Source organism: Bombina bombina, chromosome 2 (genome assembly GCF_027579735.1).
Source record: "Bombina bombina isolate aBomBom1 chromosome 2, aBomBom1.pri, whole genome shotgun sequence".
Taxonomy (NCBI): domain Eukaryota; kingdom Metazoa; phylum Chordata; class Amphibia; order Anura; family Bombinatoridae; genus Bombina; species Bombina bombina.
In genome coordinates this window covers 1,000,120,615-1,000,264,793 of record NC_069500.1, presented here as the reverse complement: position 1 = coordinate 1,000,264,793, position 144,179 = coordinate 1,000,120,615, and the positions used below count along the sequence as shown (strand labels likewise).

At 40.4% G+C, this 144,179-nt stretch overlaps 1 protein-coding gene across 1 annotated transcript; it reads right to left on the bottom strand.

Moving 5' to 3' along the window:
• Window positions 1-29,357: 29,357 nt before the first annotated feature.
• PLA2G12A (phospholipase A2 group XIIA) lies at window positions 29,358-131,046 on the bottom strand. Its single transcript, XM_053703550.1, has 4 exons — window positions 130,473-131,046; window positions 127,172-127,248; window positions 105,142-105,307; window positions 29,358-29,768 (listed from the first exon to the last, which is right to left on the bottom strand). Exons 1-4 carry the CDS (start codon window positions 130,696-130,698, stop codon window positions 29,650-29,652), a joined length of 588 nt encoding a protein of 195 aa, XP_053559525.1. The 5' UTR covers window positions 130,699-131,046; the 3' UTR covers window positions 29,358-29,649.
• Between the last annotated feature and the right edge of the window lie 13,133 nt (window positions 131,047-144,179).

The window sequence follows — 144,179 nt, the reverse complement described above, 5'->3', positions numbered from 1 at the left end:
TTTATACGGAGCTGCATAAGGATTTTGGGTATTGTACTATTTAATATAGCGCAACGGCCTGAAACAGATCCTTGAGTGCTCCATAGTTGGATACTGAATTACTAGAGCAAATTAGTCAGCCCTGTCTTCAAATCCAGAACGTTGGAATATACACTTGGTCTGGCTACGGATCTATAGCTACATAATACTGTTGCTGGAATTTTTCTGCATACCCACCACAAACCATAGTCGGCTATATATATTTTATATTTTACCTGTTATTGTTATTGTTACTTGATATATTAAAACTTGGTTTTACTCTATCTTTGTATTAGTAGTGTATTAATATAACACATAAATACACTCCCCCTCCCACCCCCATACCATAAGCTTGGAGGTATATCCTTGAAACTTGGGACTATATGAAGAAGCCAAGGAACCACTGAGGACACGTGGACAAGTGAGAGGACTGCTGAGGAGTGAAAATACACTAACACAAGTGCCTAAAAATACCTCATATCTTGAGGGTATACCAGGTGAGCGTGGACTTTCCCCCACTGTTATATACATGCAAAGTATTTGAACGTATTACACGAAGTGTGCCCTCTGGCGCCTGTTTTATTTCATACCTTTCATATATATATATATATATATATGTGTGTGTGTAGGTAAATATACATACATATATATATATATATATATATATATATATATATATATATATATATAACCTTCTCGAATGACAGCAACCAGACAGGATTTCTTCAAAAAAGGTCACATTTATTGACGTTTCGGGGAGTAAACCTCCCCTTCTTCAGAACATACAGTGTACACTAACACACCACCTTAAATAAGCAAACCATAACACAGTAACCTCCTACTTCCTGTTCAAAAAGGCGCCAACATTACATCACATCCGGTTCCTCTATTCTCACCCGGAAGTGCACAGACCAATTACTTCCTGTCTGTGTTTACATACCAATTAATACTAGATATTTTACTCATTGTTTTAAACTTACAAAACATCTTATCGTGCCCATATTGTGCTGAATCATAGTGTCTCAAATATTCAAAAAACTTCACCTTATTTACACAATACTCCAGTTAACACTGCGGTGTCTAATTACCGCTAATGCCATTCGACCGGATCCGGAAGTTAATCAAACTCTTCCGGTATGTGTTTACAACTCTCTGTGTGTATAACAAAAACAATCATTAAGTGTCATATTGTCCTCAACTAACATATTACAATCTATAACAATCCTTCAGTGTTTTGCAAATACACACCTCTTATCTCTATCTTATGCATATCCATTTCTACAATATATATATATTATTTAATAACACTCACAGATATCCTGCCAGTTTTCTGGTTTCTAATAGTGTTGGGGCCCCCCACATGCGGTGGGACTGCGCTATTATACCCTCTCTTCTGGTGAAACCAGGCTATTAATAATACAATCCCCATAGAAAGACCACCTTAAGGGTTTAAAAAAAATCTGCATTTTAAAATAAAAAGATAGCTGACCAACAAAGAAGAGCTTCCCCAATTTTTCGACTAGGAGACAAAGTATGGCTGTCAATTATCTTCAGTTAAAACAGCCTTCCTCTATACTCAGTTCACTTTTTGGGTTTTACGACGGATCACTCTGGTAGCATATTATTTTGTTCTTCTATCCACTATGAGGATCGATCCCGTGATTCGTCTCCTTACTGAAACTGTATACTCTTGCTCATCTCAATTGCCAGCTCCGGTCACAGTGAAGGTCAAGATGAATATGAAATCTCCAGTATCTTGGATTCCAAAACTCGGGATAACAAGTTGTTTTACTTAGTAGAATGGAAGGGATAACCTATCACAGATTGCTCTTAGGTACCCTTTACTGATATTCATGCTTGAACTAGCATCTCTCTGAGGGGTCCTTTGAGGTGGGGCTCTGTCACGGCGTGTCCCATAACCTAACAACCTTGTTGTCATGGTGTATTTTGTTGCATTTTTTATCGCAGTTGCGTCATTTCGCCGCGTCTGGCGTGTCTTGCTTTGGTCACTCAGGCGTGAATTTTCCCACGGTTTGGCACTATATAATGATGCAATTTACTTTATCATTTGCCTGTTTGGATTTTATTCCTGGGTGTGCTTGTACTCTGAGAAGAATCCCTGTATTTAACGTCTGGCTTACTCTCTGACCATTCTCTTGGATTATCCTCAAGTATCTTGTGTGCCTGCTGTTTACCTGACTTCTGCCTGGACTTAATTTCTGATATAGATTACGATTTGGTACCTCTTTTGCCACAAGTTGCCGACTCTTCAGCCTGTTTTTGACCACACACCTGGATCTTCCTTCAAACTTGATAGTCACATCCTGGGTCTCATCCAGAGAGTTGCAACAGTGTTTATTGAGTAACTTCTCAGCCACTGGGTCCTTACCAAGACAGGCATTATACTTTTGCTGAAGTGTGACAATACCCAAGCAGTGAAGTCCCCAAGAACTATGGTGGGATAAGAGATAAGGCAGGTATGGTACTGACATTTTTAGGAGCTGGATAGAGAAAAGGAACCAACATTTCCTGATTAATGTTATCCATAGATACCACTTTAGGAAGGAAAGAATAGTTGGTTCTCAAAACTGCCTTGTCCTGATGAAAAATCAGGTAAGGGGCATCAAAGGATAGAGCAGAAAGTCCTGACACTCTTCTGGCTGGGGAAATAGCCAACAAAAAACATAATTTATGCTTACCTGATAAATGTATTTCTCTTGTAGTGTAGTCAGTCCACGGGTCATCCATTACTTATGGGATTATATCTCTTCCCAACAGGAAGTTGCAAGAGGATCACCCAAGCAGAGCTGCTATATAGCTCCTCCCCTCACATGTCATATCCAGTCATTCGACCGAAACAAGACGAGAAAGGAGAAACCATAGGGTGCAGTGGTGACTGGAGTTTAATTAAAATTTAGGTCTGCCTTAAAAGACAGGGCGGCCGTGGACTGACTACACTACAAGAGAAATAAATTTATCAGGTAAGCATAAATGATGTTTTCTCTTGTTAAGTGTAGTCAGTCCACGGGTCATCCATTACTTATGGGATACCAATACCAAAGCTAAAGTACATGGATGATGGGAGGGACAAGGCAGGAACTTTAAGCGGAAGGAACCACTGCCTGAAGCACCTTTCTCCCAAAAATAGCCTCCGATGAAGCAAAAGTGTCAAATTTGTAAAATTTTGAAAAAGTGTGAAGTGAAGACCAAGTTGCAGCCTTGCAAATCTGTTCAACAGAGGCCTCATTTTTAAAGGCCCAGGTGGAAGCCACAACTCTAGTGGAATGAGCTGTAATTCTTTCAGGAGGCTGCTGTCAAGCAGTCTCATAGGCTAAACGTATTATGCTACGAAGCCAAAAGGAGAGAGAGGTAGCCGAAGCCTTTTGACCTCTCTTCTGTCCAGAGTAAACGACAAACAGGGAAGAAGTTTGACGAAAATCTTTAATTGCTTGCAAATAGAACTTCAGGGCACGGACTACGTCCAGATTATGCAAAAGTCGTTCCTTCTTCGAAGAAGGATTAGGGCATAGAGATGGAACAACAATCTCTTGATTTATATTCCTGTAAGAAACTACCTTAGGTAAAAACCCAGGTTTAGTACGCAGAACCACCTTGTCTGAATGAAAAATCAGATAAGGAGAATCACAGTGTAGGGCAGATAACTCAGAGACTCTTCAAGCCGAGGAAATAGCCATCAAAAACAAAACTTTCCAAGATAACAGCTTAATATCAATGGAATGGAGGGGTTCAAACGGAACACCTTGAAGAACCTTAAGAACTAAGTTTAAGCTCCACGGCGGAGCAACAGTCTTAAACACAGGCTTAATCCTAGCCAAAGCCTGACAAAAAGCCTGAACGTCTGGGACATCTGCCAGACGTTTGTGTAACAGAATAGACAGAGCAGAAATCTGTCCCTTTAATGAACTAGCAGATAAACCCTTTTCTAAACCCTCTTGTAGAAAAGACAAAATCCTAGGAATCCTAACTTTACTCCATGAGTAACTCTTAGATTCACACCAATATAAGTATTTACGCCATATTTTATGGTAAATTTTTCTGGTAACAGGTTTCCGAGCCTGTATTAAGGTATCAATAACTGACCCCGAGAAGCCACGCTTTGATAGAATCAAGCGTTCAATCTCCATGCAGTCAGCCTCAGAGAAATTAGATCTGGATGGTTGAAAGGACCCTGAATTAGAAGGTCCTGTCTCAGAGGTAGAGACCATGGTGGACAGGACGACATGCCCACTAGATCTGCATACCAGGTCCTGCGTGGCCACGCAGGTGCTATCAGAATCACCGATGCTCTCTCCTGTTTGATCTTGGCAATCAGCCGAGGAAGCAGCGGAAATGGTGGAAACACATAAGCCATGTTGAAAACCCAAGGGGCTGCTAGAGCATCTATCAGCGCCGCTCCCGGGTCCCTGGACCTGGATCCGTAGCAAGGAAGTTTGGCATTCTGTCGAGAAGCCATGAGATCCAGTTCCGGTTTACCCCAACGATGAATTAGTTGAGCGAAGACCTCCGGATGGAGTTCCCACTCCCCCGGATGAAAAGTCTGGCGACTTAGGAAGTCCGCCTTCCAGTTCTCCACGCCTGGAATATAGATCGCTGACAGGTGGCAAGAGTTGGACTCTGCCCAGCGAATTATCTTTGATACTTCCAACATCGCTAGGGAACTCCTGGTTCCCCCTTGATGGTTGATGTAAGCCACAGTCGTGATATTGTCCGACTGAAATCTGAGGAACCTCAGTGTTGCCAACTGAGGCCAAGCTAGAAGAGCATTGAATATCGCTCTTAATTCCAGAATATTTATTGGAAGGAGTTTCTCCTCCTGAGTCCACGATCCCTGAGCCTTCAGGGAGTTCCAGACTGCACCCCAACCTAGAAGGCTGGCATCTGTTGTTACAATCGTCCAATCTGGCCTGCGAAAGGTCATCCCTTTGGACAGATGGGGTCGAGAAAGCCACCAGAGAAGAGAATCCCTGGTCTCTTGATCCAGATTTATTAGAGGGGCAAATCTGAGTAATCTCCATTCCACTGACTGAGCATGCATAATTGCAGCAGTCTGAGATGCAGGCGCGCAAATGGTACTATGTCCATTGCTGCTACCATTAACCCGATTACTTCCATGCACTGGGCTACTGACGGGTGAGGAATGGAATGAAGGGCACGGCAAGTATTTAGAAGTTTTGATAACCTGGCCTCCGTCAGGAAAATTTTAATCTCTACAGAATCTATAAGAGTCCCTAAGAAGGGAACCCTTGTGAGTGGTAATAGAGAACTCTTTTCCACGTTCACCTTCCACCCATGCAACCTCAGAAATGCCAGAACTATCTCTGTATGAGACTTGGCAATTTGAAAATTTGACGCTTGTATCAGAATGTCGTCTAGGTACGGAGCCACTGCTATGCCTCGCGGTCTTAGTACCGCCAGAAGTGAGCCCAGAACCTTTGTAAAGATTCTTGGGGCCGTAGCTAACCCGAAGGGAAGAGCTACAAACTGGTAATGCCTGTCTAGGAAGGCAAATCTTAGATACCGATAATGATCCTTGTGAATCGGTATGTGAAGGTAAGCATCCTTTAAGTCCACTGTGGTCATGTACTGACCCTCTTGGATCATGGGTAGGATGGTTCGAATAGTTTCCATTTTGAATGATGGAACTCTTAGGAACTTGTTTAGGATCTTTAAGTCCAAGATTGGTCTGAAGGTTCCCTCTTTCTTGGGAACCACAAACAGATTTGAATAAAATCCTTGCCCTTGTTCCGTCCGCGGAACTGGGTGGATCACCCCCATTAATAAGAGGTCTTGTACACAGCGTAGAAACGCCTCTTTCTTTATTTGGTTTGCTGATAACCTTGAAAGATGAAATCTCCCTTGTGGAGGAGAAGCTTTGAAGTCCAGAAGATATCCCTGAGATATGATCTCCAACGCCCAGGGATCCTGGACATCTCTTGCCCAAGCTTGGGCGAAGAGAGAAAGTCTGCCCCCCACTAGATCCGTTTCCGGACAGGGGGCCCTCACTTCATGCTGTCTTAGGGGCAGCAGCAGGTTTTCTGGCCTGCTTGCCCTTGTTCCAGGACTGGTTGCTTTTCCAACCCTGTCTGTAACGAGTAGCAGTCCCTTCCTGTTTTGGAGCGGAGGAAGTTGATGCTGCTCCTGCCTTGAAATTACGAAAGGCACGAAAATTAGACTGTTTGGCCTTTGATTTGGCCCTGTCCTGAGGAAGGGAGTGACCCTTACCTCCAGTAATGTCAGCAATAATTTCTTTCAAGCCGGGCCCGAATAAGGTTTGCCCTTTGAAAGGAATATTAAGCAATTTAGATTTAGAAGTTACATCTGCTGACCAGGATTTAAGCCATAGCGCTCTGCGCGCCTGGATGGCGAATCCGGAGTTCTTAGCCGTTAGTTTGGTTAAATGCACCACGGCATCCGAAACAAATGCATTAGCTAGCTTAAGGGCTTTAAGCTTGTTCATAATCTCATCCAATGGTGCTGTGCGAATAGCCTCTTCCAGAGACTCAAACCAGAATGCTGCCGCAGCAGTGACGGGCGCAATGCATGCAAGGGGCTGTAATATAAAACCTTGTTGAACAAACATTTTCTTAAGGTAACCTTCTAATTATTTATCCATTGGATCTGAGAAAGCACAACTATCCTCCACCGGGATAGTGGTACGCTTGGCTAAAGTAGAAACTGCTCCCTCCACCTTAGGGACCGTCTGCCATAAGTCTCGTGTGGTGGCGTCTATTGGGAACATTTTTCTAAATATCGGAGGAGGGGAAAAAGGCACACCGGGTCTATCCCACTCCTTGCTAATAATCTCTGTAAGCCTTTTAGGTATAGGAAAAACGTCAGTACACACCGGTACCGCCTAGTATTTATCCAGCCTACATAATTTCTCTGGGATTGCCACCGTGTCGCAATCATTCAGAGCCGCTAACACCTCCCCTAGCAATACACGGAGGTTCTCAAGCTTAAATTTAAAATTTGAAATTTCTGAATCCGGTCTCCCCGGATCAGATCCGTCACCCACAGAATGAAGCTCTCCGTCCTCATGTTCTGCAAATTGTGACGCAGTATCGGACATGGCTCTCGTGTCATCGGCGCGCTCTGTCCTAAACCCAGAGCTATCGCGCTTGCCTCTTAACTCAGGCAAATTAGATAATACTTCTTTCATAACATTAGCCATATCATGCAAAGTGATTTGTAAGGGCCTTGATGTACTTGGCGCCACAATCTCACGCACCTCCTGAGCGGGAGGCGAAGATACTGACACGTGAGGAGAGTTAGTCGGCATAACTTCCCCCTCGATGTCTGGTGATAATTTCTTTACCGGTAAAGACGGACTTTTATTTAAAGTAGCATCAATACAATTGGTACACAAATTTCTATTGGGCTCCACATTGGCTTTTAAACATAATGAACAAGTAGATTCATCTGTATCAGACATGTTTAAACAGACTAGCAATGAAGACTAGCAAGCTTGAAAAAATCTTTCAGTGAATTTACAAGCAATAGAAAAAACGCAGCAGCGCTTTTAAAAACACAAAAAAAACTGTCACAGTTGAAATAACAATGAACTAATTCAGTTATAGCCAACAATTTTAACAGTAAATGTATGAATTTAGCAGAGGATTGCACCCACTAGCAAACGGATGATTAACCCCTCAATACCCACAACTGGATAATCAATTTTAGATTTAACGTTTTTCTCACAGTCAAACACACTGTCATAGGTCTGCTGTGACTGATTACCTCCCTCAAAAATGAATTTTGAAGACCCCTGAGCTCTCTGGAGACGTCCTGGATCGAGGAGGAAAAAGCAGGAAGACTGTGCTAGAATTTTATCTGCGCAACAAGGCGCTAAAAAAAGGCCCCTCCCACTCATATTACAACAGTGGGAGACCTGTTACAACGGTTTCTATGCAGAAATAAACGTTAGCCATGTGGAAAAAAATCATGCCCAAAAAGATTTATCACCAAAGTACCTCACAAAACGAATAACATGCCAGTAAACGTTTTAAAAAACAACTTTTCCAGTGTTATGTAAAGTTATCACTAAGCCTGCTACCAGTCGCTTCTACTGCAGTTAAGGCTTATACATTTATTTCAGTATTAACAGTATTTTCTCAGTCAAATTCTAGTCCCTAGAAAATAACTCAACTGCGCATACATTTAACAGCCTGATACCAGTCGCTACTACTGCATTAAAGGCTGTACTTACATCATATGGGTAACAGCAGTGTTTTCTTAGTCAATTCCATTCCTAGAAAATATTATACTGCACATACCTCATTTGCGGGGGACCCCGCATGCTATTCCCTTTTCTGAAGTTACCCCACTCCTCAGAATGTGCGAGAACAGCCAGTGGATCTTAGTTACGCCTGCTAAGATCATAGAAAACGCAGGCAGATTTTCTTCTTCTAAATATTGCCTGAGAGAAAAAACAGCACACTCCGGTGCCATTTTAAAATAACAAACTTTTGATTGAAGAATTAAGTAAAACTCCTATCTCCTCTCACAACCTCCTTTGTTGAGACTTGCAAGAGAATGACTAGATATGACATGTGAGGGGAGGATCTATATAGCAGCTCTGCTTGGGTGATCCTCTTGCAACTTCCTGTTGGGAAGAGATATAATCCCATAAGTAATGGATGACCCGTGGACTGACTACATTTAACAAGAGAAAAAAGAATTGTCTTAGATAACAGATGATGATGTGTTGCTAACCCTATCACACCCGAGAAATCTGTACCAGCTCTTATTACATGACTTTGACCTATTCCACACTATGTAAAAAATTTTAATTAGCTTATCATTAATGTTAATTTACCGCATACTTCTATATTATCCTTTACAGGCCTTTTCCCTTTTAGATCACAGTCAAAATGCATAGAATGCCTTGTTATTTATCTAGCTCAAACAAATACCTGATAATAATTATACATTTTTCAGACACTCCCTATATCACACCCAATACCTATCTGAAAAGTTTAACAAAGGCTATTTCTGACTTTGCATGGGACAGAAATTTCCTGAGAATTACCAGAAAATTAATATTCTTAAGGAAATCTCAGGAGGGGTAAGGCCTTCCAAATCTATGTAACTATAGAATTGCAATGTATAGTGGATTGGTTTTTGCATTACAATAAAAAATATGGTTTGTCATAGAACAGACAATATATGCCTCTACTAATTTAGGCACCCTATGTGGTCTCCCTCTATCCCTTCATACACAGTCCCTAAATATCAATACTATTATCTCATAGATGTATACTATTACTACTTAGTATCAGACTCACTCTGCATCATCAAATCCTTCTGCTCTTTTATCCCTCATTCAGGAAAGCTCCTCACCTATTCCACTCTCCATAATCAAAATGAACAACGTTCTCATATTATAGCAACCCAAGTATGTTCAGAAAAGGTTTACTAATACACAATTTAAATACTTCTTTCATAATCATTCACATAAATGTAATTTGTTTAGATCTCCTACAAATTTTAAAAAGCTTTCCTTGTCTTCCACTATCTTTCAATACATATTGTCCTTATCATTTAACATAGTACAACAACCTCTAGTGTTTTTTTTTAACCAAATTATAATGAAAGATGGGAACATGATTTATATTGTATACTTAGCCCTCAACAGGCTACTCAACTTTACTATGAGTACTATGTCTCACATGTGGTGGTTGTGTCATATCAGCACTCTCATATCATACATATTTTTTTGGTCCACAGGAATTGAGGAAACTGAAAAGACATACCAAACTAAACTGAGAAGAGATCCTTTAATTTGGTTCCTAAATAAAAAAAAACTAATAAACTACCCTCATTTTACTTACACTTGCTTAAGATTATGTCTAGCTGTGTTAAATGCCTCATAGCAAAAATTTGTAAGCCCTTTATTGCAATGGTGGAGATGATTTGCTAAATATTGACAAGACGTTTAAATCACCTTCCTTTATCGATTCTTAACATGGGCTAGTTATTTCTTTAGTAATCTTAGTCTTTTGAATGTCTGCATAATTATGAAACTAACAATTTACAAGAATAGTTTACTTTATTTCCTAATATATTAATGTTTACAATTCTGTTTTGGTTATTATATTTAGGACACTGGAAACCAGGAATTGGACTCTCTTATGTCCTTCACTTTGGTCCTTGATAAACTCTTAAAGTTTGTTCGTTCTTAAAAAGTTTTTGGAATGGAGTGTTCCGCACTTTGAACTTTTGGGGACTGATAACTTGAACCAGTTTACACCTCATATTGTTCTCTTTTTGGCCCAATGATCAAAAGTGCTGCAATGCAGGGATATATTCAAAGGGATCCACTGTAATGTCGTGCGAGCCTGTGAAATATTCCAAGCTGCTGACATCTATAATAACAGGCGGTATCGCTGAGAGGAGTTTTACTATACATCCCAATGGGTGGCTGCTGGCGATATATTGCAACCAGCATCGGTGCCAACCTTAGTGATGTATAGTACACTCTGTATTTCAACATTATATTGTTTTATTTGTTAATTTTATATAAAAAAAGAAGAGTTTAATACAGCTAAGTGTTAATATTATATATTAATCTCTTAAGCCATATGGACGTAGGTACTACAACACAGGGTACTTTGCATAGCATACCCTATTGACCTGCCTTCACATGATAAAGAAGAACCAATTGTTCTTCCTTTACTATTTGAAGGCAGATCGCAGATACATACAGTGACAGTCTTGTGGTGACACCGCCAGTGGTGTGGGAGTAATGGAGGGAGACAGGTGGAGCATAGCGGTGGGGGAGGGAGATGAGGGCTTCCTACGAAACAGAACAAATGTTTGCTGTGGAAGAGATGGGCCACTGCATTACAGAAAAGGGTGAGGGAGTGGGGCCCTATCAAAAATTGCTTGAGGGGAGGGGGCGTTGCTACACTATAGTTTTTTTAATTTTTTATTAATAAATAATAATAACAAAAATGCTAAAAGCTGGGTACTGGCATACAGCTGCAAGTATATAATATGGCTGCTAGTTAAAGGGGGGAGGGTAAGAGAGCTGTTTGGGAGGGATCAGCTCCCAAAAGCCCTAAACTGTATACTGGCAGACTGTTTGCGAGTAACTTTGATGGTGGTGACAAGTGAAGGGGCGAGGAAGGGAAGAAAGCTGTTTGGGAGGGATCAGGGGGTGGGAGGTGTCAGCTGAGAAGGCAATCTCTACACTACAGAAAAACGTAACCTTACAAGCTACTAGATTAACCCCTTCATTGGCAGGAATATTAGAAGTGCAGTGCGCAGCTGCATATAAGTAGTCTTCTATTACGAAAAAGCAATGGCAAAGCAATACATGTCTTTTTTTCTTAAAAAGAGGATCCCAGAGAAGCTTTTACAACCATTTGTGTTATGACTGTGCAAGCGGTATGTAAAACATTTCAGTGAGAAACCCATAGTTTGTGAAAAACAGAATTTATGCTTACCTGATAAATTACTTTCTCCAACGGTGTGTCCGGTCCACGGCGTCATCCTTACTTGTGGGATATCTCTTCCCCAACAGGAAATGGCAAAGAGTCCCAGCAAAGCTGGCCATATAGTCCCTCCTAGGCTCCGCCCACCCCAGTCATTCGACCGACGGACAGGAGGAAATATATAGGAGAAACCATATGGTACCGTGGTGACTGTAGTTAGAGAAAATAATTCATCAGACCTGATTAAAAAACCAGGGCGGGCCGTGGACCGGACACACCGTTGGAGAAAGTAATTTATCAGGTAAGCATAAATTCTGTTTTCTCCAACATTGGTGTGTCCGGTCCACTGCGTCATCCTTACTTGTGGGAACCAATACCAAAGCTTTAGGACACGGATGAAGGGAGGGAGCAAATCAGGTTACCTAAACGGAAGGCACCACGGCTTGCAAAACCTTTCTCCCAAAAATAGCCTCCGAAGAAGCAAAAGTATCAAATTTGTAAAATTTGGCAAAAGTGTGCAGTGAAGACCAAGTCGCTGCCTTACATATCTGGTCAACAGAAGCCTCGTTCTTGAAGGCCCATGTGGAAGCCACAGCCCTAGTGGAGTGAGCTGTAATTCTTTCAGGAGGCTGCCGTCCGGCAGTCTCATAAGCCAATCGGATGATGCTTTTAAGCCAAAAGGAAAGAGAGGTAGAAGTCGCTTTTTGACCTCTCCTTTTACCAGAATAGACAACAAACAAAGAAGATGTTTGTCTGAAATCTTTTGTAGCCTCTAAATAGAATTTTAGAGCACAGACTACGTCCAAATTGTGTAGCAAACGTTCCTTCTTTGAAACTGGATTCGGACATAAAGAAGGTACAACTATCTCCTGGTTAATATTTTTGTTAGAAACAACCTTAGGAAGAAAACCAGGCTTAGTACGCAAAACCACCTTATCTGCATGGAACACCAGATAGGGCGGAGAACACTGCAGAGCAGATAACTCTGAAACTCTTCTAGCAGAAGAAATTGCAACCAAAAACAAAACTTTCCAAGATAGTAACTTAATATCTATGGAATGTAAAGGTTCAAACGGAACCCCTTGAAGAACTGAAAGAACTAGATTTAGACTCCAGGGAGGAGTCAAAGGTCTGTAAACAGGCTTGATCCTAACCAGAGCCTGAACAAATGCTTGAACATCTGGCACAGCTGCCAGTCTTTTGTGTAGTAAGACAGATAAAGCAGAGATCTGTCCCTTTAGAGAACTTGCAGATAATCCTTTCTCCAAACCTTCTTGTAGAAAGGAGAGAATCTTAGGAATTTTTATCTTATTCCATGGAAATCCTTTGGATTCACACCAACAGATATATCTTTTCCATATTTTATGGTAAATCTTTCTAGTTACCGGTTTTCTGGCCTGAACCAGAGTATCTATCACAAAATCTGAAAACCCACGCTTCGATAGAATCAAGCGTTCAATCTCCAAGCCGTCAGCTGGAGGGAGACCAGATTTGGATGTTCGAATGGACCCTGAACAAGAAGGTCCTGTCTCAAAGGTAGATTCCATGGTGGAACCGATGACATATTCACCAGGTCTGCATACCAAGTCCTGCGTGGCCACGCAGGAGCTATCAAGATCACCGAGGCCCTCTCCTGATTGATCCTGGCTACCAGCCTGGGAATGAGAGGAAACAGTGGAAATACATAAGCTAGATTGAAGGTCCAAGGTGCTACTAGTGCATCTACTAGAGTCGCCTTGGGATCCCTGGATCTGGACCCGTAGCAAGGAACCTTGAAGTTCTGACGAGACGCCATCAGATCCATGTCTGGAATGCCCCATAATTATTTAGTTATTTGGGCAAAGATCTCCGGATGGAGTTCCCACTCCCCCGGATGGAATGTCTGACGACTCAGAAAATCCGCCTCCCAGTTTTCCACACCTGGGATGTGGATCGCAGACAGGTGGCAGGAGTGATCCTCCGCCCATTGAATTATTTTGGTCACTTCTTTCATCGCCAGGGAACAGCCAATCAGATTGAGCTTGCATTCTATTGGCTGATCGGAACAGCCAATAGAATGCGAGCTCAATCTGATTGGCTGATTGGATCAGCCAATCGGATTGAACTTGAATCTGATTGGCTGATTCAATCAGCCAATCAGATTTTTCTAACTTAATTCCGATTGGCTGATAGAATCCTATCAGCCAATCGGAATTCGGCGGACGCCATCTTGGATGACGTCATTTAAAGGTACCTCATTCCAAGTACAGCAGTCGGCCAGGATGGATGCTCCGCGGCGGCGGAGCGAAGAAAGAAGATTGAAGATGCCGCCGGAAGAATGAAGACTTTGCTGCCGCTTGGAGGAAGACGTCGCCGGAGGAAGAATTCTTCTTTGCCGCTTGGAGGAAGACATCGCCGGAGGAAGAATTCTTCTTTGCCGCTTGGAGGAAGACATCGCCCGGATCGGATCAGGAGTTCGGCCCGGTGTGGTGAAGACAAGGTAGGGAGATCTTCAGGGGGGTAGTGTTAGGCTTTTTTAAGGGGGGTTTGGGTGGTTTTAGAATAGGGGTATGTGGGTGGTGGGTTGTAATGGGGGGGGGATTGTATTTGTTGTATGCAAAAGAGCTGAATTCTTTGGGGCATGCCCCACAAAAGGCCCTTTTAAGGGCTGGTAAGGTAAAGAGCTTTGAAATTTGTTTAATTTAGAATAGGGCAGGGAATTTTTTTTATTTTGGGGGTTTATTATTTTATTAGGGGGCTTAGAATAGGTGTAATTAGCTTAAAAATCTTGTAATCTTTTTTTTATTTTTTGTAATTTAGTGTTTGTTTTTTTTTGTAATTTAGTTTAGTTAATTTAATTGTATTTTTAGATAGATGTTTGTAGTTTATTCAATTTATTGATAGTGTAGGTGTATTTGTAACTTAGGTTAGGATTTATTTTACAGGTAATTGGGTAATTATTTTAACTAGGTAGATATTAAATAGTTAATAACTATTTAATATCTATTATACCTAGTTAAAATAATTAACAATTTACCTGTAAAATAAATATTTACCCTAACATAGCTACAATGTAATTATTAATTATATTGTAGCTATCTTAGGGTTTATTTTATAGGTAAGTATTTAGATTTAAATAGGAATATTTTAGTTTATAAATGAATTAGATTAATTTAATATAAATTTAGTTAGGGGTGTTAGGGTTAGATAGAGTTAATATAGTTAATATAAATACTATAGTAACTATATTAACTATATTAACCCTAATATAATTAGGGTTAATATAGTTAATATATATAATGTAATAACTATATTAACTATAATATACTTAGGGTTAATATAGATAATATAGCTGGCGGCGGGGTAGGTAGATTAAATTAGGGGTTAATCATTTTAATAGAGATGGCGGCGGTGTAAGGGGCTTACATTAGGGGTTAATAATTTTAATATAGATGGCGGCGGTGTTAGGGGCTCACTTTAGGGGGTTATAGATATAATATAGCTGGCGGCGGGGTACGGGAGCGGCGGTTTAGGGGTTAATAACTTTATTAGTTTGCGGCGGGGTACGGGAGCGGCGGTTTAGGGGTTAATAGCTTTTTTATTGTTAGGCTAGTGAGGGGGGATAGCGGATAGAGGGTTAGACAGTGCGGGCTATGTTAGGGAGGCGTGTTAGACAGTGCGGGCTATGTTAGGGAGGCGTGTTAGACAGTGCGGGTGTTTTAGACTTTAGTCAGGTTTTATAGGCGCCGGCAGTTTCTAACTTGCCGCAAGTCACTGGCGACGCCAGAAATTTGTACTTACGCAGATTTCTGGACATCGCTGGTTTGTCAGACTTACGGCACGTTAGCATCTGACGGCGACCTATATGGGATAGCTCGAGTTGCGAGCTGAAACTGCGGGCGACGCCGGTTCCCTCGCTTGCGCCGCAAACTGCGATCTATATCGGATCGCGCCCCTGATCTACTTGAATCATTGGAGACAAGTCTGTATAGTCCCCATTCCACTGTTTGAGCATGCACAGTTGTAATGGTCTTAGATGAATTTGTGCAAAAGGAACTATGTCCATTGCTGCAACCATCAACCCTACTACTTCCATGCACTGCGCTATGGAAGGACGTGGATCAGAATGAAGAACTTGACAAGTGCTTAGAAGTTTTGACTTTCTGACCTCTGTCAGAAAAATCCTCATTTCTAAAGAATCTATTATTGTTCCCAAGAAGGGAACTCTTGTTGACGGAGACAGAGAACTCTTTTCTATGTTCACCTTCCATCCGTGTGATCTGAGAAAGGCCAGAACGATGTCTGTATGAGCCTTTGCCTTTGATAGGGACGACGCTTGTATAAGAATGTCGTCCAAGTAAGGTACTACTGCAATTCCCCTCGGTCTTAGAACCGCTAGAAGGGAACCTAGTACCTTTGTGAAAATCCTTGGAGCAGTGGCTAACCCGAATGGGAGGGCCACAAACTGGTAATGTTTGTCCAGAAAGGCGAACCTTAGGAACTGATGATGTTCTTTGTGGATAGGAATATGTAGGTACGCATCCTTTAGATCCACGGTAGTCATAAATTGACCTTCCTGGATAGTGGGTAGAATCGTTCGAATGGTTTCCATCTTGAACGATGGTACCCTGAGAAATTTGTTTAGGATCTTCAAATCCAAAATTGGTCTGAAAGTTCCCTCTTTTTTGGGAACTACGAACAGATTGGAATAAAATCCCATTCCCTGTTCCTTTATTGGAACTGGGTGTATCACTCCCATCTTTAACAGGTCTTCTACACAATGTAAGAACGCCTGTCTCTTTATTTGGTTTGAGGATAAGTGAGATATGTGGAACCTTCCCCTTGGGGGTAGTTCCCTGAATTCCAGGAAATAACCCTGAGAAACTATTTCTAGCGCCCAGGGATCCTGAACATCTCTTGCCCAAGCCTGAGCAAAGAGAGAGAGTCTGCCCCCCACTAGATCCGGTCCCGGATCGGGGGCTACTCCTTCATGCTGTTTTGTTAGCAGCAGCAGGCTTCTTGGCCTGCTTACCCTTGTTCCAGCCTTGCATCGGTTTCCAGGCTGGTTTTGGTTGTGAGGCATTACCCTCTTGCTTAGAGGATGCAGAATTAGAGGCCGTTCCGTTCCTGAAATTGCAAAAGGAACGAAAATTAGACTTATTCTTGGCCTTGAAAGGCCTATCTTGTGGAAGGGCGTGGCCCTTTCCCCCAGTAATGTCTGAAATAATCTCTTTCAATTCTGGTCCAAATAGAGTTTTACCTTTGAAAGGGATGTTAAGCAATTTTGTCTTGGATGACACATCCGCTGACCAAGACTTTAGCCAAAGCGCTCTGCGCGCCACGATTGCAAACCCTGAATTTTTCGCCGCTAATCTCGCTAATTGCAAAGCGGCATCTAAAATAAAAGAGTTAGCCAACTTAAGTGCGTGAACTCTGTCCATAACCTCCTCATATGGAGTCTCTCTACTAAGCGAGTTTTCTAGTTCCTCGAACCAGAACCACGCTGCTGTAGTGACAGGAACAATGCACGAAATGGGTTGTAGAAGGTAACCTTGCTGTACAAAAATCTTTTTAAGCAAACCCTCCAATTTTTTATCCATAGGATCTTTGAAAGCACAACTATCCTCGATAGGAATAGTAGTGCGTTTGTTTAGAGTAGAAACTGCCCCCTCGACTTTAGGGACTGTCTGCCATAAGTCTTTTCTGGGGTCCATAAAAAATAATTTCTTAAATATAGGGGGGGGGACAAAAGGTATGCCGGGCTTATCCCACTCCTTATTCACTATGTCCGCCACCCGCTTGGGTATAGGAAAAGCGTTGGGGTGCATCGGAACCTCTAGGAACTTGTCCATCTTGCATAATTTCTCTGGAATGACCAAGTTGTCACAATCATCCAGAGTAGATAACACCTCCTTAAGCGGAGATGTTCTAATTTAAATTTAAATGTCACAACATCAGGTTCAGCTTGTTGAGAAATTTTTCCTGAATCTGAAATTTCCCCATCTGACAAAACCTCCCTCATGGCCACTTCAGATTGGTGTGAGGGTATGACAGAACAATTATCATCAGCGCCCTGCTCTTCAGTGTTTAAAACAGAGCAATCGCGCTTTCTCTGATATGTAGGCATTTTGGATAAAATATTTTCTATGGAGTTATCCATTACAGCCGTTAATTGTTGCATGGTAATAAGCATTGGCGCGCCAGATGTACTAGGGGCCTCCTGCGTGGGCAAAACTGGTGTAGACACAGTAGGGGATGATGTAGTATCATGTTTACTCCCCTCATCTGAGGAATCATCTTGGGCAATTTCATTATCTGTGGCAGTACTGTCCTTACTTTGTTTGGACGCAATGGCACAATTATCACACAAATTTAAATGGGGAGACACATTGGCTTTCATACATATAGAACATAGCTTATCCGAAGGCACAGACATGTTAAACAGGCTTAAACTTGTCAATAAAGCACAAAAAACGTTTTAAAACAAAACCGTTACTGTCTCTTTAAATTTTAAACAGAAAACACTTTATTACTGAATATGTGAAAAAGTATGAAGGAATTGAGCAAAAATTACCAAAATTTCACCACAGTGTCTTAAAGCATTAAGAGTATTGCACACCAAATTTCAGAGCTTTAACCCTTCGGAGCCGTTTACAAATTTAACCCTTATACAGTCCCAGCTATAGCCTTTGCTGAGACCCAACCAAGCCAAGAGGGGAATACGTTACCAAGTGACGCCTTCTAGAAACTTTTCCAGCAACTTTCAGATCCTCACACATGCATCTGCATGTCCTGCTCTCAAAAAACAACTGCGCAGTAATGGCGCGAAAATGAGGCTCTGCCTACAACTAGGAAGGCCCCCTGACTGGAAAAGGTGTCTAACATAGTGCCTGCCGTTTAATAAACGTTCCCCAAGTTTATAAATGTGAAATATCAGCCTAAACATGAATAAAATGCCCAAATAAAGCAATCGATTTAGCCCATAAAAGTGTCTACCAGTTTTATAGCCCATATTAAGCCCTTTATTCTGTTTGTTTGACTAAGAAAATGGCTTACCGGTCCCCATGAGGGGAAATGACAGCCTTCCAGCATTACATGGTCTTGTTAGAAATATGGCTAGTCATACCTTAAGCAGAAAAGTCTGCTAACTGTTTCCCCCAACTGAAGTTACTTCATCTCAACAGTCCTATGTGGAAACAGCAATCGATTTTAGTTACTGTCTGCTAAAATCATCTTCCTCTCACAAACAGAAATCATCATCCTTTTCTGTTTCAGAGTAAATAGTACATACCAGCACTATTTTAAAATAACAAACACTTGATAGAAGAATAAAAAACTACATTTAAACACCAAAAAACTCTTAACCATCTCCGTGGAGATGTTGCCTGTGCAACGGCAAAGAGAATGACTGGGGTGGGCGGAGCCTAGGAGGGACTATATGGCCAGCTTTGCTGGGACTCTTTGCCATTTCCTGTTGGGGAAGAGATATCCCACAAGTAAGGATGACGCCGTGGACCGGACACACCAATGTTGGAGAAAAGCTAATTATTTTTTTAATATGATCGCATTTGGTGGCGAAACGGTGGCATGAAATATACCAAAATGGACCTAGATCAATACCTTGGGTTGTCTACAAAATATATATATAGTTTTGATAGGTAAATAAAAAAGGCTCTGTTTCTGTTTAAATGGAGTGATAGCAAAAAAGCGAAATATTCTCCAGTACTTTTAGCAAGTTTTTCTATAAAATTCATGGTCCTGAAGGGTTTAATTTGGCAAAGCTTATGAATTAAGAGTGCTCAACACTCCTAATTTGCAGAAAATAAATTGCTGTAAGATGTCCACCCATTACTGAGGGAAAGGAGAATGAGAGCAAGATATTAACCCCTGTGGTCACCACAGTAGATTGCAGATTATTTGCAAAAACAGAATTTATGCTTACCTGATAAATTACTTTCTCTTGCGGTGTATCCAGTCCACGGATCCATCCTTTACTTGTGGGATATTCTCATTCCCTACAGGAAGTGGCAAAGAGAGCACACAGCAGAGCTGTCCATATAGCTCCCCCTCTAGCTCCACCCCCCAGTCATTCGACCGAAGGTTAGGAAGAAAAAGGAGAAACCATAGGGTGCAGTGGTGACTGTAGTTTAAATAAAAAAATTTTTACCTGACTTAAATGCCAGGGCGGGCCGTGGACTGGATACACCGCAAGAGAAAGTAATTTATCAGGTAAGCATAAATTCTGTTTTCTCTTGCAAGGTGTATCCAGTCCACGGATTCATCCTTTACTTGTGGGATACCAATACCAAAGCTTTAGGACACGGATGAAGGGAGGGAACAAGACAGGTACCTTAAACGGAAGGCACCACTGCTTGCAAAACCTTTCTCCCAAAAATAGCCCTCGAAGAAGCAAGTATCGAATTTGTAAAATTTGGCAAAAGTATGCAGTGAAGACCAAGTCACTGCCTTACAAATCTGTTCAACAGAAGCCTCATTTTTGAAAGCCCACGTGGAAGCCACTGCTCTGGTAGAATGAGCAGTAATTCTTTCAGGAGGCTGCTAGCCAGCAGTCTCATAGGCCAAACGGATGATGCTTTTCAGCCAAAAGGAAAGAGAGGTAGCAGTCGCTTTCTGACCTCTCCTCTTACCAGAATAGATAACAAACAAGGAAGATGTTTGTCTGAAATCCTTAGCTGCTTGTAAATAGAACTTTAAAGTACGAACTACATCAAGATTGTGTAAAAGACGTTCCTTCTTCGAAGATGGATTAGGACACAGAGAAGGAACAACTATTTCCTGGTTAATATTCTTGTTAGAAACAACTTTAGGAAGAAAACCAGGCTTGGTACGCAAAACTACCTTATCTGTGTGGAACACCAGATAAAGTGAATCACACTGTAAGGCAGATAATTCTGAAACTCTTCGAGCAGAAGAGATAGCTACCAAAAACAAAACTTTCCAAGATAACTTAATGTCTATGGAATGTAAAGGTTCAAACGGAACCCCTTGAAGAACATTCAAACTCCATGGCGGAGCCACAGGTTTATAGACAGGCTTGATTCTTACAAAAGCCTGAGCAAACGCTTGAACGTCTGGTACTTCTTCATCACTTTTCTGCTAGAGAGTAAATAGTACAAACCGGTACCATTTAAAATAACAAACTTTTGATTGAAGATAATAAAAACTACAATTCTAACACCACATTCACTTTACCCTCCCGAGAGAGACCCTAGTGCTTAGAGCCGGCAAAGAGAATGACTAGGGGGTGAAGCTAGAGGGGGAGATATATGGACAGCTCTGCTGTGTGCTCTCTTTGCCACTTCCTGTAGGGAATGAGAATATCCCACAAGTAAAGGATGAATCCGTGGACTGGATACACCTTGCAAGAGAAATAAAGATTTTCCTTCAACAGGCTGAAAATGCTCGTGATCGTCTATGAGCCTGCTGAATATGAGGCCTGGAGCTCTGGTATGAGCTAAAGCCAACAGTGGTAAATGTAAAGTACTTCAATTTTGTAAGAGTGCCCAAAACTGTATTAAGTGTTAAATGGTGTATGCAACTATGTTCCCAGGCTATGTGAAACCTGTTCACATGAAAGTGCTTATAGCCTGTCAGCACCTCACTTTAGCTGCAGAAGACTGCTTCCAGTAGACAGGTCCATCAGAGCAAGTACAGTCCCTACCAAGGATCTTAAAGGAGCAGCATACAGCAAATTAGGCGATTGGCGTACATGCCCACATTTCACCTGGGAGGCTGGTCACCACTGGGAGAAGATTTTAATTCCCTGGCTGAACTCCTATCTTCCCTTCTACCCTGTTTGTATGTTCTCCAAGGATGAAAATGTGTCTCAAATCAGTTAGAGCCCCTATAGAACAACGTGAAGATCAGCACTTTACGTTTCACCATCACTACTTGCTGGAGGCAAACAAATTGACTGAATGATCATGGAAAAGTGTGATAAAAACCTCTTAAATTGGATATTTTGCCTCCTGCAAGTGGACTGGACTGGACTGAATCCCACGTGTATACTCTCACCATCTTATGAAGAAAAATAAAAAGTATGCTCTATCTAAATCATGAAATAATTATTTGCTTGTTTTTTACATTGTGATAAGGACACAAATCACATTTTCTTTCCCAGACTTTGAACATTTTGGAACTTAAGTTTTGTATTTTTGACCTAGGCCAACTAGTCCTTTACCTAGAGCAACAGGATGAGGGGTAGTTCTATGAAGGCCTTTGCCTTCCTGTGCTATTCAAAAGTTTTATTTAAAGGGATAGCAAACTTTAATATATGCTACAGCTGGGTATTATAGTTTTAGTAGCATTTACATTTAACATAATTTCAGTGCAGAAACTCTATTTTTAGCATTCTACAATACATTATATACTCACCATTTAAGTAAAAGCAGGCCTTCCCCTCCGTTCAGTGTTTATTTCTCCTTTGACAACTCTATTTGACCATATAGCCCGTGTTACTGCGGAAGTGGCTTTTACTTGGACTGTGCCTGCAGAGAGAGCATGTTGTTCTTGCTTTCCATACAGCATGCAGTACTTGTGATAGGGGTAAAAAAAAATCACTGAACAGAAGGGGCAGCTGGCTGCTACTTAGAAGGTGAGTATATAATGCATTATATTATGCTAAAAGAAGAGTTAAAGGGCCACTAAACCCAAAATCTTTCTTTCATGATTCAGATAGAGAATAGAAATTTAAACATTACAATTTACTTCCATTATTTATTTTGCTTCATTTTTTAAATATCTTTAGTTGAAGAAAAAGCAATGCACATGGTGAGCCAATCACACGAGGCTTCTATGTGCAGCAACCAATCAGCAGCTAGTGAGCATATCTAGATATGCTTTTCATCAAAGAATATCAAGAAAATAAAACAAATTAGATAATAGAAGTAAATTAGAAAGATGTTTAAAATTGCATTCTCTTTCTAAATCATAAAAGAAAAAATGTGGGTGGCATGTCCCTTTAATAGCATTTTCAATAATAAGATTATGTTTAATTCTGTTAAAACTTTACTACAAATGCAAATCAATACTTGTTGTTTGTCTAGTGTTATTGCATGACTTCTCTATGTATCCCTAGCCTTCTATGGTGAGAACTACACAATGCAAAAATCCCAGTGCATAGGGGAGCACTAAACTTAAAGGGCCATTAAACACTTTGAGATTGCAATATAAAATGATAAATCATATATACAAAAAACAAAACATTGCAATAAACTTTCATTATTTATTTTTTCCCCTTTTCCTGTAATTCCATTCTTAAATTGTGAGCTTTTCAGTTCCTGTTGGAAATAGAACACTGTTATATTCTACACAGCCATTGAGCTGCACACTCTAGTGACCTATTTATAACTGTCCCTAATTGGCCACAGCAGAGAAGGTAATCTAAGTTACAACATGGCAGATCCCACTGTTTTATAGACGCTAAAACTTTACACTTATTTTGTCAATATTTAAACAGCTAATGAAACTTAAAAAATACATCTACATGTTATTCTCAGACTAATCTTTTCTTTACATGCATCTTTCTATCTAGCATTTATTTAGCGTTTAATGTTCCTTTAAATACAGCAGTGGTTGCAAGATAAATAGCTTGAAAGTGTTAACCACTCAGTTACATTTTATTAAAGGGACACTCAATCAAAATTAAACTTTCATTATTCAGATAGAGCATGCCATTTTAAACAACTTTCCAATTTACTTCCATTAACTAAATGTGCACAGTCTTTTTATATTTAAACATTTTGAGTCACCAGCTCCTACTGAGCATGTGCAAGAATAAGTGTGTATGCATTTATGAATGGCTGATGGCTGTCACATGGTATGTGTATGCATTTGTGATTGGCTGATGGCTGTCACATGGTACAGGGGGAGTGGAAAACATAATTTATGCTTACCTGATAAATTCCTTTCTTCTGTTGTGCGATCAGTCCACGGGTCATCATTACTTCTGGGATATAACTCCTCCCCAACAGGAAATGCAAGAGGATTCACCCAGCAGAGCTGATATAGCTCCTCCCCTCTACGTCAGTCCCAGTCATTCGACCAAGAATCAACGAGAAAGGAGTAACCAAGGGTGAAGTGGTGACTGGAGAATAATTTAAAAGATATTTACCTGCCTTAAAAAACAGGGCGGGCCGTGGACTGATCGCACAACAGAAGAAAGGAATTTATCAGGTAAGCATAAATTATGTTTTCTTCTGTTATGTGCGATCAGTCCACGGGTCATCATTACTTCTGGGATACCAATACCAAAGCAAAAGTACACGGATGACGGGAGGGATAGGCAGGCTCATTATACAGAAGGAACCACTGCCTGAAGAACCTTTCTCCCAAAAATAGCCTCCGAAGAAGCAAAAGTGTCAAATTTGTAAAATTTGGAAAAAGTATGAAGCGAAGACCAAGTTGCAGCCTTGCAAATCTGTTCAACAGAGGCCTCATTCTTAAAGGCCCAAGTGGAAGCCACAGCTCTAGTGGAGTGAGCTGTAATTCTTTCAGGAGGCTGCTGTCCAGCAGTCTCATAGGCTAAACGTATTATGCTACGAAGCCAGAAAGAGAGAGAGGTAGCAGAAGCTTTTTGACCTCTCCTCTGTCCAGAATAAACGACAAACAGGGAAGAAGTTTGGCGAAAATTTTTAGTTGCCTGCAAGTAGAACTTGAGGGCACGAACTACATCCAGATTGTGTAGAAGACGTTCCTTCTTTGAAGAAGGATTTGGACACAAGGATGGAACAACAATCTCTTGATTGATATTCCTGTTAGTAACTACCTTAGGTAAGAACCCAGGTTTAGTACGCAGAACTACCTTATCTGAGTGAAAAATCAGATAAGGAGAATCACAATGTAATGCTGATAACTCAGAGACTCTTCGAGCCGAGGAAATAGCCATTAAAAACAGAACTTTCCAAGATAACAATTTTATATCAATGGAATGAAGGGGTTCAAATGGAACACCTTGTAAAACGTTAAGAACTAAGTTTAAACTCCATGGCGGAGCAACGGCTTTAAACACAGGCTTGATCCTAGCTAAAGCTTGACAAAAGGCCTGGACGTCTGGATTTTCTGACAGACGCCTGTGTAACAAGATGGACAGAGCTGAAATCTGTCCCTTTAATGAACTAGCCGATAAACCCTTTTCTAAACCTTCTTGTAGAAAAGACAATATCCTAGGGATCCTAACCTTACTCCAGGAGTAACGTTTGGATTCGCACCAGTATAGGTATTTGCGCCATATTTTATGGTAAATCTTTCTGGTAACAGGCTTCCTAGCCTGGATCAGGGTATCAATAACCGATTCAGAAAAACCACGCTTTGATAAAATCAAGCGTTCAATTTCCAAGCAGTCAGTTTCAGAGAAGTTAGATTTTGATGTTTGAATGGACCCTGTGTCAGAAGGTCCTGTCTCAGAGGTAGAGACCAAGGTGGACAGGATGACATGTCCACTAGATCTGCATACCAAGTCCTGCGTGGCCATGCAGGCGCTATTAGAATCACAGATGCTCTCTCTTGTTTGATTTTCGCAATCAATCGAGGAAGCAGCGGGAAGGGTGGAAACACATAAGCCATCCCGAAGTTCCAAGGTGCTGTCAAAGCATCTATCAGAACCGCTCCCGGATCCCTGGATCTGGACCCGTAGTGAGGAAGCTTGGCGTTCTGGCGAGACGCCATGAGATCTATCTCTGGTTTGCCCCAACGTCGAAGTATTTGGGCAAAAATCTCCGGATGAAGTTCCCACTCTCCCGGATGAAAAGTCTGGCGACTCAAGAAATCCGCCTCCCAGTTCTCCACTCCCGGGATGTGGATTGCTGACAGGTGGCAAGAGTGAGACTCTGCCCAGCGAATTATCTTTGATACTTCCACCATTGCTAGGGAGCTTCTTGTCCCTCCCTGATGGTTGATGTAAGCTACAGTCGTGATATTGTCCGACTGAAACCTGATGAACCCCTGAGTTGTTAATTGGGGCCAAGCTAGAAGGGCATTGAGAACTGCCCTCAATTCCAGAATGTTTATTGGAAGGAGACTCTCCTCCTGATTCCATAATCCCTGAGTCTTCAGAGAATTCCAGACAGCGCCCCAACCTAGCAGGCTGGCGTCTGTTGTTACGATTGTCCAGTCTGGCCTGCTGAATGGCATCCCCCTGGACAGGTGTGGCCGATAAAGCCACCATAGAAGAGAATTTCTGGTCTCTTGATTCAGATTCAGGGTAGGGGACAAATCTGAGTAATCCCCATTCCACTGACTTAGCATGCACAATTGCAGCGGTCTGAGGTGTAGGCGTGCAAAAGGTACTATGTCCATTGCCGCTACCATTAAGCCGATCACCTCCATGCATTGAGCTACTGACGGGTGTTGAATGGAATGAAGGACACGGCATGCATCCTGAAGCCTTGTTAACCTGTCTTCTGTCAGGTAAATCTTCATTTCTACAGAATCTATAAGAGTCCCCAAGAATGGAACTCTTGTGAGAGGAAAAAGAGAACTTTTCTTTTCGTTCACTTTCCATCCATGCGACCTTAGAAATGCCAGAACTAACTCTGTATGAGACTTGGCAGTTTGAAAGCTTGAAGCTTGTATTAGAATGTCGTCTAGGTACGGAGCTACCGAAATCCCTCGCGGTCTTAGTACCGCCAGAAGGGCACCCAGAACCTTTGTGAAGATTCTTGGGGCCGTAGCCAATCCGAATGGAAGAGCTACAAACTGGTAGTGCCTGTCTAGGAAGGCAAACCGTAGATACCGTTGATGATCTTTGTGAATCGGTATGTGAAGGTAAGCATCTTTTAAATCCACTGTGGTCATGTACTGACCCTTTTGGATCATAGGTAAGATTGTCCGAATAGTTTCCATTTTGAACGATGGAACTCTTAGGAATTTGTTTAGAATCTTTAAATCTAAGATTGGCCTGAAAGTTCCCTCTTTTTTGGGAACCACAAACAGGTTTGAGTAGAACCCTTGTCCTTGTTCCGACCGCGGAACTGGATGGATCACTCCCATTAATAACAGATCTTGTACACAGCGTAGAAACGCTTCTTTCTTTATCTGGTTTGTTGACAACCTTGACAGATGAAATCTCCCTTTTGGGGGAGATAATTTGAAGTCTAGAAGGTATCCCTGAGATATGATCTCCAGCGCCCAGGGATCCTGAACATCTCTTGCCCAGGCCTGAGCGAAGAGCGAAAGTCTGCCCCCCACTAGATCCGGTCCCGGATCGGGGGCTCTCGGTTCATGCTGTCTTTGGGGCAGCAGCAGGTTTCCTGGCCTGTTTGCCCTTATTCCAGGACTGGTTAGGTTTCCAGCCTTGCCTGTAACGAGCAACAGCTCCTTCCTGTTTTGGTGCAGTGGAGGTTGACGCTGCTCCAGGTTTGAAATTCCGAAAGGGACGAAAATTAGACTGTCTAGCCTTAGATTTGGCTTTGTCTTGAGGTAGGGCGTGGCCCTTACCTCCTGTAATGTCAGCGATAATTTCTTTCAACCCGGGCCCAAATAAAGACTGCCCCTTGAAAGGTATATTAAGTAATTTAGACTTAGAAGTAACATCAGCTGACCAGGATTTTAGCCACAGTGCTCTACGTGCCTGTATGGCGAATCCAGAGTTCTTAGCCGTAAGTTTGGTTAAATGTACTACGGCCTCCGAAATGAATGAATTGGCTAGTTTAAGGACTCTAAGCCTGTCCATAATGTCGTCTAGCGTAGATGAACTAAGGTTCTCTTCCAGAGACTCAATCCAAAATGCTGCCGCAGCCGTAATCGGCGCGATACATGCAAGGGGTTGCAATATAAAACCTTGTTGAACAAACATTTTCTTAAGGTAACCCTCTAATTTTTTATCCATTGGATCTGAAAAAGCACAGCTATCCTCCACCGGGATAGTGGTACGCTTAGCTAAAGTAGAAACTGCTCCCTCCACCTTAGGGACCGTTTGCCATAAGTCCCGAGTAGTGGCGTCTATTGGAAACATCTTTCTAAATATTGGAGGGGGTGAGAACGGCACACCGGGTCTATCCCACTCCTTAGTAACAATTTCAGTTAATCTCTTAGGTATAGGAAAAACGTCAGTACTCGCCGGTACCGCAAAGTATTTATCCAACCTACACATTTTCTCTGGTATTGCAATGGTGTTACAATCATTGAGAGCTGCTAAGACCTCCCCTAGTAATGCACGGAGGTTCTCCAATTTGAATTTAAAATTTGAAATATCTGAATCCAATCTGTTTGGATCAGAACCGTCACCCACAGAATGAAGCTCTCCGTCCTCATGCTCTGCAAGCTGTGACGCAGTATCAGACATGGCCCTAGTATTGTCAGCGCACTCTGTTCTCACCCCAGAGTGATCACGCTTGCCTCTTAGTTCTGGTAATTTAGACAAAACTTCAGTCATAACAGTAGCCATATCATGTAATGTTATCTGTAATGGCCGCCCAGATGTATTAGGCGCCATAATATCACGCACCTCCCGGGCGGGAGATGCAGGTACTGCCGCGTGAGGCGAGTTAGTCGGCATAACTCTCCCCTCGCAGTTTGGTGAAATTTGTTCACATTGTACAGATTGACTTTTATTTAAAGTAGCATCAATACAGTTAGTACATAAATTTCTATTGGGCTCCACCTTGGCATTGGAACAAATGACACAGATATCATTCTCTGGGTCAGACATGTTTAACACACTAGCAATAACTTGCAACCTGGTTATAATCTTTTTTAACAAAAAACGTACTGTGCCTCGAAGAGGTACTTAAACGATTAAATGACAGTTGAGATAATGAACTGAAACAGTTATAGCATCAAGTTTAAAATAACATAACTTTTAGCAAAGGTTTGTTCCCATTAGTAAATAACTAAATTTGACATAAAAAATTATAGAGTAACGTTTTTATTCACAGTCAATAAAAATTCTCACAGCTCTGCTGAGAGAATGTACCTCCCTTCAAAGAAGTTTGAAGACCCCTGAGATCTGTCAGTGAACCGGATCATGCAGGAAATATAATAGTAGCTGACTGGAATTTTTTTGATGCGTAGCAAAAGAGCGCCAAAAACGGCCCCTCCCTCTCACACACAGCAGTGAGGAGAAACGAAACTGTCACAATTTAAAGCAGACAACTGCCAAGTGGAAAATAATGCCCAAACATTTATTTACTCAGTACCTCAGCAATGTAAACGATTCTACATTCCAGCAAAGACGTTTAACATGACAATATTTATTAAAAGGATTAGTGACCTTTAACAGAGTAGTTCCGGTGAAAAACCATTCCCAGAATACTGAAGTGTATACATACATGTCATTATAACGGTATAGCAGGATTTTTTCATCAATTCCATTCAGAAAATAAAAACTGCTACATACCTCAATGCAGATTCATCTGCCCGCTGTCCCCTGATCTGAAGCCTTTACCTCCCTCAGATGGCCGAGAACAGCAATATGATCTTAACTACTCCGGTTAAAATCATAGTAAAAAACTCTGGTAGATTCTTCTTCAAACTCTGCCAGAGAAGTAATAACACGCTCCGGTGCTATTGTAAAATAACAAACTTTTGATTGAAGTCATAAAAACTAAGTATAATCACCATAGTCCTCTCACACATCCTATCTAGTCGTTGGGTGCAAGAGAATGACTGGGACTGACGTAGAGGGGAGGAGCTATATCAGCTCTGCTGGGTGAATCCTCTTGCATTTCCTGTTGGGGAGGAGTTATATCCCAGAAGTAATGATGACCCGTGGACTGATCGCACATAACAGAAGAAATAGACATAACTTTTAAAATTGTCAGAAAAAAAATCTACTACTCATGTGAAGTTCAGACTAAGTGCTATTGCATTGTATTGTTATCCTGCATTTGTTGATTATGCAAATCTACTGTGTTGACTGGTCCTTTAAGTAAAACCGCTTCCTAGTTAGAGTTTGGATTTTTATTGTAGTTCTGCAATTTTTTATAAAATGTGATACTAACAAAAAAAAGTTCTAAAACTGTATTTTTTGCTCTATAGATTATATAAAAACAAGTGTATTGTTGCACTTTTACAAAAAAAAATCTTCAGTTACTATATATATCATTTTCTTAAATTACAAAAAATATTTTCTTCATTTTCATTGGAATAAAAATATTAAATAATATTTAAGCAGTCTTTTGGTAAGGCACACTTGTCCAAGTACAATTCGTTCAATGACTATACATTGTTCATGCCATCAAAGATCAATTTTTTCTTCATATTGACAAATGCAGGCGGCTCTTTGGCTCTCCATATATGGCTTGCAACCTAGATGTATCACAGCATCGAAGAGAAGCGATACTGTGGATTCACAGGCTGAAAGGCAACACAAGAGAAAGGATTAGCAGCTATGATCTAATAAAAAACAAAAAAACAATAAAAACGAAATTAACAGTTTTCCTAAATATTGTAATTGAGAGGTCTTAAGCTTACACAACAAAATAACCCAGTTAAAATCAAAATGGCTTCTAGTTTTGTGCTGCAGTGCTGCAGATCAAGTTAAAGGTATACTAAACCCAAATTTTTTCTTTCATGATTCAGATAGAACATGCCATTTTAATCAACTTTCTTATTTACTTCTATTATCAATGTTCTTCATTCTCTTTAAAAAGCAGTAATGTAAAGCTTAGGATCCAGCCCATTTTAGGTTCAGCACCCTGGATAGTGATTGCTTATTGGTGGCTACATTTAGCAAAGCAATAAGCAAGCATAACCCAGGTTCTGAATCAAAATGGTCCGGCTACTAAGCTTTACATTCCTGCTTTTAAATAAACATAGCAAGAGAACGAAGAAAAAATGATAATAAGAGTAAACTAGAAAGTTTCTTAAAATTGCATGCTCTATATGAATAATTAAAGAAAAGATTTGGGTTTAGTATCTCATTAAGCACAATGGCATGTGAGCAGTGCTGTGAGGGCTGATTACATCAAGAAGGCCTCACAGGCTGCACGCCAAATGCGGTAAGCCCCAGAGTCATGTAGAGTTCCTGCTGGCATCAGACTGTGAAGGTAGGGTGTGAGGCCCAGCAAAAAATGCAGGATTGCAGCGCCATTGTGCCTGAGCGTGGCCAAGGAGGCGGCTTCACTTTTTCCTACCATGAAAAAAGAGGAAAAATGTGTCCGACCTCCTTGAAGGATCCTTAGGAGCCCTTGTCTACCGGAGCCTTATTGCAGTGTCTGTCCCTGTCTACATCCCCCAGGGCTTGTGGCCTGTGACACAAAGGGGTAAGAAGTTCACACTCTCAGAGTAAAGCTGGGGTGCTGTAAACTCGGCACTTGTTGGAGTGTGCCTAAGTAAAGTCTGTATTGGATCCAGGATTAAAGGTACTTACTGTATTTGCTTTATATTGAATGAGAAATATAAAATAATATATGAAGAGCTATTAACCCCTTAAGGACCAGCGACGTACCCTGCACGTCGCTGCAGTCCTGGGCTTCTCTCTGCCGCGATCTAACACAAAATAGCGAGATTGCGCTATTTCTGCATGCCCCACGAGTGGGGCACTGCAGAAATAGATTTGCAGAGTTACCGATGCAGAGGAAAAAAAGGGATAAAAAAATAAAAATAAATAAGTGCGTCATTGAGGGGGAAGGAGGGAGGAGGGGCAATGAGGGGTTTCCTATGTGGGATCAGTTGACGGCAAAGGATCTGGGAGGGGGTAGGGCTGCTACACTACAGAAAAAAAATAGTATATTATTATTATTTTTTTTAATTGCCTAATATGCAGCAAACTGGGTACTGGCAGATAGCTGCCAGTACCTAAGATAGCAGCAAATAGGTAGAGAGGGGAGGGTTAGATAGCTGTTTGGGGGGGATCAGGGAGGTAAGGGGGGGATACTACCCTGCAGGAAAAAAATAATAATATATATATATATATATATATATATATATATAAAAATTAAAAAAAGAAAAAAAGCCTTTTATTTTAGTACTGCCAGACTTTCTGCCAGTACTTAAGATGGGGGTGACAATTGTGGGATGGGGGAGGGAAGAGAGCTGTTTGAGAGGGGTCAGGGAGGGATCAGGGGTGGGATGTGTCAGGTGGGAGGCTGATCTCTACACTAAAGCTAAAATTAACCCTTCACTGCTGGGCATAATACAAGTGTAGTGCATAGCGGCATTTAGCGGCCTTCTAATTACCAAAAAGCAATGCCAAAGTCATATATGTCTGCTATTTCTGAACAAAGGAGATCCCAGAGAAGAATTTACAACAATTTGTGCCATGATTGCACAAGCTGTTTGTAAATAATTTTAGTAAGAAACCTAAAATTGTGAATAAGTTAACTATTTTTTTTATTTGATCACATTTGGCGTTGAAATGGTGGCATAAAATTTACCAAAATGGTCCTAGATCAATACTTTGGGTTGTCTACTAAGAAAATATATATAGTTTTGATAGGTGCATATAAAAAAGGCTCTATTTCTGTTTAAATGTAGTGAATGCTAAAAATGCTCTGCTCTTTTGGAGAAGTTTTTGTCTGAAATGCCCGGTCCTTAAGGGGTTAAAGGGACAGTCAACACTAAAATTGTTATTGTTTCAAAAGATAGATAATGCCTTTACTACCCATTTCCCAGCTTTGCACAACCAACATTGTTATATTAATATACTTTATAACATTTAAACCTCTAAAGTTCTGCCAGTTTCTAAGCCACTACAGACAGCCTCTTATCACATGCTTTCTTTATTTGCTTTTCACAACAGGAGACAGCTAGTTCATGTAGGCCATATAGATAACATTGTGCTCACGCCCACTGAGTTTTTTAAGAGTCAGCACAACACAGCACTAATTGGCTAAATTGTAAGTCAATAGATAATAAATAAAATGTCATGTGATCAAGGGGCTGTCAGAAGATGCTTAGATACAGAGGTAAAAAGTACATTAATATAACTGTGTTGGTAATGCAAAACTGGGGAATGTGTAATAAATGGATTATCTATCTTTTAAAACAATAACAATTCTCACCGTTCTTAGCTGCTACAGCAGCCCACGGTTAAATATATATATTTTTTTTTAAAAGTGTTTTTTATTGAGGTTTTTATATATTGACAAGAAGAGTAAGAACACACTGTATTGACAGGTCAAGGCAGTGTAGTAATTATACAATAAGATAATGCCTTGTTAAAAAAACAAAAAACAACAGTGTGATAATCAGGACGTGCAAATCAAGTATATAGGCTGCAACATATCAAGTAATGGCAGGGAAATGAATATCAACAATAAGATAAAACACACACCAATGAAACCTAATTTTTCTTAATAATCAAAGAATTGAAGTAACTATAACATAGGCCACTCATGGACCAGGTAGATAAATAATTAAATGGTGGTTAGTAGTTACGTGGCGGTCACTTTTGGACCATTTGTTAAAGGGACACTCAGGTTAAATTAAATTTTCATGATTCAGATTCAGCATGTAATTTTAAACAACTTTCCAATTTACTTCCATTAAAAAAAATGTGCACATTCTTTTATATTTACACTTTTTGAGTCACCAGATCCTACTGAGCACTATACGTATATGCATTTGTGATTGGCTGATTGCTATCACATGGTACAAGGGGAGTGGAAATATACATAACTTTGAAATTTGTTATAAAAAAAACTACTAGTCATTTGGAGTTCAGACTAAGTGCTATTCCATTGTCTTGTTATCTTGCATTTATTGATTATGCAAATCTAATGTGTTGACTGGTCCTTTAAGGATAAAGGAAAATCAGCAGTCAAGAGCTGCTTTAAGATTGGGAGGGAGGGGGGGGGGGACATGTCCGGTAGATTTAATGATATGCAGAGTCGTAATTATAAAGCTTGTTATCAAATGAGGGAGTTAACATCTAATATGATACATGAAATAGATGTGAGCATGGGCTAGGATTCTATACTCTAGCTGTGAGAGTGTAATGGTTGCTTTATAAGTATGGGTATGGGCTTACAGATTTAAATAGATGTAGGGAACAGTGTTGATGCCTCCTAACCTGAGGCGTGGCGATAAAGCCCAAGTAAATATCAATAGTGGTGGTTACAACCCTGACTAAGCATTAGTACCATTGAAACAATGAGGCTATGTAGAGTTAGTAAATCTTCTGCTTACTTGTCAATAACTTATGATCAAGGCAAACCCAAATATCCTGGAGAAGACCAGCATACACATAGACACGGAAGATATCATAGTAAATAAAAAGAGAAAACTTATGCTGCCATATCAACGCTGGGGGCTATTTATAGAGCTGTTATATGGTAGTGAGATGTATCATCAAAGAATCGGTGACTATAAACCCCGTAATGTAAAATCATCAGGATCTCTAAACTCAGAAAAGACCTCCCTCAAAAAGCCAAACCAGTATAAGTATATGGAGCAAAGAGGACCTTTAAATATTTAATATAGGAATAGCTTATATCAGTACTATGTGTACAGAAGGAGGCCCATATTACAAACCAATCTCTGAAAAATAAGTAGCCTTAAATATATAGGGACCCTAGAAACTACCATATGTATAAGCATAGGGCCATATGTTCACAAGAGCAAGCTTATATGGGTTAATGTGCTGAGAATATGATTATGTCTTGGCTAAGTGCTGTGTAGGGGAACAGTAGCAATGGTGGTCAAGATATACAATATCGTGATGTAGCGTAGTATGTAAAAGAATCATTAAAATAACAGAATTTATGCTTACCTGATAAATTACTTTCTCCAACGGTGTGTCCGGTCCACGGCGTCATCCTTACTTGTGGGATATTCTCTTCCCCAACAGGAAATGGCAAAGAGTCCCAGCAAAGCTGGTCACATGATCCCTCCTAGGCTCCGCCCACCCCAGTCATTCGACCGACGGACAGGAGGAAATATACATAGGAGAAACCATATGATACCGTGGTGACTGTAGTTAGAGAAAACAATTCATCAGACCTGATTAAAAAACCAGGGCGGGCCGTGGACCGGACACACCGTTGGAGAAAGTAATTTATCAGGTAAGCATAAATTCTGTTTTCTCCAACATTGGTGTGTCCGGTCCACGGCGTCATCCTTACTTGTGGGAACCAATACCAAAGCTTTAGGACACGGATGAAGGGAGGGAGCAAATCAGGTCACCTAAACGGAAGGAACCACAGCTTGCAAAACCTTTCTCCCAAAAATAGCCTCCGAAGAAGCAAAAGTATCAAATTTGTAAAATTTGGCAAAAGTGTGCAGTGAAGACCAAGTCGCTGCCTTACATATCTGGTCAACAGAAGCCTCGTTCTTGAAGGCCCATGTGGAAGCCACAGCCCTAGTGGAGTGAGCTGTGATTCTTTCGGGAGGCTGCAGTCCGGCAGTCTCATAAGCCAATCGGATAATGCTTTTAAGCCAAAAGGAAAGAGAGGTAGAAGTCGCTTTTTGACCTCTCCTTTTACCAGAATAAACAACAAACAAGGAAGATGTTTATCTGAAATCTTTAGTAGCCTCTAAATAGAATTTTAGAGCACGGACTACGTCCAAATTGTGTAACAAACGTTCCTTCTTTGAAACTGGATTCGGACACAAAGAAGGTACAACTATCTCCTGGTTAATATTTTTGTTAGAAACAACTTTCGGAAGAAAACCAGGCTTAGTACGCAAAACCACCTTATCTGCATGGAACACCAGATAGGGCGGAGAACACTGCAGAGAAGATAACTCTGAAACTCTTCTAGCAGAAGAAATTGCAACTAAAAACAAAACTTTCCAAGATAGTAACTTAATATCTATGGAATGTAAAGGTTCAAACGGAACCCCTTGAAGAACTGAAAGAACTAGATTTAGACTCCAGGGAGGAGTCAAAGGTCTGTAAACAGGCTTGATCCTAACCAGAGCCTGAACAAATGCTTGAACATCTGGCACGGCTGCCAGTCTTTTGTGAAGTAAAACAGATAAAGCAGAGATCTGTCCCTTTAGAGAACTTGCAGATAATCCTTTCTCCAAACCTTCTTGTAGAAAGGATAGAATCTTAGGAATTTTTATCTTGTTCCATGGGAATCCTTTGGATTCACACCAACAGATATATTTTTTCCATATTTTATGGTAAATTTTTCTAGTTACAGGCTTTCTAGCCTGAATCAGAGTATCTATTACAGAATCTGAAAACCCACGCTTTGATAAAATCAAGCGTTCAATCTCCAAGCCGTCAGTTGGAGGGAAACCAGATTCGGATGTTCGAATGGACCCTGAACAAGAAGGTCCTGTCTCAAAGGTAGCTTCCATGGTGGAGCCGATGACATATTCACCAGGTCTGCATACCAAGTCCTGCGTGGCCACGCAGGAGCTATCAAGATCACCGAGGCCCTCTCCTGATTGATCCTGGCTACCAGCCTGGGAATGAGAGGAAACGGTGGGAATACATAAGCTAGGTTGAAGGTCCAAGGTGCTACTAGTGCATCTACTAGAGTCGCCTTGGGATCCCTGGATCTGGACCCGTAGCAAGGAACCTTGAAGTTCTGACGAGACACCATCAGATCCATGTCTGGAATGCCCCATAATTGAGTTATTTGGGCAAAGATTTCCGGATGGAGTTCCCACTCCCCCGGATGGAATGTCTGACGACTCAGAAAATCCGCTTCCCAATTTTCCACTCCTGGGATGTGGATCGCAGACAAGTGGCAGGAGTGATCCTCCGCCCATTGAATTATCTTGGTCACTTCTTTCATCGCCAGGGAACTCCTTGTTCCCCCCTGATGATTGATATATGCAACGGTCGTCATGTTGTCTGATTGAAACCTTATGAATTTGGCCTTTGCTAGTTGAGGCCAAGCTCTGAGAGCATTGAATATCGCTCTCAGTTCCAGAATGTTTATCGGGAGAAGAGACTCTTCCCGAGACCATAGACCCTGAGCTTTCAGGGATTCCCAGACCGCGCCCCAGCCCACTAGACTGGCGTCGGTCGTGACAATGACCCACTCTGGTCTGCGGAAGCTCATTCCCTGTGACAGATTGTCCAGGGTCAGCCACCAACGGAGTGAATCTCTGGTCTTTTGATCTACTTGAATCATCGGAGACAAGTCTGTATAATCCCCATTCCACTGTCTGAGCATGCACAGTTGTAATGGTCTTAGATGAATTCGTGCAAAAGGAACTATGTCCATTGTTGCAACCATCAATCCTATTACTTTCATGCACTGCGCTATGGAAGGACGAGGAACAGAATGAAGTACTTGACAAGAGCTTAGAAGTTTTGATTTTCTGACCTCTGTCAGAAAAATCCTCATTTCTAAGGAATCTATTATTGTTCCCAAGAAGGGAACTCTTGTTGACGGGGACAGAGAACTTTTTTCTTTGTTCACCTTCCATCCGTGAGATCTGAGAAAGGCTAGGACGATGTCCGTATGAGCCCTTGCTTTTGACAAATCCTTGGAGCAGTGGCTAATCCGAATGGAAGTGCCACAAACTGGTAATGCTTGTCCAGAAAAGCGAACCTTAGGAACTGATGATGTTCCTTGTGGATAGGAATATGTAGGTACGCATCCTTTAAATCCACGGTAGTCATAAATTGACTTTCCTGGATGGTGGGTAGGATCGTTCGAATAGTTTCCATTTTGAACGATGGTACCCTGAGAAATTTGTTTAGGATCTTCAGATCCAAAATTGGTCTGAATGTTCCCTCTTTTTTGGGAACTATGAACAGATTGGAATAAAATCCCATTCCTTGTTCTCTTATTGGAACTGGATGTATCACTCCCATCTTTAACAGGTCTTCTACACAATGTAAGAATGCCTGTCTCTTTATTTGGTTTGAAGATAAGTGAGACCTGTGGAACCTTCCCCTTGGGGGTAGTTCCTTGAATTCCAGGAGATAACCTTGAGAAACTATTTCTAGCGCCCAAGGATCCTGAACATCTCTTGCCCAAGCCTGAGCAAAGAGAGAGAGTCTGCCCCCCACTAGATCCGGTCCTGGATCGGGGGCTATCCCTTCATGCTGTTTTGGTAGCAGTGGTAGGCTTCTTGGCCTGCTTACCCTTGTTCCAGCCTTGCATTGGTTTCCAGGCTGGTTTGGGTTGTGAAGTATTACCCTCTTGCTTAGAGGATGCAGAATTAGAGGCTGGTCCGTTTCTGCGAAAGGGACGAAAATTAGGCTTATTTTTAGCCTTAAAAGACCTATCCTGTGGGAGGGCGTGGCCCTTTCCCCCAGTGATGTCTGAAATAATCTCTTTCAAATCTGGTCCAAATAATGTTTTACCTTTGAAAGGAATGTTAAGCAATTTTGTCTTGAAAGACACATCCGCTGACCAAGACTTTAGCCAAAGTGCTCTGCGCGCCACAATAGCAAACCCTGAATTTTTCGCCGCTAATCTAGCTAATTGCAAAGCGGCATCTAAAACAAAAGAGTTAGCCAATTTAAGTGCTTGAACTCTGTCCATAACCTCCTCATACGAAGATTCTTTACTGAGCGACTTTTCTAGTTCCTCGAACCAGAAACACGCTGCCGTAGTGACAGGAACAATGCATGAAATTGGTTGTAGAAGGTAACCCTGCTGTACAAAAATCTTTTTAAGCAAACCCTCTAATTTTTTATCCATAGGATCTTTGAAAGCACAACTATCTTCGATAGGAATAGTAGTGCGTTTGTTTAGAGTAGAAACCGCCCCCTCGACCTTGGGGACTGTCTGCCATAAGTCCTTTCTGGGGTCGACTATAAAAAATAATTTCTTAAATATAGGGGGGGGAACAAAAGGTATGCTGGGCTTTTCCCACTCTTTATTTACTATGTCCGCCACCCGCTTGGGTATAGGAAAAGCGTCGGGGGGCACCGGAACCTCTAGGAACTTGTCCATCTTACCTAATTTCTCTGGAATGACCAAATTGTCACAATCATCCAGAGTAGATAACACCTCCTTAAGCAGTGCGCGGAGATGTTCTAATTTAAATTTAAATGTCACAACATCAGGTTCAGCTTGATGAGAAATTTTTCCTGAATCTGAGATTTCTCCATCAGACAAAACCTCCCTCATGGCCCCTTGAGATTGGTGTGAGGGTATGTCAGAACAGTTATCATCAGCGCCCTCTTGCTCTTCAGTGTTTAAAACAGAGCAATCGCGCTTTCTCTGATAAGTAGGCATTTTGGATAAAAGATTTGCTATGGAGTTATCCATTACAGCCGTTAATTGTTGCATGGTAATAAGTATTGGCGCACTAGATGTACTAGGGGCCTCCTGTGTGGGCAAAACTGGTGTAGACACAGTAGGGGATGATGTAGTATCATGTTTACTCCCCTCATTTGAGGAATCATCTTGGGCAATATCATTATCTGTGGCATTACTGTCCTTACTTTATTTGGACACTATGGCACAATTATCACATAAATTTAAATGGGGAGACACATTTGCTTTCATACATATAGAACATAGCTTATCTGATGGTACAGACATGTTAAACAGGCTTAAACTTGTCAACAAAGCAAAAAAAAAAAAAAAAAAGTTTTAAAATAAAACCGTTACTGTCTCTTTAAATTTCAAACTGAAAACACTTTATTACTGAATATGTGAAAAAGTATGAAGGAATTGTTCAAAAATTACCAAAATTTCACCACAGTGTCTTAAGGCATTAAAAGTATTGCACACCAAATTTCAGAGCTTTAACCCTTAAAATAACGGAACCGGAGCCGTTTTTAAATTTAACCCCTATACAGTCCCAGCTATATGCTTTACTGAGACCCAACCAAGCCCAGAGGGGAATACGATACCAAATGACGCCTTCTAGAAGCTTTTTTAGTGATTCTTAGATCCTCACACATGCATCTGCATGCCTTGCTCTCCAAAAACAACTGCGCAGTAATGGCGCAAAAATGAGGCTCAGTCTATAACTAGTAAGGCCCCCAGACTAAAAAAGGTGTCCAACACAGTGACTGCCGTTTTTTAAACGTTCCCCAAGATTATAATGCCAATTATTAGCTAGAATCTGTATAATATGCCCCAATAAAGCAATCGTTTTAGCCCATAAAAATGTCTACCAGTTTTTAAACCCTTTTTTAAGCCCTTTATTCTTTTATGTTTGACTAAGAAAATGGCTTACCGGTCCCCATGAGGGGAAATGACAGCCTTCCAGCATTACATGGTCTTGTTAGAAATATGGCTAGTCATACCTTAAGCAGAAAAGTCTGCTAACTGTTTCCCCCAACTGAAGTTACTTCATCTCAACAGTCCTGTGTGGAAACAGCAATCGATTTTAGTTACTGTCTGCTAAAATCATCTTCCTCTTACAAACAGAAATCTTCATCCTTTTCTGTTTCAGAGTAAATAGTACATACCAGCACTATTTTAAAATAACAAACACTTGATAGAAGAATAAAAACTACATTTAAACACCAAAAAACTCTTAACCATCTCCGTGGAGATGTTGCCTGTGCAACGGCAAAGAGAATGACTGGGGTGGGCGGAGCCTAGGAGGGATCATGTGACCAGCTTTGCTGGGACTCTTTGCCATTTCCTGTTGGGGAAGAGAATATCCCACAAGTAAGGATGACGCCGTGGACCGGACACACCAATGTTGGAGAAATATATGCTATAAACTTTGTCTTCTGGGCCAGCTCATTAGGTCCTGAGTAGCTATTATATGGGAGATATATGTCTCATTGTAGCATGGAGAATAAAAGAATATTCCTACTGGGGCTTGGTACCTGATAAACATGTACAGGTGGCCCTCGGTTTACGCCGGTTCAATTTGCGCCGTTTCAGATTAACAACCTTTTTTTCAGTCATGGGACTGCTATTGAAATGCATTAAAAATCAGTGCACTAATTACAATAGCCAGTAGGTGGAGCTGTCCGCTTGTGTTTCAGCAAAGTTAAGCTAGTTTAACAGCCTGAAATTGATCTGTGTACACAGATCAGACAAGACCTATCGAGCAAGATCTTGCAGCCACTTCCCTATTATCTTCCTGTCCAGCAGCTTGAGGTGAGGGTGCCTAACTGCTTATTAATCACTGCAGATTGAAATGCATAGAATAGGTGCAGAACCAATATTATCTAACATGCTAACAATGCAGAGAACTGTTTGCAGAAAAATGCAAGTAAAAAAACGTTTTTGTTTATTAAACTTAGTTTGATGATGATGCAGTCTGTTGTGTAATTATTTTATTAGGTGATGTTTAGCAAATGTTTTTGTTCATTAAACTTAGTTTGATGATGATACAATCTATATTATTAGGTTTATAATGCTGTTTAGCATTTAAAGTCTTCATTTTAAACCTTTAAAAATAATGTATTAGATGTTACTTATGACAATTTTGAGAGGGGCCTGGAACCTAACTACTCACTTCCCATTGACTTACATTATAAACTGGGTTTCAATTTACAACGGTTTCGATTTACAACCATTCCTCCTGGAACCTAACCCGGCGTAAACTGAGAGCTACCTGTATCTGTGTATACAAAACTATTGTACAGGTAAAATCTGCAGAAGCAACCAGGGTTCACAAACATAATATCAAAACAAGAAATGTTTTTTACAAATAGCAGGTTTGAGTATAACCCCTAATGAAGCTATATAGCAGTGCACTGATAGAATTAAACTAGGAGGTGAGAGCCAAAATAATATATTTTGTATAATTATGCAAACTGGTCTCTCGGAGTATTCCCGGTTGTTTAGGAACAGTCTTACCTTTTTGACTTATTCACATAGCTATACTCCCTGTTTGACATCAAACCAAATGCGATACCTTCAATATCTCAGTAAACTAATCTTTATAGTGTACAATTTATTGGGCAGGAGAGTCTCCTAGTGATAATTGAACAATTAACACAAATAGGATCCATTCTCACTATAGTATGTAGGGTAAAACTGTGTATATCAAATTATATAAAGGCACAATTCTCAGGGAACATAAGGATTCACTCAATTACACAGTAATGGGAACCTGTTACTTACTGCAGGACTATATATAAGTTTTTTTACTGACATGTGGGGATCTTTGAAGCATGAAATAACGAAAAACAGCATATTCTGGAATAACTATATCAAACTGTAGAGTCATCATTAAGTTATGTTTATCTGAGTGAGATATCAATGTTGTAATATGCAAAATGCCAACTCTAGTAGCAGTATTGTGCCTTTAAAATAAATGCTCCAGCCCCCTGTAAAAAAGGAACACAACGTGGTAATTCTGTAAGCATTAGGAACTATCAGTAGTGTACTAAATAATGCCACTTAACTTGATGCGAACAGGCACCAGAGCAGGCAAATACATGAAAACATATAATGATATACTGTTATAGCCCCCAGAGCACAGATAACACCCGGCTGATATTGAAAGTGGTAAGAGGTCCTCCATAGATCTCAAATGCATGTCCTCAGTGCTCTTAGGTATTAAAAGAAAACAACAGAAAGAAAACAGCGAAGAGAAAAGAATAAGGCTGCAGTTTAACCAATACCAGTAATCACCGTGAAACAATATGCTTTATTCGTTAGGGAAGATGGAACACATGTTAGCTGCTTGTCGGGGAGGAATAGAAACCAGAAATCCCAGCTCCTCTCTGCTAATACTCTCTCCTCACTCTCTAGAAAGTGTCCGAAGCCTGCTTGCTCTATTAGGGCTGTGGTTCTCCAGATCATCGCCTTCTGAGCATTGTTGAGGAGTCTATGGACCCACTAGGGATAGGGTACAGTATCAGGCACACCATACTCTGATAACTGTGTGCTCTGTGCTTGCGCTGGATTTGAAAGCTGCTTCATCCAGAGGAGCCTTTTGTAAGCAGTGCGGTTTAGTGAGTTGCTATGTTTTCTTACTAATCTCCGCTTTATCTGCCTTACAAATCTGTGTGCCCACCAATGTAATATAGGAGCTCAGATTCTCTGGCTGTATGACGCTGCTTCGGTTACTAGTAAGTGGGTCCTCCATTTCATTGGTCTTTAGGAGCTCCAGCTCTGTGTGCTCGTTTCTCGCTGTCCACTCAGGCTGGTCTAGGGAATATAGTATTTTCCGCTGTAAGTCAGCTAGCATAGACTTGATTTGAAGATAAAGTTCCTCCGCCATTTGTTATGGGTGAATAATTATACAGCGTTTAAGTGAGATGCAGACCTTTGCGAGTTTAATATGCCCGTGTTACCGGGAAGGAGCGCCCTGATTCCGGAAAGGCTCACCACCCAAGGCCCCAGCAGTCCGTTTCAGGGCTCGTAGATAGGATGTAGCTTGTTCTGAGACCTTCTGCTTATGTCTCAAGTGAAAGTATAGTTATCCCAACTGATTAGCTGAAAGGTGGGCATAAATATTTTGGCAAAGGCTGTAGATTTAGTCAGGTTGAGCGGGAGCCTCTGAAAGTGCGACTGAGTGCCATTTCTGCCTGGACACGCCCCACCCACGGCTAAACTTTTTTTGCTAAGAGGTAACGTTTTCACCTCTTAGCCAATAACCGTGCAGTAAATCCGGCTCCCATGGGCGCCAAGCCGGATTTACCGCACGGCTATTGGCTAAGAGGTGAAAACGTCACCTCTTAGCAAAAATCGAGAAAGATTGTACAAGTTGGCTGTACTAGGAAACGCCATTTGTTTTGTTTGCTTTAGATATCCTATATGTCGCTGGTCATTAAGGGTTTTTTCTGGGTGTAATAGCACGGGCCTTGTCGTGAGCAAGAAGCACGGGTCTTGTGAGCAAGACCATGCTTTTAGAACCTCCCTCCCTCCTGTAGGCTTGTTATAATAGTGGCGATACCACACTATTGGAAAACCGCAAGCCCAAGAAAGCACCAGCGACGTACCAAGGAGTTAAAGAGTTACGAGCAGAGTTTTATAAATATTGGTAGAGAAAGTTGAGACACATCTAACTAAACTCTTCAATGCAATCTTAATGAACAAGATTTTACCATTGAGGGACTTCACTGCGTCACACGTTAGTATTATCTTAAAACAAGGGAAAGATCCATTAAATGTAGCTTCTTATAAACCAATTTCCCTTTTAAACATAGACTATAACATGTTCACAAACATATTAGCTAATAAATTGATTACTAAAATACCAAATGTCATTAATGAAGATCAAACAAGCTTTATTAAATCAAGAACTTCTGTTAAGAACCTAAGGAAAGTAGTTATGATATTAACATATTATTGGCATTTTAAAAGGAAGGAATCTACCAAAAGCATGTTTAATTATGTTGGATGCAGAAAAGGCTTTTGATAAAATACTATGGGATCAGATATTCACATCACTTGAGAAATTCGGGATAGTATCTTAATACCATACAAAGTTTATATAGAACTATTAATGCTGCAATTATAATAAATAGAGAACTATCAAATATGCTTGAGTTACAGAGGGGAACAAGACAGGGCTGTACTCTGTCCCCCTTGATGTTTGATTTGGCTCTGGAGCCTTTGGCTATTAAGATTAGGAATTTAATGGTATAGAAATACATCAAAATAAAATCAGTGTTTCACTATATGCAGATGACACAATGGTCTTAATTAAAAACCTATAAAATAATTTTAAAACGGCTAGATTTAGAGTTTTGTCGGTAACGACCAGCGTAGCTAACGCTGGCTTTTTTCTGGCCGCACCTTTAAAATAACTCTGGTATTGAGAGTCCACAGAATGGCTGCGTTAGGCTCCAAAAAAGGAGCGTAGAGCATATTTAACGCCACTGCAACTCTCTATACCAGAGTTGCTTACGGAAGCGGCCAGCTTCAAAAACGTGGTCGTGCACGATTCCCCCATAGGAAACAATGGGGCTGTTTGAGCTGAAAAAAAACCTAACACCTGCAAAAAAGCCGCGTTCAGCTCCTAACGCAGCCCCATTGTTTGCTATGGGGAAACACTTCCTACGTCTGCACCTAACACTCTAACATGTACCCCGAGTCTAAACACCCCTAACCTTACACTTATTAACCCCTATTCTGCCGCCCTCGCTATCGCTGACCCCTGTATATTATTTTTAACCCCTAATCTGCCGCTCCGTAAACCGCCGCTACTTACATTATCCCTATGTACCCCTAATCTGCTGCCCCTAACACCGCCGACCCCTATATTATATTTATTAACCCCTAATCTGCCCCCCACAACGTCGCCTCCACCTGCCTACACTTATTAACCCCTAATCTGCCGAGCGGACCGCACCGCTATTATTATAAAGTTATTAACCCCTAACCCGCCTCACTAACCCTATAATAAATAGTATTAACCCCTAATCTGCCCTCCCTAACATCGCCGACACCTAACTTCAAACATTAACCCCTAATCTGCCGACTGGAGCTCACCGCTATTCTAATAAATTTATTAACCCCTAAAGCTAAGTCTAACCCTAACACTAACACCCCCCTAAGTTAAATATAATTTACATCTAACGAAATTAATTAACTCTTCTTAAATAAATTATTCCTATTTAAAGGGACAGTAAACCTTAAAAATAATGTTATATAATTCTGCACATAGTGCAGAATTATATAACATTATTTAGGTGCTATAGCCATAAAAGCCTTTTTTACAGTTTAATTTGCTAAAATACCGCGCTTTTACAGATCCGCTCTCTGCTCTCTGCTGAGCGAGCTGCACTTAGTCTTATGGCGCGGTCGGGCCGGGCTGTGACTATACAGCTGGCCCGATGCGCTGACTGAATATTACAGACCCGCTCAGCAGATAGCAGAGAGCGGGTCTGTAAAAGCGCGGTATTTTAGCAAATTAAACTGTAAAAAACAGAATTTATGTTTACCTGATAAATTTCTTTCTCCAACGGTGTGTCCGGTCCACGGCGTCATCCTTACTTGTGGGATATTCTCTTCCCCAACAGGAAATGGCAAAGAGCCCAGCAAAGCTGGTCACATGATCCCTCCTAGGCTCCGCCTACCCCAGTCATTCGACCGACGTTAAGGAGGAATATTTGCATAGGAGAAACCATATGGTACCGTGGTGACTGTAGTTAAAGAAAATAAATTATCAGACCTGATTAAAAAAACCAGGGCGGGCCGTGGACCGGACACACCGTTGGAGAAAGAAATTTATCAGGTAAACATAAATTCTGTTTTCTCCAACATAGGTGTGTCCGGTCCACGGCGTCATCCTTACTTGTGGGAACCAATACCAAAGCTTTAGGACACGGATGAAGGGAGGGAGCAAATCAGGTCACCTAAATGGAAGGCACCACGGCTTGCAAAACCTTTCTCCCAAAAATAGCCTCAGAAGAAGCAAAAGTATCAAACTTGTAAAATTTGGTAAAAGTGTGCAGTGAAGACCAAGTCGCTGCCCTACATATCTGATCAACAGAAGCCTCGTTCTTGAAGGCCCATGTGGAAGCCACAGCCCTAGTGGAATGAGCTGTGATTCTTTCGGGAGGCTGCCGTCCGGCAGTCTCGTAAGCCAATCTGATGATGCTTTTAATCCAAAAAGAGAGAGAGGTAGAAGTAGCTTTTTGACCTCTCCTTTTACCTGAATAAACAACAAACAAGGAAGATGTTTGTCTAAAATCCTTCGTAGCATCTAAATAGAATTTTAGAGCGCGAACAACATCCAAATTGTGCAACAAACGTTCCTTCTTTGAAACTGGTTTCGGACACAGAGAAGGTACGATAATCTCCTGGTTAATGTTTTTGTTAGAAACAACTTTTGGTTAAACACTAAAAAACTCTAAGCCATCTCCGTGGAGATGTTGCCTGTACAACGGCAAAGAGAATGACTGGGGTAGGCGGAGCCTAGGAGGGATCATGTGACCAGCTTTGCTGGGCTCTTTGCCATTTCCTGTTGGGGAAGAGAATATCCCACAAGTAAGGATGACGCCGTGGACCGGACACACCTATGTTGGAGAAAAGGCTTTTATGGCTATAGCACCTAAATAATGTTATATAATTCTGCACTATGTGCAGAATTATATAACATTATTTTTAAGGTTTACTGTCCCTTTAAAGCTAAATACTTACCTGTAAAATAAATCCTAATATAGCTACAATATAAATTATAATTATATTATAGCTATTTTAGGATTAATATTTATTTTACAGGTAACTTTGTATTTATTTTAACCAGGTACAATAGCTATTAAATAGTTAAGAACTATTTAATAGCTAAAATAGTTAAAATAATTACAAATTTACCTGTAAAATAAATCCTAACCTAAGTTACAATTAAACCTAACACTACACTATCAATAAATAAATTAAATAAAATACCTATAATTATCTACAATTAAACCTAACACTACACTATCAATAAATAAATTAAATACAATTCCTACAAATAAATACCATGAAATAAACTAACTAAAGTACAAAAAATAAAAAAGAACTAAGTTACAAAAAATAAAAAAATATTTACAAACATTAGAAAAATATTACAACAATTTTAAACTAATTACACCTACTCTAAGCCCCCTAATAAAATAACAAAGCCCCCCAAAATAAAAAAATGCCCTACCCTATTCTAAATTACTAAAGTTCAAAGCTCTTTTACCTTACCAGCCCTGAACAGGGCCCTTTGCGGGGCATGCCCCAAGAAATTCAGCTCTTTTGCCTGTAAAGCAAAAAACATACAATACCCCCCCCCCAACATTACAACCCACCACCCACATACCCCTAATCTAACCCAAACCCCCCTTAAATAAACCTAACACTAAGCCCCTGAAGACCTTCCTACCTTATCTTCACCATACCAGGTTCACCGATCGATCCAGAAGAGCTCCTCCGATGTCCTGATCCAAGCCTAAGCAGGGGGCTGAAGAGGTCCATAATCCGGCTGAAGTCATCATCCAAGCGGGAGCTGAAGAGGTCCATGATCCGGCTGAAGTCTTCATCCAAGCGGGAGCTGAAGAGGTCCATGATCCGGCTGAAGTCTTCTATCAACGGCATCTTCAATCTTCTTTCTTCGGGAGCCATCATCTTCCATCCGACGCGGAACATCCTCTTCTCCCGACGCCTACTCGCCGAATGACGGTTCCTTTAAATGACATCATCCAAGATGGCGTCCCTCGAATTCCGATTGGCTGATAGGATTCTATCAGCCAATCGGAATTAAGGTAGGAATATTCTGATTGGCTGATGGAATCAGCCAATCAGAATCAAGTTCAATCCGATTGGCTGATTGGATCAGCCAATCGGCATCTTCAATCTTCTTTCTTCGGGAGCCATCATCTTCCATCCGACGCGGAACATCCTCTTCTCCCGATGCCTACTCGCCGAATGACGGTTCCTTTAAATGACGTCATCCAAGATGGCGTCCCTCGAATTCCGATTGGCTGATAGGATTCTATCAGCCAATCGGAATTAAGGTAGGAATATTCTGATTGGCTGATTCCATCAGCCAATCAGAATATTCCTACCTTAATTCCGATTGGCTGATAGAATCCTATCAGCCAATCGGAATTCGAGGGACGCCATCTTGGATGACGTCATTTAAAGGAACCGTCATTCGGCGAGTAGGCATCGGGAGAAGAGGATGTTCCGCGTCGGATGGAAGATGATGGCTCCCGAAGAAAGAAGATTGAAGATGCCGTTGATAGAAGACTTCAGCCGGATCATGGACCTCTTCAGCTCCCGCTTGGATGAAGACTTCAGCCGGATCATGGACCTCTTCAGCTCCCGCTTGGATGATGACTTCAGTCGGATCATGGACCTCTTCAGCCCCCTGCTTGGGCTTGGATCAGGACATCGGAGGAGCTCTTCTGGATCGATCGGTGAACCTGGTATGGTGAAGATAAGGTAGGAAGATCTTCAGGGGCTTAGTGTTAGGTTTATTTAAGGGGGGTTTGGGTTAGATTAGGGGTATGTGGGTGGTGGGTTGTAATGTTGGGGGGGGGTATTGTATGTTTTTTTTTACAGGCAAAAGAGCTGAATTTCTTGGGGCCCTGTTCAGGGCTGGTAAGGTAAAAGAGCTTTGAACTTTAGTAATTTAGAATAGGGTAGGGCATTTTTTTTATTTTGGGGGGCTTTGTTATTTTATTAGGGGGCTTAGAGTAGGTGTAATTAGTTTAAAATTGTTGTAATATTTTTCTAATGTTTGTAAATATTTTTTTATTTTTTGTAACTTAGTTAGTTTATTTCATTGTATTTATTTGTAGGAATTGTATTTAATTTATTTATTGATAGTGTAGTGTTAGGTTTAATTGTAGATAATTATAGGTATTTTATTTAATTTATTTATTGATAGTGTAGTGTTAGGTTTAATTGTAACTTAGGTTAGGATTTATTTTACAGGTAAATTTGTAATTATTTTAACTATTTTAGCTATTAAATAGTTCTTAACTATTTAATAGCTATTGTACCTGGTTAAAATAAATACAAAGTTACCTGTAAAATAAATATTAATCCTAAAATAGCTATAATATAATTATAATTTATATTGTAGCTATATTAGGATTTATTTTACAGGTAAGTATTTAGCTTTAAATAGGAAAAATGTATTTAATAAGAGTTAATTAATTTCGTTAGATTAAAATTATATTTAATTTAGGGGGGTGTTAGGGTTAGACTTAGCTTTAGGGGTTAATACATTTATTAGAATAGCGGTGAGCTCCAGTCGGCAGATTAGGGGTTAATAATTGAAGTTAGGTGTCGGCGATGTTAGGGAGGGCAGATTAGGGGTTAATACTATTTATTATAGGGTTATTGAGGCGGGAGTGAGGCGGATTAGGGGTTAATAACTTTATTATAGTAGCGGTGCGGTCCGGTCGGCAGATTAGGGGTTAATAAGTGTAGGCAGGTGGAGGCGACGATGAGGGGGGCAGATTAGGGGTTAATAAATATAATATAGGGGTCGGCGGTGTTAGGGGCAGCAGATTAGGGGTACATAAGTATAACGTAGGTGGCGGTCGGCAGATTAGGGGTTAAAAAAATTTAATCGAGTGGCGGCGATGTGGGGGGGGCTCGGTTTAGGGGTACATAGGTAGTTTATGGGTGTTAGTGTACTTTAGAGTACAGTAGTTAAGAGCTTTATGAACCGGCGTTAGCCCAGAAAGCTCTTAACTACTGACTTTTTTCTGCAGCTGGAGTTTTGTCGTTAGAATTCTAACGCTCACTTCAGACACGACTCTAAATACCGGAGTTAGAAAGATCCCATTGAAAAGATAGGATACGCAATTGACGTAAGGGGATCTGCGGTATGGAAAAGTCGCGGCTGAAAAGTGAGCGTTAGACCCTTTTTTGAATGACTCCAAATACCGGCGGTAGCCTAAAACCAGCGTTAGGAGCCTCTAACGCTGGTTTTCACGGCTACCGCCAAACTCCAAATCTAGGCCAAAGAATGCTGAAGTCTGAACTTTTATGGCTACAAAAAATAAAAGATTATTCTCCACAACAAATACCATTCAAAGAGGCCAAATATTATATAACATACTTTGGTGTGAAAATCACTCAGAACACAAATAAATTGAATTCCTTAAATTATTACTCTACCCTATCTGTGAAATTAAGACATACTTAATACAGAGAATCATGAAAGGTAGACAAACCCAATATTTGTAAAAAAAAATTAAATACTATGATCCAAACATTTGTCATTCTATATTTTTATATCCCATGATTCAAAATTTTGGAGTAGAACAGAATATGGGTTGGGGATTTATGTAGGAGAAAGCTAAGATTGGATATCGAAACATTTTTAGGTTTTCATTCAAAGTCTTAGAGGCTTTAAGCGGTATGAGAGATTTATTTTTCAGGTTATCTTAAAAGCTCAAAGGTTAATAGGTAAGTGTTGGATCTCTCATAAAGCCCCAACGTTTAAGGAACTTAAAGGGACATGAAACGCAAAAAATGTCTTTCATGATTCTGATGGAACATACAATTTTAAACAACTTTCCAATTTACTTCTATTATTTAATTTGGTTCCTTCTTTTGTTATGCTTGCTGAAAGGTTTATCTATGAAAGCTCAGGAGCAGCAAAGAAACTAGGTTCTAGCTGCTGAATGGTGGCTGCATATATATACTGATTTTCATTGGCTCACCCATGTGTTCAGTCAGCAACCAGTAGTGCATTGCTGCTCATTCAACAAAGCATACCAAGAGAACGAAGAACAATTGATAATAGGAGTAAATTAGAAAGTTGCTTAAAATTGCAGGCTCTATCTGAATAATGAAAGAAAAAAATGGGTTTGATATCCCTTTAAAGCTATAAACTATGAACAGATGATTATAGAACATCTAAAGAAGATGTTAAAACTAGAATTGGACATTTTTATGGATAAATGGCAGATATTTATTCATTGTCTAAAGCTTCTCAGAAACAAATTTTGCCATTTATTAAAAGAGACATAAAACCCCAAGATTTTCTTTCATGATTCAGATAGAACATACAATTTTAAACAACTTTCCAATTTACTCCTATTATCAAATTTTCTTCATCTTCTTGTTATCATTTGTTGAAAAGCAGGAAGGCAATTTCAGGAGTGTGCACGTGTCTGCAGTACTATATTGCAGCAGTTTTGCAACAATGTTATACATCAGCAAGAGCACTCGATGGTAGCACTATTTCATGTCATGTAGTGCTTCAGGCATGTGCACGCTACTTACCTAGGTAGCTCTTCAACAAAGAATAACAGAATGAAGCAAATTTGACCATAGAAGTAAACTGGAAACTTTTTTAAATTGTATTCTCTATCTGAATTATGAAAGACACATTTTGGGTTTAATGTCCCTTTAACTTTGAATATGTTATCAAAGCTCAGTTAAGGGGAAAATTAATATTTGGGGAGGAGGAGATAGGAGCAGAATAAGAGGGAAGTAGAGGAATATATGTATATGTGTGTGTGTGTGTGTATATATATATATATATATATACATATATATATACACACAATATATATATACAATATATACAGTATATATATATATATATATAATATATATATATATATATATATATATATACACACATACACACACACAAATACATATGGAGAGAAAGTGTAAAAAAAAAAAAACAACTAACAACTGCGATCGCAGAATGGCGATCGCCATAAGGCAACCCCATTGATGTATATGGGGAAAAGAAAGTTATGTAAAAACCTAACACCCTAACATAAACCCTTAGTCTAAATACCCCTAATCTGCTGCCCCCCGACATCGCCGACACTAAATAAAATGATTAACCCCTAATACTAAATAAACCTATTAACCCCTAAACCGCAGGCCCCCCACATCGCCAACACTAAATAAACCTATTAACCCCTAAGCCGCCAGCCCCCCACATTGCTACTAATAAAATAAACCTATTAACCCCTAAACCGCTAGTCCCCCACATTGCAACACACTAAATTAAACTATTAACCCCTAAATCTAACACCCCCCTAATTGTAAATTAAATTTACAATATAACTATCTTTAAATAAATAAAGCCTTAGCTGTGAAATAAAAAAAAATAAGTTTAAACTATAAAGTAACCTAACATTACTATTTTAAAACAATAAAATTAACAAAAAATTAAAAAAACCTAAATTACAAATTAAAAAAAATCATAACACTACGAATTTTTTTTTTAAAATTACATTAGAAAAATAAAAACTCTAAAATTACGAAAAAACTAAAATTTATGCTTACCTGATACATTTATTTATTTCCGGCATGGAGAGTCCACGAAACATTCTAATTACTAGTGGGATATTCACTCCTGGTCTAAGGACCATACAAAAAAAACTGCTGTCTTAAATAGAATAAGGGCAGGTCGTGGACTCTCCATGCAGGGAAAGAAAGAAATTTATCAAGTAAGCATAAATTTTGTTTTCTTTCCTATGGCATGGAGAGTCCACGAAACATTGTAATTACTAGTGGGAACCAATACCAAAGCTAGAGGACACAGAATGAATAGGGAGGGAGAACAAGACAGGTGGACCTAAACTGAAGGCACCACCGCTTGAAGAACTTTTCTCCCAAAAGAAGCCTTAGCTGAGGCAAAAGTATCAAATTTGTAGAATTTGAAAAAAGTATGTATGGAGGACCAAGTGGCCGCCTTACAGATTTGCTCCACAGAAGCTTCATTTTTTAAAGCCCATGAAGAAGAAACAGCTCTAGTGGAATGAGCCGAAATTCTCTCAGGAGGCTGCTGTCCAGCTGTCTCATAAGCTAAACGGATAACACTTCTCAACAAGAGAGAAAGAGTGGTAGAAGTGGCCTTCTGACCCCTACGCTTACCAGAGAAAACAACAAACAAGGCAGAAGTCTGCCGAAAATCTTTAGTTGCTTGGAGATGACATTTAAGAGCATGCACAACATAAAAGTTACGCAAAAGACATTTCTTCTGGGAAGAAGGGTTAGGACAAAAAGAGGGAACAACAATTTCCTGATTAATATTGCGATCCGACACTACCTTAAGGGACAGTCAAGTCCAAAAACAACTTTCATTTTTCAAATAGGGCATGTAATTTTAAACAACTTTCCAATTTACTTTTATCAACAATTTTGTTTTGTTCTCTTGGTATTCTAGTTGAAAGCAAACCTAGGAAGGCACATATGATAATTTTTAAGCCCTTGAAGGCCGCCTCTATTTTATTTACTTTTCACAGCAGGGGAGAGCAAGCTCATGTAGGCCATATAGATAGCATTGTGATCACGCTCGTGGCTAGTGGCAGACACTGCACTAATTGGCTAAAATGCAAGTCAATAGATAATAACTAAAAGTCATGTGATTAGGGGTGGTCAGAAGATGCTTAGATACAAGTTAGTCACAGAAGTAAAAGGTGTATTAATATAACAGTGTTGGTTTTGCAAAACTGGGGAATGGGTAATAAAGGGATTATCTATCTTTTTAAACAACAAAAATTCTGGTGTTGACTGTCCCTTTAGGGAGAAACCCCAACTTAGTACGAAGGACCGCCTTATGTGGTATGTGGATGGCAGAGAGATGGCAATCATGAGAGTCCGCCCACTGGAGAATGCGAGTCACCTCCTTCATTGCCAACGAACTCCGAGTTCCTCCCTGGTGATTGATGTAGGCCACCAAAGTGATGTTGTCCAACTGAAATCTGATAAATCGGACCAAAGCTAGTTGAGGCCAAGCTATTAAAGCATAGAAAATTGCTCTCAACTCCAAGATGTTTATTGGAAGAGACGACTCCTCTGGAGTCCACAGACCCTGTGCTTTTAAGAAACCCCAGACTGTTTTCAAGCCTAACAGGCTGGTGTCCGTGGTCACAATCACCCAGGAAGGCCTCAGGAAGCATGTGCCCCGAGACAGATGGTCCTGTGAAATTCACCACAAGAGAGAGACTCTTGTTGGGGAATCTAAATGTATCTTCTGCGAGAGATCTGAGTGGCCCCCGTTCCTTTGATTGAGCATGCAGAGTTGCAGAGGACTCAGATGGAACCGAGCAAAAAAAATGATGTCCATGGAGGCAACCATCAGTCCAATCACCTCCATGCATTGAGCCACAGATGGACGAATAGCAGACTGGAGAGACAGGCAAGAAACATGAAGTTTGGATTTTCTGACGTCTGTCAAAAAAAATCTTCATGGTCAGGTAATCTATGATTGTTCCCAAGAAACACACCCTTGTATCTAGAACAAGGGAACTCTTTCCCAGATTCAATTCTCACCCATGGGAACATAGAATAGACAACATCATATCGGTATGAGATTTTGCTAGAAGAAAAGATGGCGCTTGAATTAGAATGTCATCTAGATAAGGCGCCACAGCAATACCCTTGGGACCTCACCACTGCCAGAAGAGCCCCAAGAACCTTTGTAAAAATTCTGGGAGCTGTAGCAAGGCCAAAAAGAAGGGCAACAAACTGGAAATGTTTGTCCTGAAAGGCAAACCTTAGATACTGGTAATAATCCCTGTGAATAGGAACATGAAGATACGCGTCCTTCAGATCTATGGTCGTCATAAACTGACCCTTTTGGACCAAAGGAATAATAGAACGGATGGTCTCTATCTTGAGGGACGGAACCCTGAGGAATTGGTTGAGACACTATAGGTCCAGAATAGGACGAAAAGTGCCCTCCTTTTAGAGAACTACATATAGATTTGAATAGAATCCTAGACCCTGTTCCTCTAGAGGAACTGGAACAATCACTCCCAGGGATTATAGGTCCTTTACGCAGTTTAAGAAGGCCTCTCTCTTTATCTGGTTCGTAGATAACCTTGACAGGTGGAATCTGCCCCTGGGAGGACAAGATTTGAATCCTATTCTGTAACCGTGGGATACTATATCTATGGCCCAAGGATCTGGAACATCATGTATCCAAGTCTGCCAAAAAAAAGAAAGCCTGCCCCCACTTGATCCACTATCGGGATTGGGGGCGGCCCCTTCATGTTAATTTATAATCAACGGAAGGCTTCTTGGCTTGTTTCCCCTATTCCAAAGCTGACTGGACCTCCAAGAAGACTTGGAAGGACTTCTGTCCCTTAAAGTTTCAAAAGGAATGAAAATTAGAATTCTGGCGTCCCTTAGGTCTATTCTTTTTATCCTGAGGTAGGAAAGAACCCTTTCCACCTGTAATGTCAGAAATTATTTCTGCCAGACCTGGTCCAAACAAGGTTTTACCCTTATAAGGCAGAGATAAAAGCTTAAACTTGAATTTAACATCTGCAGACCAAGATTTTAACCACAGAGCTCTGCAAGCTAAAACAGTAAAACCAGAAATCATAGCACCCAGCTTAAGAACTTGCATTTGGCATCACAAATAAAGGTATTGGCTAGCTTAAGAGCCTTGATCCTGTCTTGGATCTCCTCTATAGTAGTCTCTTCTAGGATAAGATTAGATAAGTCATTGCACCAATAAGATGCTGCCCCCGTAATACTAATAATAGGTTTCCACTGTAATCCCTGATGAATGTACATCTTCTTCAAAAAAGCCTCAAGCTTCTTATACATGGGATACTTGAAATAACAACTATCTTCAAATAGGAATAGTAGTTCTCTTAGCCAGAGTAGAGATAGCTCCCACTACCTTGGGCACCGTGCGCGACAAATCACGAATAGCATTAGCAACAGGAAACATTTTTTTAAAAACAGGGGACAGGGAAAAATTAATCCCTGGTTTATCCCATTCCTGAGTTATAAAATCTGCCATACGGTCTGGAACTGGAAATACTTCCACAGATGAGGGGACATGATAAAATATATATAAAAAATATACCCTATTAAGCTTACTAGACCTCTTTGGATTCTCCGCAACAGATACGTCAGATTCTTCCAAAGAAGCAAAAACCTCCTTCAAAAGAATTCAAAGGTGTTCTAACTTAAATCTGAAATTAATTTCCTCTGAATCTGCAGAATTGGTCACTACAGTATTATAATCTGACAATTCCCCCTCAGAAGCCACTGAAGAATCATCCTCATCAGATAATTGAGACAAACTAACTAACGCAGCCTTAGCGGAGTCAACCTTACTAACATCAATATGTTTAAAATTCCTCTTACGCTTACCAGAAACCTTTGGAAAAGCTGATAAAGCTGCAGAAACAGCTGAAGTAATCTGCGCAGTGAAATCCCCAGGTAAAAAGACACCCCAGGAGTTTGAGAGGAACCACAGGGCACTGCATGTGAAGCTTGGGAAGCTTGAGGGGAAAGTTGAGGCGTAGCTAGGATAACACTATCCTGAGAGACAGGAGGCTCAGGGAGAGACATCTTATCTTTAAACATTAAAGTTTTATTTAGACATGAAGAGCAAAACTGTACAGGAGGAATTATCTTAGCCTCCAAACACAATAAGCATTTTTCAAATGAATCAACTTCAGCATTAGTGTACATAATTTGGTATCAGTTCCTAGCAATTAACAAGAATTTTAAATGCCAAATTAGGTTTATTTATATGAAGCAATAAAAACACTCAGTTCTGCTTAGGTCTTACCCCTCCAGAAGTAGCTAACCCACTATCACAGAAAACCGGACACATCCGGTAGCAAAATAGACCTCCTTGTTCTCGGAACAACCCAAATCCACTTGCAACTGTAGAATTCCCCCTCCACAGAAACTGCAACCTCCATACTCACTGTGGCAAACTTAGATCTATCAAACAGAACAAGAGGACAAAAAGAGCAATGGGTGTTTACACAAAGACATGACACAAGTAAAAACCTGTCAACAGTGGTGGTGTATGTAAAAAGTGAAAAGCTGTGCACCCACCACTTGACTTCCTTGTGATGGACAGTTCAGGTTCAGTCCTGTACAGCAGGGTTCCTCCCTCCCTGAGTACAGGTATATATATATGCAGGGAAACAGGTCTGAAGTCACACGCCAAAAAGCACTCTCAATCCCAGAGGCTAAGGCATTGAACTATTAAAAAAAGCAACGTAACAGATACCCCTTTAGAAAGACATTAGGTAAATACCTTGTCAAATACTGCTCCAGCGGCTTTCCTTGTATCACACCGTATTGCAGAGTTGATTACCTAAGCTGAAGATAAAGGGCTGTCATCGACCCCTGGTCCTGCGAGCTGTCCCTCAGTGATCCAATGAATCAGCAACTCACGGCCAGACACCAGTGCTCACTCCGGCCTGGATACAAAAGAAAACACGGGAGCACCTGGAGATGGCAGTTACACAGTGATTTAATTAAAAACAGAATGAACAGGGTACAAAAGTAACAAAGAATATTCAGGGAAACGTCCCTATTAAAATAATACACCCAATACAGAGATGGAAGTGCAGAAAAAATGAGCTAAATGACAAAACAGCGGCTAACGCGTTTCGGCGTGAGCCTTACTCATAGCCTCTTAAAACACATATAATCAGAAAAGGTTTAAAAAACTTAGCTCCAAGAATGATTGGAGTTGGGGATACACACCCTCTAGCCACACCCTCATCATTACAGGTAAATAAACACGCAACCCCGATGGGCAGCAGTAGACGATCTGAAGCAAACCAATTTAACCAGTATACCAGAAAGTCAGAATATCACACTAAAGGCCAGTAGAAAGACAAAGAATACCTCCAGTACAAATGTGTGTGTAGATAAATACTGAGGTAGCAGCAATACAATCCCCAGATGGGGACAACAATTAATAACAAACTAGCCACACTCTGTATACACAGATGACCTTAACTGTGAATATAGATAGAAATATAAATAGTCTCGAGTCTTTTAATCTTTAAAAAAAAATATATCAACGTGACCAAAAATTGATTAAATCGAATTCTGAGTTGAGGATCCCAGGGGGCCTCAACTCAGAATTCGATTTGATCAATTTTTGGTCACGTTGATATATATATATATTTTTTTTTGAATACTCTGTGTATTAGGACATTAAGGGGATGATCCCCTGTTAGCATATCCCCTGTTAGCTTATAACCTTCTTTGGTGCAGTTTTTCTAAAATTGAGGTAATCTATTTATCTATTTATTTCTTATTTATGTATGCATTTATTTATTTACTTACTTTGAAGTATTTGTTGTGTTACTTTGGTCTCCTAGAATTGGTCCTGTTGGATTTGTTTCTAAAATATAAGTGCCCTTGTCCATTTTATTTGGTTTATATGGGTTATCTTGTTCTGTTTATGTGTCTTTCCTTTACAAATTTACTCCACTTGGTTGTAAATGATATTTGCTTGGAGCACGGACTAAGTTTAAAGATCGAGACTATTTATATTTCTATCTATATTAAGGTCATCTGTGTATACAGAGTGTGGCTAGTTTGTTATTAATTGTTGTCCCGATCTGGGGATTGTATTGCTGCTACCTCTGTATTTATCTACACACACATTTGTACTGGAGGTATTCTTTGTCTTTCTACTGGCCTTTAGTGTGATATTCTGACTTTCTGGTATACTGGTTAAATTGGTTTGCTTCAGATCGTCTACTGCTGCCCATCAGGGTTGCGTGTTTATTTACCTGTAATGATGACGTGCATCACAGGGGCGGACTCCGTGTAAGGGATAGGCGTAGAGCTTTTGACGGCCAACCAATTGGAGCTTTCCTGTTACTGAGCACTGACAGCGGGCTCCCTCCAGCATTGGAACATATGATCCCTGTGACGCTGTGGCATTACGCGGTCGATTTACGCTACATATATCTGATCCTCTGTTCCCCGACATTAGTGGGGCACTGGTTAATTGTGAACTGATTCAATTGCAACATGGGAGCGCTCAGTGATGGAGTGAACTGGGAAAATCTTGTATAGGATTATTATTATTATCCCTGATTTACATGTATGCTTGTATTAAATGTATCAATAGATTGTTAGTTAATATATTACAGACAGTCAACAAATAGGATAGGGTAGGGGGTGGTGGGTGTGCGTGTGTTTGATATTGATTGGTTAATTGACTAGAGGGTGTGTATCCCCAACTCCAATCATTCTTGGAGCTAAGTTTTTTAAACCTTTTCTGATTATATGTGTTTTAAGAGGCTATGAGTAAGGCTCACGCCGAAACGCGTTAGCCGCTGTTTTGTCATTTAGCTCATTTTTTCTGCACTTCCATCTGTGTATTGGGTGTATTATTTTAATAGGGACGTTTCCCTGAATATTCTTTGTTACTTTTGTACCCTGTTCATTCTTTTTTCAATTAAATCACTGTGTAACGGCCATCTCCAGGTGCTCCCGTGTTTTCTTTTGTGCTAAACTTAGATCTAAACAGAGAAGCCAAAAACCGGAAGTGCAGAGGAGCGGTCACATATTTTTTTAAAATTGCGCCAAACAAAAACGCTGTGAAAACCGACAGCAGCACAGCAAAAGTGATTGGGCCAAATAAGCTGAGCTGAAAAGCGATTGCAACAAGTTAAAAGTAGAACAAACAGGGGGGCATGTCTGACCAGCAACCAAGATGGCTACTTTTCATTAACGGCTGAACACTGGAGCTGATAAAACTGTTATTTTCGCTCATCAGACCAACAAAATCAATTTCTTTTTACTGTGGCTGAGAAGAATTATATTTGAGGAGCAAACTTATGCAATTTTCACACATCATTACAGCCTGGCAGACCGATATATATATATATATATACACACAGTATATGATACGCAATGGAGGCCTTCTACCGGCCTAGATAGGCATTTACCTTCCCCCACCCTTCTGATGGAGACTCAGAACAGCCATTTGCACTGAAATAACACCCTAAGAGGCATAGAAACAAGGTAGTAGCTCCTCAAATAAAGACACGTTAACTTCAACATTTACCGGATATTGCAAAGCTATATGCAGTACTTATGAACGCAATGGAGTCAGCTAACTTCATTGTAGCAGAGCTCAGCAAACGGTTAGATGTTTTCGAAGCCACCTTCATTGAGACATTGCAGTCTACATTTACCTCACCTGTAACAGGCAACACTATCAACCACATCCAAATAGCCCCTAAGCCTGGGTCTGAGAGGGGTTGCTATGTTCCTGAGCCCCAGCAACAGGCACCTGCCCTTCCTAACAAAAGGAAAAAAAAGGGACTCAGGACTTATATCTGTCACAGAGGATCGATGCATACAGGTACTACAGGGATCCTCAGTGAAAAAATGGCTGTAGATAGCAACCGGATGGATTGTGATGTTTGGGCTATATCTGGAGACTGCCAGCCACTCACTAGCCCCACAACCACGCACAACCCAAGCGGCTTGGCTGATAGACCCGCAAACTTAAAGAAAAATATGCTACGGTAGTGGCTTGGTAGCACTCTACATGGAACTGATTCCCTCTGTGTCGGCCAGGAAGTGGGATCTGATTGCTCTGCGAAGATGTGGATTAACCTCATCCGATATTCTAAATATGGCAGAATTGTCTTGCTTAAAAATTAGAGACCTAAAATTATGATGGAAGACATGGGACATCATCAAGCCAGGCGATTAGGTGTAGGATGATGTCGACTAGTCATTGAACACTTATACTGCTACTCCACTGAACTCTCTCACTACAATTCTTTCCAGAGAACACTATAGTTATAATTCATAATTAATTGTTTAGACCCTATCCTTTGGTTCATGGAGCTAAAAACAAGCCTAATAATGATTATTTACCCATAATTTTTTGCACATATATGTTTTTTACTTCTTCCCTTCATATGTACCAACAATACTAAAATTGGGAAAGGAGAATTTGAAATATACTGTGATACCTTTTCTCTTGTCTGAGGAATGGTTCTTAGGATTTGTGTAGTCTTGAAGCTGCGGTTTGGTTAACTTTATAAGCCACATATCTAGCAACTAATTTTTCCTAGTTGTGGGGTATAGGGCCCGTACCCATATGACAGGGTTGCTTTAAATAATATTTATTGATAACATACCGCTGTTCTAGATTTGCTTATCTCTGCTATTACCACTGATTTCCAGAAGTTTAAGATTACATTGCAGCTTTCTATATCCTATATGCCTAAGACATCATCACTAGTTTTAATTCCAGAAAATGATTTTTGCTAACCTAAAAATCTATACTGATCTCCCTATATTAGTCCTATGCAGGCTCTGCCCATATTCTGACCATAATAGGTACCCCTGTATTTTAAGGGAAACAGATTATTATCTAGTTTAGACTACCACTGAAGGATCTATCCCACATCCACTAATCTCATATATATTTATTAAATATGTATAGTTATCACCAGAATACTTTATCCTTTATCTCAGTATGCAAGAATGCCAGACTATGACAAAGTTATGTTGGCTCACGTTGACCCCTAAAAGTCCAAGCTACCTACCTGGGATCCTGAAGAGAGTCCTTATTTAAAACATTGATATAAGTTAGTCCAAAAATAATTACTAAGCCTGTGGAACTGATAAACCGGGACATGCTTCTTTAGAGTTACAGAAGTCCTTTAAACAATTTTTTTTTTGGCTACTAATATAGTTTGATAGGAGACCTCACAGAATCCTCCAAACTATATTTCTCTTCTATTTATTTGGTCTCTGTTACCTATAGCTTCACTGGTCATATACTTTATATATGTTTAATATACAGTTAAATTGATGTAAAACTTTTAAATCTAAAAGCTCCATAGTTAAAGGCTGGAAACTCCCAATACTTGCCCATTGTGGTCTCTGCTAGCTTACTCAGCCCAAAACATTCCCCCCCCACTCCATAGGGCTTACGTTGTAAGCATAGGAAAATATATCCTATAGAAATTTTACTTTATAATGCTGAAAATATTGATATACATATACTGATATCTGTAACTGTAATCGTATGTGACATATTGTTTACTTGTTAGTCTGCTGTTCTATCTTTAAGTTTTGTCACAATCACATTTCATATTACTGAGGGTCCAAGAGTGACTCTATATTCTTACGGTTTGTTACATACCCCCCTATAATTTCCCCACACTAATATATAATAATACCAGAGGTCCAAGAGAGACCGTTATCTTCTACATGGGGTATAACTTTTTCTAGTTTATTTTTACATTTGACATTACAGGGAAAAAGATAAGATTTATACTTTTCAAAATTAAGGTTACTGGAGCAGTATCATATTTGAGTTTGACTCTGCAATCTCCTCCATTTCACTACATATTTCTGTATACCGGTTTTATGTTATCATCTTTGACCTTATATATATTTTGACCTTATAACATCTCCGAGTTTGTTACTGGGAGCCCGGCGTTATGTGAGGTGCAGCTGGCACTATATAAGATTATGTTTTGTCTTGAAGAAGGCCTCTGAAAGGGCCGAAACGTCGACATTTTGTGATATGAAGATGATGTTGTAAATAAAGATTGAATTTTTACCTTTCCTATAAAGTCCTGTGAGTGCCCTCCCCCTTCAAAGCTACTATATATATATATATATATATATATATATATATATATATATAGAATTCATAAGTTTTCCTTATTTGAAAAAAAAGCTGACATCCAGTCTATTATGCAAAGATGAATGACTGTACTGCTAAGTCTCCATTGTTTGTAATCTTGTGCATAAACCTTAATAAAAATACAATATAAAAAATAAATAAAAAAGTAGAACAAACACCTGTCAAAAACTTCATACACTTTCCATCTCTGAGCCCCAATAAAAACATAATTTATGCTTACCTGATAAATTCCTTTCTTCTGTTGTGCGATCAGTCCACGGGTCATCATTACTTCTGGGATATAACTCCTCCCCAACAGGAAATGCAAGAGGATTCACCCAGCAGAGCTGATATAGCTCCTCCCCTCTACGTCAGTCCCAGTCATTCGACCAAGAATCAACGAGAAAGGAGTAACCAAGGGTGAAGTGGTGACTGGAGAATAATTTAAAAGATATTTACCTGCCTTAAAAAACAGGGCGGGCCGTGGACTGATCGCACAACAGAAGAAAGGAATTTATCAGGTAAGCATAAATTATGTTTTCTTCTGTTATGTGCGATCAGTCCACGGGTCATCATTACTTCTGGGATACCAATACCAAAGCAAAAGTACACGGATGACGGGAGGGATAGGCAGGCTCATTATACAGAAGGAACCACTGCCTGAAGAACCTTTCTCCCAAAAATAGCCTCCGAAGAAGCAAAAGTGTCAAATTTGTAAAATTTGGAAAAAGTATGAAGCGAAGACCAAGTTGCAGCCTTGCAAATCTGTTCAACAGAGGCCTCATTCTTAAAGGCCCAAGTGGAAGCCACAGCTCTAGTGGAGTGAGCTGTAATTCTTTCAGGAGGCTGCTGTCCAGCAGTCTCATAGGCTAAACGTATTATGCTACGAAGCCAGAAAGAGAGAGAGGTAGCAGAAGCTTTTTGACCTCTCCTCTGTCCAGAATAAACGACAAACAGGGAAGAAGTTTGGCGAAAATTTTTAGTTGCCTGCAAGTAGAACTTGAGGGCACGAACTACATCCAGATTGTGTAGAAGACGTTCCTTCTTTGAAGAAGGATTTGGACACAAGGATGGAACAACAATCTCTTGATTGATATTCCTGTTAGTAACTACCTTAGGTAAGAACCCAGGTTTAGTACGCAGAACTACCTTATCTGAGTGAAAAATCAGATAAGGAGAATCACAATGTAATGCTGATAACTCAGAGACTCTTCGAGCCGAGGAAATAGCCATTAAAAACAGAACTTTCCAAGATAACAATTTTATATCAATGGAATGAAGGGGTTCAAATGGAACACCTTGTAAAACGTTAAGAACTAAGTTTAAACTCCATGGCGGAGCAACGGCTTTAAACACAGGCTTGATCCTAGCTAAAGCTTGACAAAAGGCCTGGACGTCTGGATTTTCTGACAGACGCCTGTGTAACAAGATGGACAGAGCTGAAATCTGTCCCTTTAATGAACTAGCCGATAAACCCTTTTCTAAACCTTCTTGTAGAAAAGACAATATCCTAGGGATCCTAACCTTACTCCAGGAGTAACGTTTGGATTCGCACCAGTATAGGTATTTGCGCCATATTTTATGGTAAATCTTTCTGGTAACAGGCTTCCTAGCCTGGATCAGGGTATCAATAACCGACTCAGAAAAACCACGCTTTGATAAAATCAAGCGTTCAATTTCCAAGCAGTCAGTTTCAGAGAAGTTAGATTTTGATGTTTGAATGGACCCTGTGTCAGAAGGTCCTGTCTCAGAGGTAGAGACCAAGGTGGACAGGATGACATGTCCACTAGATCTGCATACCAAGTCCTGCGTGGCCATGCAGGCGCTATTAGAATCACAGATGCTCTCTCTTGTTTGATTTTCGCAATCAATCGAGGAAGCAGCGGGAAGGGTGGAAACACATAAGCCATCCCGAAGTTCCAAGGTGCTGTCAAAGCATCTATCAGAACCGCTCCCGGATCCCTGGATCTGGACCCGTAGTGAGGAAGCTTGGCGTTCTGGCGAGACGCCATGAGATCTATCTCTGGTTTGCCCCAACGTCGAAGTATTTGGGCAAAAATCTCCGGATGAAGTTCCCACTCTCCCGGATGAAAAGTCTGGCGACTCAAGAAATCCGCCTCCCAGTTCTCCACTCCCGGGATGTGGATTGCTGACAGGTGGCAAGAGTGAGACTCTGCCCAGCGAATTATCTTTGATACTTCCACCATTGCTAGGGAGCTTCTTGTCCCTCCCTGATGGTTGATGTAAGCTACAGTCGTGATATTGTCCGACTGAAACCTGATGAACCCCTGAGTTGTTAATTGGGGCCAAGCTAGAAGGGCATTGAGAACTGCCCTCAATTCCAGAATGTTTATTGGAAGGAGACTCTCCTCCTGATTCCATAATCCCTGAGTCTTCAGAGAATTCCAGACAGCGCCCCAACCTAGCAGGCTGGCGTCTGTTGTTACGATTGTCCAGTCTGGCCTGCTGAATGGCATCCCCCTGGACAGGTGTGGCCGATAAAGCCACCATAGAAGAGAATTTCTGGTCTCTTGATTCAGATTCAGGGTAGGGGACAAATCTGAGTAATCCCCATTCCACTGACTTAGCATGCACAATTGCAGCGGTCTGAGGTGTAGGCGTGCAAAAGGTACTATGTCCATTGCCGCTACCATTAAGCCGATCACCTCCATGCATTGAGCTACTGACGGGTGTTGAATGGAATGAAGGACACGGCATGCATCCTGAAGCCTTGTTAACCTGTCTTCTGTCAGGTAAATCTTCATTTCTACAGAATCTATAAGAGTCCCCAAGAATGGAACTCTTGTGAGAGGAAAAAGAGAACTTTTCTTTTCGTTCACTTTCCATCCATGCGACCTTAGAAATGCCAGAACTAACTCTGTATGAGACTTGGCAGTTTGAAAGCTTGAAGCTTGTATTAGAATGTCGTCTAGGTACGGAGCTACCGAAATCCCTCGCGGTCTTAGTACCGCCAGAAGGGCACCCAGAACCTTTGTGAAGATTCTTGGGGCCGTAGCCAATCCGAATGGAAGAGCTACAAACTGGTAGTGCCTGTCTAGGAAGGCAAACCGTAGATACCGTTGATGATCTTTGTGAATCGGTATGTGAAGGTAAGCATCTTTTAAATCCACTGTGGTCATGTACTGACCCTTTTGGATCATAGGTAAGATTGTCCGAATAGTTTCCATTTTGAACGATGGAACTCTTAGGAATTTGTTTAGAATCTTTAAATCTAAGATTGGCCTGAAAGTTCCCTCTTTTTTGGGAACCACAAACAGGTTTGAGTAGAACCCTTGTCCTTGTTCCGACCGCGGAACTGGATGGATCACTCCCATTAATAACAGATCTTGTACACAGCGTAGAAACGCTTCTTTCTTTATCTGGTTTGTTGACAACCTTGACAGATGAAATCTCCCTTTTGGGGGAGATAATTTGAAGTCTAGAAGGTATCCCTGAGATATGATCTCCAGCGCCCAGGGATCCTGAACATCTCTTGCCCAGGCCTGAGCGAAGAGCGAAAGTCTGCCCCCCACTAGATCCGGTCCCGGATCGGGGGCTCTCGGTTCATGCTGTCTTTGGGGCAGCAGCAGGTTTCCTGGCCTGTTTGCCCTTATTCCAGGACTGGTTAGGTTTCCAGCCTTGCCTGTAACGAGCAACAGCTCCTTCCTGTTTTGGTGCAGTGGAGGTTGACGCTGCTCCAGGTTTGAAATTCCGAAAGGGACGAAAATTAGACTGTCTAGCCTTAGATTTGGCTTTGTCTTGAGGTAGGGCGTGGCCCTTACCTCCTGTAATGTCAGCGATAATTTCTTTCAACCCGGGCCCAAATAAAGACTGCCCCTTGAAAGGTATATTAAGTAATTTAGACTTAGAAGTAACATCAGCTGACCAGGATTTTAGCCACAGTGCTCTACGTGCCTGTATGGCGAATCCAGAGTTCTTAGCCGTAAGTTTGGTTAAATGTACTACGGCCTCCGAAATGAATGAATTGGCTAGTTTAAGGACTCTAAGCCTGTCCATAATGTCGTCTAGCGTAGATGAACTAAGGTTCTCTTCCAGAGACTCAATCCAAAATGCTGCCGCAGCCGTAATCGGCGCGATACATGCAAGGGGTTGCAATATAAAACCTTGTTGAACAAACATTTTCTTAAGGTAACCCTCTAATTTTTTATCCATTGGATCTGAAAAAGCACAGCTATCCTCCACCGGGATAGTGGTACGCTTAGCTAAAGTAGAAACTGCTCCCTCCACCTTAGGGACCGTTTGCCATAAGTCCCGAGTAGTGGCGTCTATTGGAAACATCTTTCTAAATATTGGAGGGGGTGAGAACGGCACACCGGGTCTATCCCACTCCTTAGTAACAATTTCAGTTAATCTCTTAGGTATAGGAAAAACGTCAGTACTCGCCGGTACCGCAAAGTATTTATCCAACCTACACATTTTCTCTGGTATTGCAATGGTGTTACAATCATTGAGAGCTGCTAAGACCTCCCCTAGTAATGCACGGAGGTTCTCCAATTTGAATTTAAAATTTGAAATATCTGAATCCAATCTGTTTGGATCAGAACCGTCACCCACAGAATGAAGCTCTCCGTCCTCATGCTCTGCAAGCTGTGACGCAGTATCAGACATGGCCCTAGTATTGTCAGCGCACTCTGTTCTCACCCCAGAGTGATCACGCTTGCCTCTTAGTTCTGGTAATTTAGACAAAACTTCAGTCATAACAGTAGCCATATCATGTAATGTTATCTGTAATGGCCGCCCAGATGTATTAGGCGCCATAATATCACGCACCTCCCGGGCGGGAGATGCAGGTACTGCCGCGTGAGGCGAGTTAGTCGGCATAACTCTCCCCTCGCAGTTTGGTGAAATTTGTTCACATTGTACAGATTGACTTTTATTTAAAGTAGCATCAATACAGTTAGTACATAAATTTCTATTGGGCTCCACCTTGGCATTGGAACAAATGACACAGATATCATTCTCTGGGTCAGACATGTTTAACACACTAGCAATAACTTGCAACCTGGTTATAATCTTTTTTAACAAAAAACGTACTGTGCCTCGAAGAGGTACTTAAACGATTAAATGACAGTTGAGATAATGAACTGAAACAGTTATAGCATCAAGTTTAAAATAACATAACTTTTAGCAAAGGTTTGTTCCCATTAGTAAATAACTAAATTTGACATAAAAAATTATAGAGTAACGTTTTTATTCACAGTCAATAAAAATTCTCACAGCTCTGCTGAGAGAATGTACCTCCCTTCAAAGAAGTTTGAAGACCCCTGAGATCTGTCAGTGAACCGGATCATGCAGGAAATATAATAGTAGCTGACTGGAATTTTTTGATGCGTAGCAAAAGAGCGCCAAAAACGGCCCCTCCCTCTCACACACAGCAGTGAGGAGAAACGAAACTGTCACAATTTAAAGCAGACAACTGCCAAGTGGAAAATAATGCCCAAACATTTATTTACTCAGTACCTCAGCAATGTAAACGATTCTACATTCCAGCAAAAACGTTTAACATGACAATATTATATTAAAAGGATTAGTGACCTTTAACAGAGTAGTTCCGGTGAAAAACCATTCCCAGAATACTGAAGTGTATACATACATGTCATTATAACGGTATAGCAGGATTTTTTCATCAATTCCATTCAGAAAATAAAAACTGCTACATACCTCAATGCAGATTCATCTGCCCGCTGTCCCCTGATCTGAAGCCTTTACCTCCCTCAGATGGCCGAGAACAGCAATATGATCTTAACTACTCCGGTTAAAATCATAGTAAAAAACTCTGGTAGATTCTTCTTCAAACTCTGCCAGAGAAGTAATAACACGCTCCGGTGCTATTGTAAAATAACAAACTTTTGATTGAAGTCATAAAAACTAAGTATAATCACCATAGTCCTCTCACACATCCTATCTAGTCGTTGGGTGCAAGAGAATGACTGGGACTGACGTAGAGGGGAGGAGCTATATCAGCTCTGCTGGGTGAATCCTCTTGCATTTCCTGTTGGGGAGGAGTTATATCCCAGAAGTAATGATGACCCGTGGACTGATCGCACATAACAGAAGAAATATGATGCCTCTTTTCACATATAAGCAGTGCCCCTAAAACGGATTCAAATGCTTTCCACAAGGATTTTACCCCTATAGTGCCGGTACCTTCAAACCTAGAAGGGAAATCACTTACCTATAGATCCTGCTCTTACAGGCAGTAGCTGTTTTCTGAGGTGTGGCAGCTTCTCCATTTCTACAAGGGACCTATAGAAAAGAAAGAACAGAGTAACCAACCCTGGCTTTCTATAGTAGGGGTAGCAATAATGTTAGAAGTTTAAGCAAGAACCACCTCGCCGTCTTCTAACTGCTAATAGCCACCATTACTATTACTAAAGAGATTGACATGGGCATAGCTAGACCCCAATCCTTGCTTGCAGGGAAAAGAACCCATAAAAGGATTAAAAGAAATCTTCAGACACCATCTTCGCCAACCTCCCGTGATCAAGGCACAGAGAATGACTGGGGGTTATGGGTAAGGGAAGTAATACTTAACAGCTCTGCTGGGGTGCTCTTTGCCTCCTCCTGCTGGCCAGGAGTGAATATCCCACTAGTAATTAGAATGTTTTGTGGACTCTCCATGCCATAGGAAAGAATTAAAAAATGAAATGATCCAAAATAATAACAATTACACCTAATTTAATACCCCTATAAAAACAAAAAATTCCCCCCAAAATAAAAACACCCCCTAACCTAACAAACTACCAATAGCCCTAAAAAGGGCCTTTTGTAGGGCATTGCCCTAAGTTAAACAGCTCTTTTACCTAAAAATTACAAAGTCCCCCTAACAGTAACCCCCCCAACCAAAACCCCAAAATAAAAAAAAACCTAAGTCTAAAAAAAAACCTAAGCTACCCATTGCCCCTAAAGAGGCATTTGTATGGGCATTGCCCCTAAAAGGGCATTCGGCTCTTTTACACTTCCCATTACAGCCCTAATCTAAAAAACCCCCAAAAACTAACACTTACCCCAGAAAATCTACTCATAGTTCCTGAAGTTCAGACATCCATCTTCATCCAGGCGGCGACATCTTCATCCATCGCGGGGCATCTCCTATCTTCATCTAGGTGGAGCGGAACTGTGGAGGCGTGGAGCATCGTCGCCGGCGGCGCGGACATCCATCGTGGAGGTTCCTCTTCATACGATCACCGGCGTACACTGAAGCTTGAATGCAAGGTATCCGTTTAAAAATGGTGTACCTTGCATTCCTATTGGCTGACATTTTCAAATCAGCCAAAAGGATGAGAGCTACTGAAATCCTATTGGCTGATTTGAACAGCCGGCGGTTTAAGGGTTAATAGCTTTATATAGTGTTGGCTATGTGGGTGGGGGGGGGCGGATTAGGGGTTAATAAGTTTAATATAGTTTTTTTATTGTTTGTAATTATTTTTGAAAATAATAAAAAGGATTAAAAAAACAAAAATAAAATAAAATAGGAATTTTGATGCAGAAATTAAGACTGCCAACAGGAATCGACTCCACACATTTGGAAAATGTTTTAAAGGGACATTAAACTTCTGAGCACAACTACATAAGAATAGTTACTACTCACCACCATGTTATTGTATTTCATCCTGTGCCTGCAGCTCTTTTGAAAACAGTTCTCCTATTTTAATAGCTTAAAGGAGTAAAATGCTGAAGCTCTGCCTCTTCATACTTGAGGCTGCCATCTTGAAGCTTAGGTATTCTCACACCCTGTGACAGAAGCAGTGCATGCTCACAGATCAGTGATTTGCTTGCTGTTAGAGTGCCTGATACAATGTATGAGCGTTACATTTTTTTATACACGGTTTTACAGTTTAAGAACTAAGATTAAACTTTCATGATTCAGATAGAGCACGATGTTTTAAACAACTTTTCAGTTTAATTTAATCAAAAGCAGCAGCTCTTACTGAGCATGTGTAAGAGTTCAGTGTATATGCGTTTTGTGATTGGATGATGGCTGTTACGTGATACAGGGGTTAGAAAAATGTAAACACTTAATAATAAAGAGCAATGCAGCTCCTGCTCTGTATCATGCACCCTTATGATACAGCTATCAAAATGCCAGCACCTGCGCTGATCTGTAAAGGGATGCAACCCGTGCTCCAAGATGGATGCCACTAGTATAAAAAGGCGAAGCTTCACCATCTGGCAACTTGAATGAATTGAAACAGGAGAAAGGCTTAGAAGAGAGCTGCAGTCAGAAGAAAAGCAATAACATAGTGTGTAGTATCCAAGCTATTGTAGTTGTGCCCAGTGGATTTATGTCCCTTTAACCCCTTAAGGACAAAGCCATTTTTCAATTTCTTTCCCTTAAGGACCAGGGCTATTTTAAAATTTTTGCAGTGTTTGTGTTTAGCTGTAATTTTCCTCTTACTCATTTACTGAACCCACACATATTATATACAGTTTTTAAATGGACTTTCTAAAAATACCATTATTTTAATCATATCTTATAATTTACTATAAAAAAAATGATAAAATATGATGAAAAAATGATAAAATATGATGAAAAATTGAAAAAAAACACACTTTTTCTAACTTTGACTCCCAAACTCTGTTGCACATCTACAACTACCGTAAAACACCCATGCTAAATAGTTTCTAAATGTTGTCCTGAGTTTAGAAATACCCAATGTTTACATGTTCTTTGCTTTTTTTGCAAGTTATAGGGCAATAAATACAAGTAGCACTTTGCTATTTCCAAACCATTTTTTCCCAAAATTAGCGCTAGTTACATTAGAACACTGATATCTGTCAGGAATCCCTGAATATCCCTTGACATGTATATATTATTTTTTAGAAGACATCCCAAAGTATTGATCTAGGCCCATTTTGGTATATTTCATGCCACCATTTCACCGCCAAATGCAATCAAATAAAAACATTGCTAACTTTTTCACAAACTTTAGGTTTCTCATTGAAATAATTATTTGCAATTATGGCACAAATTGTTGTAAATGCTTCTCTGGGATCCACTTTCTTCAGAAATAGCAGACATATATGGCTTTCGCGTTGCTTTTTGGTAATTCGAAAGCTGCTAAATGCCGCTGCAGACCACAGTTGTATAATGCACAGCAGTGAAGGGGTTAATTAGGTAGCTTGTAGGGTTAATTTTAACTTTAGTGTAGTGTAGTAGACAACCCAAAGTATTGATCTAGGCCCATTTTGGTATATTTCATGCCACTATTTCACCGCCAAATGCAATCAAATAAAAAAAAACGCTAACTTTTGAACTAACTTTAGGTTTCTCACTGAAATTATTTACAATTAGCTTGTGCAATCATGGCACAAATGGTTGTAAATAATTCTCTATGATCCCCTTTGTTCAGAAACAGCAGACATATATGGCTTTGGCGTTGCTTTTTGATAATTAGTAAGCAGCTAAATGTCGCTGCACACCACACTTGTATTATGCCCAGCAGTGAAGGGTTTAATTAGGTAGCTTGTAGGGTTAATTTTAGCTGTAATGTAGAGATCAGTCTCCCACCTGACACATCCCACCGACTGATCCCTCCCTGACCCCTCACAAACAGCTCTCTTCCCTCCCCCATCCCACAATTGTAACCGCCATCTTAAGTACTGGCAGAAAGTCTGCCAGTACTAAAATAAAAGCATTTTTTTTTTAGCCTATTTTTTTTTAAATAAATACATAGTTTCTGCAGTGTAGGTTCCCTCCTAACCCCCCAACCTCCACAATCCCCCCAAACAGCTCTCTTGACCTCCCCCCTCTTCCTATTTGTGGCCATTTTAGGTACTGGCATTGGTGTGCCAAAAAAGGTATTGCAGTGATGCCTCAATATTGAGGCATCACGGCAATACCTTGAAAGCGGCTGGAAGCGATCAGGATCGCTTCCAGCCGCCTTAAACCCCTAACGGAATACAGGGTACGTTGTTGGTCTTTAAAGACCAGTTTGTGTATGACGTACCCTGTATGACGTGTGTCGTTAAGGGGTTAATGTTTTTTTTTTTTGCCCCTGTAGTTAAATTTAAAGAAGTGATCCATAGGGAACATATTCAACAATGTCAAATAATATTTAGCTGGTTATCCAACATGTAAATTACTACTTGATGCCCTTTTTAAAATATGCTTGAAACTTTGTTTACCTATGGAGCCTTCAAGCAGCTCAAATAAAAAAACAGCAGCCGATGACTCATTTAACACAATTATTTATAAAAGAATGTTATACGTCACTTTTCCATTTCCCCCAACTCAGGGCTCGTTTCTATTGAGCTGTTAAAAATGAAGCCATAAGCTACCGAAGCAGCCGACAGCTAAAAGTAATTTACGGCTCCATTTTAGTACCAGGTTTCCATTGAAAAAGTTTCCGCCCTGCGTGCGGTCGCGCTTTTTGTGTAGGTGTAAGTTAGCGTTGTGTTAAGGCTTCCACCCGATGTCAGATTTCTAAAACATTAATAGGTTACTATGGTGACCCGACCTTACACTGCACTCGATTGCATATACGGAACCGCATACAAGTGCGGTGCATATATTTTACCCGTCACTCGCTGTTAACATAAAATCACTTAACACGTAACACATGGGCAATATTTACCTCTCAACTGCAACCCCCCACCGCAATAACTAATGTATTAACCCCTAATCCGCCAACCCCCATATCGCAAAGTATCTATTTAAACTATTAACCTCTAATCCGCCATGCCCCACAACGCAATCTAGCCATTTAAACTAAAAAAAACTAATCCGCCATGCCCCACAACGCAATCTGGCTATTTAAACTATTAACCCCTAATCTGCCATGCCCCACAACGCAATCTAGCTATTTTAACTATTAACCCCTAATCCGCCATGCCCCACAACGCAATCTAGCTATTTAAACTATTAACCCCTAAACCACCATGCCCCCATATTGCAAAAAACAAAGCCAATAGGATTTCAGTAGCTCTCATCCTATTGGCTGATTTGAATTTGAAGAATCAAATCAGACAAAAGGAATGCAAGGTACGCCATATTTAAATGCGTAACTTGCATTCAATATTCAGTGTACGGCGGTGATCGTGCGAAGAGGATCCTCCACGCTTTTTGGCTTCACGGTCGCCGGTCTTCAGTTCCACGGTCCTGGATGAAGATAGAAGAGGTTTCTGCTTGGAAGAAGACTTCACCGCTGGACTTTAAGAACCATGAGTACCTATCTGGGGGTTGGACTTAGATTTTTTTTTATTTTTTTAGATTAGGGTTTTAATGGGCGGTAAAAGAGCTGGATGCCCTTTAAAGGGCAGTGAAAAAGCGCTGAATGCCATTTTAAGGGCAATGCCCATACAAATGCCCCTTTAGGGGCTTTTTTATTTTCATAGGGATTAGGTATAATTTTTTTATTTTTGATAATCTAGTTTATTATTTTATGTAATGTTAGACTTTTTTATATTTTGTAATTTTATATTAATTTAAACTTAGTTTTTTTATTTTTAAAGTAATGTTAGGTTTTTTATTTTAATTGTAATTTAGGATTATTTTAATTTATGAAATAGGGTTAATTTAGGGGGTGTTAGGTTAGGGGGCTTAGTGATTAGTTATTTGCAATATGGGGGCATGGCGGTTTAGGGGTTAATAGTTTAAATAGCTAGATTGCGTTGTGGGGCATGGCGGATTAGGGGTTAATAGTTTAAATTGCTAGATTGCGTTGTGGGGCATGGCGGATTAGGGGTTAATAGTTTTAATAGCTAGTTTGCGTAGTGGGGCATGGCGGTTTAGAGGTTAATACATTCATTATAAGTTGCGATGTGGGGGGGATGGCGGATAGAGGGGTTTTGACGTGTCGGGTTTAATTTCAATATGAAAAATGTCTCATAAAGCACCTTTTCTCTTGTTAAGTGTGTTCAGTCCACGGATCATCCATTACTTATGGAATATATTCTCTCCCTAACAGGAAATTGCAAGAGGATCACCAGCAGAGCTGCTACATAGCTCCTCCCCTCACATGTCATATTCAGTCATTCTCTTGCAACTTAACAGATAGGACGCTGTGAGAGGGCTGTGGTGTTTTTTATACTTAGTTTATTCTTCAATCAAAAGTTTGTTATTTTAAAATGACACCGGAGTGTGTTGTTTATTCTCAGGCAGTATTTGGAAGAAGAATCTGCCTGCGTTTTCTATGATCTTAGCGGCAGTAACTAAGATCCACTGGCTGTTCTCGCATATTCTGAGGAGTGAGGTAACTTTCAGAAGGGAATGGCGTGCGGGAAACCCTGCAAACAAGGTATGTGCAGTAGATTATTTTTCTAAGGAATGGAATTGACTAAGAAAATACTGCTGATACCGATGTAATGTAAGTAAGAGCCTTTAATACAGTGAGAGCGACTGTTAGCAGGCTGCTTTAAATATATACAGTAAAGTAATTTTCTAAGGAATGGAATTTGACTGAGAAAATGCTATTAATACTGAAGTGATGTTATAAGCCTTTAATGCAGTAGGATGACTGTCAGGCTTATCTATAGAGATACATGCTCCTTAAGAAAGGGATGTTTAAAACGATTTTGCTGGCATGTTTAATCGTTTGTGAGGTACATTGGTGATAAAACTTGTTGGGGCATAACATTTTTCCACATGGCTGATAATATTTCTGCATAGAAACAGTTAACTGAAACTCCCAATATTGTAATATTGAGTAGGAGGGGCCTATTTTAGCGCTCTTTTGACGCAGTAAAATTTTAGGCTCTGTCTTCCTGCTTCATTCTGCTTGACACGGATCGTCTCCAGACAGCTTAAGGAACTTCAAAAGTCATTTTGAGGGAGGTAATCAGTCACAGCAGACCTGTGACAGTGGTTTTTTGACTGTATTAAAAAAACGTTTTTTGCTTAAAGAAACCGTTTGGGTTTTAAGGGGTTAATCATCCATTTGCAAGTGGGTGCAATGCTCTGCTAACTTAATACATTTACTGTAAAAATTTAATTGCCATAACTGATTTGGTTCATTGTTATTTCAACTGTGACAGTTTTCTGTGCTTCTTAAAGGCACAGTAGCGTTTTTCTTTATTACTTGTAAAATTATTTACGGTATTTTCCAAGTCTGCTAGTCTTATTGCTAGTCTGTTTAAACATGTCTAACACAGATGAATCTGTTTGTTCACTATGTTTAAAGGCCACTGTGGAGCCCCACAGAAATTTGTGTACCAAATGTATTGATTTCACTTTAAATAATAAAGGTCAGTCTTTATTTATAAAGGAATTATCACCAGACAACGAGGGGGAAGTTATGCCGACTAACTCCCCTCACGTGTCAGTACCTTCGCCTCCCGCTCAGGAGGCGCGTGATATTGTGGCGCCAAGTGCATCAGGGACGGCCATACAAATCACATTACAAGACATGGCTAATATTATGAATAATACCCTGACAGAAGTATTATCTAAATTACCAGAATTAAGAGGCAAGCGCGACCGCTCTGGGGTAAGAATAGAGCGCGCTGGTGTTTCGAGAGCCATGTCCGATACTGCGTCACAGTTTGCAGAACATGAGGACGGAGAGCTTCATTCTGTAGGTGACGGATCTGATCCAGGGAAACCGGATTCAGAGATCTCTAATTTTAAATTTAAGCTTGAGAACCTCCGTGTACTGCTAGGGGAGGTTTTAGCGGCTCTGAATGACTGTAACACAGTTGCGATTCCAGAGAAATTATGTAGGCTGGATAGATACTATGCAGTACCGGTGTGTACCGACGTTTTTCCTATACCTAAAAGGCTTACAGAAATTATTAGCAAGGAGTGGGATAGACCTGGTGTGCCCTTTTCCCCTCCTCCTATATTTAGAAAAATGTTTCCAATAGACGCCACTACACGGGACTTATGGCAGACGGTCCCTAAGGTGGAGGGAGCAGTTTCTACTTTATCTAAGCGTACCACTATCCCGGTGGAAGATAGTTGTGCTTTTTCGGATCCAATGGATAAAAAATTGGAGGGTTACCTTAAGAAAATGTTTGTTCAACAAGGTTTTATCTTACAGCCCCTTGCATGCATTGCGCCTGTCACTGCTGCTGCGGCATTTTGGTTTGAGTCTCTAGAAGAGGCCATTCACTCAGCCCCATTGGATGAAATTATGTAGAAGCTTAAAGCACTTAAGCTAGCTAATGCATTTGTTTCTGATGCCATTGTACATCTAACTAAACTAACAGCTAAGAATTCCGGTTTTGCCATTCAAGCGCGCAGAGCGTTATGGCTTAAATCCTGGTCAGCTGATGTGACTTCTAAATCTAAATTACTTAATATTCCTTTCAAGGGGCAAACCTTATTCGGGCCCGGCTTGAAAGAAATTATCGCTGACATTACGGGAGGTAAGGGTCATACCCTTCCTCAGGACAAGGCCAAATCAAAGGCCAAACAGTCTAATTTTCGTGCCTTTCGAAACTTCAAGGCAGGAGCAACGTCAACTTCCTCCGCCCCAAAACAGGAAGGAACCGTTGCTCGTTACAGACAGGCCTGGAAAACTAACCAGTCCTGGAACAAGGGCAAGCAGGCCAGAAAACCTGCTACTGCCCCTAAGACAGCATGAAGGGATGGCCCCCTATCCGGAAACGGATCTAGTGGGGGGCAGACTTTCTCTCTTCGTCCAGGCTTGGGCAAGAGATGTCCAGGATCCCTGGGCGTTGGAGATCATATCTCAGGGATATCTTCTGGACTTCAAGGCTTCTCCTCCTCTAGGGAGATTTCATCTTTCAAGGTTATCAGAAAACCAAATAAAGAAAGAGGCATTCCTATGTTGCGTACAAGACCTCCTAGTAATGGGAGTGATCCACCCAGTTCCGCGGACGGAACAAGGACAGGGATTTTATTCAAATCTGTTCGTGGTTCCCAAGAAAGAGGGTACCTTCAGGCCAATTTTGGACCTAAAGATTTTAAACAAATTCCTAAGAGTTCCATCATTCAAAATGGAAACTATTCGGACTATCCTACACATGATCCAAGAGGGTCAGTACATGACCACGGTGGATTTAAAGGATGCCTACCTTCACATACCGATTCACAAAGATCATCATCGGTTCCTAAGATTTGCCTTCCTAGACAGGCATTACCAGTTTATAGCTCTTCCCTTCGGGTTGGCTACGGCCCCGAGAATCTTTACAAAGGTGCTGGGCTCTCTTCTGGCGGTTCTAAGACTCCGAGGCATAGCGGTGGCTCCGTATCTAGACGACATCCTGATACAGGCGACAAGCTTGCAACTTGCCAAGTCTCATACAGAGATAGTTCTGGCATTTCTAAGGTCGCATGGGTGGAAGGTGAACGTGGAAAAGAGATCTCTATCACCACTCACAAGAGTCTCCTTCCTAGGGACTCTGATAGATTCTGTAAAAATGAAAATTTACCTGACGGAGGCCAGGTTATCAAAACTCTTACATGCTTGCCGGGTCCTTCATTCCATTCCACGCCCGTCAGTGGCTCAGTGCATGGAAGTAATCGGCTTAATGGTAGCGGCAATGGACATAGTGCCATTTGCGCGCCTGCATCTCAGACCGCTGCAATTGTGCATGCTAAGTCAGTGGAATGGGGATTACTCAGATTTGTCCCCTCTACTAAATCTGGATCAAGAGACCAGAGATTCTCTTCTCTGGTGGTTATCTCGGGTCCATCTGTCCAGGGGCATGACTTTTCGCAGGCCAGACTGGACGATTGTAACAACAGATGCCAGCCTCCAAGGCTGGGGCGCAGTCTGGAATTCCCTAAAGGCTCAGGGATCCTGGACTCAGGAGGAGAAACTCCTCCCAATAAATATTCTGGAGCTAAGGGCAATAAACGCTCTTCTAGCTTGGCCTCAGCTAGCAACACTGAGGTTCATCAGATTTCAGTCGGACAACATCACGACTGTGGCTTATATCAACCATCAAGGGGGAACCAGGAGCTCCCTAGCGATGGTGGAAGTCTCAAAGATAATTCGCTGGGCAGAGTCTCACTCTTGCCACTTGTCAGCGATCCACATCCCAGGAGTGGAGAACTGGGAGGCGGACTTTCTAAGTCGTCAGACTTTTCATCCGGGAGAGTGGGAACTCCATCCGGAGGTATTTGCTCAACTGGTCCATCGTTGGGGCAAACCAGATCTGGATCTCATGGCGTCTCGCCAGAATGCCAAACTTCCTCTTTACGGTTCGAGGTCCAGGGACCCGGGAGCGAAGCTGATAGATGCTCTAGCAGCTCCTTGGTTTTTCAACATGGCTTATGTGTTTCCACCGTTTCCTATGCTCCCTCGACTGATCGCCAAGATCAAACAGGGGAGAGCATCGGTGATTCTGATAGCGCCTGCGTGGCCATGCAGGACCTGGTATGCAGACCTAGTGGTCATGTCATCCTGTCCTCCATGGACTCTACCTTTGAGGAAAGACCTTCTAATACAGGGTCCTTTCAATCATCCAAATCTAATTTCTCTGAGACTGACTGCGTGGAGATTGAACGCTTGATCCTATCAAAGCGCGGCTTCTCCGAGTCAGTTATTGATACTTTGATACAGGCACGAAAGCCTGTTACCAGAAAAATCTACCATAAGATATGGCGTAAATACCTGTATTGGTGCGAATACAAGAGTTACTCATGGAGTAAGGTTAGGATTCCAAGGATATTGTCTTTTCTCCAAGAGGGTTTGGAAAAAGGCTTATCAACTAGTTCTTTAAAGGGACAGATTTCTGCTCTGTCTATTCTTTTGCACAAGCGTCTGGCAGAAGTTCCAGACGTCCAGGCTTTTTGTCAGGCTTTGGCTAGGATTAAGCCTGTGTTTAAAACTGTTGCTCCTCCGTGGAGCTTAAACTTGGTTCTTAAAGTTCTTCAAGGAGTTCCGTTTGAACCCCTTCATTCCATTGATATTAAACTTTTATCTTGGAAAGTTCTGTTTTTGATGGCTATCTCCTCGGCTCGAAGAGTCTCGGAGTTATCCGCCTTACATTGTGATTCTCCTTATCTGATTTTCCATTCAGACAAGGTAGTTTTGCGTACTAAACCTGGGTTTTTACCTAAGGTAGTTTCTAACAGGAATATCAATCAGGAGATTGTTGTTCCATCATTATGTCCTAATCCTTCTTCAAAGAAGGAACGACTTTTGCATAATCTGGACGTAGTCCGTGCCCTGAAATTCTATTTGCAGGCAACTAAAGATTTTCGTCAAACTTCTTCCCTGTTTGTCGTTTACTCTGGACAGAGGAGAGGTCAAAAAGCTTCGGCAACCTCTCTCTCCTTTTGGCTTCGTAGCATAATACGTTTAGCCTATGAGACTGCTGGACAGCAGCCCCCTGAAAGAATTACAGCTCATTCCACTAGAGCTGTGGCTTCCACCTGGGCCTTTAAGAATGAGGCCTCTGTTGAACAGATTTGCAAGGCTGCGACTTGGTCTTCGCTTCACACTTTTTCGAAATTTTACAAATTTGACACTTTTGCTTCTTCGGAGGCTGTTTTTGGGAGAAAGGTTCTACAGGCAGTGGTTCCTTCAGTTTAAGTGCCTGCCTTGACCCTCCCATCATCCGTGTACTTGGCTTTGGTATTGGTATCCCATAAGTAATGGATGATCCGTGGACTGAACACACTTAACAAGAGAAAACTTAATTTATGCTTACCTGATAAATTTATTTCTCTTGTAGTGTGTTCAGTCCACGGCCCGCCCTGTCTTTTAAGGCAGATCTAAATTTTATTTATAACTTCAGTCACCACTGCACCCTATGGTTCCTCCTTTCTCGTCTTGTTTTGGTCGAATGACTGAATATGACATGTGAGGGGAGGAGCTATGTAGCAGCTCTGCTTGGGTGATCCTCTTGCAATTTCCTGTTAGGGAGAGAATATATTCCATAAGTAATGGATGATCCGTGGATTGAACACACTACAAGAGAAATAAATTTATCAGGTAAGCACAAATTAAGTTTTTTCTGTTTTACACCGGTTGCCGAAATTGAGTTATAACGGGCCATTGGAAGCACTTGGTGAATGATATTGCTTCCGATAGCTTATTTAACGGTTTGCAAGTACACGCAAACCGAATTACGGCTCAATGGAAACGAGTCCTTATTTTATTATATATAACAGGTATAAAACAAATCATCCTCTAGTCTAGAGCTCAACAAATATGAGGAGCCATCCCATACAATTTAGGAGTCATCCATATATATATTAGGGCTGGGCGATATGGGTAAAAATGAAAATCGCTATTTTGTACCCCCAAAAAATTACTAAAACACCTTAATTTTCTAAACAAGTTCCGGGGAGGGGGGAGACAGGCTCAGTGGAAGTGAAAGCAGTCTGAATAACTTGTTGTATATACTTATTCCTGGAGATTTATTCAATAAAATAATTGTTTTTATTTTTAAACACCTACATTACATATATACTGTAAGTAAAGCATTAGCCATTAAACGTTTTTTACTTACTGTGTAGATGTATGAAAATAAAAACAGAATTTATGCTTACCTGATAAATTACTTTCTCCAACGGTGTGTCCGGTCCACGGCGTCATCCTTACTTGTGGGATATTCTCTTCCCCAACAGGAAATGGCAGAGTCCCAGCAAAGCTGGTCACATGATCCCTCCTAGGCTCCGCCCACCCCAGTCATTCGACCGACGGACAGGAGGAAATATATATAGGAGAAACCATATGATACCGTGGTGACTGTAGTTAGAGAAAATAATTCATCAGACCTGATTAAAAAACCAGGGCGGGCCGTGGACCGGACACACCGTTGGAGAAAGTAATTTATCAGGTAAGCATAAATTCTGTTTTCTCCAACATAGGTGTGTCCGGTCCACGGCGTCATCCTTACTTGTGGGAACCAATACCAAAGCTTTAGGACACGGATGAAGGGAGGGAGCAAATCAGGTCACCTAAATGGAAGGCACCACGGCTTGCAAAACCTTTCTCCCAAAAATAGCCTCCGAAGAAGCAAAAGTATCAAATTTGTAAAATTTGGCAAAAGTGTGCAGTGAAGACCAAGTCGCTGCCTTACATATCTGGTCAACAGAAGCCTCGTTCTTGAAGGCCCATGTGGAAGCCACAGCCCTAGTGGAGTGAGCTGTGATTCTTTCAGGAGGCTGCCGTCCGGCAGTCTCATAAGCCACTCGGATAATGCTTTTAAGCCAAAAGGAAAGAGAGGTAGAAGTCGCTTTTTGACCTCTCCTTTTACCAGAATAAACAACAAACAAGGAAGATGTTTGTCTGAAATCTTTGGTAGCCTCTAAATAGAATTTTAGAGCACGGACTACGTCCAAATTGTGTAACAAACGTTCCTTCTTTGAAACTGGATTCGGACACAAAGAAGGTACAACTATCTCCTGGTTAATATTTTTGTTGGAAACAACTTTCGGAAGAAAACCAGGCTTAGTACGCAAAACCACCTTATCTGCATGGAACACCAGATAGGGCGGAGAACACTGCAGAGCAGATAACTCTGAAACTCTTCTAGCAGAAGAAATTGCAACCAAAAACAAAACTTTCCAAGATAATAACTTAATATCTACGGAATGTAAGGGTTCAAACGGAACCCCTTGAAGAACTGAAAGAACTAGATTTAGACTCCAGGGAGGAGTCAAAGGTCTATAAACAGGGGGGGGGGCGGAGCCAGCTCTGAGACAGAAAGGTCGCATGTTAACACAGCTCTGGCTGTATACTATTTAAAAATTGCATACTGGACCTTTGTACTCAGCACACTTAATACTGATAAGGTGTCTAATTGTTTACTGAACATCGTCAAGACTTTTGGAGGCTGAGAGATAATGTGAAGTTAAGCTGTTCTGTCTACTTTGTCAGGGGAACCAGAGGAGGCCTTTTCGAAGCAGCCATCTTTAAACTGCGCAAGGAGGGTAATACACAAAAACCCTTTCTAAATTCATCATGGCATTTGCTTGCTGCATCTTACAGGATATTGGAGCCCTTCTGAAACAGTATCAGCTCCGTTTTGCAGAAACTGTGCAATTGGTTATGAGACCACCTAACTCAGAGACTACGACCCAGCTAACCGGTAAACTAGAGGACACGCATCCCTTTGATTTACTGCAGCACAGCAGCGCACCACCGAGCGAGATCCCGCCTTCCACACAAGAGGCTGGAGGCTTTCACTCGCGGTCTGACTTTCCTGAGACACAGCTTGCCGATCAGCAGATTCATGCCCTGGAGCGGGCTTTGCTGAGTTCCAAGTGGGTAACGACGAGAAAGGACCACTCTGAAAGCGCTTTTATTCCAGCTGAGTGCCCTAATGTATACTCTGCTGATTTGAGATGGAAGCCGATGGGGGCGCAAATCTCCCCTCAGTACATACCGCTTTATCTGACCCATGTAACTACGCATCAGGGTCAGTGTGCTCCATATAGCCAACGAAGGGGCATCGGTTAACTTGAACACGCTAATCATGGTCTGTACACACTGAGACCTCTCTAAAAATCTCTCTAAGACGATACATACCTTGTCAGCCTAAGACTGCTATGGGACATAACTAAATTCTATATAGACAGCATGTTTACAACTACTGGAACTGAATGACTGTCAAAACTCTAGAGTTGATATCGTTACTGTTTTCCCCCTGCCTTGCCTGCAGACCCTTATAAACATCATATCATATTATCTTCAGTGTTTTTAATAATAGCTCCTGAATTAATATCTAGCTCCATCTGCTTTTAAATGCACTACTACACACTGTCTGTTTAAAATTCGCACTAAGTTTATATGTTATGTTACATATGAGTTCCTATCATAGTTATACTTTACAGTTTATTAATACGCATCTGCTTATGTGCCATAATGGGTAATGAAAGGCTGCAGACACTGTCGATCCACTGTCAGCTTTTGCACTTTTGCTGCAGGTCACAAATGTTCACATTGAGTTTTCTATATTTCTTACAGCAACTTCTAAATAAGAATTGTCATATTATGCTCTCTGCTGATTAAGGTTATATCTTGCATGTGGTGAATTTAAGGGCTTTCAGTTAGCTTGTGTATGTTATGATTTGCATTCCACTTATCTAACACTCATAATAGTTAAAGATACATGCTTGCTCTTCTTTTGTATTTTAGCAACCTAATTATTAAGCATATCTTTGATATAGAACAAATTGTACAATCTGTATAAGGCTAAAAGCTAAAAAATATGGAATGTGAACTCCCTGTGATTTACCGCCCAGTTATGACTAGATCCTTCTGGGTATAGGGCCCATGCCCAGGGGATAGGACCTAAGACAAATTAGGCATAAAGATGTAACTTCCCTTTTTTCTTTATGACAACGATAGTATATTTGAAATGTTTAACAATTACCTTTACCATAGCATTATTTGTTTTATTATTGACCTGCATGTTAGTTTAAGTTTCCAGGCAATAGCTTTCCATGTTATTATGTGAATGCACAATATTTTTCCCTTTGTTGGCGTAGGAACTTTGTATCTTAGTATACCTATACTAGATGTAGTAGTCATAGTATGTAGCGGAGCAGCGCTTCACCCCTCATCCTCGTATATCTAGCTTTGTATTTCTACTAGTCTGAGAACATGGCATACATTGTCCTACTGTACTAGATAAGCTAGTGGCCCCATATGATGTATGGCTGTTGGGTTGCCATGGCAAGATATTGATATTCTCCATGTCTGCCTGGCTGGCATCTACTGAGTTCCCATTCTCATAAACATTAACACTGGTGCCTATTATAGTAACTTACAGAGGTCATTTATTCATAGAGTTCAGCCTAATATTTAATATCTATAACACCCCAGTCTTTATACAAAAAGGAAAGGATAGATAAATAATTAAAACACTTTTCCATTTCCTCACCCACTTTGGGAATTTACCCTACCACCTCCCCCCCCCCCCCACATAATGGACCTCCTAGTTGAGGAGGGCTACATATGCGGCTTCTCTCGTCTATGCCGCAACCCTAAACACCTCCCTAGCATTTGTTTGGTCAATTTACCACAGTACTGACTCTAATCACTACATTTCACTCAGCAGGACTGATCAACACTACTTTCCAGTAGAGTCTCTGATTGTTTCATTACGTTACTTTCATCTAAAAATAGTACTTTCATTGTGGTCATTACTCCATACGTTAATTACCAATCTAATTTTAGCTTATAGGTCTACAGGTGACCGTTCAAATCACTAAATTTCCTCTCTCAGAGTTTGATGCATGTTTTTAGAGGCACAAGAGTTGCCTTCAATGGCAAATGAGGAAACGCATTTTGTTTAGACTATGTTAAAAAGAAAAAGAGGTTCCAGTCTATTGCATTGTATCATCTATACTCTGAATTATTTTTAGTTTGTCTTATGCTATGTTCTTTTATATAAGCTGTATTATTTCGCACAACCTCAATAAAAATATATATTAAATAAAAGGTCTATAAACAGGCTTGATCCTAACCAGAGCCTGAACAAATGCTTGAACATCTGGCATAGCTGCCAGTCGTTTGTGTAGTAAGACAGATAAAGCAGAAATCTGTCCCTTAAGAGAACTTGCAGATAATCCTTTCTCCAAACCTTCTTGTAGAAAGGATAGAATCTTAGGAATCTTTATCTTGTTCCATGGCAATCCTTTGGATTCACACCAACAGATATATTTTTTCCATATTTTATGGTAAATTTTTCTAGTTACAGGCTTTCTAGCCTGAATCAGAGTATCTATTACAGAATCTGAAAACCCACGCTTTGATAAAAACAAGCGTTCAATCTCCAAGCCGTCAGCTGGAGGGAAACCAGATTCGGATGTTCGAATGGACCTTGAACAAGAAGGTCCTGTCTCAAAGGTAGCTTCCATGGTGGAGCCGATAACATATTCACCAGGTCTGCATACCAAGTCCTGCGTGGCCACGCAGGAGCTATCAAGATCACCGAAGCCCTCTCCTGATTGATCCTGGCTACCAGCCTGGGAATGAGAGGAAACGGTGGGAATACATAAGCTAGGTTGAAGGTCCAAGGTGCTACTAGTGCATCTACTAGAGTCGCCTTGGGATCCCTGGATCTGGACCCGTAGCAAGGAACCTTGAAGTTCTGACGAGACGCCATCAGATCCATGTCTGGAATGCCCCATAATTGAGTTATTTGGGCAAAGATTTCCGGATGGAGTTCCCACTCCCCCGGATGGAATGTCTGACGACTCAGAAAATCCGCTTCCCAATTTTCCACTCCTGGGATGTGGATTGCAGACAAGTGGCAGGAGTGATCCTCCGCCCATTGAATTATTTTGGTCACTTCTTCCATCGCCAGGGAACTCCTTGTTTCCCCCTGATGATTGATATATGCAACAGTCGTCATGTTGTCTGATTGAAACCTTATGAATTTGGCCTTTGCTAGTTGAGGCCAAGCTTTGAGAGCATTGAATATCGCTCTCAGTTCCAGAATGTTTATCGGGAGAAGAGATTCTTCCCGAGACCATAGACCCTGAGCTTTCAGGGGTTCCCAGACCGCGCCCCAGCCCACCAGGCTGGCGTCGGTCGTGACAATGACCCACTCTGGTCTGCGGAAGCTCATTCCCTGTGACAGATTGTCCAGGGTCAGCCACCAACGGAGTGAATCTCTGGTCTTTTGATCTACTTGAATCGTCGGAGACAAGTCTGTATAATCCCCATTCCACTATCTGAGCATGCACAGTTGTAATGGTCTTAGATGAATTCGTGCAAAAGGAACTATGTCCATTGCTGCAACCATCAATCCATCCTATTACTTCCATGCACTGCGCTATGGAAGGACGAAGAACAGAATGAAGTACTTGACAAGAGCTTAGAATTTTTGATTTTCTAACCTCTGTCAGAAAAATCCTCATTTCTAAGGAATCTATTATTGTTCCCAAGAAGGGAACTCTTGTTGACAGGGACAGAGAACTTTTTTCTTTGTTCACCTTCCATCCGTGAGATCTGAGAAAGGCTAGGACGATGTCCGTATGAGCCTTTGCTTTTGACAGAGACGACGCTTGAATCAGGATGTCGTCCAAGTAAGGTACTACTGCAATGCCCCTTGGTCTTAGAACCGCTAGAAGGGACCCTAGTACCTTTGTGAAAATCCTTGGAGCAGTGGCTAATCCGAATGGAAGTGCCACAAACTGGTAATGCTTGTCCAGAAAAGCGAACCTTAGGAACTGATGATGTTCCTTGTGGATAGGAATATGTAGGTACGCATCCTTTAAATCCACGGTAGTCATAAATTGATTTTCCTGGATAGTAGGTAGGATCGTTCGAATAGTTTCCATTTTGAACGATGGAACCCTGAGAAATTTGTTTAGGATCTTGAGATCTAAAATTGGTCTGAATGTTCCCTCTTTTTTGGGAACTATGAACAGGTTGGAATAAAAACCCATCCCTTGTTCTCTTATTGGAACTGGATGAATCACTCCCATTTTTAACAGGTCTTCTACACAATGTAAGAATGCCTGTCTTTTTATTTGGTTTGAAGATAATTGAGACCTGTGGAACCTTCCCCTTGGGGGTAGTTCCTTGAATTCCAGGAGATAACCTTGAGAAACTATTTCTAGCGCCCAAGGATCCTGAACATCTCTTGCCCAAGCCTGAGCAAAGAGAGAAAGTCTGCCCCCCACCAGATCCGGTCCCGGATTGGGGGCCATCCCTTCATGCTGTTTTGGTAGCAGTGGTAGGCTTCTTGGCCTGCTTACCCTTGTTCCAGCCTTGCATTGGTCTCCAGGCTGGTTTGGGTTGTGAAGTATTACCCTCTTGCTTAGAGGATGTAGAATTAGAGGCTGGTCCGTTTCTGCGAAAGGGACGAAAATTAGGCTTATTTTTAGCCTTAAAAGACCTATCCTGTAGGAGGGCGTGGCCCTTTCCCCCAGTGATGTCTGAAATAATCTCTTTCAAATCAGGTCCAAATAATGTTTTACCCTTGAAAGGAATGTTAAGCAATTTTGTCTTGGAAGACACATCCGCTGACCAAGACTTTAGCCAAAGCGCTCTGCGCGCCACGATAGCAAACCCTGAATTTTTCGCCGCTAATCTAGCTAATTGCAAAGCGGCATCTAAAATAAAAGAGTTAGCCAATTTAAGTGCTTGAACTCTGTCCATAACCTCCTCATACGAAGATTCTTTATTGAGCGACTTTTCTAGTTCCTCGAACCAGAAACACGCTGCCGTAGTGACAGGAACAATGCATGAAATTGGTTGTAGAAGGTAACCTTGCTGAACAAAAATCTTTTTAAGCAAACCCTCTAATTTTTTATCCATAGGATCTTTGAAAGCACAACTATCTTCGATAGGAATAGTAGTGCGTTTGTTTAGAGTAGAAACCGCCCCCTCGACCTTGGGGACTGTCTGCCATAAGTCCTTTCTGGGGTCGACTATAGGAAATAATTTCTTAAATATAGGGGGGGGGACAAAAGGTATGCCGGGCCTTTCCCACTCCTTATTTACTATGTCCGCCACCCGCTTGGGTATAGGAAAAGCGTCGGGGGGCACCGGAACCTCTAGGAACTTGTCCATCTTACATAACTTCTCTGGAATGACCAAATTGTCACAATCATCCAGAGTAGATAATACCTCCTTAAGCAGTGCGCGGAGATGTTCTAATTTAAATTTAAATGTCACAACATCAGGTTCAGCTTGATGAGAAATCTTTCCTGAATCTGAAATTTCTCCCTCAGACAAAACCTCCCTCATGGCCCCTTCAGATTGGTGTGAGGGTATGACAGAACAATTATCATCAGCGTCCTCTTGCTCTTCAGTGTTTAAAACAGAGCAATCGCGCTTTCTCTGATAAGTAGGCATTTTGGATAAAATATTTGCTATAGAGTTATCCATTACAGCCGTTAATTGTTGCATGGTAATAAGAATTGGCGCACTAGATGTACTAGGGGCCTCCTGTGTGGGCAAAACTGGTGTAGACACAGAAGGGGATGATGTAGTATCATGTTTACTCCCCTCATTTGAGGAATCATCTTGGGCAATATCATTATCTGTGGCATTACTGTCCTTACTTTGTTTGGACACTATGGCACAATTATCACATAAATTTAAATGGGGAGACACCTTGGCTTTCATACATATAGAACATAGCTTATCTGATGGTACAGACATGTTAAACAGGCTTAAACTTGTCAACAAAGCACAAAAAACGTTTTAAAATAAAACCGTTACTGTCACTTTAAATTTCAAACTGAAAACACTTTATTACTGAATATGTGAAAAAGTATGAAGGAATTGTTCAAAATTCACCAAAATTTCACCACAGTGTCTTAAAGCATTAAAAGTATTGCACACCAAATTTCAGAGCTTTAACCCTTAAACTAACGGAACCGGAGCCGTTTTTACATTTAACCCCTATACAGTCCCAGCTATATGCTTTGCTGAGACCCAACCAAGCCCAGAGGGGAATACGATACCAAATGATGCCTTCTATAAGCTTTTTCAGTGATTCTTAGCTCCTCACACATGCATCTGCATGCCTTGCTCTCCAAAAACAACTGCGCATTAGTGGCGCGAAAAACATAATTTATGCTTACCTGATAAATTCCTTTCTTCTGTTGTGTGATCAGTCCACGGGTCATCATTACTTCTGGGATATAACTCCTCCCCAACAGGAAATGCAAGAGGATTCACCCAGCAGAGCTGCATATAGCTCCTCCCCTCTACGTCAGTCCCAGTCATTCGACCAAGAATCAACGAGAAAGGAGTAACCAAGGGTGAAGTGGTGACTGGAGTATAATTTAAAAGATATTTACCTGCCTTAAAACAGGGCGGGCCGTGGACTGATCACACAACAGAAGAAAGGAATTTATCAGGTAAGCATAAATTATGTTTTCTTCTGTTATGTGTGATCAGTCCACGGGTCATCATTACTTCTGGGATACCAATACCAAAGCAAAAGTACACGGATGACGGGAGGGATAGGCAGGCTCATTATACAGAAGGAACCACTGTCTGAAGAACCTTTCTCCCAAAAATAGCCTCCGAAGAAGCAAAAGTGTCAAATTTGTAAAATTTGGAAAAAGTATGAAGTGAAGACCAAGTTGCAGCCTTGCAAATCTGTTCAACAGAGGCCTCATTCTTAAAGGCCCAAGTGGAAGCCACAGCTCTAGTGGAGTGAGCTGTAATTCTTTCAGGAGGCTGCTGTCCAGCAGTCTCATAGGCTAAACGTATTATGCTACGAAGCCAAAAAGAGAGAGAGGTAGCAGAAGCTTTTTGACCTCTCCTCTGTCCAGAATAAACGACAAACAGGGAAGAAGTTTGGCGAAAATCTTTAGTTGCCTGCAAGTAGAACTTGAGGGCACGAACTACATCCAGATTGTGTAGAAGACGTTCCTTCTTTGAAGAAGGATTTGGACACAAGGATGGAACAACAATCTCTTGATTGATATTCCTGTTAGTGACTACCTTAGGTAAGAACCCAGGTTTAGTACGCAGAACTACCTTGTCTGAGTGAAAAATCAGATAAGGAGAATCACAATGTAAGGCTGATAACTCAGAGACTCTTCGAGCCGAGGAAATAGCCATTAAAAACAGAACTTTCCAAGATAACAATTTTATATCAATGGAATGAAGGGGTTCAAACGGAACACCCTGTAAAACGTTAAGAACTAAGTTTAAACTCCATGGCGGAGCAACAGCTTTAAACACAGGCTTGATCCTAGCTAAAGCCTGACAAAAGGCCTGGACGTCTGGATTTTCTGACAGACGCCTGTGTAACAAGATGGACAGAGCTGAAATCTGTCCCTTTAATGAACTAGCTGATAAACCCTTTTCTAAACCTTCTTGTAGAAAGGACAATATCCTAGCGATCCTAACCTTACTCCAGGAGTAACCTTTGGATTCGCACCAGTATAGGTATTTACGCCATATTTTATGGTAAATCCTTCTGGTAACAGGCTTCCTAGCCTGTATCAGGGTATCAATAACCGACTCAGAAAAACCACGTTTTGATAAAATCAAGCGTTCAATTTCCAAGCAGTCAGCTTCAGAGAAGTTAGATTTTGATGTTTGAATGGACCCTGTATCAGAAGGTCCTGTCTTAGAGGTAGAGACCAAGGCGGACAGGATGACATGTCCACTAGATCTGCATACCAAGTCCTGCGTGGCCATGCAGGCGCTATTAGAATCACTGATGCTCTCTCCTGTTTGATTTTGGCAATCAATCGAGGAAGCAGCGGGAAGGGTGGAAACACATAAGCCATCCCGAAGTTCCAAGGTGCTGTCAAAGCATCTATCAGAACCGCTCCCGGATCCCTGGATCTGGACCCGTAGAGAGGAAGTTTGGCGTTCTGGCGAGACGCCATGAGATCTATCTCTGGTTTGCCCCAACGTCGAAGTAATTGGGCAAAGACCTCCGGATGAAGTTCCCACTCCCCCGGATGAAAAGTCTGGCGACTCAAGAAATCCGCCTCCCAGTTCTCCACTCCCGGGATGTGGATTGCTGACAGGTGGCAAGAGTGAGACTCTGCCCAGCGAATTATCTTTGATACTTCCATCATTGCTAGGGAGCTTCTTGTCCCTCCCTGATGGTTGATGTAAGCTACAGTCGTGATGTTGTCCGACTGAAACCTGATGAACCCCCGAGTTGTTAATTGGGGCCAAGCTAGAAGGGCATTGAGAACTGCTCTCAATTCCAGGATGTTTATTGGAAGGAGACTCTCCTCCTGATTCCATAGTCCCTGAGCCTTCAGAGAATTCCAGACAGCGCCCCAACCTAGTAGGCTGGCGTCTGTTGTTACAATTGTCCAGTCTGGCCTGCTGAATGGCATCCCCCTGGACAGGTGTGGCCGATAAAGCCACCATAGAAGAGAATTTCTGGTCTCTTGATTCAGATTCAGAGTAGGGGACAAATCTGAGTAATCCCCATTCCACTGACTTAGCATGCACAATTGCAGCGGTCTGAGGTGTAGGCGTGCAAAAGGTACTATGTCCATTGCCGCTACCATTAAGCCGATCACCTCCATGCATTGAGCTACTGACGGGTGTTGAATGGAATGAAGGACACGGCATGCATTTTGAAGCTTTGTTAACCTGTCTTCTGTCAGGTAAATCTTCATTTCTACAGAATCTATAAGAGTCCCCAAGAATGGAACTCTTGTGAGAGGAAAAAGAGAACTCTTCTTTTCGTTCACTTTCCATCCATGCGACCTTAGAAATGCCAGAACTAACTCTGTATGAGACTTGGCAGTTTGAAAGCTTGAAGCTTGTATTAGAATGTCGTCTAGGTACGGAGCTACCGAAATCCCTCGCGGTCTTAGTACCGCCAGAAGGGCACCCAGAACCTTTGTGAAGATTCTTGGAGCCGTAGCCAATCCGAATGGAAGAGCTACAAACTGGTAGTGCCTGTCTAAGAAGGCAAACCTTAGATACCGGTGATGATCTTTGTGAATCGGTATGTGAAGGTAAGCATCTTTTAAATCCACTGTGGTCATGTACTGACCCCTTTGGATCATGGGTAAGATTGTCCGAATAGTTTCCATTTTGAACGATGGAACTCTTAGGAATTTGTTTAGAATCTTTAAATCTAAGATTGGCCTGAAAGTTCCCTCTTTTTTGGGAACCACAAACAGGTTTGAGTAGAACCCTTGTCCTTGTTCCGACCGCGGAACCGGATGGATCACTCCCATTAATAACAGATCTTGTACACAGCGTAGAAACGCTTCTTTCTTTATCTGGTTTGTTGACAACCTTGACAGATGAAATCTCCCTCTTGGGGGAGATAATTTGAAGTCTAGAAGGTATCCCTGAGAAATGATCTCTAGCGCCCAGGGATCCTGAACATCTCTTGCCCAGGCCTGGGCGAAGAGAGAAAGTCTGCCCCCCACTAGATCCGGTCCCGGATCGGGGGCTCTCGGTTCATGCTGTCTTTGGGGCAGCAGCAGGTTTCCTGGCCTGCTTGCTCTTGTTCCAGGACTGGTTAGGCTTCCAGCCTTGCCTGTAACGAGCAACAGCTCCCTCCTGTTTTGGTGCAGTGGAGGTTGATGCTGCTCCTGTTTTGAAATTCCGAAAGGGACGAAAATTAGACTGTCTAGCCTTAGCTTTGGCTTTGTCTTGAGGTAGGGCGTGGCCCTTACCTCCTGTAATGTCAGCGATAATTTCTTTCAAACCGGGCCCAAATAAAGACTGCCCCTTGAAAGGTATATTAAGTAATTTGGACTTAGAAGTAACATCAGCTGACCAGGATTTTAGCCACAGCGCCCTACGTGCCTGTATGGCGAATCCTGAGTTCTTAGCCGTAAGTTTGGTTAAATGTACTACGGCCTCCGAAATGAATGAATTAGCTAGTTTAAGGACTCTAAGCCTGTCCGTAATGTCGTCTAGCGTAGATGAACTAAGGTTCTCTTCCAGAGACTCAATCCAAAATGCTGCCGCAGCCGTAATCGGCGCGATACATGCAAGGGGTTGCAATATAAAACCTTGTTGAACAAACATTTTCTTAAGGTAACCCTCTAATTTTTTATCCATTGGATCTGAAAAAGCACAGCTATCCTCCACCGGGATAGTGGTACGCTTAGCTAAAGTAGAAACTGCTCCCTCCACCTTAGGGACCGTTTGCCATAAGTCCCGAGTGGTGGTGTCTATTGGAAACATCTTTCTAAATATTGGAGGGGGTGAGAACGGCACACCGGGTCTATCCCACTCCTTAGTAACAATTTCAGTTAGTCTCTTAGGTATAGGAAAAACGTCAGTACTCGCCGGTACCGCAAAGTATTTATCCAACCTACACAGTTTCTCTGGTATTGCAACGGTGTTACAATCATTGAGAGCTGCTAAGACCTCCCCTAGTAATACACGGAGGTTCTCCAATTTAAATTTAAAATTTGAAATATCTGAATCCAATCTGTTTGGATCAGAACCGTCACCTACAGAATGAAGCTCTCCGTCCTCATGCTCTGCAAGCTGTGACGCAGTATCAGACATGGCCCTAGTATTGTCAGCGCACTCTGTTCTCACCCCAGAGTGATCACGCTTGCCTCTTAGTTCTGGTAATTTAGACAAAACTTCAGTCATAACAGTAGCCATATCTTGTAATGTTATCTGTAATGGCCGCCCAGATGTACTAGGCGCCATAATATCACGCACCTCCCGGGCGGGAGATGCAGGTACTGCCGCGTGAGGCGAGTTAGTCGGCATAACTCTCCCCTCGCTGTTTGGTGAAATTTGTTCAAATTGTACAGATTGACTTTTATTTAAAGTAGCATCAATACAGTTAGTACATAAATTTCTATTGGGCTCCACCTTGGCATTGGAATAAATGACACAGATATCTTCCTCTGAGTCAGACATGTTTAACACACTAGCAATAAACTTGCAACTTGGTTATAATCTTATTTAGCAAAAACGTACTGTGCCTCAAAGAGGTACTAAACGATTAAATGACAGTTGAAATAATGAACTGAAAAACAGTTATAGCATCAAACTTTAAAACAACACAACTTTTAGCAAAGGTTTGTTCCCATTAGAAAAATAACAATAATTAAATTTGACATAAAAATTACAGAGCAACGTTTTTATTCACAGTCAATATAAAATTCTCACAGCTCTGCTGAGAGAATCTACCTCCCTCCAAAGAAGTTTGAAGACCCCTGAGATCTGTCAGAGATGAACCGGATCATGCAGGAAATATAAGAGTAACTGACTGGAATTTTTTGATGCGTAGCAAAGAGCGCCAAAAACGGCCCCTCCCCCTCACACACAGCAGTGAAGAGAAACGAAACTGTCACAATTAAAAACCAAACAACTGCCAAGTGGAAAATAATGCCCAAATATTTATTCACTCAGTACCTCAGAAATGTAAACGATTCTACATTCTAGCAAAAACGTTTAACATGATAAATACTTATTAAAAGGATTAGTGACTTTTAACAGAGTAGTTCCGGTGAAATACCATCCCCAGAATACTGAAGTGTATACATACATGTCATTATAACGGTATGGCAGGATTTTCTCATCAATTCCATTCAGAAAATAAAAACTGCTACATACCTCAATGCAGATTCATCTGCCCGCTGTCCCCTGATCTGAAGCTTTTACCTCCCTCAGATGGCCGAGAACAGCAATATGATCTTAACTACTCCGGTTAAAATCATAGTAAAAAAACTCTGGTAGATTCTTCCTCAAACTCTGCCAGAGAAGTAATAACACGCTCCGGTGCTATTGTAAAATAACAAACTTTTGATTGAAGTCATAAAAAACAGAATTTATGTTTACCTGATAAATTTCTTTCTCCAACGGTGTGTCCGGTCCACGGCGTCATCCTTACTTGTGGGATATTCTCTTCCCCAACAGGAAATGGCAAAGAGCCCAGCAAAGCTGGTCACATGATCCCTCCTAGGCTCCGCCTACCCCAGTCATTCGACCGACGTTAAGGAGGAATAATAGCATAGGAGAAACCATATGGTACCGTGGTGACTGTAGTTAAAGAAAATAAATTATCAGACCTGATTAAAAAACCAGGGCGGGCCGTGGACCGGACACACCGTTGGAGAAAGAAATTTATCAGGTAAACATAAATTCTGTTTTCTCCAACATAGGTGTGTCCGGTCCACGGCGTCATCCTTACTTGTGGGAACCAATACCAAAGCTTTAGGACACGGATGAAGGGAGGGAGCAAATCAGGTCACCTAAATGGAAGGCACCACGGCTTGCAAAACCTTTCTCCCAAAAATAGCCTCAGAAGAAGCAAAAGTATCAAACTTGTAAAATTTGGTAAAAGTGTGCAGTGAAGACCAAGTCGCTGCCCTACATATCTGATCAACAGAAGCCTCGTTCTTGAAGGCCCATGTGGAAGCCACAGCCCTAGTGGAATGGGCTGTGATTCTTTCGGGAGGCTGCCGTCCGGCAGTCTCGTAAGCCAATCTGATGATGCTTTTAATCCAAAAAGAGAGAGAGGTAGAAGTTGCTTTTTGACCTCTCCTTTTACCTGAATAAACAACAAACAAGGAAGATGTTTGTCTAAAATCCTTTGTAGCATCCAAATAGAATTTTAGAGCGCGAACAACATCCAAATTGTGCAACAAGCGTTCCTTCTTTGAAACTGGTTTCGGACACAGAGAAGGTACGATAATCTCCTGGTTAATGTTTTTGTTAGAAACAACTTTTGGAAGAAAACCAGGTTTAGTACGTAAAACCACCTTATCTGCATGGAACACCAGATAAGGAGGAGAACACTGCAGAGCAGATAATTCTGAAACTCTTCTAGCAGAAGAAATTGCAACTAAAAACAAAACTTTCCAAGATAATAACTTAATATCAACGGAATGTAAGGGTTCAAACGGAACCCCCTGAAGAACTGAAAGAACTAAATTGAGACTCCAAGGGGGAGTCAAAGGTTTGTAAACAGGCTTGATTCTAACCAGAGCCTGAACAAAGGCTTGAACATCTGGCACAGCTGCCAGTTTTTTGTGAAGTAACACCGACAAGGCAGAAATCTGTCCCTTCAGGGAACTTGCCGATAATCCTTTTTCCAATCCTTCTTGAAGGAAGGATAGAATCCTAGGAATCTTAACCTTGTCCCAAGGGAATCCTTTAGATTCACACCAACAGATATATTTTTTCCAAATTTTGTGGTAAATCTTTCTAGTTACAGGCTTTCTGGCCTGAACAAGAGTATCGATAACAGAATCTGAGAAACCTCGCTTCGATAAAATCAAGCGTTCAATCTCCAAGCAGTCAGCTGGAGTGAAACCAGATTCGGATGTTCGAACGGACCCTGAACAAGAAGGTCTCGTCTCAAAGGTAGCTTCCAAGGTGGAGCCGATGACATATTCACCAGATCTGCATACCAAGTCCTGCGTGGCCACGCAGGAGCTATCAAGATCACCGACGCCCTCTCCTGATTGATCCTGGCTACCAGCCTGGGGATGAGAGGAAACGGCGGGAACACATAAGCTAGTTTGAAGGTCCAAGGTGCTACTAGTGCATCCACTAGAGCCGCCTTGGGATCCCTGGATCTGGACCCGTAGCAAGGAACTTTGAAGTTCTGACGAGAGGCCATCAGATCCATGTCTGGAATGCCCCATAGTTGAGTGACTTGGGCAAAGATTTCCGGATGGAGTTCCCACTCCCCCGGATGCAATGTCTGACGACTCAGAAAATCCGCTTCCCAATTTTCCACTCCCGGGATGTGGATAGCAGACAGGTGGCAGGAGTGAGACTCCGCCCATAGAATAATCTTGGTCACTTCTTCCATCGCTAGGGAACTCCTTGTTCCCCCCTGATGGTTGATGTACGCAACAGTCGTCATGTTGTCTGATTGAAACCGAATGAACTTGGTCCTCGCTAGCTGAGGCCAAGCCTTGAGAGCATTGAATATCGCTCTCAGTTCCAGAATATTTATCGGTAGAAGAGATTCTTCCCGAGACCAAAGACCCTGAGCTTTCAGGGATCCCCAGACCGCGCCCCAGCCCATCAGACTGGCGTCGGTCGTGACAATGACCCACTCTGGTCTGCGGAATGTCATCCCTCGTGACAGGTTGTCCAGGGACAGCCACCAACGGAGTGAGTCTCTGGTCCTCTGATTTACTTGTATCTTTGGAGACAAGTCTGTATAGTCCCCATTCCACTGACTGAGCATGCACAGTTGTAATGGTCTTAGATGAATGCGCGCAAAAGGAACTATGTCCATTGCCGCTACCATCAACCCGATCACTTCCATGCACTGAGCTACGGAAGGAAGAGGAACGGAATGAAGTATCCGACAAGAGTCCAGAAGCTTTGTCTTTCTGGCCTCTGTTAGAAAAATCCTCATTTCTGAGGAATCTATAATTGTTCCCAAGAAGGGAACCCTTGTTGACGGGGATAGAGAACTCTTTTCCACGTTCACTTTCCAGCCGTGAGATCTGAGAAAGGCCAGGACGATGTCCGTGTGAGCCTTTGCTCGAGGGAGGGACGACGCTTGAATCAGAATGTCGTCCAGGTAAGGTACTACTGCAATGCCCCTTGGTCTTAGCACCGCCAGAAGGGACCCTAGTACCTTTGTGAAAATCCTTGGAGCAGTGGCTAATCCGAAAGGAAGCGCCACAAACTGGTAATGTTTGTCCAGGAATGCAAACCTTAGGAACCGATGATGTTCCTTGTGGACAGGAATATGTAGATACGCATCCTTTAAATCCACCGTGGTCATGAATTGACCTTCCTGGATGGAAGGAAGGATAGTTCGAATGGTTTCCATCTTGAACGATGGGACCTTGAGAAATTTGTTTAAGATCTTGAGATCTAAGATTGGTCTGAACGTTCCCTCTTTTTTGGGAACTATGAACAGATTGGAGTAGAACCCCATCCCTTGTTCTCTTAATGGAACAGGATGAATCACTCCCATTTTTAACAGGTCTTCTACACAATGTAAGAACGCCTGTCTTTTTATGTGGTCTGAAGACAACTGAGACCTGTGGAACCTCCCCCTTGGGGGAAGTCCCTTGAATTCCAGAAGATAACCCTGGGAGACTATTTCTAGCGCCCAAGGATCCAGAACATCTCTTGCCCAAGCCTGAGCGAAGAGAGAGAGTCTGCCCCCCACCAGATCCGGTCCCGGATCGGGGGCCAATATTTCATGCTGTCTTGGTAGCAGTGACAGGTTTCTTGGCCTGCTTTCCCTTGTTCCAGCCTTGCATTGGTCTCCAAGCTGGCTTGGCTTGAGAAGTATTACCCTCTTGCTTAGAGGACGTAGCACTTTGGGCTGGTCCGTTTTTACGAAAGGGACGAAAATTAGGTCTATTTTTTGCCTTGAAAGGCCTATCCTGAGGAAGGGCGTGGCCCTTACCCCCAGTGATATCAGAGATAATCTCTTTCAAGTCAGGGCCAAACAGCGTTTTCCCCTTGAAAGGAATGTTTAGTAACTTGTTCTTGGAAGACGCATCAGCCGACCAAGATTTCAACCAAAGCGCTCTGCGCGCCACAATAGCAAACCCAGAATTCTTAGCCGCTAACCTAGCCACTTGCAAAGTGGCGTCTAGAGTGAAAGAATTAGCCAATTTGAGAGCATTGATTCTGTCCATAATCTCCTCATAAGGAGGAGAATCACTATCGAGCACCTTAATCAGTTCATCAAACCAGAAGTATGCAGCTGTAGTGACAGGGACAATGCATGAAATGGGTTGTAGAAGGTAACCCTGCTGAACAAACATCTTTTTAAGCAAACCTTCTAATTTTTTATCCATAGGATCTTTGAAAGCACAACTATCCTCTATGGGTATAGTGGTGCGTTTGTTTAAAGTAGAAACCGCTCCCTCGACCTTGGGGACTGACTGCCATAAGTCCTTTCTGGGGTCGACCATAGGAAACAATTTTTTAAATATGGGGGGAGGGACGAAAGGAATACCGGGCCTTTCCCATTCTTTATTAACAATGTCCGCCACCCGCTTGGGTATAGGAAAAGCTTCTGGGAGCCCCGGCACCTCTAGGAACTTGTCCATTTTACATAGTTTCTCTGGAATGACCAACTTTTCACAATCATCCAGAGTGGATAATACCTCCTTAAGCAAAATGCGGAGATGTTCCAACTTAAATTTAAATGTAATCACATCAGATTCAGCCTGATGAGAAATGTTCCCTGAATCAGTAATTTCTCCCTCAGACAAAACCTCCCTGGCCCCCTCAAATTGGATTAGGGGCCCTTCAGAGATATTAATATCAGCGTCGTCATGCTCTTCAGTAACTAAAACAGAGCAGCCACGCTTACGCTGACAAGGGTTCATTTTGGCTAAAATGTTTTTGACAGAATTATCCATTACAGCCGTTAATTGTTGCATAGTAAGGAGTATTGGCGCGCTAGATGTACTAGGGGCCTCCTGAGTGGGCAAGACTCGTGTAGACGAAGGAGGGAATGATGCAGTACCATGCTTACTCCCCTCACTTGAGGAATCATCTTGGGCATCATTGTCATTATCACATAAATCACATTTATTTAAATGAATAGGAATTCTGGCTTCCCCACATTCAGAACACAGTCTATCTGGTAGTTCAGACATGTTAAACAGGCATAAACTTGATAAGAAAGTACAAAAAACGTTTTAAAATAAAACCGTTACTGTCACTTTAAATTTTAAACTGAACACACTTTGTTACTGCAATTGCGAAAAAACATGAAGGAATTGTTCAAAAATCACCAAATTTTCACCACAGTGTCTTAAAGCCTTAAAAATATTGCACACCAAATTTGGAAGCTTTAACTCTTAAAATAACGGAACCGGAGCCGTTATAAGCTTTAACCCCTTTACAGTCCCTGGTATCTGCTTTGCTGAGACCCAACCAAGCCCAAAGGGGAATACGATACCAAATGACGCCTTCAGAAAGTCTTTTCTAAGTATCAGAGCTCCTCTCACATGCGACTGCATGCCATGCCTCTCAAAAACAAGTGCGCCACACCGGCGCGAAAATGAGACTCTGCTTATGCTTTGGGAAAGCCCCTAAGAAATAAGGTGTCTAATACAGTGCCTGCCGATATTATTATATCAAAATACCCAGATAAAATGATTCCTCAAGGCTAAATATGTGTTAATAATGAATCGATTTAGCCCAGAAAAGTCTACAGTCTAAATAAGCCCTTGTAAAGCCCTTATTTACGATCGTAATAAATATGGCTTACCGGATCCCATAGGGAAAATGACAGCTTCCAGCATTACATCGTCTTGTTAGAATGTGTCATACCTCAAGCAGCAGGAGACTGCACACTGTTCCCCCAACTGAAGTTAATTGCTCTCAACAGTCCTGTGTGGAACAGCCATGGATTTTAGTTACGGTTGCTAAAATCATTTTCCTCATACAAACAGAAATCTTCATCTCTTTTCTGTTTCTGAGTAAATAGTACATACCAGCACTATTTCAAAATAACAAACTCTTGATTGAATAATAAAAAACTACAGTTAAACACTAAAAAACTCTAAGCCATCTCCGTGGAGATGTTGCCTGTACAACGGCAAAGAGAATGACTGGGGTAGGCGGAGCCTAGGAGGGATCATGTGACCAGCTTTGCTGGGCTCTTTGCCATTTCCTGTTGGGGAAGAGAATATCCCACAAGTAAGGATGACGCCGTGGACCGGACACACCTATGTTGGAGAAACTAAGTATAATCACCATAGTCCTCTCACACATCCTATCTAGTCGTTGGGTGCAAGAGAATGACTGGGACTGACGTAGAGGGGAGGAGCTATATGCAGCTCTGCTGGGTGAATCCTCTTGCATTTCCTGTTGGGGAGGAGTTATATCCCAGAAGTAATGATGACCCGTGGACTGATCACACATAACAGAAGAAATGAGGCTCTGTCTATAACTAGAAAAGGCCCCCATCTGAAAAAGGTGTCCAACACAGTGCCTGCCGTTTTTCTAAACAATCCCCAAGATTATAATAACCATTAATATTTAGAATCTGCATAATATGCCTAGTAAAGCAATCGTTTTAGCCCAGAAAAATGTCTACCAGTTTTTTAAGCCCTTTTGAAGCCCTTTATTCTTTTATTTAACTAAGAAAATGGCTTACCGGTCCCCATGAGGGGAAATGACAGCCTTCCAGCATTACATGGTCTTGTTAGAAATATGGCCAGTCATACCTTAAGCAGAAAAGTCTGCTAACTGTTTCCCCCAACTGAAGTTACTTCATCTCAACAGTCCTGTGTGGAAACAGCAATCGATTTTAGTAACTTCTGCTAAAATCATCTTCCTCTTACAAACAGAAATCTTCATCTTTTTTCTGTTTCAGAGTAAATAGTACATACCAGCACTATTTTAAAATAACAAACACTTGATAGAAGAATAAAAACTACATTTAAACACCAAAAAACTCTTAACCATCTCCGTGGAGATGTTGCCTGTGCAACGGCAAAGAGAATGACTGGGGTGGGCGGAGCCTAGGAGGGATCATGTGACCAGCTTTGCTGGGACTCTTTGCCATTTCCTGTTGGGGAAGAGAATATCCCACAAGTAAGGATGACGCCGTGGACCGGACACACCTATGTTGGAGAAAACATATTTTATTGGATAAATCTCCAGGTATAAGTATATGCTAGGGCAGTGCCACGTCTGTTATTCAGACTGCTTTCACTTTCACAGAGCCTCCCTCCCCCTGGTGCTGGTTTACTTTAGATTTTATAACCCTGCAGACAGTGGCAGTGCAGTCAGATCGCTGCTTTATCCTGCCCGTAGCTTCCAGTCGCCTGAGTGAGCAACCCACCTTGACCACGTGTCTCCACTCTTCTATGCCCCGCAGTGCCGCCTCTTCTAACTGCTGTGTGTGCACGGCTCCTCTGCCTAGCTATATGCTAGGCCAGAACATGTCACTCAGTTACCGGTGGTCCAGGACCGGCTCCTTCCATTGTATTCACACAGGCCCTGCCCCCCCCCATAAAAAACGCAGACTCTCACGGTTTTTAAATTGCAGCGGTTATTCGCGGTTTAAAACTGCATATGCGGTTAATCGCCCGGCCCTAATATATATATATATATATATATATATATATATATATATATATATATATATATATATTTATCACACACACATATATACACAGTAAATGTATTTTAATATAAAACAATAAATAAATATATATGTATGAGTACCGGGCTCCTATAGTTTGTTTGAGTTAAGTTTCTGTTTAAATTTCAATTGTCAGTGGTGCATAACTTTGAAACAAAAAAATATTGTACATACAGGATGGAGGTCCCGCTTTGTTGCAAGTTCGTGTAACGCTTTGTGAACGTTTATCATTGTTTCTTGAATAAAATTGAACTTTCTAATTCATCGCTACATCTATGTATATTTTGGATGATTTAACCAGATTGGACAGTGATGGTCTACACCCCACACTGCTATTAGCTTGAGTGAGCGGTGATTCTGGCCCAATGGATATGTGCTCTAAGCGGATTGGTTCCTGAGCCTGTCCATCAAGGAGTGAATTATAGTGGCAGTTTGAGAGGCTCTGTTTGCTCTACAGCTACCGAGATTGGGATCCAGTAACACTGCGGTCAGCAGTGACTTCTAGAGGAGAGGTAAATGATCTACTAACGGATACTGGGATTGTTCAGTGTCGGCGGTCTTTATATACGCTACCCAAACTCTCACTTGGAATGTCTCATCTGCAGGACACACTATAGTAAGTCTCCCTGTTATGGACACATGTAGTTTAATGTTTATTTATATTATGCACTATCCATATCTGGGGGTTATGGCATTTGCTTTAAAATAAACTGTTTCAATGAACGCTTGCTAATAATGCTATTTTGAAAAGTAGACTTCATCATTAGAGGTCTCTATTTGCAGTGCAACTATATTTTTTTTGCTTTTTAATATAATCAATTACATCACTGATGACATCACACATGTGTGTATTAATAGTCTGTGCAGGAGTTGTATGTGAGGGAGAAGGGATGAGAGAAGGGTCAGGGAGCTAAAAGGATAAGCAAGGTTGTGTGTAAAGAAGAATGGGTGAGAACATAAGAGGGGGGCTGTATGTAGGAGACAGGGGGTTGGGAGGGGGCTATTTATAAGGAAGAGAGGATTAAGAAGGTGTGAAGCAGACTGTGAAGGGACAAATTAAAGAGCAAGCTATGTGAGAGGGTGAGGAGGATAGTGGATATCAGGGAGGTGGGAAGACAGATTAAGGAGGCGGCTGTGTTTGCGGAGGGAGAGCTAAGAGGATGAAAAGAAGAGAGTGTGAAGGTTAGTTGGACTGAGAGAGTAAGCTGGTGTGAGTGGCTTAGAAGATACGTTAGAGGGAGTAAGTAGTAAACAAACATGTTGTGTGAGGGGGAAATGAAGGTGAGAATGTGAAGAGGAGATTGTGTGTGAGGTGGGAGGATGACAAGGTGGTTGCATGTGAGTGAGAAGCGGAATGAAAAAGTGACCAGGGGGCTTATGTAGGGTATAGGGGGCTTGGATGGTGCAGACATATTTACTTGCTTTTAAACGTTTGACAGAAAACAAACTCCGGCATTATTGTAAGATTTTTGGCAATTATAGGTTAGATTACAAGTGGAGTGCAAAAATAGTGTTACTGAGTATGTATTTTTATTGTAACCCCAACACTTTACTTCAGGTCTCAAGTTGCAGTAACTTTTTTAGCACTGTTATGTGTTGAGGTCGAGCACAACACCTAACTAACAACTTGTAATAGGAGCAATGTTTAGCATGGTTGCGATATCTGTTTAAAGAACAGGGCATGCTAAAGTATTGTCTAAGCCTATATATATTATAGCATATTCATAGACAAAGATGTGTTTGTATATTATATAACCACCAAGGGGGGGGGGGGTTAGCTGGAGGCACCCATGGGTTTATTGGGACTCTAAACCAGGGCACCAGGACCTCATTTTAAACACCACCATCAACCATATACAGTTGTACAGGTTGGGTAATTTTTTTTTTTTAACAATAACATAAAAAAACATAAAATTACTAAACAAAGATATGTACACAAGTATAGCGTGTTATGCCTAACTTACTAAAAGGGACAGTAAAGTTGTATTTAAATATTTATGATTCAGACAGAACTTCTCTTGCTATGCTTGGTTGAAAAGCCTATCTAGGTAGGCTCAGGAGTACACATTGTGTATATCCTGAACAATTAAACTCAAGCTAAAAAACATTCTTTACAAAGTTAGTCTTTGTTACCAGAGGAGGACACATTTGCTAAGTGATCTAATTTGCCGTTAAAAGCATTATATAGTCTTGCCAGAGACAAAACCTAATGTACTACACAGTAACCCATTGTATATGAGTTGGAATCAGAGTTTTCTACTAAAACTGGGGATTCAGCCTCTTGGCGCAGGTTAAAAATACATTGAAGAAGCAGCTTTCCAAATATACATGAGATGGGGGAGCTTATTCAGCAATATTAGAGTTAGCTTTAATTGTAACTCAGTACCTATAAACTCATTAATACATCGTACAATTTGCTCCCAGAATGAATTCATAGATGTGGATGACAGTACCAATCTCTCCACAATATCATTTATTGAAGACAGATGGTATTTATCTTCACACAGACTGTATGTTCCTATATGGATATTAAAACATACATTTTTACTTTTGTGAGTCAGAGCATGCACTTCAGTTTACTTACATTATCAATTTACTTTGTTCTTTTGGTATCTTTTGCTGAAAAGCATAATCAGGAGCAGCAATGTATACTGAAAGCTAGCTGCTGATTGGTAGCTGTACTTATGTGAACCAATGACAAGAGGCATATATTTGTTCAACTAGCTCATAGTACTGCATTACTGCACCTTCACCAAAGGATACCAAAAGAATAAAGCAAATCTGAAAGTTGTTTAAAATTACATGCTGTATCCGAATCATGAAAGACATTTTTGAGGTGTTATGTCCCTTTAACTTATATTTAGTTTCAACTACTGTAGCAGATATTTTGGTATTATAAAAAACCTTTTGCCAACTTGCCTCATCAAATGGAATGTTTCGGTCATGTTCCCACTTAAAGGGACAGTAAATACCTTGACATTTGTATATCAAATGCTTAGTTATGTATGATAAAGCAACTATTTTAAGTATGCTTCATTCCCATGCAGTTTAGCTCTGAAATAGAGCAATTTCTAACTCTAAGACCATGACATGCACCCTGCTGACTATTCAAGGCTATAACCCTGCTACATATATGTCCCTTATTGGCTTTAATAAATAACCACTGCAAAAAAATTCATTTATAGTAACTTTACAACATTGGGTAGCCTTGTTGTCTGCTGACTAAAGCCCAGATTGGTTCCTCCAAATAAGGCAACTGGTGGGTGAAGTTTTGCTACTGAAAAATAATTGCAGTAAAAAGAATGTTAAAGGGACATAAAACCCAAATTCTTTTTTTCATGATTCAGATAGTGCATACCATTTTTAACACCATTTCAATATATTTCTATTATCTAATTTGTTTAATTCTCTTTGTATCCTTTGTTGAAAAGTATACCTAGGTAGGCTCAAAAGCTTCTGATTAGTGGCTTCACATATATGCCTCTTGTCATTAGCTTTCAGCTAGCTCCCAGTAGTGCATCACTGCACCTTAAACAAAGGATACTAAAAGAATAAAGCAGTTTAGATATAGGTATAGTGTTGTCTCAAAGTAGTTTATATGTAATAGAAATATGCTTTCTAGATATGTCTAGGGAATAACAAAGATGTTCAAATGGAGTCAAGGTGCTTTGGGTTTGGTTCATATGAGTGCGGAGCTGCTCTTTTATATGTATGAGATTTTTCCCCCATAAAATGTTGGTTAAAATGCAGCAACAACAACACTTACCTTTAACACTTTCTGATATGCCCAGGGTTTTCTGCACATCTCTGCAGATCTTTGAAAGACAGCTCTGAAACTGCTCATCGCACTCATTCTTTTTATTGCCACATGTATCATAGCAGCGATCATGCTGGTTGCAGCACTTGGTCATGGAGGGAATGCCTATATCAAACTAAAAAGAACAAAATATGGTGACTACACAGTCCATACACGCTTGTCACTGCCATCTACACAGTTCAGTACTCATTGTCATCTGTGTTTGTTACAGAATTTGTTATATTCTGTAATAAACACAGATGACAGTGTGTACTGCACTTGTTTATCTGATCATTTATTATATCTAAGTCATGCAGGCTAAGGATCTCAGATCACTTAATCTGCATGACTTAGATATAATAAATGATCAGGAGTTGTAAACTAAAAGCCACTATTATTACCCAAGTTAGTGCTACTCAGTATCATCAATCTTACAAGGATAAATGATTTTGCTGACCATGAAAGGAGTATAAACTACAACCCTGATGATTAAAAAGGTATCACATTTGGCAAACTAACAAACTGAGGGCTAGATTACAAGTGGCGCAGTATTTTTATTTTTTTTTATTGCATAAGCGAAGCTTTTCGGGTTGAATTTGTATTACAAGTTCCAAAAAAAAACATTTTGCTCTAGCGTTCACCCGCATAGCGTGAAAAACCTATTCAATGGGGGGGGGGGGGGGAACTAATACCCGAGATCGCGCAAACTCCATCACTTTTTCCCATTACCCATAGAAGTCAATGGAGAAAAAAAATTGTTGGAAGAAAAACAAACACCCATCATGCAAATAACATAGCACATTCAATATACAAAAAGTGTAACAATATATCACTGTGTATTAAAGAGATAGGATACAGTACAAAATGTAGCAATTTTGACACGTAGAATCTGCACAATGTAACCTCAAAGAAAAAAAGGTGAACATAGTGTGACTCTGCAAATGGTGTAATTTCTTAAATTTAAAGTGAATGTCAATTTAGATGAATAGGTGCCCGATTTTTAATAATCCTATTAAAAACAAGGGCACTTTAATTCATCAAAATTTACATTTCACTCGTTTTCTTCTAATACTTACTTTTTAATCCTGACAGCGGCTGCATCGCTTCTTTCGCCCGTCACAAGCCCTCTTCGCGGGTCCAAATTGACGAATCCAGCTTCCTCCAATCACGGCGTTGCCTCAGGCCATGATTCCCCCAGGGGGAAGCCGTGAATGGAGGATGACCGATCCGTCATTTCTGACGTATGAAGAGGCTTCCGACGACCAGAGGAATTGCTGGAGTGGCTGTGAAGATTAAAAGGTAAGTATCTGAAGAAAACAAGTGAAATGTAAATTTTGATGAATTAAAGTGCCCTTGTTTTTAATAGGAATATTAAAAACCGGGCACCTATTCATCTAATTTACATACACAGATTTGACCAGGGCACTATATAGGCAGGCTCCTCTTGTTTTGAATTGATTCTTAAATGTATATTTTACCTTGGTTTGTGTATCATCTAAATCTGAGGAGTGGCGCTAGCATTTATTTTGAACATACAAGAACTTTGGAGCGATTTTTCCACAGATAGAAAATGCTTAGTAGCACTCTATGCCCAGACTAATGTTGGGACAGGAAAATGTAATTAAAATATAACTTTTATTTTTACATTTAAAACATGGGTAAACAACATGAAAAATTAAATTAAAAATCCCTATCAGAAGCAGTTGTGCTAATATGCCAGTAGTTGTCTCACTAATTTATACAATCCGGCCTTCTTCTATTTATGTAATATCTCTGAGACACTATAGTTATGTTAGTTCAGAGTAACCACTATATGAACTTGTTGGCTACAAGAAATTTCTTACAATAATGACTGCTATCATACATTGTTACTTGTGTATTGTATTAGTATAAGTAAAGTGTTTGTTCACAATATTGTGTTTATTCACTGGTAATAAGGATATAAGTGCTTGTGGGTTAGGTCAACTTATATTTGGATTTATTTCTCTCGTTCACCGAATAGTATTATTGAATCATTTCCCACGTGATTAGTTAATACATATGGGTTTAATCTCCCTTTGAACAAAGTAATCCAGGGATATATTGTATTGGATAGCTCCTTTAACCTGTTTTAACTATGTTCTTAAACACATTGCTGCCTTAAATTTTGGAAATCTATAAATACTTGTATCTTGGGCACTTGTATATGTGCTTATTGAGTTGGCAGAAGTTAGTCAAATTACTTGCTTGGTTTATACTTGATTGAACCTTGGTCTGTGGTTCCAAATTAAATAAACCTATATCCCTAAGTATATTACCCTTATTTTCACAGTCAACTAACATTAAATACCCTTTCAGCACTTCTGTTTACCTGTATGAATTGCAAGGTTAGTTATATGTACAGGAATATATTATATTTAATAGCTACTATAATCTGCTTTAACTATGTTTTTAAATGCAATATTGCCTTGAAATCTGGAAGTCTATAAATACTTTTGTATCTTGAGCACTTATATATATATACTGACTTGCTTGATTATACTTGATTAATTCTTTGCCTGTAAGTCCCAAATTAAATAAACATATAAACATATATCGCTAAGTATGTTACCATTGGGTCCACAACTAGCTAACGTTAGGTATCCTTTCAGCACTTACATTAACACAATTGCTCTGAAAGGGGGGGTTGTGTGGGACGATGGAGTCCCAATGTTTGTTATTTTAAAAGATCAGAGCAATTGTGTTAATGTAACTGAATTACCGCTATATAGAAAATTGAATAAATAGAAAGCGCTATTAGCTTACAATACCGGGCAGCACTGAAAGCCTCAGACAGGAAAGATATTTTGTATGTGACAGATCCAAGATGGAAAGCAACATATGTTGCAAGATATGGATTATCACTATGTGGCAGATGAGCTGTATATAAAATACATCACACGTAACTAACGCTACAATATTTATATAAGCCAATAAAAGTACTGAAAGGATATTGAACATTTAACTGGTTGCAGTCCCAAGGATAATACACTCAGTAACATATATCTATTTGGTTTGGGGCTCACAGGCTATATAGAAAAATTAACTAATAGAAATCGCCACACGTTAACAACACTGGGCAGTACTGAGAACCTCAGATATTTTATATGTGGCAATTTCAAAATTGTAAGCAACAATGTTGCAAAATACAACTATTTCCATGAGATAGATGAGTTACATACAAAAAATACAAAACGCAACTACTATTATAAATTTATACAAGCAAATAAGTGCTGAAAAGATACCTAAAGTTAGCTAGTTGTGGACCCAATGGTAACATACTTAGCGATATATGTTTATTTAATTTGGGACTCACAGGCAAAGAATTAATCAAGTATAATCAAGAAAGTATTTGCCAACCTAATGAGTATATATATATATAAGTGCTCAAGATACAAAAGTATTTATAGACTTCCAGATTTTAAGGCAATATTGCATTTAAGAACATAGTTAAAGCAGATTATAGGAGCTATTAAATACAATATATTCCTGTACATATAACTAACCTTGCCATTCATACAGGTAAACAGAAGTGCTGAAAGGGTATTTAATGTTAGTTGACTGCGAACATAAGGGTAATATACTTAGGGATATAGGTTTATTTAATTTGGAACCACAGACCAAGGTTCAATCAAGTATAAACCAAGAAAGTATTTTGACTAACTTCTGCCAACTCAATAAGCACATATACAAGTGCCCAAGATACAAGTATTTATAGATTTCCAAAAAGTAAGTCAGCAATGTGTTTAAGAACATAGTTAAAACAGGTTAAAGGAGCTATCCAATACAATATATCCCTGGATTACTTCGTTCAAAGGGAGATTAAAACCATATGTATTAACTAATCACGTGGGAAATGATTCAATAATACTATTCGGTAAACGAGAGAAATAAATCCAAATATAAGTTGACCTAACCCACAAGCACTTATATCCTTATTACCAGTGAATAAACACAATATTCTGAACACACACTTTACTTATACTAATACAATACACAAGTAACAATGTATGATAGCAGTCATTATTGTAAATTTCTTGTAGCCAACAAGTTCATATAGCGGTTACTCTGAACCAACATAACTATAGTGTCTCAGAGATATTACATAAATAGAAGAAGACCGGATTGTATAAATTAGTGAGACAACTACTGGCATATTAGCACAACTGCTTCTGATAGGGATTTTTTTTTTTTTTTCTTCAGAAATTGCTTTTATTATCATATGTAACATATAACATATTGTGCTTGCATATTTTGCACATCATAACAGAAAGATAAATTATACAATGCAAAAAAAAAACTAAAACTAATAAATGTAAACAGTAAAGTCTGTGGTCCATTCTTGTTTTCCTGAAAACTTTGTTTGAATTATTATCAGATATAAAAGGACAACAAATAGATATAAACTAAGAATAGTTGACTTGTACATTCAAAACTTCAACATCTCTCCTAAATCAGTAACTCTCCTGATATGGTCTGTGTTGGTATACTATTAGCTTGTCTTTGGCTATTTAGCTTGTACACCAGGATTGATATGGGGCCTGACAGTTGTGATGGTGTTGGCTTGCTCTCTGTGTTTTGCTTCTGTGTACATTATCCAAGGTTCCCATATTTCTATGAATGTGTCTTTAGTTGCCATTAAATCCGCTACTGAACTAGACATTTTGTATAAATACTCTATTTTTTGTTGAATTATGAAGAACCCTGGTGGTTCATTTTTCCAGTATCTAGCAAGGCATAATCTCGTGGCTGTACATAATTGAGCAATTAATTTATTTTGTTTTGGTAGGAATCCTCTCATTGGGAGGTGTAGCAAAGCATGTTCCGGTAATAATGTTACATCTCTGTCATATATGTCTTGCAATAATTTGTTTGTTTCTTGCCATAAGTGTTGTATTTTTTCACAGTGCCACTACATATGCATATAGGTGCCAATCTCTCCGCATCCTCTGAAACATAAATTACTATTTTGGTTTCCTATCTTATGTAGTCTAGTGGGGTATAAATACCATCTATAGGCTGATTTTAGGTAATTTTCCTGTAATGCGGAGTTAATCGTGAACTTTGTACCCTGTCTGAGTGTCTGAATCCAGTCTGTAATTGCCCATTCCTTTCCTAAATCAGCTTCTCATTTGTCCATTGTTGATGTTTTGTTCGTGTTATTATTTATATTGAATATTAGGTATAATTTAGTTATGGAGCCTTTAGGCCTAGTTTTAGAAAGACATATGGATTCAAAGGGGGTGGTAACGCGTGTGGTTGATGTACCCATAATTTTATGTACTCTAGAGCGTAACTGGAAGTAGTGGTACCACGTATGTGTGTCTAAAGGGTCTAGTTCATTGTATTGGTTATGTGTCATGAATGTCCCATTAATGAGGGTGTCTGCTATCCTGTACAGTCCTCTGTTAGCCCATTTATCCTGTACTATCTTATCTATGGAGGAGTTGAGATCAATTAGAGGGGTTATCGGGGATTTGGTGTTTGTGATTTGATAATAATGTGTTAATTTGTCCCAGATATATAATGTGTGTGTAATGGATATGAATCGCTTCCCCTGCTGAGGCCTGCTTTGTTTTGTGGACCATAGAAGTTTGGCTATATTATTAACTCCTATTATGTTAGCTTCTAATTGCACCCATTGTATGTTTTTATCTCTTGTACACCAAAAAGCTGTTTGTGCCATTCTGGCGGCGTTGTAATATGATATCAGATGGGGTATACCCATTCCTCCCCCGTCTCTATGTCTGGTCATAATATGCTTGTTAATCCTCGCTTTTTTATTTTGCCAAATAAAAGAGAGAATATCGTTTTGTAAACTTTGTAATTCCCTTATTGGGATGGATATAGGTAAAGATCTGAACAGGTAAAGAAGTTTTGGTAGGATTGTCATTTTAGATACTATAATCCTTCCCAGGAATGATATTTTGTATTTCGTCCATTTGGACATAAGTTGCCGTATTTGTGCGAATAGGGGTTTGTAATTATATTTAAAAAGTGCATAGACATCAGTCGTGATGTGAATTCCCAAGTATTTTATAGTTTTGCTTGCCCATTTAAAGGAGAAATTAGCCTCTAACAATTTTTTAGTATGCGATGGTAGATGGATTCCTATGGCTTCGCATTTATCTTCATTTATTTTATATCCTGACACCGCTCCAAACTGTTGTAGGATATTATATAAGGGTGGTAAAGAAAGTGTGGGTTTTGTAAGGGTTAAAATGACATCATCTGCAAATAATGCAAGTTTATATATTGTATTAGTTACTTTAATTCCTGAGATATCTGTACATTCCCTAATTTTAAGTGCTAGGGGTTCTATGCACAAGGCGAACAACAGTGGGGAGAGGGGGCATCCTTGTCTTGTTCCATTTCGGATTGGTATTGATTTAGAGTTATATCCTGCTAGTCTAATATATGCTTCAGGAGTTGAGTACAGTAATGAGATAGCGTTTAAGAATTCTCCTCGTATTCCTACTTTAGTCAATAAGGCGGTCATGTAGCTCCAGTTTACTCTATCGAATGCCTTCTCTGCATCCAACGAAAGGAGCAGAGAAGGCACTCCATGTACCGCAGCATAATTTATTAAATTGATGACTTTACGGGTATTGTCTGGCGCTTCCCTGGATTTAATGAAACCGACTTGATCTGAATGTATCAATTTAGTTAGGGGATCGTTTAGTCTATTTGCCAGGATTTTCGTGAACAGTTTTATGTCTTGGTTTATAAGGGAGATGGGCTTATAATTTTGGCATAACTGCTTATTTTTCCCCGGTTTAGGGATAACTGATATTCTGGCCAGGAGCATTTCTTTTGGGATTTCACTTCCTTTCATTATAGAATTAAAGATAGTGACTAATTGTGGGGCTAATATATTTTTGAAGGTTTTATAAAATATTCCGGAATAACCATCTGGTCCTGGAGCTTTGTTTGGCTTAAGATCTTTTATGGCAAGCAAAACCTCTGTTACTGAAATGGGGTTGTTTAGCATTGTAACGTCAGATTGAGACAATTGAGGCATTGTACTGTCTGCTAGGAACTTATTTAGTGTTTCAGCCGCTTCTTGATTCACTTTGGGAGTCGGGAGATTATAGAGTGCATTATAATAGTCAGCAAAGGAGTTTGCAATTTCTAGGGGGTCATTTGTTACCTTTCCTGTCGGTGTATGTATCTGTGGTACCGCTGTAGCTCTAGTGATTTCCTTTAATTTGTTTGCTAACATTCTATCCGGTTTGTTGGAGTGGATAAAATAGTGTGTATCTAGTAGTTTTATGGATTTGTTAGCTTCATCTGAGAGGAGATTGTCTAGTTCTTTGTTTTTCTGTTTCAGTTGTTTGTTATTAGCATTGCTTGGGTGTGCTATCACTTCCCTTTTCAGGTTTGAAATGTCTGTTCTCAGTTTTCCTATATGTGATTGGTGGAGTCTATGCTGCCTTGCTGATTCAGTCATCAGGTAACCTCTAACGAAAGCCTTGAGTGCTCCCCATTGGTGTAATGGGTTAAGTGTAGATCCATTATTTGCTGCTATAAAGTGGGTAAGTTCATCTAATAATTTTTGTTTAACAAGTGGGTCCCCTATTATTTTAGGGTTAAATGCCCATGCTTTGGTTCTATTATGATTTGTTATCCCCTGTAGTGTGATCTCAACTATAGAGTGATCTGACCATGTGCAATTATGTATTTTCGCCTGCATGAGTAATGGAACCAGAATCTGGCTCAATAAAATGTAGTTGATTCTCGAATGAGAGTCGTGAACTGGTGAGTAATATGTGTACTCTCTCACACCTTTGTTTAAGGTCCTCCACCCATCAATACAATTGTGATCAAGCAGGAAATCACCCAGGATTTTATGTTTAGGTTCTCTTTTCTGTTGCGTACGAGTTATATGTTGGGATTTGTCTATTAGATTATCTAATGTGAGATTAAAATCTCCTCCCACAATTATTTTATATTTATTCCACATGGTTAGTAGTTTGCTAACTTTAGTTAGGAATTGAGCTTGGTGGTCGTTTGGGGCATAGATATTGCCTATCATGATAGGGGTATTGTGTATGTATCCCCTAATTATCAGGTATCTTCCCTCTTTGTCGGTTATGATTTCTTCCTCTTTAAAGTTTAAGGAACTGTGTAATAGAATTGACACTCCTCTATGCTTCTTATGTGTAGTTGTATGGTATTGTTGTGAATATGCTTTATCCCAGTATTTTGGTGTGCTTGCTTTTGTGAAATGTGTTTCTTGTAGTAACACTATATGTGCTTGCAGATTTTTATATTCCTGAAGTGCCTTTTTTCATTTTGACTTTAGAGTGCAAACCTCTAACGTTGTGTGTGTTTGCCGTGATTGGAGCCATATTTGGGTAGGAGTTGTGAATGTGCTGATATGTATATTTCTGTTAGCTCGTCTAATTTTTGTATTCATGCGGAGCACTGCAGATATCAATAGTGGAGATGAAAACTTTTGTTTGATATATCTTATGTGATAGGTTAGAAGTAGAGAATTGCCTATGGTGGTAGGAGCTTGTATTATAGGTTTTCTAGCTTTCCTTGTGAACTTTAGGAGTGATGCTATCTGTGATAAAGTGTGCATTGTAATGAGTCGTCAACTATTAAGAACATTATAATTATAACAAACATAAACATTTCAAGTCAAATGAGTAGAGCAATTAAACAGTGACATTAATCATTTTCACAATAGTGCAAAAAAAATAATCAACATGTATCTTAATGTTTAGAATATGAGAACCATGCTATAACTGGGGGGGCATGGGGAGGGAAGGAAGAGAGGGAAAGATAAGTGGGTAATCTGGTAGGGGGTGGGAGGGTGCGAATTATGAGGAACGTCTCAACGGTTTAGACAAGAGTGTAATGTCCGGAAACATTATGTAGGGTCAGTAAAATGCTGATCTATCCAACTCACAACCTTACCTTTTTTTTGTTATTGGAATAGGTACTAAAAATTAATATGCATTTTTTAAGTAACCATAATACCTTTACAGAACAGTGGATGGCCTATTCAGGTAGTTAAACAGCGATAGATAACAGGCCTGAAGAGTTTGTTTGTAAGTTCAGGTTTCTTCGTCCTCGGATTCTGAACTCTGATCAGTCCTGCTTGGGGTCTTTGAGTTTTTGAGCCCTTTTCGGGGGGTTTTCTGTTTCCTTGCAGGTGTCCATTCCCTTTGAAAGGATTGTCTCTGAGGTTTAGGTGGCTGATCCTTGCTTTGTATGTCTGTTAAAAGATGTAGCTTCCTAAGAATTTCCTGCCCCTCTTCAACTGTCGTACAGGAGTAGGGGTTGTTTTGATAGGTAAATGATAGTTTGAACGGAAAGTTCCATCTATATCTTATTTGCATGTTATTTAAAGGACCAGTCAACACTGTAGATTTGCATAATCAACAAATGCATGATAAGAAGACAATGCAATAGCACTTAGTCTGAACTTCAAATGAGTAGCAGATTTTTGTTAAATAAATTGCAAAGTTATGTCTATTTCCACTCCCACTGTATCATGTGACAGCCATCAGCCAATCACAAATGCATATACGTATATGCAGTGAATTCTTGCACATGCTCAGTAGGAGTTTGTGACTCAAAAAGTGTAAATATAAAAAGACTGTGCACATTTTGTTAATTGAAGTAAATTGGAAAGTTGTTTAAAATTGCATGCTGTATTTGAATCATGAAGTTTAATTTTGACTTGAGTGTCCCTTTAATATGGATAAAATAGGCTTGAGCTCTCGCCTTCTGCGTAGGGTGATCGGAGCTAAATCTGCAAAGATTTGCAAAGAGTGTCCTTCATACGAGAGTGTTTGTGCATTCCTGGCTGCCGTAAGTATTTGATCTTTGATATGGAAGTAATGCATTTTTAAGATAATGTCTCTGGCCATGGAGGGCTGTGGCGGTCTGGAGAGAGCCCTATGCATTCTATCCATGAGTAGCATGGAGGTGTCCATTTCTGGTAAAAGGTGGCGGAATATCTTCGTGACTGTGTCTGGAAGATTAGTGTAGGTTTCTGGGAGGTTTCGGATCCTTAGATTCAACCTTCTCGACCTGTTTTCAAGGTCTTCTATTTGATTTTCCAGCCTTTTGATATGTGATGACTGCTCCTGAATGGCATTGTGTATTTGTGGTATTTCAACAACTACTTCATCAAGTTTCTCCTCCAGCTCCGCTGTACGCCCTCCAATTTCTCGTATGTCTTGTCTAAGTTCAGATATGGCCGTTTTCAATTCTTCCTGAAATAGCACCTTTATTTGACTTAGTAACTCTTTATTTGCGGGCACTGACGGGGCTGGTTCCGTCATGTCTGAATGTGATGAGGGCGAATTGCTTATTGTTGGTGTTAGAGAATTTTCCAGATTTCTTTGCTTTAATTGTGCTCGTGATAGACAATCACTGTTTGTGATTTGTTTTTCATGTTGCAATGGTATGTTTGCGGCTCTGGCTGTTATGTACAGGCAATGCAAAGGTGTCAGCTACTGTATGACGTCCTCTAAGGATGCTTTGTTAGCTTATATTTAGCATGGATGTATTAAGAAATCATTAAGATGTGAGATTATGTTACATGTAGCTCTGTCACTGTGCAGCTGCTTCTTTAGTTAGCCCATACTACTCATATGCAGTGCAAGGTGCTATTTTATGCTGCAGTATAATGTTCAGGAGTGAAATCCCAACTCTGTATTGATGTGTATTCTTTACTGTAAAAATAAAACCCTTTCTGTTTAAATAAAGGGAGATATTTATAATCAAGTGTCCTTTATAAGCTTTCCCAACCTTTGTCCCTTCAGTGTCTCTCTGACTTTCCTGACTAGGGTTGGGGTCTTGGTACTTCTTAAAAGGACACAGTTGTGGGGTGCAGAGGGACCAATAAACTTTGCAGAATGTTGCTAAAAATGGCGATTTTCCCACCTCCCTTTCTCCTCAGAGTTAAGCTATTTCCACTTGTAGCATGTAAAAAAACCTTTTATTTTAGGTAGTTTAGTATCTGGGGTATGTTTCTCTATTTTCCCCAAACTAATGAGGTTATTTTGTGTTGTTTAACTCCTACCTCCGGATCCAGTGTAGGCCGCAGCCGGGGACTTTCCTGAATGGGCCCTGGAAGTCTGAACTGGATGGTTTCGTTTTTGCTGTAAAAGCCCAATTTTGGTCCCAGATCGATTGATTCCTTGTCCTGCTAGAGTGATCTGTTGTTTACCTCAGTTGATATAGGCTGATTTGAGGTTTTAATAAGGTTTTTAGCAGAGTTTGCAGAGGAGCTCTGACAAAGTGCAGCTTTCCTGTATGGCAGTTAGCTCCGCCCCCCTTCTGATAGGGATTTTTAATTTAATGTTTTATGTTGTTTACCCATCTTTTAAATGTAAAAATAAAAGTTATATTTTAATTACATGTTCCTGCCCCAACATTAGTCTGGGCATAGAGTGCTACTAAGCATTTTCTATCTGTGGAAAAATCGTTCCAAAGTTCTTACCTATTCATCTAAACTGACATTCACTTTACGCACCCTTACTCACATTAAAGAGAAATATAACTGAGCTCTAAGGGCAAAGGCAGTTTTGAAAGGTGTTGTTTCCCCCGGTATTTGCGGTTTACCAAAAACAGTGTTGGAATTGGATAGCTATAACTGAGCCTCAGGATAGTAGGCATGTATATATATCACTCAATATATTTGCTCAAAAAGGGGTCAGCTATCCTCTTTTGACAAAACTTCGTTCTTACTTTCCATTTGTGATCTGACTAATTCAGTAGTATTTTTCTGGGGGTTGCGATCCACCTGTTTTCTTTACTGTTCCACCATCAAACCTCAAAAAGGGGTCAGCTATCCTGAATTTGCATTCTAGTGAATTTTTTTCATGCTAAGTAGCACTGGTGACAGTGGCAATACAGACCGCAGGCTGCCATTGGAGACCCTATTGAACATACATTTTCTTTAATTGTCACGGATGAATAAAATAAGTATACAATTTATTACAAAATTAAAAAGCCAAAACACGGATCATTCACAGGGGTATATACTAGGACTAAGTGCACCATACAGTTGGATCAATGGTGGACTAACAATCTCTCACTGAACGTTCCTCTGCCGATATTGGAGCCGACCAACTGTGTACCAAAAAGTTCCACCTCCAGTGACGTCACGGATACATGCAGTGTAAACATCCAATGTACGTTTCACTGTTCATTCAGCTTTTTCAAGGAGTATGATCCTATTCATCCTGGTCTTCTATTTTAAGGTCTTTCTACCTCCTGATTGGTGGAATCTTGTCATTTCACAGTTCATATTTATTTTAAATTATAAGCAAGGATCAAATAACCATAAGTACAGCATTAGCAAATGTGAAAGATTTACTGTAAATACATAGTTAAAATCAAAATTAAATATGAATATTGCATAAATATGTTTTATCATGTTTTTATCTGGAAAAGGGCTCCAATGCACACACAGATATATATATATATATATATATGTATATATATATATATATATTAATTTTTTATATGTGTATATATGACTGTAAATACATATATAATATATATGTATATACATATATAAACATATCTATATACAGGGCTTTTTTTGTGTGGGTACTCACCGGTACGGAGTACCCCCACCTCTGCCAATTCATAACAGGTAATTTTCGTAATCATCATTTAAATACACTAGTTTTCATAAGAGGGAGCTGCAAAATACATCAAACATTGTAAATAATGTTGTCCCTTTGCTTTTTGCAAAGTTACTGAGCTTAATTTATCAATCAATAATCAATGAGTACCGGCACCTTTTTTTTTACAAAAAAGCAGTCTATATACATACAAATACATCTTTAGCTATGTATATATATGTCTCGTAATGTTAAAACTCTTTGCCTGCCTTTTTTTTTCCCCTAACACCCGAGATCTCCAATCTTTGAGCCCTTATAACATCTTTGTGCAATATTTTTTTTAAAATAATTTTTATTAGACAGTGTTAATATGAGTGAAACTAGACTTTGTTCTGTATTTTTGTGCAACTTTTTTGTATTGGAAAACAGTTAACCACAAATCCTGAAAAGGATTTTGCTCACCTTGTAATATCAGTGAAAAGAAAATGGTTTGCAAAAACACGAATGCGCTAGCGCAAAACTTTGCACCTCACTTGTAATCTAGCCCTGAGGCATCTCAATAGTATGTGGTGTGTGAATATTAGTAATTACTACGCATATACAAACTGTTTTTTTTTTTTTTTAATAACTACATTTGTATTAGCTTATGAATGCTGTGAACATCAGTTGGATTCAATAACCTGCATTTGACTGATACCTGCAAAAATAAGTCAAAGGGGCATGAAACTAAAACGTTTCTTTCACGATTCAGACAGAGCATGCAATTATAAAAAACATTCCAATTTACTTCTATTATTAAAGGGATAGTCTGGTCAAAATTAAACTTTCATGATTCAGATAGCGCATGCAATTTTAAGGAACGTTCTAATTTACTCCTATTATCAATTTTTCTTCGTTCTCTTGGTATCTTTATTTGAATGCAAGCTAAGGAGCCAGCCCAATTTTGGTTCAGCACCTGGGTAGCACTTTCTGATTGATGGCTACATTTAGACACCAATCCGAAAGTGCTACCCAGGTGCTGAACCAAAAATGGGCCTGCTTTTATGCTTACATTCAAATAAAGAGAACATGAGAACGAAGAAAAATTGATAATAGGAGTAAATTAGAACGTTCCTTAAAATCGCACGCGCTATCATGAAAGTTTAATTTTGACTAGACTATTCCTTTAAATTTTCTTCATTTTCTTGTTATCCTTTGTTGAAAAACAGGAAGGTAAGTTCAGGAGTGTGCACGTGTCTGCAGTACTATATGGCAGCAGTTTTGCAACAATGCTTTACATTAGCAAGAGCACTAGATGGCAGCACTATTTCCTGTCGTGTAGTGCTACAGACATGTGCACGCTTAGGGTAGCCACCTCGGCCATGTTTTCCTGAACACTTACAAGTTACACATGCTGCAGGGTTAGCAGGTCGGAACATGTATTGTGGTTCTGAACATCACATGATTAGTGCTGATGAACAGCACAATACATGTTCTTACCTGCACACCCTGCAGCATGTGTAACTCATAAGTGTCCAGGAAAACATGGCCGAGGTGGCCACCCTATGCACGCTACCTATCTAGATATCACTTCAAAATAAAATAACAAGAGAATGAAGCAAATTTGATAATAGAAATAAACTGAAAACTTTTTTTAAAATTGTATTCTTTATCTGAATCATGAGACATAAAAATGGGTTTCATGTTCCTTTAAAGGGACAGTCTACACCAGAATTGTTATTGTTTAAAAAGATAGATAACTCCTTTACTACCCATTCCAACTAACATTGTGATATTAATATACTTTAAAATATCGCTGTACTCACAATTCAGGCAGCACCAATGTGCTAAAAGACACAGACTGGGGGGATCTTACAGTGTCCCAGCTCACTGTTCCCCATGATAGTGCAGTCTCACTTCCGGACTTTCTCCTCCAAATCAGACTCGTACTTGTAGTAGATACAATGTGTTTATTTAAAACAGCTTAAAAACAATTGTTTTAATAAAACAATTGCAACGTGTTTCTCAGCGACAACAGGCTGTTTCCTCAGGCATATGTCTATTACTAACAAGCACGGTCTAAAAGAGGTAAAAAGTGTATTAATATTATGCAAAACTGGAGAATGTGTAATAATTGCGTTATCTGTCTTTTTAAACAATAACATTTTTTTGGAGTAGTCTGGCCCTTTAAAGATTACTGGACATAATGATAAAAAAATTCACTATATCAACAGGAAGTACTACACTGAGACATCAATAGACATTACTGAGCTTCTAGGAGAAATGAATGGTTAGTGACTGCTGGCACATGAGCACACAAGGTTGATACAATGGGGCATATTTATCAAGCTCAGAATGGAGCTTGATGCCCCGTGTTTCTGGCGAGCCTGCAGGCTCGCCAGAAACAGCAGTTATGAAGCAGCGTTCACAAAGACCACTGCTCCATAACCTGTCCGCCTGCTCTGAGCAGCCGGACAGACATCGCCGGAAATCAACCCGATTGAGTACGATCGCCCATTGGCCGCAAGTCTACAGGGGGCGGCGTTGCACCAGCAGCTCTTGTGAGCTGCTGGTGCAATGCTGAATACGGCGAGCGTATTGCTCGCAGTATTCAGCGAGGTCTGTCGGACCTGATCCGCATTGTCGGATCAGATCCGACAGACCTTGATAACTAGAGGCCAATGAGAGAAATCTCTAGTATTACATATACAGACTTCAGGAACCCATAAAAATAGTAAAACTCAGATACACAACATGTCATATGGTAAATGTGTTTAGTACATTTATATAAAAGTAAAGGTAAAAGCTTTGGCTATTTTGCTGTGCTGGGCAAATAGCTAAATGTGTACTTTGTACAACATACATGACTGCCTGTTGACATAGTAAGCACACTGGTTGCATGCCTGCTGGAGTGTATTAAATTGTTTAAAAATAGCTCCTTTACCATTATATCAGCCTTTAAAATGTGCCTGTGGTATACCTACCTATACTGAAAGTTTCTATACATAAGTACTGGCTGTAGAAAAGGTGTGTAAACATAGCCAGCATGAGAAATTAAACTTCCAGTGGGAGGTAGGAGAGAGAAGTAATAAAATGTTAATTTTTAATTGTTCTCTATAGTATTGGGCTTTGGTATACATACAAAGATAATATAAAAAATAATGTGTCTGTACAGAAAGTGATAAAATAAGGAGATCTGATTTCCTTGGAAGCTTAACCCATTTTAATAATTGGTGGTTTCAAATAACAATGCTGGCTATTTCATATATAAAAATATACCTAAATAAGCTTTTTCTCAAACATTTCATAATCTGCAGCTGGTATAACAAGTCATTGGAAACACAGTAAGGCAAACAAATTTACAGTAAACTGTCCCTTTAAACCCTTAAGGACCAGCAACATACCCTATATGTCGCAGGTCTTTCAATGGGGATTGTACTTTTAATAGCATGGTCTCGCCACAAGTGGCAAGACCCCGCTATTTCCAATGACAAGAAAGGAGGGTATAATAGTGTGGTCCTGTGGCTTGAGGCGGGTTCCCTGCTATTATAAAACAGAAAACCCTTAACAACCGGCAATGTACATGGTACGTTGCGGTCGTTAAGGGGTTAATTAACTGGTGAATGGGAGAAGCATCAAGCTAGAGGATCTCTGAAAACGCTTATCTCATCCTTCCTATATATTTTAATTGGTTTTTATCTCTTTGATCAAGCACAAGCTAACCCGAGAAACTTGTCACAGGATATTGAGTGGGGTTATTGCATTTTTAATGTTATACTAATAAAGTTAGAAGTTTTAACTCTTTTTTTTTTTTTTTTAACCGTATGCAATATTTTTGTGCTTTATGACTACTAAGCTAAGTTCTTGTTTTAGAGCTTTTCTATAGTCAATAATGCAGTACTGAAATGTACAGTATAGGTGGCAGTTTCAACGGGCAAAAATCAGTCATTTCAAATGACAAAATAAATATAAAGGAGCTATTTGCAAATAAAATAAACAAATAAACAAAACAAAAAATTGAATACACTCCAACAGGTAAAATGGAACACTGAGAATACAGTAAATGTGAGACAAAAACACAGGGACATTGTACACTATATTTTTATCTGGCTCTATCAAAAGGTAGAAATTCTAAACCCATAACCTGCTAAACCTCTTCTTCAAGCAGAGTTTACTTAGAATACATCACCTTGTTTACTGTGAGTTTTATTATTCTCTCTGACTGAACCAAAGGTTTTAAATAAAAATCCTGTTATTTGATAACACACAATTCTCTAAGGCCTAGATTTAGAGTTCGGCGGTAGCCGTCAAAACCAGCGTTAGAGGCTCCTAACGCTGGTTTTGGCCGCCCGCTGGTATTTGGAGTCAGTGATTAAAGGGTCTAACGCTCACTTTACAGCCGCGACTTTTCCATACCGCAGATCCCCCTACGCCATTTGCGTAGCCTATCTTTTCAATGGGATCTTCCTAACGCCGGTATTTAGAGTCGTTTCTGCAGTGAGCGTTAGAGCTCTAACGACAAGATTCCAGCCGCCTGAAAATAGCAGGAGTTAAGAGCTTTCTGGCTAACGCCGGTTTATAAAGCTCTTAACTACTGTGCTCTAAAGTACACTAACACCCATAAACTACCTATGTACCCCTAAACCGAGGTCCCCCCACATCGCCGCCACTCGATTAAAAATTTTAACCCCTAATCTGCCGACCGCCACCTACGTTATACTTATGTACCCCTAATCTGCTGCCCCTAACACCGCCGACCCCTGTATTATATCTATTAACCCCTAACTTGCCCCCCACAACGTCGCCGCAAGCTACTTAAAATAATTAACCCCTAATCTTCCGACCGCAAATCGCCGCCACCTACGTTATCCCTATGTACCCCTAATCTGCTACCCCTAACATCGCCGACCCCTATGTTATATTTATTAACCCCTAATCTGCCCCCCACAACGTCGCCGACACCTACCTACACTTATTAACCCCTAATCTGCCGAGCGGACCTGAGCGCTACTATAATAAAGTTATTAACCCCTAATCCGCCTCACTAACCCTATCATAAATAGTATTAACCCCTAATCTGCCCTCCCTAACATCGCCGACACCTACCTTCAATTATTAACCCCTAATCTGCCGACCGGAGCTCACCGCTATTCTAATAAATGTATTAACCCCTAAAGCTAAGTCTAACCCTAACACTAACACCCCCCTAAGTTAAATATAATTTTTATCTAACGAAATAAATTAACTCTTATTAAATAAATGATTCCTATTTAAAGCTAAATACTTACCTGTAAAATAAATCCTAATATAGCTACAATATAATTTATAATTATATTATAGCTATTTTAGGATTAATATTTATTTTACAGGCAACTTTGTAATTATTTTAACCAGGTACAATAGCTATTAAATAGTTAAGAACTATTTAATAGTTACCTAGTTAAAATAATAACAAATTTACCTGTAAAATAAATCCTAACCTAAGATATAATTAAACCTAACACTACCCTATCAATAAAATAATTAAATAAACTACCTACAATTACCTACAATTAACCTAACACTACACTATCAATAAATTAATTAAACACAATTGCTACAAATAAATAAAATTAAATAAACTATCTAAAGTACAAAAAATAAAAAAGAACTAAGTTACAGAAAATAATAAAATATTTACAAAGATAAGAAAAATATTACAACAATTTTAAACTAATTACACCTACTCTAAGCCCCCTAATAAAATAACAAAGCCCCCCAAAATAAAAAATTCCCTACCCTATTCTAAAATACAAATATTACAAGCTCTTTTACCTTACCAGCCCTGAACAGGGCCCTTTGCGGGGCATGCCCCAAGAATTTCAGCTCTTTTGCCTGTAAAAAAAAACATACAATACCCCCCCCCAACATTACAACCCACCACCCACATACCCCTAATCTAACCCAAACCCCCCTTAAATAAACCTAACACTACCCCCCTGATGATCTTCCTACCTTGTCTTCACCATGCCAGGTTCACCGATCCGTCCTGGCTCCAAGATCTTCATCCAACCCAAGTGGGGGCTAGACATCCACTGAAGAAGTCCAGAAGAGGGTCCAAAGTCTTCCTCCTATCCGGCAAGAAGAGGACATCCGGACCGGCAAACATCTTCTCCAAGCGGCATCTTCTATCTTCTTCCATCCGATGACGACCGGCTCCATCTTGAAGACCTCCAGCGCGGATCCATCCTCTTCTTCCGACGACTAGACGACGAATGACGGTTCCTTTAAGGGACGTCATCCAAGATGGCGTCCCTCGAATTCCGATTGGCTGATAGGATTCTATCAGCCAATCGGAATTAAGGTAGGAATTTTCTGATTGGCTGATGGAATCAGCCAATCAGAATCAAGTTCAATCCGATTGGCTGATCCAATCAGCCAATCAGATTGAGCTCGCATTCTATTGGCTGTTCCGATCAGCCAATAGAATGCGAGCTCAATCTGATTGGCTGATTGGATCAGCCAATCGGATTGAACTTGATTCTGATTGGCTGATTCCATCAGCCAATCAGAAAATTCCTACCTTAATTCCGATTGGCTGATAGAATCCTATCAGCCAATCGGAATTCGAGGGACGCCATCTTGGATGACGTCCCTTAAAGGAACCGTCATTCGTCGTCTAGTCGTCGGAAGAAGAGGATGGATCCGCGCTGGAGGTCTTCAAGATGGAGCCGGTCGTCATCGGATGGAAGAAGATAGAAGATGCCGCTTGGAGAAGATGTTTGCCGGTCCGGATGTCCTCTTCTTGCCGGATAGGAGGAAGACTTTGGACCCTCTTCTGGACTTCTTCAGTGGATGTCTAGCCCCCACTTGGGTTGGATGAAGATCTTGGAGCCAGGACGGATCGGTGAACCTGGCATGGTGAAGACAAGGTAGGAAGATCATCAGGGGGGTAGTGTTAGGTTTATTTAAGGGGGGTTTGGGTTAGATTAGGGGTATGTGGGTGGTGGGTTGTAATGTTGGGGGGGGGTATTGTATGTTTTTTTTTACAGGCAAAAGAGCTGAAATTCTTGGGGCATGCCCCGCAAAGGGCCCTGTTCAGGGCTGGTAAGGTAAAAGAGCTTGTAATATTTGTATTTTAGAATAGGGTAGGGAATTTTTTATTTTGGGGGGCTTTGTTATTTTATTAGGGGGCTTAGAGTAGGTGTAATTAGTTTAAAATTGTTGTAATATTTTTCTTATCTTTGTAAATATTTTATTATTTTCTGTAACTTAGTTCTTTTTTATTTTTTGTACTTTAGATAGTTTATTTAATTTTATTTATTTGTAGCAATTGTGTTTAATTAATTTATTGATAGTGTAGTGTTAGGTTAATTGTAGGTAATTGTAGGTAGTTTATTTAATTATTTTATTGATAGGGTAGTGTTAGGTTTAATTATATCTTAGGTTAGGATTTATTTTACAGGTAAATTTGTTATTATTTTAACTAGGTAACTATTAAATAGTTCTTAACTATTTAATAGCTATTGTACCTGGTTAAAATAATTACAAAGTTGCCTGTAAAATAAATATTAATCCTAAAATAGCTATAATATAATTATAATTTATATTGTAGCTATATTAGGATTTATTTTACAGGTAAGTATTTAGCTTTAAATAGGAATCATTTATTTAATAAGAGTTAATTTATTTCGTTAGATAAAAATTATATTTAACTTAGGGGGGTGTTAGTGTTAGGGTTAGACTTAGCTTTAGGGGTTAATACATTTATTAGAATAGCGGTGAGCTCCGGTCGGCAGATTAGGGGTTAATAATTGAAGGTAGGTGTCGGCGATGTTAGGGAGGGCAGATTAGGGGTTAATACTATTTATGATAGGGTTAGTGAGGCGGATTAGGGGTTAATAACTTTATTATAGTAGCGCTCAGGTCCGCTCGGCAGATTAGGGGTTAATAAGTGTAGGCAGGTGTCGGCGACGTTGTGGGGGGCAGATTAGGGGTTAATAAATATAACATAGGGGTCGGCGATGTTAGGGCAGCAGATTAGGGGTACATAGGGATAACGTAGGTGGCGGCGGTTTACGGAGCGGCAGATTAGGGGTTAAAAGTGTAATGCAGGGGTCAGCGATAGCGGGGGCGGCAGATTAGGAGTTAATAAGTGTAAGGTTAGGGGTGTTTAGACTCGGGGTACATGTTAGGGTGTTAGGTGCAGACGTAGGAAGTGTTTCCCCATAGGAAACAATGGGGCTGCGTTAGGAGCTGAACGCTGCTTTTTTGCAGGTGTTAGGTTTTTTTTCAGCTCAAACAGCCCCATTGTTTCCTATGGGAGAATCGTGCACGAGCACGTTTTTGATGCCGGCCGCGTCCGTAAGCAACTCTGGTATCGAGAGTTGCATTTGCGGTAAAAATGCTCTACGCTCCTTTTTTGGAGCCTAACGCAGCATTTGTTTGAACTCTCGATACCAGAGTTAAATTTATGGTGCGGCCAGAAAAAAACCCGCGGAGCGTTAACAGCCCTTTTACCGCCGAACTCTAAATCTAGGCCTAAATGTTCTACTATTCACAACTACAAAACTTATTTTCATACTTGCTTAGTCAGCTTATTTTTGTTTTGTTTTGTTTTTTTCCCATTTTTACTCCATTTTGCTGAACATATTTTTATTTATTTGCAGTTCATCAGTATATTGCCTTCTGTCACCTTGATTTATCAAAATAAGGTTATCATGACTCATGGATGTGTATTGTAGGCAATTTATTTTACAACAGTGTGTAATATATTCTTGCTTTGTCTCTAAGACTAAATAAATATTTTAAAAATATTATATATATATATATATATATATATATATATATATATATATATATATATATATATATATATATATATATATATATATATATATATACACACATACATATACACACACACACATTTGCCATAGCAGGGTTTGTGCTCTAGTTACTTCAAATTACAAGAAAAAGGCAAAGGAGTTATTTGTAAACAATGTAATACACTACAGCAGGTAAAATGGAACATATTAAAGCCCAAAGTTAAAGAAAAAGATCCTCAAAAATATATATGTTCTGTCTAAAACGTAATGATTGGAAATGTAACACAGAGCTTTGTTTTTTGAAAATTGGATGCCCTTGTGCTGAATAAACCATTCTGTGTGAGTTGTCCCTATCAGCCAATGAGCAAATGAGCAGTAGGGTCCAGGACTCCGCTGTACATAAGTACACACTTCCTGTTAGGTTCACTTTAAACAGCTTATACTTAATGCAAAAATAAATAAATAATAATCATCAGACTACGATGATACAAGAAAGAATCATAGTCTTTGCTGGACATTATTTGGTATGTACAACTCATGGTTTTGCAATAAAGGATTAGTATCTCCTTATTAGCCTACACCCCTAGTTAAGGTACTTACATGTAACCCAAATACTGGAGATCCACATCCATTTGGTGGTGCAGGTTTGTATCCATAGCGTGGAACTGGGTTTGAGTCTGTATAGGCAAAAAAAAATAATTGTAACCTGGTTCTTTCTAAAATGGAAAACTATTACAATTAGCTATTATGAATAATACTTAAAAGGGACAGTAAAGTCAAAATTAACTTTCATGATTCAGATATTGCATGCAATTTTATGCAACTTTCCAATTTACTTCTAATATAGAATTTGATTTATTCTCTTGGTATCAATTGTTAAAAAACATTCCTACATAAGTTCAGGAGCAGCAAAGCACAGTTGGGAGTTACCTGCAAATTGACGGCTGTATATATATGCCTCTTCTCATTGGCTCATCCAATGTATTCAGCTAGCTCCCAGTAGTGCATTGTTGCTCCTTCAACAACGGATGCCAAGAGAATGGAGCAAATTGGATAAATTATAAAGTAGTTAAAAATGGTAAGCTCTAAATTATAAAAGAAAAAAAATGGGTTTCATAACATTTTAAAGCAAAGTCTATAACATATATCAAGTGAGGAGAACATGTCCAAATTTACCAATCCTGCTCATCTAAAAGTATTCCACACCACTGTCCCCTTGCAAAAGCAAAAACTTCTAATACAACTTAAAGGGGCAGTATACATATGTGTTCATATAACTGCATAATAGACACTACTATAAAGAATAATATGCACAGATACTGATATAAAAATCCAGTATAAAACCTTTTAAAAACGTACTTAGAAGCTCCCAATTTAGCACTATTGATGAGATTAGCCTGAGACACCCACTGAAGGGGGCTGAGAGCAGGACCTTCCCCCTACCCTGCATATGAAAAGACCCATATACAAACAGAATCAGTCTGAAATCTGTATACATCTAAAACTTTGGGGCTTGGTTAGGAGCCTGAAAATCAGCACAATGTTATTTAAAAATAAGAAAAACTATACATTTTTACAAAAACACTAGGCGGGCTATATAAATGGATCATCTACAAAACATTTATGCAAAGAAAAATCTAGTGTATAATGTCCCTTTAAAAGTAGATCTTTTTTTCCCTGTGCTTGTAAAATCTGGAGTGTTATAATTTAGAAGATTATAAAGTTACAAGACTGGTTATAATAACTTGTGAATCTTATTTCTCTAAAAACAAGAAATCTTCACTAAACATACATGACCAGCTAAACTGAAAAAAAACATACGCTTGCAATGGGAAATGTGGAAACCTTTACAATTAGATTTACCTAAATTCCTCATTATAAGTTGATCAGCCAGGACGTTTCTTTGTGTTTATCAAGGTTCTTATTAGGGAACAAAGAGTCACTGGTGATGACAAACAGTCTCAAACAGGTTTAGAAGAAAGAAAAAGTCACTGAACTGATAAGGAAATCTCACTACTGATAACATATCAAAGATGCAAAAATGAATAATCTGCACAAGATCTGTTTTCTCTCTCCAGCGGTGGAGAGGAATATTTGTAATCGCAGATGTCCTACACAGAGCAAACACTAAATCCCAGCTGTTCTTGCACAACCACATACAAGTCTGTAAAAACTGACTTGTTTATGAATCAGATTACAGCTAAACATACACAAATATAATCAAATGAATATATAGTATAGACTGATTTATGTACTTTTAACAGTGCCCTTCTAATACCCGTGCTCTGGCCGCCCACTTCAAAATTGTTTTTTTTGGTGAACTAACATTTAAACTGTTTTCCAATCAGCGCTCTAGCCATATGGCACTTTTTTTTGTAGCTAGAGTGCAGACTGGGAAGCAGTTAAAACCATTAGCTTACCAAAAAAAATGAGGTTTGAAGGGGAGCGACCAGAGCGTAGGGGTATTAGAATGGCACAGCTAAATTAAAAAGTAACTTACAGTACATCTTCATTAGAAGTGATCAATTAAAGCCCATGTAAAATATTGCTTAGATTCTGGACCTTATTTTAAAACATTTTAAGTTTACCATCACTTTTAACAATGAGAAGCACAATGAAAAACAGTGAAAGAGTTAAAGTGGCTGCAACATTGCAACTGGGATTTCATGGTGGATAGTGGATTCACTGAAAAGGGGGTCCTCTCACAAAAAGTAAAAGCAATGCATAAATTGGTCCTGAAATGCAGCCACTCAAAACAAGCCCTAAACTGTCCATGGGCACAGCCAAAAAGAACAGAATAAGGTGAAATATCTTGTAATCCATATTAGTATACCATTATATTGAGATTACTGGTTAGTTTTTCTGTACACTTATCACTTTACAATATCTAAATAAAATGTTGCCTAACATACATACTATGACAACTATGTGTCATTTCAGTGCTTATTATTTGCCACATCTAACACCTTAGGTAGCCCTCAGTTTACGCCGGGGTTAGGTTCCAGAAGGAATGGTTGTAAATCGAAACCGTTGTAAATTGAAACCCAGTTTATAATGTAAGTCAATGGGAAGTGAGGGAGATAGGTTCCAGGTCCCTCTCAAAATTGTAATAAGTAACACCTAATACATTATTTTTAAAGCTTTGAAATGAAGACTTTAAATGCTAAACAGCATTATAAGCCTAATAAAATAATCACACAACACAGAATATATAATTAAACTAAGTTAAATGAACAAAAACATTTGCTATGCAGCATTATAAACCTAATAAAATAATCACACAACACAGACTTCACTTGCATTTTTCTGCAAACAGTTCTTTCTATGCATTCCAATCTGGACTGATTCATAGACAGGAAGATCTTGTTCCTTTGAAATCTGCTCGATAGCTCCGGTCCGGTTAAAATGATTAATTTCAGCTTGCTTGGCTTTGCTGCAACACAAGCGGACAGCTCCACCTACTGGCTATTTTAATAATAGCACTGCTTCTCAATGCTTTCAATAGCAGTCACATGACTGGGAAAAAAAGGTTGTTATTCTGAAACGGTGTAAATTGAACCGTTGTAAAACAAGGGCCACCTGTATTTGCAATGGAGGAGTCAGCTTCTTTGCAACTGACACATTCCTATAGTCTGAGAATATAATGTATATGTTTCTGAATGTCTGTGCATACATTCCAGCTAAATAAATACTATTTTAACCAATATTTTTTTTGTGTGTTATATTTATAAAAGTGCATTAACTGGCCCAACTGTATAAATTCAAACAAGACGATTATGTTAAAATGATTTACACCCCTGATTTAGGATGTATGTTTATTCAACAGGAAAATAGTGTTACCCATTTCACTTAATAAACTAAAATCACTGCGTATAATGTATAAGCCCTGCTGTAACATTACCGTCTCTGCACTTATACTGACAGAGCCCGTCCTCCCCTCCTAGCAGGTCCAGTGCAGCATTCAAGTACATGTCAATCTTATGCACCCCATTCCTGATGGTCTTTAAAGTCATCCTCCAGTCGGGGGTTTCGGGTTGGGGCTGTTGCCGAGAGTCCTGGTAGCCATTTACTAGTAAGCAGCAGTAGCAGGAGATTAACAGGGGGATCACAGGAATGTGGCGGCACATGTCTCTGCCACAGCTACAGAGTGTCTGCTTTGGTTTTGAGAGCGGATAATGAGAAATAACGGGGCATACACGGAGAGTGGCATATGGCAGCAGATCACTGAAGCGAATCACTTCAATACATTGTCATGTTCCAACATGTCTACCCCTATAATCCTCAAAGAACAGTAGCCGTTTCAAAAGCCTCGGATAACGCTGCTGCCACAAATGCTGGAAAATGGATATAAACTATTATGCTAGGCTAAGACTACACACCTTCCTGTGAGATCATCAGTGCAGGACGTGTTAGTGTCATTTATTAGGCTAGAAAGTGACTTCCTATCCCAAGGGAAAAAAGGATATTGCAATGTGATTGTGTATCTGTAATATGGACGACCGAGTCCAGGGGGCGCTGAAGAACTTGCAAGCGTCTGTAATAAATAATGCAGCGTACGTGTAACTGTAGTAGAGCAGTGTCAGTTTCACAACTCCCAGCATATGTTGTGAGAGCACAGTTTTATCTGGGGGATGCACACATAATCTGTAATGGAGCCTGATTATAGGTGCTATCGGTTGTGTTACATGCAACATGTGTTAGTACCAACATGTCGACGATAAAACAAAAATGAGAGATCTTGGACAGAACTGTCATCCTGTGACAGTGTGACAGACTATTTCAAGTCTTTTTTGAGATCACACTATAAATAGGCTTACCATAATTTTTAGAGGTGAAACTGGGACCACCTGGTGCGGTGCCAGTGGGGGTGTGGTCAGGAGTGTGGTCAAGGGGGCGTGGCAATTACCGGTCCTTATAAAGTAGTAGCTTTTATGTGTGTAATGTTTTGTGGATACTCTACCCTTCCTCAGTCACACAAGTGAATCACACAGTTTAAATAGACCATAACACCACCCCCTAGTGAAAAAGGCACCATTACGTTGTCATGGCAAATAAACCATTAATCTAAATCTCAGATTCTAAATAATGCCAAACATCAAGCATAATTATCACTTTCATAATGATCAATTTTACAATTTAATATCTGCAGTGTAATATGGGTTTTATGTGTCTAAGGAACAGAGCCAGATACCGATAAGGCATAAATACAACATTGACTGAAAGTAAAAAAGAAACACGTACCTGCTAAAGCTGTTTAAAGGGATAGTCAAGTCTAAAAAAAACTTTCATGTTTTAAATAGGGCATGCAATTTTAAACAACTTCCCAATTTACTTTTATCACCAATTTTGCTTTGTTCTCTTGGTATTCTTAGTTGAAAGCTAAAACTAGGAGGTTCATATGCTAATTTCTTAGACCTTGAAGACTGCCTCTAATCTGAATATATTTTGACCACTAGAGGGCATTAGTTCACATGTTTCATATAGATAACATTGAGCTCATGCACGTAAAGTGACCTAGGGGTTAGCACTGATTGGCTAAACTGCATGTCTGTCAAAAGAACTGAAATAAGGGGGCAGTCAGCAGAAGCTTAGATACAAGATAATTACAGAGGTAAAACGTGTATTATTATAACTGTGTTGGTTATGCAAAACTGGGGAATGGGTAATAAAGGGATTATCTTTCTTTTTAAACAACAAAAATCTGGTGTTGACTGTCCCTTTAAGAGGCTACTCTATACCATAATGCAGGAAGATTATAGCCAAAATGCTATTCTGCATGAAGTAAAGCAAGATCCAGGCCAAAAATCCTGCCTGTCTGTACTTCCTAGTCATACCTATATGATTCCCCTAAAGGTGTATTACCGGCAATGACACCAAGGGTCGGGGGGATGTTAAATTCTTAGAAAAATAAACCAAGTAGTACTACAAAATTAAAAAAAACTTACGCTGCTCACTCAGCCTGTATTACTAAATGTAAACTTTGGGGGCTGTATGTAAGTACCAGCATCCAACTATGCTGGAGAGCCACAGTCCAGTCATTTTGAATAATGTGTCTGGGTTTCAGGTGGTCAGAAACCCGGACACATGATTTGAAACTTGGAGGTGGCAACCCTACTGGGACAGAATGAACAACTGGGTGGGACACTGGGACAGCGCCTCCAAACCGGGACAATCCCAGTAAAAGTGGGACTTCTGGTAAGCCTAACTATAAACGGGGGTGAGGGCTCACAAATCTGTGAAAAGTTTATAATAGTCTTAGATAGCTCCTGGAGTGGTTCTGGACTGGAACATTCAAAGAAGAAAGCTATGATTTCTTAAATCATCATACAAATACTTTAATTATATATGGGCTCTATTAAAGGGATAGTCTAGTCAAAATTAAGAGGAGCTGACCCATTTTTGGTTCAGAACCACATTTAGACACCAGTCAGCAAGCGCTACCCAGGTGCTGAACCAAAAATGGTCCGGCTCCTAAGTTTACATTCTTGCTATTTAAAATAAAGATACCAAGAGAACGAAGAAAACTTGATAATAGGAGTAAATTAGAAAGTTGCTTGAAATTGCATGCTCTATCTGAATCATGAAACTTTAATTTTGACTTGACTATTCCTTTAAACTCTTTCTGGATCCTGGATGATTGACAAGTCGTGATTTCTCAAAGTTGGTTGCATCATAGCAGGTGACGGGCAGCAGCAGATGCTGCATTGCTCACCCTGAATATTGATGGGCAGGTTCCCTTCCTGGGAATCTTGTCTGTCAGCATATTAATACATGGGGGGGCTTTATTTTATTTAAGGTACAATAAGTCATTATCTAATGATGCAGTGGTTGTAAAGTTTTATTTTGAGACTTCAAACATTTAGGAAAGGTTAACTTACTATTACAACTTTGCTGCCTGACTGGTTGTAGTAAATATAACCTTTGTATAGCTTATTTAGTTTTAAGAAATTAGTTAAAACCTTCAGAATGGCAGTACTATCTATTATAAGCTACATCCTATCAAGCAAATGAAAAAAAAAAATCAGACAAAAGGTAAAAGAATATAGAACTATGTATGTGGATATATGTTTCTGCTCTGAGTTAATAGAAACAATGAGTTTGCTTGCTTCAACTGTTTATCCACTTCTTTATTTTAGCGCTTTTCAGGAGAGACCCTCACTATGCCTTTTTATGTTTATGCTATGATTTTATGCAAATAGATGGAAGCAATCCACCTGCCTAGTACTACCAAAGAAGTTTATCTTGATAGAAAAAGGTGGAAATATACTCACAAACGTGAAGCACCCAGTGGTGCTAGTGGGCGGGCTGGAACTTTGCAGTAGTCGAGCTCACTGTTACCAAACGACAGTCAGGTCAGATCTAGAGGACCTGAAGGAACAATCTCATTATCTGTATATGGATAGAGAGCAAAAGACCATGGCCCAATACCGTATGAACAGAAACAAGTGATTAAATACCAAGTGATTGCACTTACAGGATAAAAAGCACCTCCAGGTGCAATAAAAGCAGACTGGGACTTCACAGCCTCCCAGCTGACTAGATCCCACAGCCAACAATGGAAAGTGTTCCAAAACAGTCCCAGAGCAGTATTGAGATAAGACCACAATCCCAGCAAGTGTATAATTAAAAACAGAATATTTAAAAGCGACGCTTAGAGGGCTGTTTCTTCAGGCTATACAGAGTACAACTTAAAATACACTTGCTATATAAAGGGAACCAAACACTCTCTGATAGGTTATACAATTAATCTAAAACACCTGTGTGTGTCATCAGCTAATAATTAGTGAGCATAGTAATCAAAGTAAATATTGTTTTCACTGGTCCAATGAAGCATATGTTGGTACAATGTTGGTACACAGAGTATGTTATAATAAACAAATTAACAATCCAAAAAATCAAAACACATTGTGAACAAATATATATACAGAATATATATATATATATATATATATATATATATATATATATATATATATATATATATATATATACAGGTGGCCCTCGTTTTACAACGGTTCAATTTACAGCGTTTCAGAATAACAACCTTTTTTTCCAGTCATGTGACTGCTATTTAAAAGCATTGAGAAGCAGTGCATTTATTAAAATAGCCAGTAGGTGGAGCTGTCCGCTTGTGTTGCAGCAAAGCCAAGCAAGCTGAAATTAATCCGTTTAACCAGACCTGAGCTATCGAGCAGATTTCAAAGGAACAAGATCTTCCTGTCTATAAATCAGTCCAGATTGGAATGCATAGAAAGAACTATTTGCAGAAAAATGCAAGTGAAGTCTGTGTTGTGTGATTATTTTATTAGGTTTATAATGCTGTTTAGCAAATGCTTTTGTTCATTTAACTTAGTTTAATTATTTATTCTGTGTTATGTGATTATTTTATTAGGTTTATAATGCTGTTTAGCATTTAAAGTCTTCATTTCAAAGCTTTAAAAATAATGTATTTGGTGTTACTTATACAAGCCTGGAACCTATCTCCCTCACTTCCCATTGACTTACATTATAAACTGTGTTTCAATTTACAATGGTTTTGATTTACAACCATTCCTTCTGGAACCTAACCCCGGCGTAAACTGAGATATGTCATAAAATATTTACAAAACAACAAGTATTGGCGCACATCCAAACACTTAAGTCCACATATTTATAACATATTTATATATGCTGCAAAAAATATTTTTGCTTGCTTAATATTCTTAAAATTGTTAAAACAAAATTGGGATCATTGTCACGCAATATTATTAACATATATTTATGCTGCAAAAAGTTACTGCATACTGGCCCTGCAATATTTTTCTTATAGTAGAGAATGCAAACAGACATGAAACATATAATATGTAACAATCTAATATGTAACCAGTAGTGATGTCGCAAACCTAAAATTTTCAGTTCGCGAACGGCGAACGCGAACTTCCTCAAATGTTCGCGAACCGCGTGAACCGCCATAGACTTCAATAGGCAGGCGAATTTTAAAACCCACAGGGACTCTTTCTGGCCACAATAGTGATGGAAAAGTTGTTTCAAAGGGACTAACACCTGGACTGTGGCATGCCGGAGGGGGATCCATGTCAAAACTCCCATGGAAAATTACATAGTTGATGCAGAGTCTGGTTTTAATCCATAAAGGGCATAAATCACCTAACATTCCTAAATTGTTTGGAATAACGTGCTTTAAAACATCAGGTATGATGTTGTATCGATCAGGTAGTGTAAGGGTTACGCCCGCTTCACAGTGACAGACCGAACTCCCCGTTTAACGCACCGCAAACAGTCCATTTGCACAACCGCAAACTCCCCATTTGCACAAGGTTGGATACCAAGCTAGCCATGTCCCGTTCCTTGTCCTCACTGATGTCATTGAAGGTCTCTTCCTCCACTCAGCCACGTACAACACCAAGGGTCCCTGAAAGGTGACAACAAGCCCCCTGGGACGCCTGCTGTGTTTGGTCTTCCACCTCCTCAAAGCCACCTTCCTCCTCTGACTCCTCTTCTTCAGACTCCTCTCTCTGCGTTGCCTCTCTCTGCGTTATTATAAGGTGTGTTAAGTAGTACTATTCCTATCAGTTTAATCCCTGTTATGTGCTATTTTTTGGTTTGGTTTTTGAAGCCACAGTGCAGCACCAGAGTCCAGAAAAATTAGGCATGTACACATGCCTGAAAAATTAGGTATTGTTGCAGCCGCTGCTGTAGCAGCGGCCAGAAAAATTGATGTTTGTTTCCCAGGCAGAAAGTGCCCTAAAACATTGCGGCTTGAACCCTAGTTGCTGGCGGATAAGTCACGCAAGTCATCCGGCATTCAGAGATAAAATACAGCAGCGTGTGGACCATTTTTAGCCCAAGGCAGCTCATCTCATCAGGCCTTTTTTAGTCAAATGTATCGCCCACTGTTGGTCCCTTCGGGATCCATCCCTCATTCATCTTAATAAAGGTGAGGTAATCTAGACTTTTTTGACCTAGGCGACTTCTCTTCTCAGTGACAATACCTCCTGCTGCACTGAAGGTCCTTTCTGACAGGACACTTGAAGCGGGGCAGGCCAGAAGTTCTATCACAAATTGGGATAGCTCAGGCCACAGGTCAAGCCTGCACACCCAGTAGTCAAGGGGTTCATCGCTCCTCAGAGTGTTGATATCTGCAGTTAAGGCGAGGTAGTCTGCTACCTGTCGGTCGAGTCGTTCTCTGAGGGTGGACCCCGAAGGGCTGTGGCGATGCGTAGGACTTAAAAAGCTCTGCATGTCCTCCATCAACAACACGTCTGTAAAGTGTCCTGTCCTTGCTGGCGTGGTTGTGGGAGGAGGAGGATTACTTTCACCTCTTCCCCTGTTAGATTCCCGTTGTGCTGTGACATCACCCTTATTCGCTGTGTAAAGCATACTTTTTAATTTATTTTGGAACTGCTGCATCCTTTCCGACTTGCGGGAATTCGGTAACATTTCAGGCACTTTATGCTTATACCTGGAGTCTAGTAGTGTGGACACCCAGTACAGGTCGTTCTCCTTCAGCCTTTTTATACGAGGGTCCCTCAACAGGCACGACAGCATGAAAGACCCCATTTGCACAAGGTTGTATGCCGAGCTACTCATGTCCCGTTCCTCGTCCTCAGTGATCTCACTGAAGGTATGTTCTTCCCCCCAGCCACGTACAACACCACGGGTACCAGATAGGTGACAACGAGCACCCTGGGATGCCTGTTGTGGTTGGTCTTCCTCCTCCTCCTCCTCAAAGCTACATTCCTCCCCTGACTCCTCTTCCTCACAATCCTCTTCCATCGTTGCCGCAGGTCCAGCAAGCGATGCTGATAAGGCTGTTTCTGGTGGTGATGGTGACCACAACTCTTCCTCTTCACGCTCATCTACGGCCTGATCCAGCACTCTTCGCAGGGCACGCTCCAGGACGAAAACAAATGGTATGATGTCGCTTATGGTGCCTTCAGTGCGACTGACTAGGTTTGTCACCTCCTCAAAAGGACGCATGAGCCTACAGGCATTGCGTATGAGCGTCCAGTAACATGGCAAAAAAATTCCCAGCTCCGCAGAGGCTGTCCTAGCACCCCGGTCATACAAATAATCGTTAACGGCTTTTTCTTGTTGGAGCAGGCGGTCAAACATTAGGAGTGTTGAATTCCAACATGTCGGGCTGTCGCAAATCAAGCGCCTCACTGGCATGTTGTTTCGCCGCTGGATATCTGAAAAGTGCGCCATGGCCGTGTAGGAACACCTGAAATGGCCACACACCTTCCTGGCCTGCTTCAGGATGTCCTGTAAGCCTGGGTACTTATGCACAAAGCGTTGTACGATCAGATTACACACATGTGCCATGCACGGCACATGTGTCAACTTGCCCAAATTCAATGCCGCCAACAAATTTCTTCCGTTGTCACAAACCACTTTGCCGACCTCCAGTTGGTGCGGAGTCAGCCACTGATCCACCTGTGCGTTCAGGGCGGACAGGAGTGCTGGTCCGGTGTGACTCTCTGCTTTCAGGCAAGTCAACCCCAAGACGGCGTGACACTGCCGTATCCGGGATGTGGAATAGTACCTGGGGAGCTGGGGGGGGGGGGGTGCCGTTGATGTGGAGCAAGACGCAGCAGCAGAAGAGGACTCAGCCGTGGAGGTTATGGAAGAGGATGGAGTAGGAGGAGTAGAGGAGGTGGCAGCAGGCCTGCCTGCAAGTCGTGGCGGTGTCACCAACTCCTCTGCAGAGCCACGCATTCCATGCTTGGCAGCCGCCAGCAGGTTTACCCAATGCGCAGTGTAGGTGATATACCTGCCCTGACCATGCTTTGCAGACCAGGTATCAGTGGTCAGATGGACCCTTGCCCCAACACTGTGTGCCAGACATGCCATTACTTCCTTTTGCACAATCGAGTACAGGTTGGGGATTGCCTTTTGTGCAAAGAAATTTCGGCCGGGTACCTTCCACTGTGGTGTCCCAATAGCTACAAATTTTTGGAACGCTTCAGACTCCACCAGCTTGTATGGTAAAAGCTGGCGGGCTAAGAGTTCAGACAAGCCAGCTGTCAGATGCCGGGCAAGGGGGTGACTTTGTGACATTGGCTTCTTACGTTCAAACATGTCCTTGACAGACACCTGACTGTGGGCAGATGAGCAGGTGAGAGACGGAGTGGCGGATGGTTGAGAGGGGGCAAGGAGGACAGCAGTGGTTGACGTGGCTGAAGATGCTGGACCAGGAGGAGGATGGCGGCTTTGAGTTTGTGTGCTGCTTGTACTCATGTGTTGATCCCATAGGCGTTTGTGATGTACGATCATGTGCCTTCGCAAAGCAGTTGTACCTAGGTGGGTGTTGGACTTCCCACGACTCAGTTTCTTTTGGCACAGGTTGCAAATGGCATCGCTGTTGTCAGAGGCAGACACACAAAAAAAATGCCACACTGCTGAGCTCTGTAATGACGGCATTCTGGTGGTGGCAACAGCATGCGCTGATTGGCGTGCTGTCTGGCTGACCCCCGGTGCCGATGCATGCTGTCTGACTGTGCCACTAGCTCCTTGCGACGACCTCCCCCTGCTTCCAACTCGTCTCCTCCTCCTCTCTGTCTCCCCATCTGAACTTTCCCCCTGTTCTTCTTCTCTTCTAGCGGGCACCCACGTGACATCCACGGACGCATCGTCATCATCAACCGCTTCACTTGTATCTGACAACTCAGCAAAGGAAGCAGCAGCGAGTACCAATGCATGCTGTCTGACTGAGCCACTAGCTCCTTGCGACGACCTCCCCCTGCTTCCAACTCGTCTCCTCCTCCTCTCTGTCTCCCCATCTGAACTTTCCCCCTGTTCTTCTTCTCTTCTAGCGGGCACCCACGTGACATCCACAGACGCATCGTCATCATCAACCGCTTCACTTGTATCTGACAACTCAGCAAAGGAAGCAGCAGCGGGTACAACATCATCATCATCACACCGTACGTCCATGTGTGTAATGCTGCCTGACTGAGACATATCCCTGTTATCTACATCCTCTGGCAATAATGGTTGCCCAACACTCATTTCTTCCAACTGATGTGTAAATAACTCCTCTGACAGATCAAGGGAAGCGGCTGTGGTGCTAGTGTTGGTGGTGGCGGATATGAGTTGCACTGGGGTGACACTGTGCCCTGGCAGGCACTGAAACGCACATGCATGAAGGAAACTGACTGCTATTATTTCACAGTCAAAAAAGTGTTTTGTTTTTTTAAATGTACACTACTGTTACACCAGATATGAGTTGCACTGAAGTGACACTGTGCCCTGGCAGGCCCTGAAACGCACACGCGTGAAGGAAACTGACTGCTATTATTTCACAGTCAAAAAAGTTTTTTTTTTTTTTTAAATGTACACTCCTGTTACACCAGATATGAGTTGCACTGGGGTGACACTGTGCCCTGGCAGGCACTGAAACGCACACGTGTGAAGGAAACTGACTGCTATTATTTCACAGTCAAAAAAGTGTTGTTTTTTTTAAATGTACACTACTGTTACACCAGATATGAGTTGCACTGGGGTGACACTGTGTCCTGGCAGGTACTGAAACGCACACGTGTGACGGAAACTGACTGCTATTATTTCACAGTCAAAAAAGTGTTGTTTTTTTTAAATGTACACTACTGTTACACCAGATGAGTTGCACTGGGGCGACAATGTGCCCTGGCAGGCACTGAAACACACACGTGTGAAGGAAACTGACTGCTATTATTTCACAGTCAAAAAAGTGTTGTTTTTTTAATGTACACTACTGTTACACCAGATATGAGTTGCACTGGAGTGACACTGTGCCCTGGCAGGCACTGAAACGCACACGTGTGAAGGAAACTGACTGCTATTATTTCACAGTCAAAAAAGTGGGGTTTTTTTTAAATGTACACTACTGTTACACCAGATATGAGTTGCACTGGGGTGACACTGTGCCCTGGCAGGCACTGAAACACACACGTGTGAAGGAAACTGACTGCTATTATTTCACAGTCAAAAAAGTGTTGTTTTTTTTTTTTAAATGTACACTACTGTTACACCAGATATGAGTTGCACTGGGGTGACACTCTGCCCTGGCAGGCCCTGAAACTCACACGTGTGAAAGAAACTGACTGCTATTATTTCACAGTCAAAAAAGTGTGTGTTTTTTTAAATCTACACTACTGTTACACCAGATATGAGTTGCACTGTGGTGACACTGTGCCCTGGCAGGCACTGAAACGCACACGTGTGAAGGAAACTGACTGCTATTATTTCACAGTCAAAAAAATGTTTGTTTTTTTTTTTAAATGTACACTACTGTTACACCAGATATGAGTGGTGGCACTGGGCAAGTGGGCACAGTATACGCTGTGAGCCTGACACACACGCTGGCAGGCAGGCAACTGCAATTAGATTACACAGGAAAAAAAAAAAAAAGCAGACTGATGTTCTAGCCCTAAAAAGGGCTTTTTGGGGTGCTGTCCTTACAGCAGAGATCAGATGAGTCCTTCAGGACTGTAGTGGACACTGAATACACTAGGCTAGCTATCGATTTCCCTATTAAATCAGCAGCAGCTACACTGTCCCTCCTCTCACTAAGAATGCAGCTTCCAAATGAATCTAAAATGGATGCTGTCCAGGAGGTGGGAGGGTCTGGGAGGGAGGGTCTGCTGCTGATTGGCTGGAATGTGTCTGCTGACTGTGAGATACAGGGTCAAAGTTTACTCAATGATGACGAATAGAGGGCGGACCGAACATTGCATATGTTTGCCGGCGAACTATTCGCGACATCACTAGTAACCAGATAGAAGCAATGAAATTGTTAAAGAACTCTACCAGTAAGCTCACCTTGACAGATGATCAGCTCCATATTCTCAGCTCACTGAGCCCATTTAGTGATCCTGAAATGGACTACTATGACAAATTGTCAAAGCAAATGTCCCTACCATTATGAATATCGAAGAAATTATTTCTAGAGTTCAACATGGCTTAAGTAAAGAACTTGCTGGCCTCTGCCAGGATGTAAATTAAATTGGCTTCTTAGTAGAGGCTTTTGAGGATGAGCGTGACTCAGTTGCAAAAGATATTGACACAGTTACACATTATATTTAGATAGATACATGACAAGATTAACAACTTGGAAAACAGAAGTAGAAGAAATAATCTGCAGTTCTTTAGTATTCCTAAATCAATATTTTCCAATGCCTTGCTTACCTTCATTCAAAACATTTCTCTATGGGGCCGAATTATCATTGTGTGGACGGACATCATGTCTGCCGCACATCGATAAATGCCTACATGTCGGCAGTTATCATTGCACAAACATTTCTTGCTGTCCGCCGCCTCATCCGCTGCTTGGTAAATCTACCCCTATGGCTAAACTTGAATCATCAGTAATTGTTAATCCCTGGGAACAAGCTTCCCCTTCCAGAGATAGTCGCCCCATACAAATTTTTTTGTGACCTTACTGTTATGACTCTCCTAAAAAAAAAATTGACTTTTTTAAAGGCTATGAAACCCACCAATTATCTTTTGTGACTCAGACAGAACATACCATTTAAAAAAAAGTTTCCAATTTACTTCTATTATCAAATTTGCTTTGTTCCCATCATATTCTGTATTGAAGAGATACCTAGGTAGGCATCTGGAACACTGCTGCCATCTAGTGCTCTTGCAAATGGGTAACATTCTTGAGAAACTGCTGCCATATAGTGCTCCAGAAATAGGCTGTCATCTAAGCATATATCACTGCTTTTCAACAAGATACCAAGAGAACGAAGAAAATGTGAAAATAAAAGTAAATTAGAACATTTTTGGGTTTCATGTCCCTTTAACAGAACTATTTAGAGAAAAAGAGAAGATCCCTTATCCTTAGGTTTTCCATTTTTGCCTCTCCACAATATAGTTGGGGAAGACGCTAATTTGTAAGCACCCGTAGGACATCTCAGACTTAAGAATTATTTAGAATTATTTAACAAACGTGTTCCTTGATTTCACCCTACTTGACATTTTCTTTCTATAGCAAATGTTCTGTAACAGGGCTTGTTAATTTCATACAACTCTTTTACTAATAGCCATATCTCCTGTCAGACTACCAGATGATAATTACACTGTTTTACTCTGATTTAGAGGTTTATTTGGCACCCTCCTTAAGCAGGGGTTACCCATCTCCTGTCCCCTTACACTATGGCTTTGTTACCTGTGGTGCCAACTACAACTTACATTACCACAATATTTTAATTTTTTTTTTGCATAATGGTGGGCTTATTAAGCCAATTTCTTACTATTTCTGCCTTTTAATATTTTATTATACTGTTTACCTTGATTGCTGTTCTTTTCTTCATCTTTTCTTCTAACCTTTAGAGGCTGACTCCCTTGCAGATCATTATCAGGCATTGGATCATGTATGACCAGTATTGAAACTTTAACACCTTTTCCATGACCCTGACTCATGTTCAAGTGTTGACTCACTGATAATTTATCTTTACACCAAACATAGGGACATTAACGTCAAAATTAAACATTCATGCACATTCCAAAAGACTTTCTGAAATTTATGGCTGTATTAGCTGTAGTTTAAGTTTTGGAACAACGACAGGGATTTTATTCCATTATTTTCTTATATTCCCAAGAAAGAGGGAATTGTCGAACCTATTCTGGACTTAATGTATTTAAAAAAAAATCTCAGAGTTCCTATTTTCAAAACAGTAACAATCTGGACAATTATACCTCTTATTTAATTGGTATCAATTCATGTTCACCTTAATTTGAAGGATGTCTGCCTTCCTATTCCTAGATCATTGGCAATTTCTAAGGTTTGCCTTTCAGTGCAAACTTATTCAGTTTGTGACTCTTCCATTTAGCGCATCTACAGCTCCTAGAATTTTTACAAAGCTTCTGGAAACTCTTGTGTCTGTAATAAGAACTCATGTAGTTCTGTACTTGGGCAAAATATTGGTTCAGGCTCCAGACATGGATTCTTCACAGACATCGTTGGAGAATTAAATTTAAATAGTTCTCTTTAATCAAGAGTCTCCTTTCTAGGAGTCATAAATATTTAAATACATATGTACACTCATCTATCTATCTATATATATATAGGCAAAAAAAAAATAAAAAAAAATAGAATATATCCAGGCTGCAAACGTGAAGTTTAAAACCAAAAAGTCTTTATTCAATTCCACATGGGATAAAAATGATGAGAAAAACAACAAGGGAGTCCAGTATATCAGTGTGGCCAAAAAGCTCAGCTAAGATGTTTCGGTAAAAACCGTAATCATAGCTAATTGGAGACTGGTGTGCTGGCAATTTAAAAGCCTAAAACAACACTTATTGGACAATACTAAAACCAATAATATGGTCACACGATTTATGCTAATAGCAATAAGTGAATATCAAAACACCCTGTTATGCAAAATACCTGACTTACAAGCTACACTAAGGGAGCAAACAAATGTAAGAAAGATGCTAATAAAATTCAAATAGAAAGAGGAAAAGACAAATAATGCAAATAGTAATAATGATAGTAAAATTGTTAAAAACATTATACTACCAATATGTCATGCAATTATTAAAGCTTACATGTTAAGCTTATATGAAATATAAGTGCATGAGGATGTATAGGCAGATTAGAGTGAACAGCTACATACACTATGTA

Bases quoted from the DNA above. Each gene is read 5' to 3' on its own strand.
- PLA2G12A (XM_053703550.1), bottom strand. From the start codon at position 130,698: ATGTGCCGCCACATTCCTGTGATCCCCCTGTTAATCTCCTGCTACTGC. The intron at 127,249-130,472 runs GTAATGTTACAG...TTGCCTATACAG, and splicing joins TCAGTATAAGTGCAGAGACG to ACTCAAACCCAGTTCCACGC. The intron at 29,769-105,141 runs GTAAGTGTTGTT...GTTGCCTTTCAG, and splicing joins CATATCAGAAAGTGTTAAAG to CCTGTGAATCCACAGTATCG.